Source organism: Erinaceus europaeus, chromosome 13 (genome assembly GCF_950295315.1).
Source record: "Erinaceus europaeus chromosome 13, mEriEur2.1, whole genome shotgun sequence".
NCBI lineage: Eukaryota > Metazoa > Chordata > Mammalia > Eulipotyphla > Erinaceidae > Erinaceus > Erinaceus europaeus.
The window spans coordinates 71752793-71896971 of NC_080174.1; the positions used below are offsets into that span (position 1 = coordinate 71752793).

The 144179-nt window shown below is 47.4% G+C and overlaps 1 protein-coding gene across 10 annotated transcripts; it reads right to left on the reverse strand.

Moving 5' to 3' along the window:
* Positions 1–1986: 1986 nt before the first annotated feature.
* Positions 1987–98021, reverse strand: LRP8 (LDL receptor related protein 8). 10 transcript variants are annotated; one of them, XM_060206218.1, is made up of 21 exons: positions 97698–98021; positions 96788–96907; positions 45424–45546; positions 37300–37425; positions 34117–34497; positions 33176–33298; positions 32312–32434; positions 30388–30426; positions 29076–29195; positions 28877–29002; positions 24925–25099; positions 23153–23380; positions 20315–20433; positions 19935–20074; positions 18206–18347; positions 17175–17327; positions 16147–16368; positions 13375–13443; positions 9840–10012; positions 8771–8947; positions 1987–6267 (listed from the first exon to the last, which is right to left on the reverse strand). In XM_060206218.1, the coding sequence occupies exons 1-21, from the start codon at positions 97807–97809 to the stop codon at positions 6229–6231; spliced, it is 3030 nt and encodes a 1009-aa protein (XP_060062201.1). In that variant the 5' UTR covers positions 97810–98021; the 3' UTR covers positions 1987–6228. The 10 variants fall into 10 exon arrangements, with proteins under 10 accessions (XP_060062201.1, XP_060062203.1, XP_060062202.1 ...); XM_060206220.1 differs by lacking the exon at positions 32312–32434; XM_060206219.1 differs by lacking the exon at positions 32312–32434 and having other exon boundaries at positions 30349–30426.
* Positions 98022–144179: the final 46158 nt, after the last annotated feature.

Here is a 144179-nt window from a genome sequence, read left to right on the forward strand (position 1 = left end):
CAGCAACAGAGATAAAAAGTGGGTGACTGACATGGAATGCCTTGACTTATGGGTGTGTAAAGGACACTAGAATTTAACCAGTGAGGAAGGGGGCGGACAAACTCGTGTATTGTGCCATGTAAGCCAAAGTGAGTAATTTTTTTTACTAGTAATTTAATAATGATTAACAAGATTGTAGGATAAGAGGGGTACAGCTTCATATAATTACCACTACCAGAGTTCTGTTCCCCCTCCATTGGAAGGTTCCCTATTTTTTTCATTCCTCTAGGAGTATGGACCACAATTCTTTAAGGGGTGCAGAAGGTGGAAAGTCTGGCTTCTGTAATTACTTCTCTGCTGAGCATGGTCGTCGACAGGCTGATCCATATCCCCAGCCAGTTTCTGTTTTTCCCTAGTGGGTTAGGGCTCTGGGGAGATGGGGTTCCAGGACACATTGGTGAGGTTTTCTGCCCAGAGATGTTAGGTTGGTGTCATGGTAGCAACTGCAACTTGGTGGCTGAAAAATGGTAGGATGTAAAGCAGGACAAACTGTTTAATGATCAGGAACTTAAAGAACAGAGCAGTTGGACCTAAGGGTCTTCGTGTGTGAAGAAGCTAGGAAGTCTATTTTAGGTATAGTCTAAGGACCCATGACATTAGTAGTTTTTGCCTGAGCCTAGTAACTGTCATGCAAGTGGGCTAAAAGTATTGTCTGGGAAAGGTGGTGTGAGGTGAAAAATTAGACTATTGTAAGAAAGGAGTGGCAACAGTGTAAATACTGCTTTAGGCTAAGGGAAATAAGGCCTTAAATCTTTGTTTATATTTTTACCAGAACTGCTCGTTTTTAAAAAACATTTATTAATGAGAATGACAGAAACGAGAGAAAGAACCAGACATCACACTGGTACATGTGCTGCTGGGGGTTGAACTTGGGACCTCATACTTGAGAGTTCAGTGCTTTATCCATTGTGCCACCTCCCAGATCACAGAACTGCTCTAGTTTATGATGATGTGGGATTGAGCCTGGAATGAGAATTTTTTTTTGCATAACCATTACCATTATACTATCACTCAGGCCTAAGTCTCATTTATTTAAAAAAAATTTTTTGGTAGGACAGAGGCAGAGATAAAATGAGGAGGGGATTTATTTTTATAAATAATATTTCAAAAAAAGTTTGTAACATTTAAAAAAATAGTAAAAGAGGAAGAGAAGAAAAAGCTAGGCAGAACATACTACACATGTTAAATATGCTTTTGGTCCTTAAGAGGGAAATGGTTGTTTTTTCAGAGAGATTTATTTATTAACATGAGAGAGAAAAGGGAAGAGAGAGAACCAAAGCATCACTCTGGCACAGGCAATTCCCAAGGATTGAACTCAGGACCTTGTGCTTTTAAGCACAAAGCTCTAGCCATTGCACCCCCTTCCAAGCTATGGGTATGACATCATTTTTTAATGTTTATCTAAATATTGAGGGTTGTTGAGTTAATTTTTATATAGACTGTCTGGCCCATTCAATAATCACTTATCTCCCCCCCCCCCTTATTAAAGCACAAGGAAACAATACCTTCAGATTTAAAAAAATGAATTTAATCTCTCTAAAACAATGCCATAATTTTTTTTTTACAAATATCCACATTTGGTTTTCAGTTCACCAAGATGATATCAATACTGTTGACGTGGTGCAGCATACCACCCGCTGTCCCTTTGCCTTTGGAGAAGAGACCCGACTGCAAAGGGCACTGAGTATAGAGGCTAGTGGGACTCAGAGTGACAAGACAAAAAGAGCAGAAACAGGGTGACCCAACATGCCTGTCACAGAAAATATGGTATTTTGGGGGTGTGGAGGGCCAGGGGGGTGGGGGTGGGGGACAAAGAATCCATTTAGGTACATTGTGATGGAGTTTGCAAGCCAGGACTTTACCTCCAAGATAACAACAATGTGTATAGAACAAAATGCTATTTGAAAACATAATATTTATACAGGTATTTCTCTTGCAGCTTTTATAAAAAAAAATATCAAAACCTTCATGTCTTTAAATATATATATATATATATATATATATATATATATATACACAGGTGACTTTTAAAAAATTCCTTTTATAGCACAAAGTGTTTGCAAAATCAGGGGGCTTCTGCTGAGTGTTGACTATGCACATGGTGCATAGCTTCAAAGAACAGAGCTTCACAATCTTTTTTACAATAACTGAAAATTTGAAGTTGTAATTTCTCTGCCTCCTGAATTCTCCATGTCTTCCCAAATCCCTCAGATCCTAAAAATACAGTGTGAGAAGACTTCATGCATTGATGGGAATGGAAATTATTTACTCTGAAACTTCTAGTCTGTGAGATGATGAGTGTATGGACTGGAGTTAGGGAGAAGTGAGAGGAGGGTCACATCTCCATGTTTTCTCCCCATTCCAACCAGCATCTAATTAGACAGTGCTTGGGGTCCTCTCTCCAGTCTTCAAAGTTTCCAGTTCTCTTTCTCCCTGTTGAGAAAAATCTGAGGCTCTTGACAACATCACTGCCTGTGTGAAAACACTGCAATTCAAACATGAATAGTCACCATTTCCCTTTGGCCACTGGAAAACTTGAAGCTGAAGTATTGCATGTCTGCAAAGTCCTGGCAATGTATCCTGATGCATTTTTCATCATGTATTTAGTGCCTAGTAGATAACAAATGATCAAGAAGTATTTAATTGACTTGGAAATTGCATTGGAGTATTCTATAAAGTGCTTATATCGAGCTGTTTTTTCCTATTCAGCGTCACTTCCGACTAAATCCTCCTTGAGTTATTTGCTCAGTGTAGTGAATTACATGCAGTTCATTTGAAGTCCTCATGCTGTTTCATGCTCTTGTGGCTTCCAATGTCTCCTTAGCCTGAAGAAAACTAGATATATTTACTTAGTTTTTAAAACTTGACTTAAGGTCACTTCTATATTGCTGTTTATGTTTTTGTTTGTTTTGTTTTTGATACCACTCTCGTTTCCTTGACGATAAATGACTTTTCCTCTGTCTTTTGTGCCATAATGGTACTCTGAGAAGAATCTATTCCTTTTTCTTTTTCTTTTTTTTTCTTTGTATGCACTTGTGTCTTTTTCTACTGTTACTGCTAGCCCCATAAGGATAAAAAACACTAGATTGACCTGAACATCTGCAGCTTGGCACTTAGGTGGCACCTAGAGAATGGTGTCGGTGAGTTAATGTATTGCAGTCATAAAGAAAGAACTGGAGGGATTGATTTATTGCTGTAGATTCAAATCTGATCTCATTCTGAGGTTATCTGTTAACCTCAGTCTGTTTTATAAGTAACCATACTGTCAAGAGCACATAAATACAATTTAAGTTTTCCCTGTTTCTGGAAGATCATTTCTGCCAGTGCCTTCATAATTCTACCAGAAGAGTAGGCCATAAGTAGCAGGGTTAGCTGTGTTCAGGAAGTTCAAAATAGTTTCCTGAAAAAGGAAAGGGAGGTAAAGGCCTGGTAAAGGCCTGATTTCTTTTAAATACAGAAGAGGAAAAAAAAAATTTCCTTTCTTCCTCTCTTCCCTCATGACATTATTTCTAAGCTTCCTTCCATCTCTGTCATTTAGCAAATGTGTAATCCACTACTGATTCTAATAGATATCTGGTGACACGGGTAAAAGGCAGTAGAAGTGTAAAGTAAGGCTCAACAAAGCCTCTATAACTAACAAAAGAATGGGCCTGGGCCCTTGGATTTCACTTTGTTGCCATCCAACGTGAGCATTATTCTACATTCTGTATTTTTATAGTTGTCCCCATAGCTGCTGATTTCAAACAGCAGTTGCAGCATATTCAGGAAACATGAATGTCTCTGAGAAAGTTGTATTTCATTATCATTTCGAGAATTCAGGCTGAATCACGCTAACCTTGTTCATTTCTTTGTTGTTGTTGCCAGCCAAGATCTAAGTGGAAGTTTAGGAACTATGTATTGCTATTATCATTTCCCCCAGGAAATTCCATTTCTTTGGAGGCAAGTTACAGAAAATGTTGCTTGTTTTGTGTAAATGTCAGTGCTTTTTTTTTTTTTTTTTTCCACTTTCATTTTTGTTCTTCAGCCAATAAAATAATTTAATTTCCACTCTTGAAAGAACAGTAAGTGACTAAGCTTCACAGGAGTCAGAACCTGCTCTTAAAACTTTGTTTGGTGTTGGTTGTTCTAGGTCAGTCGTATTTACCCTCTGATGAAAGCTTCAGGACTCTCAACACACGTTATAAGGACACTGTTTGCTGCACAAAGCCTGGTAACTAGGCTATAGAACAAAATTGTTTTCTCAGATGTCAGGAGACCATGAGTGACACGGAGGAAGGTTCTAGTAACTCCAGAATGTCTGCCTGGAAATGCAAATGGTATCAAGCTGGTAAGACAGTGAAGCTTCATGGAAAGGACAGCTGGGAAGTGGGAGAGTGAAGGAAGCATTTTGCTTAAGTATGTCAAATCTCAGATATATTAAGGTTAGATACATATCTTCTGCTCCTACTTAAGCCAAACACTTCTATGTCACACACCTTGTCCATGGTTGTCCACTGGGAGTAAAGTGTCAGAATAGCAGAATGAAGAAAAGACTGTACCTTGGATGAGAGAGCCAGTGGGAATACCTTCTGGAACTATACGTTTACAATGGTTCCCATTGGCAGATCCCACAAAAGGAAAGAGGTTGTTTTCCCTGCCTCCTGCTCCCCAAGGCCCAGGTAAAACAAAGACAACATCCACAATAAAAAACAAAACAAAACAAAAAAACCTTTACATATACCCAGAGTTTTTTTTATTTACAAAGCAGTAAACCAAATCCCTAGGCGAGCATATATATTCAACATACTGTAATATTTGTATGTCATTTCCCCCATTAAATACAACTTCAGGTTTGGCCAGCTTTTCTGACTTTTAGTCGCATCTGTATGAACATATGATGGTAAAAACCTATGTATTATTTTGATATGCTTTCTCCACCTAAAGGAAATGGCAAAGAGTAAGAGAAATGGGAAACATATATGACAAAACTCATTCTACCATCCCTTGCCCCAGCCATAGCATATCTCAAATGTTTAATGCCTCAGCCAGTACCTACCATAAACTTGGGCTCTTGTAGAAGTATCTCCACTTAACTCTCATTAAGATGGCATCCCTCCTGGTACCTCAGGAGAAACTTATTTAATTTAGCCCAAAGTGTTCTGAAGGAAACTGAAAAAGCTACTTTTAGTAAGCTGAACTTAAAAAACGAGGAGTAGCTATGGTTCTGGAATGCTCTCATTTAAACTGAGGAGAATTTCTGACACTATGCAAAGTCTGTGCACTGGTCTTAAGTTACAAAAGAGAAAGCTGAGATGGGAGTCAAAGTGGCTACAGCTGACTGGGGTTCCAGGGATAGCCAGAGGTAGAAAAGATCTGCCTCTTTCTCTACATGCTTGCACAGTCAATGCTCTCTGCTTCTGGGAGTCGAGTTTCCAAAGGCATCTCTGAAAATTACAGATAGACCTCTTGTGGCACATTTTTAAGAACAATTTTCTCTATGTATCTGAACAATAGCCACAGGTGTGCCTCTTTTTCTAGATTTTTCCTTCCCTCTCTTTCACACACAAACATAAACACACATAAAGTCTGCATGGTAGGCCAATCATACCAAAAATAAATACTCTCATGTCTCTAAATTATTTATTGAACTAGTCTTATTTTTGAAATATGTTAATAAATAATCTAAATGGGGAAGGGAGTTGGGAGTGTTTTTTTCTTTTCCTTTTTTTTTTTTTTTTACTTATGTTGATGGATAGCCACAAAGCATAATTATTTTATTTACATAAAAACCCCAAACTCCAAAACCTAAAAAAGTACCACCCCAAACCAAATACCCTCTGTAAATATAGATTTAAAATGGTAAGTAAGCTACTGTACCATCGGCCTCATTTGGTTATGTACATTATGTTAGTCACTCAGCAGTAGCTAGTCCATGAATTCCTCATGGGTAGTGCAACCAGTTAAAAAGTGTATAAAACATTATACATATAAAAACTTTCACATCCTTTGGATGTTTGCAGTTCATCATAACTTTGTGGTTACCTTTCCGCAACATAAATTAAAAAAGTCATACATGCACTCACTCATTCACTCTCTCTCTCTCACTCTCTCTCTCTCAGAAACCCTTCCATCCAGGCATACACCATCCAGAGGGTGCATTGCATGGGACTGAATTCCTTGAGGCACGAAGGGAGTGGAGTGGTCCCATCCTCAGGGCAATCCATCATCTTCAATGCTTAATGCCACTCGCTGAGGAGACAGAGCAGAGAAGTTACCATTAGACCCACAGGAGCTCTTGAGGCTTACCCACAAAGTAGCAATATTCTATGACTTTATAGGCATCAGTTCACATACTCTTCAGGTTAACCCCAAGAAACAAGTTTGTCATGTTACTTTACAGATGAGAAAACTGAGACTCAATGAGTTTAAACAACAAGCATCCTGGATCATACACAGCAAGTGGGTGAACTAAAGTTTGAACCCAGATCTGTATGGATCCAGAGTTATAGCTTCTTTCATCATTCTGTTCCACTACCTTGTAAAGAAGGGCTTCAAAGACCTTAACTTTTTCCAGTGCTTTCTTAGAGGTTTTAGGTTTTGGTCAACTTGAGTGGGTTAGCTTTGGCAAATGCTTAAACTCCAGGACATTAGCTACTTGACTTTAGCATACCAATTACAATTAAAAAAGTAATCTGCTGCATAATTCCCAGTTGACTATAAAGAATTTGAAAGGAATATATGCCCATAAATGCAATCCTTTTTCCCCCCTCAAACCTTTCTTTCTAGTAATGAAATGCCAGCTGCCCTATGCCACAAACAGCTGAGCACTAGATGATAAACCCACTAGTTTCTGAGACAGTCTATTCCATTGTGGACACTACACTTAAATTCTTTCCTGTATTGACATGAAATCTGTTTCTTTAAATTAGCTGATGTTCCTTAAATCTATCACTTTTTAAAAAAAAGATTTTATTTATTTATTAATGAGAAAGGAGAGAGAAAGAACCAGACATCACTTTGGTATATGTGCTGCCGGGGATTGAACTCAGGACCTCATGCTTGAGAGTCTAGTGCCTTAGCTACTGTGCCACCTCCCGGATCACTAAATCTATCTCTTAAAGAGTTCTACACAGGACAACCCTTGACCTTTTCAGTGTCTGAATTCTCTTTCCTTCCTCTTGTGTTCCCCATGCTACACACCTGGCTTTCCCCAGCTGGTCCTGATGAAATCTATATTTCACTCTTTCATCCCACTTTTAAAAAATATTTATTAATGAGAAAGATAGGAGGAGAGAGAAAGAACCAGACATCACTCTGGTACATGTGCTGCTGGGGACTGAACTTGGGACCTCATGCCTGAAAATCCAATGCTTTATCCACTGCACCACCTCTCAGACCACATTCATTCCATTTTGACAGACCTTCATGTTTCAGTATCTTTCTTAATGTCATATAAATTTGACTACCCACTCACCTCTCTGAACCTTGATTTTATCATCTGTCAAATGGGAATAATAAGACCTACCTTACAGGATTGTTGGGGAATCAAATGAGATTATGTAGTGTTTAACCTACTACTTAACACACATGTCCACAGTATTGGAATCAATACCAACCAGCTTAGAAATAGAATCATACTAGAAATTTTCATCTCTTGATATTTTACATACAATAACAATTCCATTACTTGTCAGATCACCTTTGCTTATTAGTTAGTCTGCATGAATATTATAACTTGCTGCACTAGCATGGAGAGGTAAGACTATTTTCTTCTAGTATAGTTACTCTCCCACTATCTCCATGCAGATCTCTTGGCCAGAGACAAGCCTCAGCAATGATGGGAGAGCTATTTGGGAAAGGGACAGAGGCAAGAACAGATCATTGAGAATAGTGATTTCTAGACACAGTAGACAGAGATTTTTGTGCACATACAGACTGGAATTTGAATCCTGGTCCTGCCACTTCCTAGTAGTGACCCTAGGCAAGTATTCAGTTTCTCTGAGTCTCAGTTTCCTCATCTGAAAAATGGAGCTAATATCAACTTAATAAAACTGAAGAATAAGCAGGGAAATGTATTAAGTAGATTTGTCTGATACATAGTGGATTAAATATTAACCTGTCAGTCTCCTGCTTTCTTTGCAACTGGCAGGAGCTTAGACTCACTAGGAATAGTTCCCCCTCAGTTACCATCTCCTTTTCTGGAAACAATACCACTTAAGATGTTTTACAAAACAAACAAACAAACAAAAACAAACTCTCAAATGTGCTAACTTAAACTTCATAAGCTTAGGTGGCAGATAGAATCACCATTTTTACAAATAAGAGGAATCAGAAAGATGTGAATAAGATCACAGGGCCATGGAGTAGCAAATCCGGGAGTCCTCTCCATACTCCAAGCTCAATGCTTCTTCCACTGTGCCCCTCTCTGGTCTTTAAAAATTAAGCAACTGTTACTTAGATTAAGGCTCAAGATCCCCAAGGCCATCTTCTGACCCTCCTCACTTGCTCAACTTCATTTCAACATTTCCCCTTATAACAGTTTGATTCAATTTAATCTGCCCCAGACTCGATCATTTCTTCCAAATGTCATTTTCTCAGTCTACCATTGTCCCAGCTCCATCTTTCCTGTGCCCCACACCAGTGTACAATTTGCAGTCTTCCCAAACCAAGCAGCCTTCCAGGATAAGCTAAATCTGCCTGGGTCCATGCCCTCACTCACCAGCCCCTCAGACTCAGAGTGGCACTGCCCTACCTTGCACTTGACGACAGGCAGCTCGGAAAGAGAGTTCTTCGGGAGTTGGTGCAGCTGTGACCTTGGTTCTCCCGGCAAGACAAAAAGCTCCTTGAGGGCAGGGGCTGGGTCTTCCAGTTCTCTGGTCTCCCCAAGACAGGGCTCTGCCCACACTGGGCGATCAAAGCTGCTGATTGCCTGACAGGGGGATGGACTGGATGACCTATGAGGTCACACTCAGCCCCCTGACTCTGCTATGCAACCACGACATCTGCTTCAGCCACTTTATGGTCCTTGTTCCCCCAATAAGCCATGCCCTGTAGTGGCTCTCAGTTTCTGCACATGTTTCTTAATTAAACACCATCTATTACCTTCTCTGTGAGGCATTCCCTGCCTAAATCCCAAATAGAATCAATAGTTCCCATCAATCCCTGTTAATGTTTGATAGCATCTGTTCAACATACATGTAACTGGGAGTTAGCTATGTTGTGGCCAGCACCCAGGAAATATTAATCAGACAGTCCTACCTTCTAGGAGCTCATGCTGTAGTGGGGAAGCCCACAAGTAAAAAGACAAGTAGACTACATACAGTTTGACATGCCTTGTCATGGAGAGAAGTTACAGGAGGATAAAGCAAGCCAGGGAAAAGCTTCCTAGAGAAGGGGACTCCTGAATTCCCACCATGGCACGCAGCATACGACAGCATGTACAACAATGTGTGACTATTTCTAACTCCCCCCCCCCCACCAGATAGCTAATGTATGCTTGGCACATAGCCAGCATACAGTGTTTGTTTAAATGAATACCTTTGAATGGGATGACCACAGTTACTTTTCCAGGCCAAAAGTTCTGAAAACTTACTCAGCAGAAAGACAATTGGCTTCTTCACTGCCAGGAGGAATCTCTAGGTAGGTATAAGGTGGTCCTGGTAATCTTCTACCCCAGCCACCTGCCCCAGTCTTTCTGTGTCCTCAGGGTTTAGACCAGTGTCTGACACATAAATATTTGAAGGACGGAGGGAGGAAGGAGGGAAATGAGGTAGGAGGAAGGAAGAAAGGAAGAATTAAATCTTCCTGCAAGGAGTACTTACTGCAGGATACACATGGCCAATCTGGGCAGTCCTCCCTATGTGAAGCTCATCTTCATCCTCTTCTTCTGTTGTTTTCCTGTACACTGGGTTGTCAAAATTCATACTTTTTGTGTTCTTCCGCTTCCAGTTTCTCCAGATCAGGTAGCCACTCATACACAACAGGGCTATTACAGCTGAGGAACACAGAGGTTACATGGCACCTGCAGTGGACTCTAGCTCATTGCTTAGAAGCCAGTTTGCATTTCTTTGTAGCTCTCCCAACTTTACCGGCCTTGTTCCACTAGCTCTGCTTTCTGTGTGTTCTTTTCTTGCTGCTTAAAAACCTTTTTTTTTTTTTTTATCTCTTTCCTTAATAGTTACCAGTTCTTCAGATCTAGTTCAAATGTGAAGTCTTCCTCAACTGTTTTCAGTGTTCCCAGACCCAGTATGGTACTTAGTATCCCCAACCTGACCAACCCCTTCAAGGATGGGACTGTGTCTTATTTATGCTGTGTGAGTGAATTTCGTCACCACACCTTTATCCTAATGCTGATGCTTCCCTGGATTTCTCTAGAATATGCTTTCTCCAAATGAGGAGGGTTTTCAAAGTCAGAGCTCTGTGAGAAGAAATTTCTAGAAGGGAGACAGCTTTGAATTCTAACAGATTAAGTGAAGAAGAAAGTTCTACACAGATATGAGAAAATTGGGCAAGCAGCTTCATACAATAGCAAGAAGTCATTCTGAGCTTTCAGGCAGAGGCTGGAATGACAGACATGTAGGATGCCAGGGAGGAGGCTTTTCCTTTAATAAGATTATAAAAATTGATACCTATTAAAGATAGGAGCAAGGTAAAGATACCTGTTATCACTGCTACTATTTATTGTTCTGTCAATTTAGCTATATAGTTAGACTAGCTAACTAACTGAAAGGTTATGAAAAAGGGAGAAACCAAGCTATTATTACATATGAAAAAGGGAGAAACCAAGCTATTGTTACTAATAGATAATGGATGTTTAGAAAAGCAGATGAAACACTCTTTAGATATAATTTTAGTTCATCAAGCATCAACACAAAAACTGAATAGTTATAGTAACCAACACCAACCAATTAGGAAATGGAATAACACATACTAGCTCAACGTGAAAACAAAAAACAACAAAAAAACCCCCTGTGAAATAGGCTAACAAGAAATGTTTAAGTCCTATATAATCTCTAAAGTTCTGCTCATGCACATAAAAGGATCCAGATAGGCATCTTCTGTTCTTGAATAGAAGCCTCAGTATTGTGAAAATGAAATTCACTTCATATAAGCTACACATCCAAAATATAGAGCTTCACTTTACTTTTCAAGAACTGACAAGATGATTCTAGAGTTAATTTAAAAGAAAAACTGATTAAAAATAGCTAAAGAAAATGTTGCAAGGATAAAAATGCCCTAAACTAGATATCAAAAGATTACAAACTTGTGTTTCTAGCAAACAGATGATAGTTGGAGGGGAGTAAATAGGCTAGAGGATGATCACAACACCTGCGGTTTATAATAAGACGGCGATTCAGATCAGAAGGAAAGGATATGCCACTAAGTAACAGTCCTTGGAAAACCAGGTAAGCACAAAAAAGTGAACAAAAAGTTAACACAAAAAGTGTACCACTATGAGCAAACTCTAAAACAAATTCTGAATGAACCAGTATCTAAATACTACAAATGCTTAAGTCAATAGAAACATATACAGGGATCCCTGCATTCTACCTGAGAGATGTTGACAGACAGCAGGAACTCTGCTGTGGAACTGCTAGCTTTTTTTTCTTACAGAATCTGGCAGAAGTTTCTTTCTTTCTTTCTTTCTTTCTTTCTTTCTTTCTTTCTTTCTTTTCTTAACCTGATAATACCTGCAATGGGATTTTTTTTTCTGAAAGAAATTTTATGGATGAATAAAACAAACACTTAAAAAACATATATAGGGAGATAAGTTAATAATTTAGAGAGGCAGAACTTCTTAAGCAAGACACAAGACTCAGAAATCATAACAAAATCTTAAGAGCTTTGATAAATAAAAATGTATGCATTGTAAAGGAGTTTAAAAGTCAAGAGTTAGGGCAATATCACAGTGGTAGTACATGGGACTTGTAAGTGAATGGTCCTGGGGTTGAAACCTGGCATCACCATTTGCAGAGCTGATCAGTGCTCTAATAAAAAAAAAAGTGGGGTCCGTGTGGTGGTGCAGTGGGTTAAGTGCACATGCTGTAAAGCGCAAGGATCCGGGTTCAAGCCCCCGGCTCCCCACCTGCAGGGGCGTCGCTTCACAAGCAGTGAAGCAGGTCTGCAGGTGTCTATCTTTCGCTCCCTCTCTCTGTTTTCCCCTCCTCTCTCCATTTCTCTCTGTCCTATCCAACAACAAGGACAGCAATAACAACAACAATAAACAACAAGGGCAACAACAACAACAAAAAAGCCTGCAGGAGCAGTGGATTCATAGTGCAGGCACCAAGCCCCAGTGGTAACCCTGGAGGCAAAAAAAAAAAAAAAAAAAAGTGTAGCTACCCACGTAAAATATTAAACAGATTTTGGGGTTGAAATCTGGCACCACCATTTGCAGAGCTGATCAGTGCTCTAGAAAAAAAAAAGTGCAGTTACCCATGTAATGTATTAAAAAGATTTCACTTTCATCATGTACAGATATTTATACAAATATGAACAAGACAAATAATCAACAGAAAAACAAGACTGAATAGGCAATTCATAAAGGACAAAGGTATGAATTGCCAGCAACTCTATGATTAGGATACTCTACCCTAGGATACCCTAGGATACCCTAGCTCTCAGGGAAATATCAGGAATGCATACTTTTCTTTCACTCCTCAGATTAGCAAACTTAAAAATACTGATTATGTCAAGGTGGGTTACACCAATGAAGCAGCACACATACGCCTTTCTACAGAACACAGGATGGCAAAAAAAAAAAAAAAAGGGCCTTTCTCCCTCTCTCTCTCTCTCTCTCTGGACAAAATTCAAAGCATTTCCCATTCACTCTATTCACAGTAACTCTAGTGTGGTTCCCTCATCTTTTCTGTTGAAACTTTTCAAGAACAATGTTTAACCACTTTTATTTTCCTTACTATAGAGTCTGACACATAATAGTGGCTTCATAAATGTTGAAAAACAAAGAGAAAGAAAACAAAGATAGCACGATCTATTAAGGGAATGACAGGCAGCTCTACCCACTAGCTCAACAAGTACTTCGCTTTCTACCAAACGCCAGGCATTGCTAGAAGCTGAGGAGAGTGGTGAGCAGGAGAGTCTGTACCTGTGCAGTTCCACATGTTTGGAGTGCAGAATGTGAAGGGGGGATGCAACTGGGTGGTGTTCAGGGGCCAGTTCCTGAGGGACCTTTATGCCAAGCTAAGAAATCAAACTAAATCAAGACTGGGAGGTAGGCTAGCGGGACAGAAGAAAGTTGATGGGTCAGGTCAGCGGGCCAATTGCACTCTTCTTCCAGGGCTTCCCCAGATGATGGCAGGGTCTGTTCTCTCTCCAGTGACTTGGTGCCATACTCACCGATGGGTACAATGATCCCAATGACAGCAGCAGTGACTGTTGAACCCATCTTGCCACCTTCATTTCCATCTGTGAAACACAAACATTTGCAGAATGATGCACCTTCACTGTGGGTCCAAGTCCTTGCAGACTGTAAGCAATATGGATTATCCCATGGCTGGACAGTGGCGCACCCAGTTAAGTACACAAAGGACCCATGTAAGGATCTGAGTTCAAGCCCCTGCTTCCCACCCGCAACAGGGATACTTCACAAGTGGTGAAGCAGGACTGCAATCTACCTCTCTGTCCTACTGAATAAAAAATGGAAAGGAAAAAATGACCACGGGGAGTGAGTGGATTTGTAGTGCTGGCATCAAGCCCCAGCAATAACCCTGGAGGCAAAAAAAAAAAAAAAAAAAAAGAATTATCCCACTGCTTCTTGCCCTCATGTCAAAGTAGTGATCCTGGCTAATGCATGTCAGTCAGTCTTTCTAGATCCTTTTAAAATCCCTGTGAGACAAGCAAGACAGAACTTATTTCCATGCCACAGGTAGGGAAATAAAGTCTTAACTGAAGTTTGGAGGATAATTCACACAGCTGGGATTCAGTGACAGAACTCATGACCTAAGTCCCATATTCTTTCTATTGAATTATGGTGGGAGGAAGCTGAGAGCCATATGAGAAATTAGGTCTTTATCTTGTTGACTGATTGGGACAATTGCCTTTTTCATCTGTTATCTGTTGCTTTGTCTCTTGTTGCTCTGCCTTTCCATTTGTGTTGTTAGTGTTTTAGTAATTAATTAAAATCAGATGTTGTAGAGTCGCAGAATCCAAAGCACAGGTCTGTGTGTCAGAATTCCTGGAGCAGTGCCGCTGGGGAGGTGTCACTAGGCACAGCATACTGCTTGCGTGTGTGAGGCCACAGCTGAATCCCTGATACACAGGATGGCATAGCGTTCGGGCCTGTCATAGCACTCATAAGATAAATGAATCTTTAAAAAAATACTTGGTGCAAATCTGGTGTTATTTACTATTTGCGTGACCTTGGGAAAATATTTTACGTTATAAATGTTATATTTATCTTTAAAATGGGAATCCCAACCTTCTGGGGACTTAAGAAAGGCATATTTTAAAGTGCTTGGAAAACGTGCTATCTTAAAACGCACCATCTTTTTCACTTTTACAGCCATCATCATGATGACATTTGTACGGCACTTTGAAATTTAAAAGTCCTTTTTTCTCTTGCATCCTCATGACAGCCCTCTGAGGCGTGAAGAGGAGCTATCATATATAATTTTCTCTGAGAGGGATGACTGCCCCTGGCAGTGGACCAATTCCTATCCTCTCAGTGTGTCTATTTCTGCAAGTGACTCCAGGGGAACCTAATTGTAAAGCGGGAGAAAAGAGCTGCACTGCTTTACAAAGCTGTTTTCCCACTCCAGAGTGGGTTGGGACGGTACAGCCTGGAGCATGATGAAGCCAGCAGGGAGATTCCCTGCTCAGCTCTGCCGTGGATGAGAGGAACTGCGGTTCATGTTCCACCCATCTCTCCAAACTTTGGGATGGTTCTGTCTCTTTAAAAAACATTATTTGTTAGGGGTCGGGTGGTAGCACAGTGGATTAAGCGGACGTGGCGCAAAGCGAAAGGACCTGCGTAAGGATCCCGGTTCGAGCCCTTGGCTCCCCACCTGCAGGGGAGTCACTTCACAGGTGGTAAAGCAGGTATGCAGGTGTCTATCTTTCTCTCTCCCTCTCTGTCTTCCCTTCCTCTCTCTATTTCTCTCTGTCCTGTCCAACAGTGATGACATCAATAACAATGATAATAATCACCACAACAATGGTAAAACAACCAGGGTAACAAAAGGGAAAAAATGGCCTCCAGGAGCAGTGGATTTGTAGTGCAGGCACCAAGCCTCAGCAATAACCCTGGAGGCAAAAAATTAAAAAACAAACAACATTATTTGTTAATGAGTGAGAGAAGGAGAAAGAGAAGACCAGAGTATTACTCTGGCACAATGAGATGCTGGGGGTTGGAAGGGGGACCCTGAAAGTCCATTGCACCACCTCCTGGGGCCCCTTTGGGGGTGGTTCCCAACTCTGCAGATCCAGCTTCTGCTGGCTAAAAGGGCAGTGAGAAAGGTGCTGCCAAATGCTAGTTTCTGAGCCATGAATGAAAGGGAAACATTTAAAATGTTTATCCTCCTACATGAGCTCCCCCTGGCAGGTAACTCAATTAAAAAGATCTTAGCTAGTTAATGAGACAGGACATTTCTAGCAGCGACAATTACTGCTCCAGATGATTTAATAAGTGGTGAACCTAATTGTTTTCATTCTCGGATTTGGAAAGAGACACAAGCAGACCATAGTTTTGGATATTTCTGTCTGGGGAACCTACTGAAGGTTCTCTGGAGACCAGAGCTTTAGGCATTCCCACATCTGAGGGACTCTCCTTCACACATTCATCCTTCACACATGACACAGACATAATCAGCAGAGGCCGTTACATTGCCTGCTCTGTGGCAACCTGGGGAAGCAGGTAGGGGAAAGATTCTTACCATCCTACTTTGTGGGTGAAGAGGCAGGCTGAGGCCTAGAGGCAGGTGACAGCTTCCCTCTATAACAGGAACACTCAAGGCTCCAAAGTCACAGAAGTTGCTTTACCTCCCTCTGTTTCCTCCTCAGAAATGTCCAGCAGTCAACTCTAGTGTCATCACTTCTTTCCCCCATGCTTCCCACTCTGGCTTCCCTGGAAGCTCTCCCCATGTCATGAAAGAATGCAGAGCATTTTCTTACAGTGCTGGGAGTGGTTGCTGGTTGCAGGGCTTGGGGTAGACGGCCTGATGCTGGGAGCCCTGGGGATACTGGCAGAACTTGAGACGGCAGCTGCCTGGTTCGGTGTCTCTGTGCTGTGATTCTGGTAGGTGGGGCTGTGGACGGTGGTCCCTGGTGCCCTTGTGGTGTCAGCTACTGTCCTCGTGGGAGCAATTAAGGTTGTAGTTGAGGTAGACTGAGGCGCTGGAAGGGAAATACCATGAAGGACACTTGGACAGAAAACTTTGTTGCTTTGTGTCTACATTTTTGTGTTCATGACTTATGAACTCATCCTCATGGGTCAGCTCAAACACTACTTTTCTTCCTGAATGGCTATCGTTTTTCCACTAGCTGAATCCCAGGCATTTTGTCTGTCTTTATACTGCACATTGATTTGATAGAGACGAGTCATTGAATTAATGCTACAGGATTAAGTTTGGGTAAGACCACTATAAGACAGGTGGAGAGGGAAGTCATGAAAATCTAGGATTTTATACTCATATTGTTACATTATCGTGTGTAAACTCTCACTCCACTTTAAACAGTTGAACCTGGAAATTATAGATGATGCAGTTAACTTATGCTTAAACAAAGGACCTTGGCACTGCATCAAGATTGGAAAAGAAATTTTAATTCATATGGCAGAAAGAACAATGTTAAAGTTCACCCTACTCCTGCAGCCGTCTCAATCCTTTGTTTCTTGCTATCTGCCTTTGCTACTTTTCCAGAAGAGGATTAAAATATTCAGCCACAAAATATTTTTAATATGGGTGAAATATTAACTGTTATCCCTGATCATATTATAAGAGGGCAACTGTGTGGTTTATGCTGTAGGTGCAAAATGGATATGTTCATAGTCACCTGAATATAGTAACTGAAGCCATGGGAAACAAAGGTTCTCAATCTGAGATCTGCACGAGTTCTACAAAGTCCCTGAACAAGTGGGAAGAGAAAGCCTTAGAAGGACCTTGGAGGACATCAGCATTTCAGGAAGGTGTGGGTCTGCTTACCTCGGTAGCATCTCTTCATGTCTGGGCCCAGCCACATTGTGTCAGGACAGGCACATGTATACTTGGGAGAGTGGCTGGAGATCTGGGGGGCAGGAAGGCACAAGTACTCACAGCCTCCACTGGGCTGGGCACTCAGCTCGCAGGCATCTGCAGCTAATGCGAGAGAGGGAGAGAGTGTGAACGTGAGTTGGAGCACAGGCAGGCCATGCTATAATAGGTCTTCCCACTCGGAAAGTTGGCTCTGCAAGTCTTCTCTACCATTTTCACTGGGCACCTCAGCACTGTACATTGTGCTTTATTGCTACATTTTCACTTAACTCTGATGGCAATGCAGAGGTGGGCATTATGCCCCAGGATGATGGATCCAGACACCTCAGCCTAAAGAGAACGAAATCATCAAAGCTAAGCCTCTAGTAATGCTGGAGACATAATTTAAATTGAGGTTGTTCTCCTACCCCAATTTCTAGGACTAGGATCACCTACCAGCCTTCTCTTTGTGTCCTTTTACCTCTCAACTTCAGCCCCACAGCCAAAACCTCAGTTTCAGTTAGAAGGAGTATATCCTACAACTGCTAGAGGAGGGACAGCCTAGAAGCAGGATTCCTGACATCTCCTTCCAGCCAACAAGCTGGCTGCAGTATGGCTCTGCTACAAACAGGTACGGACAACGCGTAAGAAGCAATGTGCTCCTTCATGGCAGAAGTAGCTCTGGAATCAGACAGACCTGAATCTGGCTTCTAGATCTGCCCCTTGCCAACATTATTTGACATCTGTTTTCTCAACTGTTAGATGGAAACAGTGATGCCATGAATGGCAAAGCTAGAATAGCCACACATTTATTTATACCTAGATTTATTTCCTCAAAAGCTTGAGACAAACTGAGATAAAAATTATATGACAGTGTTCTACCAATGAGAGGAATTGCTGGTAATATTAGTTGGGGTGCTGACACATGACAGGGACGTGAGTACAGTCTCCCTAGTGGGGGGGAGGGGATGTGGCAAGGGAACCAGGGACCGGGGAAGGCTCACCTCTGGGCTGTTTTAGCTCGTGGAAGATGACAATATCATGTGGATTGTTGAGGTTCTCAGCTAGAACGGAGATTTCCAGGCCATTGAGCCGATTTGCACTGAAAATTGCCTCATTTTCAAGGTCTGTCCAGAATACCTTGTCCTGTGGGGTATAGATGCAAAGGATGGGAGGCCTAGAGCCTAAACCCATGATGTCACTCTGAGACCTCAGCCCCGAATCATAGTCACCAGGACTGCCCTGCTGTTACCCCAAAGCTCCTGTCCAGATTCACACTGGAACTCAGAGTTTTATCGGTGGCATTTGCCCAATTCTCTTCTGTCTCACAGGGTTATTTGGCGATTTTGTGCTTTGCCTTGAAGACTGTCACTAATGCTGAGCTGGGCCTGCTTCCAGGGGCCAGCAGAAACCTAAAGTCTCTATTGCTTTATTGCTGTGACCATTCCAGGGGCCTGAGACCAAGACCGAAGGGGATGTGTAGGAGAGCTCTTCCCTCCTGGACCTCCTAGAGCCTCTGGGTTTGCACACATACATCCAGGGGTTGGTTTGCACATGCCCGGAGTTGTATCTCTAGACAAATACACATCGGCCAGCACAGCCATGTATCCTCATGCACAGATGTAGACATAGACACATGTCCCTCCACACACACAGAGAGACACACGTGCACCAATCTAAACACTGGACATGTATCCACAGTCACAAGCTCCAGCACATGTTTACATAGCTGCATTTGTGCACACACATGCACACACATATACTTTACATACACATGCCACAGAGATGCACAAACACATGTACAAGTGTCCGAACACACCTGTCCTTTGAAGCAGGGGCTGGACCTGGTGGTGGGCCTTTGCCCACAGTCTCAGAGTAGTGCTGGGTGATGTTGCTCCAGGAAAACATCTCCAGCGGCCACCTCAGCCCACTGCCCCTTGCTTTCCCTCCCCCTGGTGGCAGTTAGGTTTGGGAGAGAGGTCCATCTGGGCAACCTTGATTGGTTCTGGCTTCCTCAGTCCCCAGGCATAAGAAACCAAGAGGGTCTTGACCTTTTACTTTCCTGGGATTCTCCTGGGAGCTAGGCTATTTATTATCTGGTCACTTCTATGACCCCAGGGTACAGCAATGGTCAGTGACAACTGGCCTCTCACAGGCCACTGACAGTAAATAACTCTAAAGAAATGTATGTTTCTTTCTCCACCTCAACCTTACATTTATATACCTTCTGCCTATGGGGGTACAGTTCTGGGTGCTAAGTGTACAGAGAGAAATACACACAATCTCCCAACTTACCTATAAGAAGAGCCCTGGGGGTGAGGGGTCTTGGGAAGGGCATACAGGAAAAGGAGCCAGGTGGATAACAGGCTAAGAAGCCCTGCATGTCAGAAGCTCACAAACTGCACCCAGAGGCCAGAAGACAGCCCTCAGTAGGACTCATGAGCACACCCTTTGCCATGGGGAGGACTGGGTTCAAACCTCTTGCATAATTAAGAAGTGGAGTATTGCTATCATGCCTTTCCTTTTCTCTCTGTCTTTCTCCCTATTTGTCTCTCTCCATCACTATCAAATACTGAAAGGAAAAAAAAAAAAAAGGAGCCCACTAGAAGTGGTGGAATCATGCTGGTGCAAAAAGCCCCAGCGATAAAAGCAAAGCGAACAAGTCAGATGGCTTCCCAAGCCTTTCCTTGGCACCAGCATCCAGATGGGGAACGCCTCCCAGGAATGGCTCACCTCAAACACCGCTATCCCAAAAGGGTGGCTCAGGAAGTCAGGGGAGGAGATCAACATCTTCCTGGTGCCACCGCTGAAGTCGATGCTGGACAGCTGGTGCAGCTTGGAGTCCACCCAGTACAAACGCTGGTTCAGCAAGTCTTGGGGAGGAATGGGGTTGGGGGTCAGCTTAGTAGTCAGCATCTCCACTCCTCTGCTCCCCCCCACCCAGCCCACATTTTCCAAGCTAGAGCTCAGACAGAGTGGTCAGCCTGGGACACCCACCAAGGCACAAAGGCACTGACACTGTGATAGGCTGCAGAAACTTGAGAGGGGAGAGCTGCAGGGCGTGGGCAGAACCAGCTGCTGGACCAGACTCCTGGCTCAGGGGGAGGGCTCACCCAGGGTGATTCCATTTGGCCATTCGATATTGTCTGAAACCAGTGTCTGCCGGTTCACACCGTTGAGCCCAGACTTCTCAATCTTGGCCTGGTACCCCCAGTCAGACCAATACATGAACCTAAAGGAGAAGAAGAACTTAGTTTAACTTTTTTTTTTTTGCCTCCAGAGTTACCACTGAGCTCAGTGCCAGCACTATGAATCCACTGCTCCTGGAGGCCATTTTTTCTCCCCATTTTTTTATTAGATAGGACAGAGAGAAATTGAGAGAGGGTGAGAAAGATAAAAAGAGAGACACCTGCACACCTGCTTCACTACTTGTGAAGCAATGTCCCTGCAGGTGGAGAGCTGGAGGCTCGAACCCGGATCCTTGCATGGGTCCTTGCGCTTTGTACTATGTGCACTTAACCTGGTGTACCACCACCTGGCTCCCTTAGTTTAACTTCTTGTAAGGACAGGACTAGGGCTCAATGAACCGTAGGAACCATGAAATCTTTTTGTTGTTGTTGCGGATGGAGGTAAGGATTCATACAAGAGTGATTTTACCTCTCTCAGGTTGAGCTTTTCATTCATTCAGACAGAGACTGAGAGAGGGAAGGAGATGTCATTGCACTAGAGCTTCTCTTGGCACCGTGACACTGCCATGAGGTACCAGGTTCTGAACCTGGGCTATGTGCATGGCAAGGCACACACCCTGCCTTGAGGGCTATCTTCAGGCCCCAGAACCATCAAGTGCTAATATTAGCAAGTGCTTTGACCTTTAACTCATCTTAGTATCTGAAGAGGCCTGTATTCCCTGAGGCTCCACTTGGCCTCAGCCGGAAAGCCTGTGATCCCATCTCTCCCACTTGTAGCAGTTCCACCTCGAGCCCTAAACCCACCTCTGCTGAAACCTGGTGCCAAGCCAAGGCTGACTCTGGGCTGGAGGGCAGAGCAATGGTTCCAGATACCTTCCATTTGTCACTTCATATTCACTCTCTATCCACCTCCCGTCTGCTTTGTGCACTGACCCCTGCTCCCCCCCTCCCCCCCGAAAAAAAGCTGCCTCATGTGGGAATCACATCAAGGGATTGGGCTCCCTGGCCTTTTGGCTTGCACTTGTGTTCATCAAAACATTGGAGGGGGACATTGAGGTCAGGGCATTTCTTTCCTTTGACTCCTCTTACTGGGTTGCCTCTGGCTTGCTAATGCTTTTGACCCAGTCTGCCCCACTCTCTTTTTGGATGAACTCCCTTGCTCCTGCCCCTAAGGCCTGGACCCAGTTTACTCTTAGTAGTCTGGGTGGTGCTTCAGACTGTTTCACTCCTTTATAAAAAGCTGCTGATTAAATCATCAAGCTATCTTAAAGTGTGCAGTGGGCGTCCAGCTGGGACCTATAACTCTTATGACCTGAGGGACAGGCATGGCAGGGGTAGCCTGAGGTCTCCAGGCAGGAGAGTAGACAGGGATGGGGCAGAGGCAGGACAAGGGCACAGCAGATTCAGTGATCTGGGTCTTGAATTTTGTTGTCCTGCAGGGCAGGGAGTAGACATGCTTCTCTAGAAGCAGAAGGGAAGAAGTCAAAGGGAGGTAACTTTAGAGATGTGGGGGAACATTCTAACAGACAGAACTGCCCCAGAAAGAAACAGGCCCAGGGCCAGAAGGTGGTGCACCTGGTTAAATGCTCACATTACAGTGCTCAGGGACCCAGGTTCAAGCCCCTAGTCCCCACCTGCAGAGAAGGAAGCTTCATAAGTGGTGAAGCAGGGCTGCAGGTGTTTCTCTGTCTCTCTGTCTTTCTATCTCTCCTCCTCCCCTCTCAATTTCTCTGTCTCTATCCAATAATAAATAAGTAAAAATATTAAAAAAAAAAAAAAAAGAAAGGAAACAGGCCTCTGGGAAGCAATGAGTGCCCTGTATCCAGAAGTAAGTGAGTAGCTACTGAGTGTCTGCCTGCAGCAGGCAGCGTTGTAATCCAGGAGCTTCTAAAGACAATTTCTACAGCCTAGCTCTACTCTCTGAAATATCTTTTTAAAAAATATTTATTTATTCCCTTTTGTTGCCCTTGTTGTTTTATTGTTGTAGTTATTACTATTGTCGTCATTGTTGGATAGGACAGAGAGAAATGGAGAGAGGAGGGGAAGACAGAGAGGGGGAAAGATAGACAGACACCTGCAGACCTGCTTCACTGCCTATGAAGTGACCCCCCTGCAGGTAGGGAGCCGGGGGCTCGAACCAGGATCCTTATGCTGGTCCTTGCGCTTTGCGCCATGTGCGCTTAATCCACTGCGCTACCGCCCGACTCCCTAAAATATCTTTTTAATGTGTGTATGTGTGGTTTCAGCACCCTGAGCTGACCTTTTTTTTTTTTTTAATTGTTCAGGTGTCTCTGTGTGTGAGAAAGGTCAGTGTGCTACTCTGCCATTTATACTAGTTTTTATATTTTTAAATTTTTTTTTTTTTTTACCAGATTCACTGTCCTGGCTCATGGTGGTGTACTGAGCTGACTTTTTCAGATAGAAAGAGACACAGAGAGGGAAAGACACCAACGCAGTGGAGACTGGGCTCAAAGAGGGCTCCTATGCTCAGTCAAGCAGGTGTACTATCCAGGTGACCTGCTTTGCTGGCCTTGGGAGGCTCTCATGATGTGATGAATGAACAGCAGGATTTGGGAGAACTCTGGCATCCAGTGTCCTAAAAAGCCTAGCTACAGGGTTAGCAGACTGGGTACTTCCTCTCCTATGGCCTTTGTCTGCACATGCTAGGGCCTGTCAAAGCCCTCAGGATCGCTTCCGAGACAGACACATGAGAATTTAGCACCTGCCGTGAGAGAGTGGGAAATGTCAGGGAGGGACACTCACCCTCGAAGGGGGTCAACAGCAATGGCCCGAGGTTCGCTGAGGTCACGGCTGAAGAGAGTGCATCGGCGGCTGCCATCGACCCTGGCTACTGAGATGGTCTTGTTGCCTGAGTCGGTCCAGTAGATGTGCTTGTGGACCCAGTCCACAGCCAGGCCCTCCGGAGAATGCAGCTGCTCGTCAATGAGGACTTCCTGCTCCACTGGATCACTGGCCTTGTCCATGTAGGTGCTAGGAGCAACCAGAGCCATTCATGCGGCCATGGAGCTGCCTGCAAGCCCTCCCTCCTCTTTCTTCCTTGTGGGCCATGACAGTGGAACTTGGCTAATTCCACCCAAGCCTTTCCCTGGGTAAGGACATAGGCTTGAGATAGCCACTGTCTTTGCCATACCAGAGCCCAGTTTAATGGAGGACAAAAATTCACAGACAGATAATCATATCATGGTGTGATCACAGAAAGCACCTGAGGGGGCTGGGTGGTAGTGCACCCATGCAGGCGTGAGGACCCCACCTGCAGGGGGGAAGCTTCATGAGCAGTGAAGTAGGTCTGCAGGTGTCTATCTTTCTCTATCTCCCCTCCCCTCTCAATTTGTCTCTAGCTCATTAAGCATAATAGAAAAAGAAGGGGGTCAGGCGATAGCACAGCGGGTTAAGCGCATGTGGCGCAAAGTGCAGCAACCAGCGTAAGGATCCTGGTTTGAGCTCCCATCTCTCCACCTGCAGGGGAGTCGCTTCACAAGCGGTGAAGCAGGTCTGCAGGTGTCTTTCTCTCTCCCCTTTCTGTCTTCCCCTCTTCTCTCCATTTCTCTCTGTCCTATCCAACAACAACGACATTAATAATAACTACAATAATAAAAAACAGTAAGGGCAACAAAAGGGAATAAATAAATACTAAAAAAATTAAAAAAAAAAAAAGCAAGCAAGCAAGGAAGGAAAAATGTCTGCCAGGTGGATTGTAGAGCTGACACCAAGCCCCAGGGATAACCCTGTTGGCAATAAAAAAAGAAAGGAAGGAAGGAAGGAAGGAAGGAAGGAAGGACGGACCTGAGGCCATAGCAGCAGAGAAAGGGAGACTACGTCACCCCAGAAGGGTGGGAGCAGACTTTGTAGTTGAGTCCCAAAGGACCAGTTCATCAGAGACACAAAAAACAGAACTCACAGCAGCTAACGTGTACTGGAATGATAAGATATTCCATGGGACATAAGACTAGAAGTAAATTTGGTCAGGGTCCACACTGTGATGGGCTGTCCATGTTCTGCTAGGAGTTAGGACTTTATGCAGGAAGGAACAACTGAACAGTTCAGAGGACACAGCCAGACAGGCAGGTTCCAGCTAGGTGGCACTTGTAGCATAGGAGGTGGATCTGGGGGCCAAGGGTTGGGTGTGAAGACAGAGTTAGGAGGCTGTTTTAGCACTCAGGTGAGAGTAGAAGGTTCTCAGCATGGCATGTACCACACCAGGGATATCTTTCTGTCTGGGCTGGACATTTCCTGTCTTGCTCTGCCCCCTCTAGGCTGCCAGAGACTAGTCATAGCCCAGGTGTGAGGGGCTCAAAGCTGCTCTCCCAACAGAGGCCTCATCTAGGCCAGCTTGGGGAGGGGGAGTAAAGTGCTGGTAGTTCCATAACCACAGTGATCCTGCCTCCTTTCCTAAGGCCCACTTCTTTTGGGAAACCCTAGGGGGCAAGGTGGGTACAGAGACCACCCTTTTTCTTTTCTTCTGGCCACCCATGACCCCAGCCAGGTCTGGATGTAGTCCACCTGCCACCGCTCACCTGTAGATTTTGCGGTAGGAGAGGTCACACCAGTAGATGCGGTTGGTGGCAACTTCGACGTCCAGTGCCACAACGTTCTTGAGCATGGGGATGAGGAGCGAGTAGTCCCGCTTCACCAGGTCTATCCTCCTCACTTCATGCCGGTTGGTGAAGATCAGGGATGGGCTCTTGCCAGCTGCCATGCAGGGAGGTTGAGAGAAAGGGTCAGTGCAGGAGATGACACTGCAGAGGCTGGTGGGGTCAGATCAGGAGGGGACTGGGGAGAGGAGGAAGAGTTTGAACTGTATCCTGAGCCAACAGCAAAGGCAGGATGTGTGTAATGCATGCCACCGATTATACACGTCAAGGGAGGAAACACACAACTGTCCATGTATACACAAAACCCATTTTCAGACGTAGAATTTGAACTTAGGAAGACCAGTCACCTAGACAATCCTGGCTCTTCCCTGCAGAGGCTCACTGTCCCACAGGCACAAGCTCCCCCCACCTCCACCCCCACCCCCACCTCCACCCCCACCCCCACCCCCACTCCGTGTGCACATGCCCAGGCCATGCCCATGTTCCAACGCTGCCTGAATGGCAGCTCTTAGCAGCAACTGTTCCTGTGGCAGTCTGTTCCCTCTGCTCCTGTTTCCAGCTGACTTTGCAGGCCACCTGGTCCCTGTTACTGTGTACTGGTGCCAGGCTCAATGTGTTCCCCAGGGGCAGGACGGGACCAGCACAGAGCCATGAGGGGCCCTGTGATGGGTATCTGTAGCAGCTGCAGGGTATAGGTGAAAACATGCACTTGGAGCAAACAGCACAGAAAATGGGCTCCAAGTTCAGGAACAGTGGTTCCAGATTCAACCCTGGAACTCAAACTGATTTTGTAGCTGAACAAGTGTAGAGGCGACAGGGAAGCTAGTTAACATCCATATTGTTGAGCTACAAACTTTGGTCTTAAGAGATTTCAGTTTACACCTGTAAATATTAGTGGTGGGAAAGGGGTTGTAGTTTGAATATCTATTGCAAGAAAACACCTGACTTCCCTTTTTTTTTTTTTTTTCAGAACATGTGAGAACCTTAAGTTATATACATAGACAAGAGGAGGAAAATTATATAGTTGAGAAAGATGAGGGTCGAGAGAGAAGATGTGAGAATTATATCTCTTTTCCCCCCACTGGCCAATGGTTTTCTCTTTTTCTTCTTCTTCTTCTAAAAATTTATTAACTTTATTGGATAAAGGCAGTCAGAAATTGAGAGGAAGGAGGAGACAGACAGGGAGACAGAGAGACACCTGCAGCCCTGCTTCACCACTCACAAAGCTTTTCCCCTGCAGGTGGGAACTGGGAGCTCGAACCTGGGTCCTTGTGCATTATAACATGTGCGCTCAACCAGGTATGTCACCACCTGGCCCCAGTTTTCTCTTTTTCTTTAATTATATATATATTTTTATTTATGTATTATTGGATAGAGATAGAGAGAAATTGAGAGGCAAGGAGGAGGTAGAGAGGGAAAGAGACAGAGAGATGCCTGCAGCCCTGCTTCACCACTTGTGCAGTTTTCCCCCTGCAGGTGGAGACCAGGGGCTTGAACCCGGGACCTTGCGCACTGTAATGTGTGCACTTAACTAGATACACCACCACCTGCCCCCCTCCTTTTTTTCCCTTCTTTTTAGTAAGGTTGTTTGCTTATTTGTGCTCCTTACTAACAGTTGTGTGTTACTATTTGTGTTACTATTTGTTTTCCGAGCATATTATTTTCAGACTCTTCAATTTTGCTCACTTCAGAATGGAAGCAACGATCCTTACTTCCTGAAGGGCTACCTGAAAGCTGTCTCAGTTGATCTCTTGATAGCTGTGGCTATGACAGAACTCTGTGTGTTTTAGATTTCAGTTTCTGTGTAACTACAATTCTGCCATTTTTTTTTTCTTTTTAAGATAGAGACAGAGGCGCAGAAGCAGTGAGAGTATGTGCAAAGGACCACAGCACTGAAGCTTCCTTCTTTCAATGTGTTGGGGGCCAGACTTGAACCTGAGTCACATACATGGCAATGAATCACACTATCCAAGTGAGCTATTTCACCTGCCCCAAGTTAGCTATTCAACCTCTGGGGTTCTGTGCCCACATGGGCACTTGTGTAACTATGTCCACTGCAAATATGTAATGCGTGTTGTGTATTACATGTTCCTTGTAGGAATAAGAGTAGATTGCATGTCACATCTGATGCGGTGATATATATATGTTCTGTATCGTACGGGTGGATGGGCTACATGCGATTTATATGGGTCCTGCATTGCTGCAATCTAGGCCTTGTGCATTATATTTTATGTGTGAACTCCAGATTCATAGGTCCAATTGCTCACTCACTACCTCTGCTCACATATTTAGTTTAAGGAAATTTTTTAGATATCCAAATCAACCTAAAACTCCCCAAACTTTTTCTGTCTTCCACCTAGTTCCATAAATAGCTATCCTATTTTTCCAGTTGCTTGGCCAAAAAACCTCACAGTTATCTTTGATTCCTTTTTCTCTCCCATCCCACAGTCAATTCATATGAAAATCCTCTTGGCTGACCTTCAGAATATATTTAGTCTGTTCACTTCTCATTATTCCCAATTTAACACCCTGGTCGAAGCCATTATCATCTCTTCTCAGGGTTGTTGAAAATAACTGCCTAAGTACTTTCCCTGCTTCCTTCCTTGCCCCCTGCTAAAGACAGTCTGTGAAAATGTAAGGTGTACCAAGCCCCTCTCTCCCAAACACCCCCCCCCAAAAAAAAAAAAAAAGCAACCCTGAGAGACTTCTTTCCCTCTGCCAGTGAAGTGGGAAGTCAGCTTATCGTGCAATGGCCTAGAAGGCTTTGTGGCCTGCCCCAGACACCTCTGACTTCATCTCCCCCAGGCACTTGGGTCTAACTGCACTGGCTTCCTTATCTGGGCACAACAGGCACGCTTTTGCCATAGGGGCTTTGGCCCAAGCTAAGGTAAGTGTCAGTTTAGTGTCTGGCAGATAAACCCACATTTATTTATTTAGATAAACCCACATTTATTTATTTTTTTTATTAATGGATAGAGACCGAGATAAACTGAGAGGGGAGGAAGAGATGGAGAGGGAAAGAGACCAGAGAGACACCTGCAGCCCTGATTCACCACTCATGAAGCTTTCCCCCTGCAGGCGGGGACTAACGGCTTGAACCTGGGTCCTTGTGTACTATAGCGCTTAATCAGGGGTGCCACCACCTGGCCCCTATATATGTCCACCTCTTTAGGTCTTATTCAAATGCCTCTTGCTCCATGAAGGAGCCCATGGCCACTCAATGTAGAATTGTCGCCACTGCCCATACCCTTCCCGACTTTACGTTTCTCTCGGACACTTAATACCATCTGCCACGCACTCTTTGTTATTGTTGTGGTTGTTGTCGTCGTCTGTCTGTCTTGCCCACTGGGAGGTATGTCCCATGGGGTCAGACAGAAATCTGTGTGTTTTGTTTGTTGCTCAGTCCTCAGTGCCTACAGTTATGATCGGTGCTCAGGATGAGGGACTGGAGAAAGGGAAAACTGCACTCAGTTGGCTGCAGTCTGCTCACACCACCCTCTGTGCACGTGTGCAGTCTGCACGGTCGAGTCTGTGCCTGCATAGTGTGTGCTGTGGAAGCACAGTCTCAGGGAGCAGTGCCTGTGTGCGTGTGGTCTGTTCTTACTTATCTACTTACTTTACCAGAGTACTGCTCAGCTCTGGCTTATGGTGGTTTGAGGGGGAAATTGAACCTAAGACTTTGGAGCCTGAGGCATGGGAGTCTCTTTGTATAACCATTATGTTACCTCCCCCTGTGTGATCTGCTCTTACACTTCTGAGCACTGTGTGCAAACTTGCTGTGCACAAGCACACATACTCATGCAAATCTGCTCCTTGACGCACTGCTTTCTGTAGCCCACAGAGCTGGTCCCCTTCCCCACTGGTGTTTCCGTACCAACAGCCTTGCAGTTCTTGGTCAGCGTGTCCATCTCATAGCCAGGGTGGCACTCGCACTTAAAGTAGCCTTTATAGTTGACACAGATCTGGCTGCAGGCATCCGGGTCCTGACACTCGTCAATGTCTGTGGGGAGGAGCAGAGGTCAGAGCCAGCTGGAGGATCTGCCTCTGCTTGGGGGGCGAGGGGAGGGCCTCACCGCCACAAGTCTTCTGGTCCAGGAGGCGATAGCCCGTCGGGCAGGTGCACTCAAAGCCTATCCTGAGGTCGGTGCAGATATGGGAGCAGCCACCATTGTTGTGCAGACACTCGTTCAGCCCTGGGGAGGAAGGCAGGTTTCTGAGGGCCCAGGGGCTTAGATTGGGGGTTGGGGGCATGTGAGGGGTGGGCCAAGAGCTGAAGCAGAGAGCCAGGGCAGCAGGACTCCCAGAGTCGCCGTGCTCTGCAACCTCACTGAGCCTCAGCCTCACTCACCGGGTGACCAGGCTCGGAGGATCAGAGAGGGCAGGTCCTTGCTTAAGGCTAAACACAGACAGGGGCAAAGGGGAACCAGAACTCAGGTCCTCTGCCGCCCAGGCCAGTGCTCTGTCCAACACCAGGCTGCAGACAGCTAGGCTGCCTAAAGGCCTTCCTTTCACAAACACAAATCTGACAGCTCCTCCTTTTTCCAGACCTCAGGGTTGAAGGGACCTGGATATACCCTCAGGATGCCCCAAGAACCCCTTCTGCAGGTGCACTAGTTTACACATCTCCTCCCATCCTGAGAGAACAGACTCCACCTGGAACAGTACTGTCTGTAAGTTTTCCCACAGGCTCTGCCTCCCTGTAGCTTCTGCCCTCACTCCCAGCTCAGCTGTATGGGGATGGCGAGAGCCCAACGGCTCCCTCAGAATCTCCTTACAGTGCTGGCTTCCGATCCCCGGCCACTCAGGTGCCTTTCTCTGGACATACTCCACCTGCCCATGCCCCCCTCTAGACAAGGCCCAGAGCTAATCTGCCTCCCGGGAGTCTGAACCACAGAGGCTGCTCCCAGTTAAGTGTGTGGTTAAGCCTTCCAGGCTTTTTTGACATGGCGCTGACTTTCAGCCTTTCCTCTCAGCAGCCGTCCCTTTCTCTACACTCAGTCACAGGCCTGGTCCCCGGATAACAACTGGGTAAGGGATGCAGCGATGCCATGAGGTCTTCTGGTTTTCTGTCCTCCACTCCCTCATCACCTCCTGGCAGGGTACCAGCGAAAGTCAGGGAGGCCAGGACCAAGGCTTGCCAAGTTCCCACAGCATCTTCTGAGTTTTAGAATCACAGGTTAACTCTGCGAGCCAAGGGAAGGTGCTGTGCCACCCTCTGTCCACCACATCCATGCAATGCCGTGCCCAATAAGCCAAGCAGAGCTGAGCCCAGCCAGCCCTGGCCATGCACACAGTAGGTTTGAGCGGCCCCCACCCCCAGGCCATGCACAGCAGTGGGCGCCCCACCTCCAGCTTGAGCCATGCTTAGGGAATGTTCCCCTTTACCCCTGGGCCTCCTCCTCCTTCCCCGGGTTGGAGACGGAACTGAAAGAACAAGACCACAGCAACCCCATGACTGGGGAGGCCTGGGGGTGACTCAGCCAGGCCCAGCCCTGGGACATCCCAGTCCTTTTGGGTAGACTGAGCCACGCAGATTGGCATAGATACCATCTCCAGGAATCGTTCTGTCACTCCAGGGTCAAGGTCTCTTGACCTCCCCCATACTGTATTATTCCCTTGGCACCAGTGTCACTCATTCACACACCCACTCTCTCACTGAATCACTGACTCGCTCATTCATTTCCTCCCTCTCCCTTGGCAGGTGGCAGTAACTCAATGATTGTATTTACTCACGCCCGATGGAGCAACATGTGTGTGGTGGATTGGCAAGTGGGGAGAACTTGCAGTGACTCAGGCATCTATGAAAGTGAGAGGACAGAGTCCTCGAGGGCTGAGGTGGGTCAGGGCAAGAGAATGGGGAGCAGAGCCAGACTGGTCTGTCCCTGTTGACCCTGCCCTGGAAGCCAGCACCAAGGCTGAAGCTGAAGGCAACTTCTGGGCCTTCCTGATTCCATCTAGCCTGGGTGTGATTCTGCTGGGCATCTGGGCAGGTGGTTCAGAGCGGCCTGAGTAGTACTTGAGGTCCACCACGGGCGGGATGGGCAGTGTCACTTTCCCCAGCACATGCACACACGTGCATGCTGACATCCAGCTACGTGCAGGGGCTCAGGCAGGTCCACAGACACACACACAGACACGGGGACACACAGACACGTGATACAAATATCTTGCCTTACTCTGAGAAGAGCCACGGAAACGAACACTGGCCTCTCACCAGCACAGAGACACAAACACATGCCTACATACTTCTCTTTTGGAGTGTCATGCAAAAGACGGGAGAGAAGAGAGTTTAGTAGGTTAGCAAGCTAGGCCCTGGCTCACTCCAAATCAGGGCAGGGTGTGGTGCTGGGCTCAGTTGCTCCTGCCCCATTTCCACAGGTCCTTGTGGGACTCTTCTATGTAAAAGGTCCTTTGGGAACCAAAGGGGAGAGTCTGTTTCTTGCAAGTTCAAGTGGAGACTGAGTAAACCTCCACTGAGCTACTCTTCCCTTCAAGCTTAAAACAACAACAACAAAACAGGGATGGAAACATACTGTCCCTAGGGAGCTCCAGAGGATGAAGTTCCTTTCAGTACCCCAGCAGGAAGGTGCTGGGAGGAACCAGGTCTGCAAGAAGGTGGCATGGAGGCTTCTGTACCCTGGGGAACTCTCTGTCTAAACCTTCCTGAACCTACACGGGGTTTCCAGCGTGCTCTCGAGGATGCCATCCACAGCCACACCTCAGAGACTCTCTGGTTCTTCCAGCCCAGAACCTACCCTGACAGCCCTAACCCTCAGGACAGCTCCTCATCTCAGTCCTCACGCACGTTCAGCCAATACGTCTGGTCTTGTCAGGACTCAGGATGGCACCACCTTCTGCTGCGGGAGATCTGCCCTCCCCTCACCCAGGTCTAGTCTGAGCCAGGGGGCCTTGGGATGTCCCTCCATGATGCCTGCCTGCTGTCCCCCCAGCCCCACTGCAAGGGGCTAGATAGAAAGCCTCAGTGACTAGGGTTCTAGCTAGATCAACAAGTCAGAAACATTGGGAAAAAAGAGAAAAAAGTTCCAGAGTGAGCACACACTCAGAGGTCTGAACATGGAAGAAGTGAGGAAAGGTTTGAGTTTGTGAGAGGAAGCATAATTTTTGAGCATCTGAACTGGAAAGGACAGGCTCTTCGATTTGCAGAGGTGCAGAACAAGAGGCCTCAAGGCAAAACGTTGAGCCTGAGGTCACAGGACAGTGTGCAGGTGCAGAGAGGGCCTGAGCCCAGGTGCAGGAGGGAGTGAGGGGGAGGGTTAGTCCAGCAGTCGGAGGTAGACAGGTACTGTACCACACTCTTTCAGAGGCTCATCTGACCAGTCCCGGCAGTCCCTCTGAGCATCACACACTTTCCCGCTGTCCACGCACTCGCCACTCTTACACTGAAATCTGCGGGGACCCTCACATGTTGATTCTGTCAGGCCGGACAAAAGAGCAGACAGCACCTGTGAGAATCTGGGCTGGAGCCTGGGCTGGGTCTGGCCCACAGGAGGTGAGCAGAGCTCCAGCCCTGTCCCCACTGCTGGAGGGTGCTAAGGACAGGCAGCCAAAGTGGCAGATGCTCTCTTGAAAAGATGGGGAGGGCTCCAGCATCCTTTAGATGGACAGGGTCAGGGGTCTGCATCTGATCTGAGGCCCTGGGAAGGAAATGTCACAGCCCTCCCCCCAAAGGTTAGACAGGCCATGTAAAGGGGATGGATTTACTTTGGGGCCCTGGATTGGGGAGGCCACTTCTTTGCCCCAGCCTGTACTTACTTCCCTAGATCACTAGTGGGCCAGGTCCTGTAGGGAATGAGTGGTGGGTGGCCAAAAATCCCTCCAAGAACTATTGGGGCTTCTTGGGGAGCAGGGTTCAACCTCTGATCAGTCTGGGAAGCTCAGCTATGGACACATGGCAGGAGCTGGCCTTTCCTCAGTGCGCTTTCATGCCTCACCCCCCAGGTCTCTTTGAACTATTGCAAAGTCATTACAAATTCAGTTCTGGTGCTACTAGGCTCCCAGGAAGGGGACCCAGGTGATTCGGGACAAGTAATCCTCTGAGGGAGATGCATCTCAGGGACCTAGAGGAGACCTCTCCCAGCCCCCCACACTCCAGGGCCTGGGGAGAGCCCAGGACGTTCCTTGAGGTCACTGCCCTTTGCTTCTGGTTACGCACCCTGCAGGCAGCCAACTTCATCACTCCCGTCTGGACAGTCCTTCTCCAGGTTGCAGCGCTTGATGGCAGGGACGCAGGCCCCATCCCCACACTGGAACTCGTCTACCCGGCATGTCCCCATGGCTAGCAGGAAAGGGCAACGGAGAAGGGTCAGGGCCAAAATGGTGCTGTGACAACTCCCCCCCCCCCCAACACCCCATCCCATTCCCCTCCTCAGCAAGAACAGAATCAGTGGCTGAGTTTGGGAATTCTCGAAGGACACCTGGCCAAGGCACTTCCAGTGTACAGATGGGGAGACTGAAGCTCAGAGAGGGGGACGGCCTCACCCAGGACCACACAGCACTCGGCTGGGATAAAACTCACAGGCCTTCTGTTTGTTTCCCTGCCCACTGCTCCTCTCCCAAGTCACACCTCGGGAGTCCAGACTCAGACCTTCTTTTGAGTCTTGTTGCTCATGACCGAATGACCTTTTCCATTCAGCAAATAGTTCCCTACTACCCACTGCTGGGGGTGGGGTGGGGTGGGGTGGGGTGGGGTGGGGTGTGGTGCGACCTCAATGTGGGAACTCAAGACTAGTAAGTGCTCCCCACCTTCCAGGAGCTCAAAGGGGCAGAGGAAGCTGGGGACTGAAAAGATGGGAAAGGGTGGCTCAGAAACGTGCAGTAGCTCAGAGTCAAGTCCCAGCACAGCTGGGCTGGTCGGAGGAATCTGGGGAGGCCCTGCAGGCTGAGCAGACCCAGCAGAAGGCAGCGGAGGCATTCCTGCGTGCACCAAGGGCTCTGGGCATGGGGGCCAGTAGGTGGCCACGGGGGCTGGGCAGGGCACCCCCAGAGCCCTGAAGCGGATCCTGGAGCTCCGAGCGCAGCGGGGCCTGAGCCCCCAGGTGACCCCCGCTCTGCCCGGGGCAGTTCAGGTCAGAGGGAGGGTCGTGGGGGGCTTACGGCAGCCGGCCTCGTCCGACTTGTCCTTGCAGTCGCGGTCGCCATCGCAGCGCCAGCTCAGGTGCACGCACTCGCCGCTGCGGCAGGCGAACTGGGCGGCGGCGCAGGCGGAGCCGGCGGGCCCGGCGGTGGACCCTGGGCCCCGCGGGCCGCACAGCTCGGCCGCCTCGTCCGACCGGTCCTCGCAGTCGAACTGGCGGTCGCAGACCCAGCGCTCGGGGACGCAGCCGCCGCCGCCGCAGCGGAACTCGCCGGGCGCGCAGGCCGGGTCGCTGCAGCCGCGCTCGTCGCTGCCGTCCCCGCAGTCGTCGTCGCCGTCGCACACGAACACGGCGGCCAGGCACGAGCGGTTGCTGCACTGGAACTCGTGCGGGGCGCACACTGCGCAGGACAGACAGCCGGTCGGCCCGCCGGACCCCGCCCGCCCCGGGCCTGGCCCTCACCTAAGGGCGCCGGGCCCCATGCACCTGCGGGCCGGATCAGCCCCAGGGGGTTTTGGGGCGTGCAGGGTCCAGCCGGGATCTTCCAGCCTCCGGGGCTGGAGCTGTCTTGTCCTGTAGCCAGCAGGACGGGCCCTCAGAGGGCTGAAGTCTGTCTGTCCCGCAGGGCTCTGTGATGTTCCCAAGAGGTGGCGGGTGATGGATGGGCCAAGGACCCTCCCGGGGAGCAAGGTCTGAGCCCAGGCCCCGTCCCGGCTGTCTGCACGTACTGGCCTAGGCCTGGTGCCTGGCGCTGCTCTGCCCACTGCTCCCCCCCCCCCACAATAAACGATCCAGTTGTCCCCACCAATCCTTCAAGGGCCCACATTTCACCGCTCATAACCCTGCTTGGGAAGTCTCCTCTCATCCCTGTTCCCCTTCATAAGCCCAGACAGGAGTCTGGCTCTCACTCTTTGCTCCGTCTGCCCCGGGACCCTGTGCTCCATCCGTCTGGGCTCTGAGTTGACCCGACTTTGTCCCCAGGACCTGGCACAAATCCCCTAGCAATGGGTGGCCATGGCATGGATGCTGGGTCGACCCTAAGCATGGGATGCGCAATGGTGAAAGGCATAGGTCACTGGTCCTGCCCGGGACCCTGGGCTTCCTCTTGCTGGTGGGCTGCGAGCTCAGAGGCTGAATGGGTCCTCAAGACCACCAGCTTCTAAGTTCACAGATGGAGAAGGTGAAACCCAGAAAGAAACATCTTGCCCAGGGACAGTCAGTCCATGATGACAAAGGAACTAGAACTCAGGTTCTAGGCTCATCTTTCCTACCCTTCTTCTTCTCTCACCTCTCTGGCTTGCCTCAGTCTTGCTGGGGTGTTTTCACAGCAGTACTGTCCTTGACTTCTTTCCTCCCAGAACTGGTCTGGGGTGGGCCAGGCTTTGGGGTGGCCATAGAGGCTGCGTCACAGGTCATTGTGGTGGTAACAACACCACATATATCCACAAGGGGGCGCCCAGACCCTGTTTTTGTTTTCTGAACTAAAAAGATGTCACTTTTCATCGTCACTGAACATAAAATAGATGACTTCAGTTTCACAATGTATGCAGCTCATGGCATGTGTTGCTGACAGCTCTTTCACATTTCTGACAGTTGCATTTTTCCCCTTCTGGGCTTTTGGGATGTTAGGGCCTTGGTGGGAGAAGCACAAAGCACCTGTGATGTCTGCCCCCTCACGCTTCTGCTGATGCCAACACTAGTTCTCCTTCTTCCAGTCCAGGCTCAGTCCAGGGAGGGAGGACTTGCTGTGTTCACAGTTCTTGGAGTAAAAAGCTTTGTACTGAGTTCTCTCCTAGCTTCCAGCCCTAACTTTAAATTCCATATTCAGGCCAAGCCCCAGAGGCCCTACTCCTAGCACTCACAAAAGGATTCTTCCTTCAAGTGACAAGCTTTGAGGGACAAGAGAAAGGAGAATCCTTTTATCCTTTGCCTAGGTGTCCAAGAGTTATTGCAGAGAAGCCCAAATAGCTTTCTAACACCCTATCTGCTATAATTAACAGAGGGCATTTCTTTCCACAACACGCCCTAGTTGCAGTAATTCCCACCTCCTGTAATAGAAGCTGATAGCCTCTGTGACTGAGGAAACATCTGATTATGAGCTTAAGGCATGAAGAAGATTCACTGACCAGTGAGGTCCCCACAAAAATAATCACAGCTGAAGGAACTGGCTGATGGCATCACCAGGGAGCTCTGAAACACTGGCCTCAGTCAGAATCTCCCCAGCAGCCAGATCTTGTTGCTTCAGCCACAGCTGAAGTCAAGAGTGCTGTGACTCAAGGGCCACACAGATGGCATGTGCCTCAGGCCAGGAAAGGTGGATGTAGGATGCAATAGAGGCTGGGGGGGGGGTGCCTGACAAAAGTCCCACAACCCAACTCAACCCCATAGCCTACTTCTCTGCTCCCCTCCTGACCAATGAACTCCCCAAGGGTGCATGTGCAGAATCCACCTCATCCTTCCTCCCAAAGCCTGGCTCCAGGCCTGGCACCCAGTGGGTGCCCATCAAGTTGGAATAAGAGAGGCACAGCTCCACTCCTCACTGGCCCAGGACCTGCTGACCTGCTCCTTGGGAAGGAGATAATCCTTTATCTGAAGCTCAGCCATGTGGAACCATCCCAGTGACCATTTCCATCTGGTCCCGCTGAGGCTGTTGGGATTGTCCTCCCTACCCCATGATATTTGTGCTCCAATGTGAGCGATCTCAGCAACAGTCATCTTTCATCCCTTGGGAATCACTCCTCCTTCCTGTGCCGCTGCCTGTGCCCTGTCACAGGTCACCACCATCCCTTGCTATGTCCCCCAGCCCTGGTCTGCCTGTGCTGATGCAGAGATTGGTAGAGACTTGTGGAATGGATGAGCAGATGTAAAACATGGTTAAAAAAAAAAAGCCAAAAACAGAACCCATGGGCTTTGCTGTTTGGACCTGCATTTGAATCTCAGTTTCATCACTGAGCTGTGGGCGCTTTTCCTCACTTGTCTGAGCCTCAGTTTCCTCACCCATAAAATGGGGATGATAATGACTGCTTGTGGGGTGGTCGTGAGGATGAAAGAATAAAGTGTCTCCAAAGTGCCTGGCCCCTATGAGGGTCCTGATCATTTCCTTTTCTCTCCACCTGCCAAGTCCCCAGGAGACCTGGGCCCCTCCCCAGAAATGGCTGCCTGACCGTACGCTGCAGACCCTGAGGGCTGACTGCAGACTCACAGGTGGCACAGCCGGCCTCGTCCGCTCCACTCTCGCAGTCCTTCTCCCCATCACAGCGCCACGAGGCGGGAACACACTTGTTGGTGGGACCGCAGCTCAGCTTCTCCGCAGGACACACCTGCTTGGCTGTGGAGACAAACACACGCGTGCGGCTTAGCCCGGGAGGACACACACAGGGCAGGGACTCTACCAGCTGCCCCCTGGAAATCTATTAGGGCCTTCCTGTCTGTGTCTCAGCTTCCTCTCTCTTTTTCTTTCCTTGTCTTTTCTTTCAGATTTCCTTTGTTTCATAGGAGAGCAAGTTCCTTGGAAGAAGGCAGGTCACCACTCAGGTTCATGTGGTGCTGGGGATGGAACCAAGAGCTCCAGGCATGCAAGTTCTGAACTCTACTAATTCAGAGCTGCTGCCCCAGGTCCTCAGTTTCTTCATCTGAGAAGAAACCTGTCCGCTCTAAGAATTTTCAAATCTTCCATCTTTCTCCATCAGCGCGCTACCTAATACACTCACTCTTACGATCAGGACCCCACTTCCCACCCAGCCTCCCCTCTCCTTGAGGTTCCAACAGCCTGGAACAGCCATGCTCTGTGCTTGTCCCTGCCACTGCCCAGCTGGGCACCAGTCGGCGAGACAGTGTCCTGAGTGGGTCTCAGTCTACCTTCAGATCAGTGACACCATGACCTGAACCTGTAGGGCCCACCCAGATCATAGCAGCTCCCCTGCTCACCCCACCTTTCTGGAGCCCCCTCCTTTCCCCAGCAACTGAGTTGAGCCCGCCACTGAGAGCAGCCACTGAGTGGCAGGGCCCAGCGGGACCACATAGCTATAATTACTGCAGTGCAATCAGAGGCTGACTCAATCAGGGGCCTGAAGCCCCAGGGTTGATTCTCAATTTGGAAGAAAGAATGAGAACCCTGATCAGGGCTGGCAGCGGCTCTCATCCTGAGTTTCCCAGGATGCCCTGCATGCAGGCCCAGCAGAAGAGGATGCATCTCAGATTCCAGGGTTGGCCCCCTACAGCTTCCAGGGAATGCAGGGAATCTTCACTCTATGGTCTCTGGGTTGTGCCAGGCACAGTGCTAGACACTTCCCCTTCATCTTCACAATAACCCAGCAGGGTGAGGATTATGTCACAGCCTTCAGTCAAGCTCTGGATCCTGGCTGTCTAGGTTCAAATCTTTGCCTGAATTCCGCTCACTGGCTAGGTGACCTTGGCAAACAATCCATATCTGTATGGCAAGGCCAGGACTAGTCTACTGTGTAGGGCTGTTATGAGGGCTAAGTTCCTGTCTGCAAAGTGCTTAGAAGAAAGCCCAGTGCAGTGCCCACTAAATGACACCTGCTATCATTCTCCAAACATAACAAAGACTCAGCATTCGCTCACCCACATAGTGGGTCTCCGGGGCCTCACCCTCCATTTTGCTTACTGACCTCAGACCAGCTCCCCCTCCTGTTACTTCCATAGCTGGGATGGAGAAGGCAGCACAGGCAGGATGGTGTGGTGGGGGCCAGTGTTTAAGTCAAGGCCTCTGGGCTCTGTCCACACTACCATGTGCAGGGAGTCCTCAGACCCCAAAGTTAGCCCTAAGAATGCATGTCAGGGGATTGAAAGCAGTCCACTGGGAATACAGCATTTGCTGTACATGGATTTCCCTTTACAGATTACTGGCTGGTGGAGCCCTGGAAAGCACAAATTCTCAAAGTCCTTTTCTAAAGGCCATCTCAGGGCAGAAGAGCAGGGTGGTGATGGGGCCTAGGAGTTGGCATTCTTTCACTAAGGGATGGCTGTGAGAACCATTAGAAGTGAGGGTTCCTGACCCCCAGCTCATGCTAAGTGGTACTTAGTATCGGAGGAAGAATCCGGATTCGGGGGGTCAGGTGGTGATGCACCCAGTTAAGCACACACAGTACTAGGTGTAAGGATGTGTACAAAATCCTGGGTTCGACCCTCCTGCGCTGATGGTGGGAATGTAAATTGGTAACCTCTGTGGAGAACAGTCTGGAAAACTCTCAGAAGGCTAGAAATGGACCTATCCTATGATCCTGCAATTCCTCTCCTGGGGATATATCCTAAGGAACCCAACACATCCATCCAAAAAGATCTGTGTACACATATGTTCTTAGCAGCACAATTTGTAATTTCCAGCCAAAACCTGGAAGCAACCCAGGTGTCCAACAACAGATGAGTGGCTGAGCAAGTTGTGGTATATATACACAATGGAATACTACTCAGCCATAAAAAATGGTGACTTCACCGTTTTCAGCCCATCTTGGATGGACCATGAAAAATTCATGTTAAGTGAAATAAGTCAGAAACAGAAAGATGAATATGGGATGATCTCACTCTTAGGCAGAAGTTGAAAATCAAGATCAGAAAAGAAAACACAAGTAGAACCTGAACTGGAATTGGCGTATTGCACCCAAGTAAAAGACTCTGGCGTGGATGGGTGGGGAGAATACAGGTCCAAGAAGGATGACAGAAGACCTAGTGGGGGTTGTATTGTTATATGGAAAACTTGGAAATGTTATGCATGTACAAACTATTGTATTTACTGTAGAATGTTAAACATTAATTTCCCAATAAAGAAATTAAAAAAAAAAATCCTAGGTTCGAGTCCCTGCTCTCCACCTATATATAGTGGGGTCACTTTATGAGTGGTGAAGCAGGTCTCCAGGTGTCTGTTTTTCTCTCCCTCTCAATTTCTCTGTGTTCACTAGAATGAAAAGAAAAGAACAGAAAAGCCACCAGAAGTGGTGGATTTGTAGTGTCGGCACCAAGCCCCTGCACCTGAAAGCAAAAAAAAAACAGGGACCCGGATTCTTGGACTCTTATCTCTCCTCATCCCAGGTGATTTCCACCCAACCCTGATAGGGAGCCCTGGGATGTGCAAGTCTAAAAGAGGGAAGTGATTACATGTCTGTTACATTCACTCCCTTAAAGGTGACCAAAGTGTTCTGTAGGTTTGCAAATCCCTAAGAGAGGTCAGGAGGGAGGGACAAGGCAGTGCGCAGGCTCCCGAGCCAGCCCTCAGCTAACAGAACCTCACAGGGTTGCTGGCAGGCGCACACACAGGAGATGAGGGCACCCCACACCGAGGGCCTTACACTCCATTTCATCCTCACACTGAGCCTGCGGGTGGTGAGGGTAAGCGCCAGGGATATCATTCATAAAAATCACACATGCCCCTGGAGAAGAGCTGGGCAGGGGGCCTGCAGGTAAGTGTTCCGTTTTACAGATGAGGAAACTCAGACCCAGGGAGGCCAAGTGTCTGGCCCACAAAGGCACAACAACAAGAGGCAGAGCCCTGTCCTTTCCCACAAGCTCCTGTGGATGACGAAGTGGCCTAGAGCCAGCCCCCAACTCTCAGCTCCCAGGTGACTGGAATGGCCTTTGACTGTCCTCACATGCTGCTCCAGGGGCTTGGGCCTGGCTATGCAGACCCCATGGCAATATGCAGCCACCCAAACTTTGAATGAATATTTATATAGCTAATTGCATAACCTTTCAGCAAGGACAATGATTAAACAATCTGTCTGCCTCCTTTCTTTATAATTAATAAGATATTTGGGGTGTCCCTAAGTAGACGGTACTAATCACGGGCTCTCAAGGATTCAGCAGTGCCTGACATCAGCTGTCCTACCGTCACAGAGCAGAGCCATGGTCTTGGAGCGCCAGGTCTCAAGAGGCCTGGGAGGTCGTGGATGGGAGCACGCACTGTAGTGACAGGCAATGGAAACCCAGAGGGAAAGGACCAGGCTAGGCTGCTACATAGTGAGTCTCTCCTGGAACCTCAGCCCCCCCCCCCCCCCACACACACCTCCCAATCTTGTGAAGTAGTGCATCCCAAAACCAAGCTGGCAACCTCCACCTCCCGGACAAGCTCAGTGACCAGCCCCGACAAGCCAAACTGGCCAAGTGCTGACGGATCTCTTTGTGAGGCAGATGCTATCATCACCTCCACTTTACAGGTAAGAATCAAAGCCCCCCAGAGGGTGAGGTGTGTGCACAGTGCTGTGGTGAGGTATAGAGCTGGACTCCAGCCCAGGACTCTCTCTACTCCAAATGCACTGCTTCTCTTACTGCACAAAGACCTCCATATGGGTCAGGAATAGTTTCTATTGGGCTCCCTTCATCTCCGGACTACAAAGGAGGAAATGATGACTGGAGGAAAGAGGTCCAGTGGGTCCTTGCTGAGGCAGGGCCTGAGCAACTTAACCCAGCTGCTATCTACAGACCCCCAGGCAGCAAGCACAGTACAGGGGAAAGAGCCTGGGCTGTGGACTCAAGTCCCATTTACTACTTCAGAGTGACTTGACTTCTCTACACCCTGGCACTCCTAATATGAAACTGGGTCCTCCGATCTCCTAGAGCTGGAGGGTTGCTGAAATGAGGAAACAATGACATCCCAGCACCAGCAGTCCAGAACACACCAAGAGCTCAGGAAAAAGACGCCCTTGTTTTAGTGCATGAGATGGAACTACAGAGGGCTGAGGGGGGCCTGATCACACACGTGGGGAGCACGTTGCCTGTCAGTGGCCCATCACATTCAGGTTCTTCTCCACAATGCCACATCCTTCCTCTCTTACTCCTCTCTGAGAGTGAGGGAGGCCCCGAGGGTGGCCTTCTGCTCTGTGGTCCAAGCACCCCAGGTTTGGTTTTGGGAGGCAGGAGTGAAGAACCCCACTGTCTCTCAGACATGAAGAGTCTGCCCATGCCAGCACAGGCCTGAAACTATAGCTGATGACTGCATGTGCTTACAAATTCCCAGAGAATCCTGCCCCAGAAACACAAATCCACCGGCACCTTCTCTTAATTCTTAAATCCACAGATTAATAAAAAAAAGGGAAGGTCTGTTAATAAGAGGGAAGCAGTTGATGGCTATGTACTGTGAATTCATCTGCAGTATCAGGTCATGTAAAGGCTTCCCTGAGTCAGGAACTTATAGGCTCCACAGGGACCAGAGACGACCAGAGATTGGGGTGTGGTGCCACCAGGCAGGAGTAGGCAGTTCCACCAAGTTCCTCCACCTGAGGTCAGGCAAAGTCCTTCTAGCGGGGCCAGTCCCTCATATGCAGGGTGATCTCAGAAAGCCTCCAGGTCTCTCCTTCCTGATCTCTCGTAGGAAGCCACTCCTGGCTAGTCACTGAGGCCTCCCTTCCAGGTGGGAAGGATCAAAGAAACATGAATAAAATCCGTTTTCAATCACCAGCACTCAGAAATGTTAACTCATTCACCTTGAATCAACCTCCCCACCCTGCACCCCCAGTCTCGAGCCCCTCCTAACAGATGCTTGAAGGTGGGTCAGAAGTCATCCCCAATCAAATGAGCTATAATTAGAACTGAAATGTTACTTTCATTAGGTAAGTGTCCCAGGCTCCTCTACAGTGACTCCTACCTGTATCTGACAGACACAGATCTCAGAACAAGAGGGACATAGAGCTGGGAGAAACTGTGGATGACACAGTGGGGGAAGCCAAAATTGGGGGGCTGCTCACATTCCTTTCCCTCTCCGCGTGAACCTCTCTCCCGTGGATACTAGTGTGAGGTTTTCAGCTGGCCCATGGAGGAGGAGGGCGGGCCTGAAATGAAAATATAGTAACAAAAAGAATACTGCACTCACACTTTTATGCACTTTGTTTTCACTTGATCTTAGCTGAAAGACTGACTGAGAAGCAATATTTGCACCTTTTTCAGTTTATTCTTGCAGCTCCTATGACACAAGCACCATCACCCCATTTTACAGATGAGTAAGATGAGGCTTAGAAAGATTGAGAAACTCATCTGAGATCTCACAGGCTAGGGGATCTGACCCTAAATATATCAGGCACCAAAAGCAATGGAACTTGACTTTTGTCTGTAGCCTTTCTTTGAAGGTGGGGAGGCGGTTCTAGCTTGGGAGCTGGCCTAGTCTGCAGGAGCCTGGGAGGCTGAGCACACTGCTATGGTGATGCTGGTTACATGGATGGGCTGGGGGTGGGGGCAGGGGGAGGTGGTTGCTGGGTTCCCATTCGGTCAAGTCAACAAATCTGCTCCCAGTCCCGATGCCCCACCCCCATTCTCCTGTTCTGCCTGATCCTCCAGTCTCTCCTCCAGGCAGCCCTCCTCATCTCTCAGCAGTGTGACTGCAATGGAAAGTGAAATCTGGCGCCAGCAAAGGAGAAAGAGAGGTCTTAGAACCCTGAGACTCTAGGAATCTTAGAACCGTGATCTCTGTAATTCTGAATGTTGGAATCCAGGGCTCAGAGAGGGGCAAGGAAAACACAGAGCCTCACAGCTCTGGCACCCTCAGAGGCTCTGGCATCTCAACCCCAGAGTGAATGCCATCTTGCCACTAGATGGTTTGCTCTTTGGGGCCCCAGAGAGCCTGCGGAGGCTGCTGTGGTCAGGGCAGGCAGACAGGCCACCGACACCTGCATGTCTTGGAAGAGACCCTCAATTCCTGTGTTCCCAGCTCCTCAGCTGTCAAATAACAGTACCCTAGAGCTAGGCGCTGGGCAAACCGGGGAGGTAGGTGGATGGGGAGGGGTTCAGGAAACAGGGTAGAGCAGGAAGGGGAGAGACGCGGAGGACGAGGAGGGAGCAGGCAGGGATGGGAGTCAGCCCAACAGAGCAGCAGGGATGAGGTCCTGGGGGAGCTGGAGGAAGATGAAAAGAGACATCAATGCAAATAGACAGAGATGTGAGGGGGGCAAGGGGGCTGCTCTCAGGCAGCAGGACGGACTCAGATCACAACCATGATTAGTAATCACCCCTTCCCTCTCAGTGTCCAGGGTCGCTGTTGAAGCAGCCCTGAAGGACAAGAGGGAAAGCTTCCATTCTGGGCACAGCTCCATTAGTGGGGCAGTCAGGGCAAGTGGCTGACCCCCCACCTGGCCTCTTTCCTTCCCTCTAAACAGGGATCCACCTCCCTCCCAGGGATGAGAGTCACAAGTGGGCGTGGTTGAGCTTTGTTCCTTCTGAAGCTCAGGACAAAGCACTCAGGCTGGGGAGCCTTCAGGACTTCGGGGAGTGTGGCTATTTGTGGGGGGAGGGGGAGTAGGGAGGTCTATAGCTAACGGCCAGGTGGGGCGGATATGTAAGGGGCCCTTGTCCAGCGCAGGATGAGTTGTACACTCCTCGCTCACTCTTCCCTCTCTCTCTCTCTCTCTCTCTCTCTCTCTCTCTCTCTCTCTCTCTCTCGTCGTTCATTCCGTTGCTAGGAGACCCAGTCACCACCAGCCAGCTCTAGATGGGACGCTGCCCTCCATTATCCCCGCCTCTGCCTCTGGGGCGACTGTGACTCCTAGGAGGATTGAGGACTGTGACCCACGGCCCCGCCAGCGCCTCCATCCTCCACGTGCTCCCCGCCCCAGTCTATTGTCTGTCTGCCTCCCTCTGCTGGAGCTCAGCCTCCAGGCTGCTGGGCCCTCCCCACCCCTCCTCATCTCCTTTTTAATTTAACAAATGTCAGGGAATGACCTGGCGGGTGTAAGTTTGCTTTGAGGATTAGGGCCTGGAAAAGAAATCAAGGAGAGACAAAACCCTGAGTGTGGGAGGCAGGCGGGTGGGGGCTTGGCTCTGGCCCTCCTGCCTCAACTCCAGCAGCTGGCTGTCACCTAGCCTGGCCTGCCCTGGGTCCCTCTAAGACAAAGGAGAGACCTAGGACCTCACAATCCTGAAAAGCTGGCCCGGAGCAAGTCATTCAACCTCTGTGAGCTTCATGGCAGTACTTGCCTCATGAGGTCTGGTGGGATAAGATGAATTAATGCATATAAAGTACTTAGCACAACGTCTAATGCACCAGGTGTCATTAGCACTATTAGAATGGCAATTAGGGCCCTCAAGAAAAGTGTGTATTGATGAGTGTGTGTGTGTGTGTGTGTGTGTGTGTGTGTGTGTGTGTGAAGCTGAGAGTGATTTCCAGGGCCGTTCCTAGTTTTAGGTGGTACAGGAGCAGGAGTCACTGGAACCAGCAGCTACGGACTTCTTACTGTCTCCTAGGAGGGCCTAGAGGCTCGCCACAAAGCAACAACGGGACTGTGTTCCACGCATGACCCATCTCACCCGGGCCAACACAGGAAATCTGTTGGGGAAACAGAGGCCTGGAGCAAGGGTGCACTCCTCCCTCCCAAGGGGCAGGACTCACTGCAAGTTGCCTCGGATTCATCTGAGCCGTCTGGACACTCCTCCTCGCCGTCACACTTCCACCGCTCCGGGATGCAGTGTCCATTGTCGCAGGTGAAGTCGCTGTCTGTGCAGGTTTTCTTGGCTGCAGGGTAGGAGAAGGGTGTGAGAGGGCTGGTGGGTACCAGGGGCTTTTCTGGAACACACAGCCAGGTGGGTACAGGGTGGCCAGGATGTGCTCAGCCTGAAAGATGGACCACGAGACACACACACACACACACACACACACACACACACACACACACACACACAGGCCCCACGCACACACACAGCCTCACTAGTCCATGGAGAAAGAAAGCTTTAATGATTCCACAGGTGTTTACTGAGCACCTGGTAGAGACAAGGGGCACCTAGCTCTGTCTTCTGGGTCCAAAAAGGCTAGCAGGATCCACCCACTATGGAAATGTCTGGTCCCTGTCACAACCCATTCTGCCCCCCATGTCCAGCTAAACCAGCACCGACTCCAGGACGCCTTCCCCATTACCTACAGCAGCTGCAATAGTCTCTCCAGTCAGCGCTCAGTACCTTTACCTGCCTCTTCTGCTCCCCTCAGTCAAAATGAAATCAAGTCCCCTTACGTACCACTGTGAGCTGATAATAATCCTAACAGGCTAATGATTACTTAGTTAGGCAAGAGTTATCAGGTATAACACTACATTAAAAAACGTATATACACCAGGATCAAGTGGAATTTATTCCACAGACGAAAGGATGGTTCAATACCTGTGACACACTACATTTGTGGAGTAAGAGGTAAAAATCATATGTTCATCCAGTAGAAGCAGAAAGCTTTAGACAAAATCCAACACCCACTTGTGATTAAAGTCGTTGTTATTATTATTATTATTTGCCTCCAGGGTTATCACTGGGGCTCAAGTGCCTACACCACGAATCCACTGCTCCTGGAGGCTATTTTTTCCCTTTTGTTGCCCTTGTTGTTTATCATTGCTGTTGTTAGTATTATTGTTGTTATTGTTGTCATTGTTGTTGGATAGGACAGAGAGAAATGAAGAGAAATGGGGAGGACAGAGAGGGGGAGAGAAAGATAGACACCTGCAGACCTGCTTCACCACTAGTGAAGGTGGGGAGCCAGGGGCTTGAACCAGTATCCTTACGCCGGTACTTGCGCTTTGTGTCATGTAACCTGCTGCACCACTGCCTGGCGCCCTATTATTATTATTATTATTATTATTATTATTATATTGCCACCAGGGTTATCACTGGGTATCGGTGCCAGCACTACGAATCCACCACTCCTGGTGGTCTTTTTTAAAATTTAATTTTATTTGAAGGACGGAGAGAAATTGCGAGGGGAGGGAAGGTAGAAAAGGAGAGACTCCTGCAGATTGATTTCACTGCTCATGAAGCAACGCCCTCTGCAGGTGGGGAGAGGGGCTCGAACCTAGGTTCTCACACATGGTGATAAGTGTGCATAACAGGATGCACCACTGCCTGACTCCCTGGTTAAAAATTCTTAGGAAACTGTGTATAGAGGAAACATACCTCACATACCAAAGACCATATATGACAAGCCCAGTGACATCATCTCAATGGTGGTAACCTGAAAGCTTTTCCCTTAGGATTAGGAATAGGACAAGAATTCTACAGTTACCTCTATGATTCAACATAGTATTGGAAGGTTTTTTGTTTTTTGTTTTTTCTTTTTTACCAGAGCACTGTTCAGCTCTGGCTTATGGTGGTGCAGGGGATTGAACCTGGGACTTTGGAGCCTCAGGGATGAGAGTATGTTTGCATAACCATTATGCTATCTACCCTCCGCCCAGTACTGAAAGTTTTACCCAGAGCAGTTAGGCAAGAAAAAGACATAAATGACTTTAAAATTAGAAAGGATGAAGTAAAATGCTCACTCTTGCATGTGACATTATACAGAGAAAATCTAAAAGCACTAAAAAACCTGTTAAAATAATACACAAATTCAGTAAACTTGTAGGATAAAGATGATGTGTAGGGATCAAAATACAAAAATCTACTGCATTTCTGTATACTAATAACTACATGAAAAAGAAATTAAGAGGACAATCCCATTTACAATAGCACTGTAGTGCATATTGAAAGTGACCAAGAAACCAGATCTTTTGAAATTTTTTTTTTCAGATTTATTGAATAGAGACAGAAATTGAGAGGGATGGGGGAGATATGGGGAAACACTTGCAGCACTATTTTACTGCTCCTGAAGCTTCCCCTCTGCAGGTGGGGTCCAGGGGCTTGAACCCTGATCCTTGCACATTGTAACATGTGTGCTCAACCAGGTACTCCACCACCTGGCCCCAGATTAGATCTTAAAAGTACCATCACAAGAAAAATAAAATTAGATAATGCTTTTTATTTTAATTTTTTATTGGTTATTTAATATAGGCTTACAGAATTATAAGATAACAGGGGTATAATTCCACACCTTTCCTACCACAAGAGTTCTATGCCCTCATTCCCTTGGGAAACTGCATTAGTTCTCCCAAGATTACAGGAATGGGTTGACTATTATTTCTATAACTATCTGTCTATATGTATACACTATATATATTACATCTCTATATTATATATCAATCAATCTAGATAGATACATATGCCCATTTTTTTCTATGGTCCTGCATTCTTTTCCTTTCTACCTATAACTTCTGAGTATACTTCCTTTTGTTTTGTTTCGTTTTCCTCTTCTCTCTCTGGGTCCTGATGGAATTGGAGTTCAGAGCCCTTTGGTCACCTTCCCCTAACATTTACCCCTCTGGGAGTAAGGACCAAAATTCTTTACAGGGTACAGAAGGTGGAAGGCCTCGCTTCTCTGCTGGACATGGGCATTGGTAGGTCGATCCATACCCCGAGCCTTTTTCTATCCTTCCCTAGTGAGGCAGGGCTTTGGAGAAGTGAAGCTCTGGGAAACATTGGTGAAGTCATCTGCCCAGAGAATTTAGGATGAAATCATGGTAGCATCCTCAACTTGGTGGTTAAAAGGCGGTAAGATATAAAGCAAGACAAAATGTTTAAACAGGAAGCAAAAAGTAGGAATAGAATAGATGGGAATAGGAATTTCAGGTTGAAAAAAGCTATGAAGTATAATTTAGGTATGCTCTTAGGTGCCCATGACTAGGTATTTTTGCTGGAGTTTGATAGCTAACATGGAGGTGAACTAAAAATATTGTTTAGGAAGATGGTGTTAGAGTTGAGAACAGGACTAGAAAGCTGGATTAGGGTAGAGATGAGCTCCCAAACAAAGCAAATAGATAAATATAATTATTTACCCCATAATAATTTGACCCAGGGTCCATATATATTCATATTTAGCACAGGAGCCTGTATAACCTCAGAGTACCTGTCAGTCTGAGCTCACTGTTCATGGTCACAGATTGGAACATTCTAGGCTACACTCATTTTAGGACCAGTTTTCCTTGAGTGGCAGAATAGGCTGACCCAGCCTTCCTTTGAAAAGTGGGGCAGCCCTTACCATTGCTAGTTCACATGATGGTATGGTCCTGAAGAAGCCCACAAGAGGACTTATCCTAACATTCCTGATGGAAGTGACCAGTGATGATCGAGAGAGGGATCTATTAGAGGCTCATTGAACCTATAAGGGAATCTAAGGATTCCCTGACTAGGGCCTCAGGTGATGGCTTGGCCTGGCAGTGACCAAAAGGTCATCAAGTGAGCCAGTCTCTTGCCCTTTTCCAGCTTCTGTAGTCCCTTCTTTACCTGATAAGCTTGGGCTTTATCCCAGTTGTTAAAGCACTGAGTGTCATTTGTTGTATCCAAACAGGTGTTAGGCTTGAGGGGTCTGGCAATGCTCTTTTTGCTTTAAATCAGAGCATTGCTTTGGTACTGGGGATTGAACTTGGGACTTCACGCATAAAAGTGCTTTGTGCTACTGCCGGACTCTCTCCCTGCTGGGCTAGCCTGTGGGTGTTTCTTCCCAGGCACGTGCTCTCCGGGTTGGAGAGAATTCGACCTGAGCCAGCCTAGGCTGTTGCTTACTCAGCAATGTGGGAGAGGAACCAGGATCTCTTGTGGCTGAGCGAGAACATAATGCAATGTTTATTGATCAGAAAAGAATCTGCATTTATACTTTCCAGGAAGGAAGTGGCAGGTTGGAAAAAGGAAATGACTAGGAGAGGGGGCAGAGTGGAAAAGGAGTGCAAACCAATGGGGATTAAACCAATGGGGATTAAACCAGTGAGGATTAAACCAATGTCCTGCAGGCAGGGCGGGTCTCAGACCAAACAATGATTATGTAAATAGACCACAGCATTAAGCAATGCAGGGGAACAGAAGCAGAATCAGCCAAAGGAGAAATGATGACCAACATTTTCCCCTTTCTTTTTATCTAATGGCCATAGTATCAGGAATGTGGGGTGTTTTGTGAGGTAGGGAGACTGATAGGAGGAGGCACACCTTTGGGGTTCTACTGTCCCTCCTTGCTCAACCTCTTGGTAGAGAGAGAGACTAACAGGATTGACATACCACTTAGGTTCAAGCCCTTCTGAGCTCAGCCACATCCTCACAACTTCCCAACATCTCCCCAGTTCTTAAGACAAAAACAAACAAACAAATATAACTACTCAGGCTGAAGGATGCTAACTGGAGTTTCTGTAGTCATCATTTTACAAATATACAAATACTGACACATTGTACAACTGAAACTTGTGATATTTGTCAGTTGTGCCTCAACTAGGAACAGAAGAGAGTTAACTGCTTCTGTAGGGGGTAAGATCATGCTTAGTTTAGTTCTTTTGAATGTGACTCTCCACTTTTTTTGTAACACCATTTATTATAGAGACTGTCTTTTCCCTGTTGTATATCCTTGGCTTCATTGTATTTTTTATTATTATTGTTATCTTTATTTATTGGATAGAGTCAGCCAGAAATCGAGAAGGTAAGGGGAGGTAGAGGGGAAGAGATACAGAGAGGTGTGCTCTGTTCAGTAATGGCAAGAGCAACTACTGAACAAGACACACCCGTCTGCCTTCAGTGCACATAGAGCCCTGGAGGGAGACCACACACAAGGGACAGGAGTCCCAGCTCTGCCTCTTCTTATCTGCTTGACCTTGGGGGATGTTACTTGTCCTTTGAGCCTCTGTTTCCTTATCTATGTAATGGGCAAAGCGAAACAAAAGGTTCTGAAGAGTAGCAGCAAGAAGTGATAGTCAGAAGACCACTGTAGCAGAGATCTGGGCACAAAGCTACACTGAGCGCTGCAGCAGCATTGCAACTCTTATGGTTTGAGTTTTAATTAGAGACAAAGGAAATGGGGTATTCTATGCCCTTGTGGGGTGAGTACATAGCAGGCTAAGATCTCACAGCTGGTAACAGAACTGGGACAAGAACAAAGGGACCGACAAGATTCGCTTCCCTCTCTGTCCCTCTACTACCCTGATGCTCTTCGGTGAAGAGGATGTTTCAGACTCAGCAGAGGCCCTGGAACTGGCAGGGGGACCTTGAACAAAATAGAATTGTAGCTGTCCAGCCTCTGCTCCCACTCCACAAGGACTTCCATTGGACAAAGTGCCTTCCTGGAGGGCAGTCTTGGATTTTATAAATCTTCTCATAGACTTCCAGCTGTCTCTGCATCATGCAACTACTCCCCTGTCCTCAGCCATCTGACAGGGGCTTGGGGACATATACTAGGCCTATTGAACCCATCCCATATCTACTTGTGTGTGTGTGTGTGTGTTTGCACATGCATATGCATACACACATGTGCACAAAACATGTTCCCCATCACTGAGCTACAGCCCCAGCCTCTGTCTTTCTGACGGAGCCCTTGCAGTACATGTGGATTCTAACATGAGTTTTCTTCACCCTTCTCTTAGAATAACACCTCTACCTGTGCAGGGATCAGTGAAATCAGAGGAAGGACAGTCTACCCACAGGTTGGGGTCTCGGGGCTAAGGCCAAGGGAAACACAGAACGGTGGGGATCAAAACAAGATCCCCTGCCCCCATGTCCAGGGTCCCCAAGTGGTCCTTCCTGATTCCTGCATGGAGGGATCATGGCGGGCAGTAGAGATATATACTGAGTGAGTGACATAGTATAGTGATTGTGCAAAGAGACTCTTAAGCCTGAGGCTCCAGAGTCCCAGGTTCAATCCCCTGTACCATTTTAATCCATTTTAATCCCTGGTAAAAATAATAAGTGAATGAATGAATGAGCCCTTTTACTGATCACTGTCAGTAGTCATCAGTGTAGTAATGAGTCACAGTATCCAGGACCTTTCCTCACAGCAACACCAAGGTGGTGTCTCCACAAGAAGCTCAGTATTCAGACAAGAAGCACACAGCCTAGCATTTTCGTTTTGTTCCAACATTCTCCCCAGTGCAGCCTGCATACCCACCTCTGTGCAAAGTGCCACGGGACCCTCCAACAAGTGTTCTATTATGTCCCCCACCTGACACGTGAGGAAATCCAGGCCCATGGGTGCTAAGTTACAAGCCAAGGTCATGCCTGGATGGGACTGAGGCCGCCATTTGAACTTACAGAAGCCCCTCTTATTCCCAGTGGCTCCCCACTCAGCAGCACTGGGTGGGGAAGCAAAGATCAAAAAGAGGTGGGCAAGTCCCTCAGAAGGTTCAGTTTGCCATTCAGCACACTCTCACTGGTGCCAGGCCCTACACTGTGCACAAAGAAAAGTAAGCAGCCTGACCTGGCCCCCAGGAGCACAGAGCAAGCAGGCCCTTAAGGTTACACAGCCCAGCAGATCCAGAAGAGCAAGGCAGAGAAGGTGACTAACAGGGGGTCAGAATCAGCCAGACACACATCTCTGTCATGATGGTACAGGCATTTCCTTGCCTGCTTCCGGTCTGGAACCTTCCACCCAGCAGCCCAGAGGCTCCGCACAGCTTTCCTAGGAGCCCTTGCTAACGCCATCCTACACAAGGTAGCATTCAGGCCAAAGTGATGAGGTTGGTAGGTGGCAGGGCTCAGGTTTCCGTTCCCATGTGGCAGCTGCCAAACCTTGGGCCTTCACTCCTAGAGCTTTCAGCCCATTCAGCCTCACAGGCTGAGGTCACGGTGTCACAGAGTGAGAGCCTCAGAGCAGCAAAGGACCTTGAGGACCCTAGGAGCTGCAGGACAGAGCAGTGGGGCAGCTCAGCCATGGAGCTCACAGGTGTGGCCCGGAGCACAGCAGGATAAGCCAGGGACTGCGCATCTGTGATCTGCAGGGCTACAGAGAGGCAGTATGGTCATTTTCAGGTTGGGACCAGATGACACCATCTTGCCGGGCCCTGTCTGAGTGGAACCACATGGGAGGAAGTGGAGTCAGAGCTGAAACTGAATCCTGGCCCAGCCACCTCCACTCTGGGGGACCCTGAGCAGGTGGGGCTGGTGGCTTTGCCATGCTAGACCACAAGGACAGAAGCAAAAGCGCTTGGGGGTGTGAGCATGGATGACAGAACTCTCCAGAATGAAGAACTGCCTGCCACAAACATAAAGATGTAACCAGAGCAAGACAGCCATTATGACTCTAGGGTCTCAAAACAAAAACAGGATGTAGCAAGGGGCAAAGTGACTTTATGGACCTAGTATCCACGACATAACAAGATAAAACAGAGCCACCTCAGACATACCTCCACTCCCACCCAACTTACCACACCTGACACCCACCCTTCCTGCATACAACCCACATCCCTTATTCCCTTTCCCCCTTTTTATCCAGCTATAAAGGGGATACTGGTCTGTAATAGGGGATTCTGATCTCTCTCCTTTGTCTGCCAGTCCCTCTCAATAAACTTGCCTCAGCTCTTCGAGATATGTCTGTCTGTCTGTCTGTCTGTCTCTCTCTCTCTTCCCTTGTGTCTTGACTCCTGACACTTTTTTCCGATCAGTAGGGTCACTCAGTGATTCTTCCAGTGTGGGGCTGTTCAGTGTAATAAATCCAAAAGCCCTTCAAGAGGCTACATCAGCCCTGCCAAGAGATCAGGCCGAGCTGTCTTTAGAAGCTGTCAGAGAAAGCCAGGCCATGCCAGGCCCCCAGTCTCTGTACCTTGGTAGCCTTGGTTGTAGCCTCTGGGGTGATTCCCCAGCTGGGCTTGAGGTCCCTGTTTCCAAGGATTTATGTCCCTCCATGCCAGTCCGCCGCTGAGACAATGCCCACCTCTGTGAGTCACTGTAGGCCACAGTGCAGGAGCCATACACAGTCACCCAGGGTCTGAGACATCATAATCTGGTGTCATGGCAACACATGGTAGCCACAAAGGACTTGGAATTCCACAGCGAGATGGAGAGGGGCCAACAGGGGGAGAATGGGAAATCCAGCACCAAGCAAGTGGGAGTTGGTGTTTTTAATAAGAACATGGGCCAAGGAAAGCCCCTAGTGGCCCACAGTTGATCAAACTCTGCTGGGTCACTTATATGCTGTGTGAACTTTTACAAGTGGCACAACTTCTCTGATCCTCACTCTTCCTCATCCAAACTCAGGGATTTCAACCCCGCATCACCAAACACACAGGGTTGATGAGCCTGTAGGCTAAGGATGGAGTCAGGACTTTACATACCGAAAAGCAGAACAATGCAAGTTTGCAGTGAGTGACATCAGCAGCCTGCTCCTCTGGGAACAGAGGTGTGGTGCCAGCTGAATTGCAAGGCCCTCTCAGTGCCCACCCAGAGTCTCGGCTTGTGTGAAATTATTATGATCACTCAGCACCTCCCAGCCTCCCCGCCCCCAGAAGCATCCTTCCCTGAGACAATGGGTATCCTTCTCCAGGCTGCTTCCCACGTCCTCCGCCTAGCCCGCAGCACCCATGCATATAGGGCTGCAAAACAAAGCTTACTCAAGCTGCCAGGTGGGGCAGCCTGGTGTGTGTGGCTACTTCCTCGCAGCCAGAAAGCTCAGCCCTGTCAGAGCCTTGACATGCCATGCACAGCTTTCTCTTCTCCAGACCAGGGAAGTGGCTGCTCATAGTCACAGCACAGCCAGCAGGGAGGGGTGGGGAGTGTGCACCTGAGTCCAAACATTAGGACCCCTGATCCCACAGTGTGGCTGGGAAGCCAGGAGGAAAAACACCTACCCCAGCACAGGCATTGGGGAAGGCTTTCTGGAGGAGGGAACTGTTTAAAGCAGAAGAGTCAGCCCAATTGTGGGAGGGAAGAAAGGGAAGAGCTGTGCCCCAGAAGAGGGGTGTGGGGCCTGGGTGTGGCAGAGCCAGCAGCACAGCCATTCAGGGACAGGACCAGGCTCCTGGTCAGGCAGCTGGGAGCTGCATGCACCAGGCCTGTGGCCACTTCACTCCTGCCGGCACCAGACGGCCACACGGAGGCCATAGGCAGGGTCTTTCCTTGGAGTCCCCAGGGACTCAGCCAGTGTCTGCTCCGAACTGCTGCTTACTAGCAAAACAAGCCTCAGCCCCAAACTGCCAGGACTTCCTGGGGAACTTGGTGAAACCATGCAGAAACATCTGCTTACCCCAAGAAGAGGAGAGAGAGACAGAGAGCAGACAGGGGTCAGGACAGGTCACTCCCCCCTCCCCAGATGTCTAGGCTCATCTCCTTTGGAGGTCTGTGGTACTCACTGGCTTACCTAAAGGCCCTGGAAGGCCTATAGGAGGGCCCTGACTTGTCTGTGAGCCAAGAAACTTCTCTCTCACATGCCACATCTATCAATTCCACAAGGAACAAGTGGCCCAAAGAGCCTCACCCTAGGAGACACTGCTGTCCTGTGAGCTCCTCATGCTAGAGATAAAAGATGAGGCCCAACAGGTCCAAGAAGGATGACAGAGGACCTAGTGGGGGTTGTCTTGTTATATGGAAAACTGAGAAATGTTATGCATGTACAAACTATTGTATTTACTGTTGACTGTAAAACATTTATTCCCCAATAAAGAAATTTTAAAAAATGATACCATTATAACAACTCATGTAAGTTATTATTTCCAAAATAAAGTTATTAGTTTTTTTTTTTAAAAAGAAAAATGACAATGCCCAGAGAGGAGGGGGACTGCCCTGTGGTCACACAGCACAGGCTGGCACCTAGCCTTCCATCTTGGGTTGCCCTGCTGTGCCACAGAACATAGGAGAAGGTGTCCACAGAAGACTTGTGAAAAGGAGGGGGTGCCATGTGGAGTGACCTCGCCTCAGAGCAGAGCCTGGGATGGGGACAAGGACATAAGCAAGATGATCCCAGAGATACAAACTCTGATCTCAGCTTCCTGCAGTCAGGGCTCAGGGACCCCCAAGGTCAGATGGACTTCTGCTCAACACTGTTGATAGAGCACCTAAACAAGGCCCGGCTCCTGCTGGGGCAGTTAAGAGACTGGGAAAGCGGAGACAGAGATCTCATCTCTTCTCTATCCATAGACGGGCCTCATCTCTCCCACTGCCTTTCCTGGCTGAGCAGCACGGGGTGGCCTGGCTCAGGCCCTGCAGCCCAGCTCTAAGGCAGCTGGGTTACTTGTACTCAAGTCGGGGAGATGAAAGGGCTGTTCCCCCCATGGCTACCCTTCTGCAGAACTTGCCAAGCCCTGGCGTTGCCAAGACAACCACTGCCAGCAGAAGGAAGATCCGGGGTGGGGGTAGGGGGGCGTGCCAGCCCGCCCCTGGCCTACTAACCTGGCAGGCACATTTAAATGACAGCCCAGGAAGCTACTATTAAACTGTCACCCAGTCAACAGGACGACAGACCCCAGTGTTCTCTGGCTGAGGCAACAACACAGCAGGAGTGAGAGGGGAAGGAGCCAGTGGCCCACAGCAGCCTGCACCCCCTCCTGGGAGGTCCCCATTCACCTGATGGCCAGAGCCACCCTCTCGGGTAGTTGCCGAGGGTCCTGGCACAGAGCTGGGGCACAGCGCACAACCTGGAAAACTTTACTTTTTATTTTAAAGCAGAGAACTCTTTTTCCAAGTGAAAATTCAACATGTAGAGCCGACATAAATGGAGCTGCACTACTGGAAGCAGGTGGACAGTGGCTTCCCCACATCCCAAACAGCCCTGGCAGGGCCTGAGACCTGGGAGTGTTGGGGCCCAGCAGCGCTGGATTTGAGCCTTGGTCTCTCTCCTGGGATGTGGCACGAACCCTACAAAGCCCATGACTCTAACGGAACCTTTGTCGCTGCTCCCCTGGGTTCTAACTTGCTGAAGACCCAGGGTCCCATGACTGCAGCTAGAGTCACTCATCCTCACCCAGGATGGGACCCTAGGACAGTCGCTGCTGCAGACAGACCCAACTCCACCTGTGCAATGGGCTGTTTCTTGGGGCTGAAGCACCCACAGACAGTCAGGCTCACGGCAGACAGGCGGACCATTCCCACAGTGTCCCAACACCCATGGAGCCAGGTGGGCGGGGCTCAGCTCGGGCTTTGTGCTGCCCAGCGGGCTCTGGGGTCCAGGCTACCACCATCCATCAGCAGGTGACATCTGAGTCCCTATCTCCCACCCCCTCCCATCCCACCTGGGGAGAAAGAGGAAAAGAGCAGCAGGTGCAGGGGGGTCTGAGGGGGGGCAGGGGGGGGCGTGTGAAAGGCTTGGGGGAGAAGCTGAAAGAGCGAAGGAGTGGCTAAGGGCATCTTTGCTTTTTGTTGTTGTCATCACTGGGGCTTTGCTGGAGCATTGCCACCATTCCTAGCAGACTGTCCCCTTGCCCCCCCCCCCCCAAAGAGTGAGAGACAGAGCAGAGAGACCTCAGGAATGACGCATGACTATTTCCTCCAGCATGTCCCTCACTTGTCTGTTAGCCAAGGAACTTCTTTCTTGGGTGTCATGTTTATTGATGTCGCAAGGAACAAGTGGCCCAACGAGCAACGACCAGGAAACACTGGTGACTTATGAGCTCCTCTGCTCACAAAGCTTCCCCTTTGCACAGTGCCCCCATGTGGCAGCCAGGGCTCAAACCCAGGTCCTTGTGCAAGGTTACGCTCTACTGGCTGAACTATGTCCTGGCCACTCCCATCTCTGCTTTTAGATTGAGTGAAGCTTACCTCAATGTTTCCCAGTTTCCCTCCTCCACTGGCCCATTCCATTAAGGGGCTACATATCTGTAACTAGTTCTGATCATAACATTAAAAAAAAACCCAAAATGAGATGTGGAAATGAGGTTAGGAGAGGTGTGAGGACCTAGGGAGACCGGATCCCCAGTGGCGGGGGGTGGGGGGGTGGGGGTGGGTGCACGTCCAGCTATTCCAGGAGGCAGGTGACAGACTGTGTGGGGAGTGTCACGGTCCAAGTGTTGAGTGGCATTTTGAGGACACAGATACCACTCCATGAGCTGCCTGTGCCACCTCATCCCAAATGAAGGGACCCCACACTGCATATTCTTAGTTTCATTAGAGAGGAAATATACTTTATAGGTTAAGAATACAGACCGAGAAACATCTGTCTGGATTAAAATCCTAATTCTGCTGAATGTAGAACTTAGTGACCCTAGGAAAGTTACTTAGTTGTCCTAGGCCCGTTTCTCTGTCAATAAAAATTATAGTAATCATGGTCCAGGAGGTGGTACAGTGGACAAAGCATTGTACTCTCAAGCCTGAGGTCCCTGACTTTGACCCCATGCATTAGAACGATGCTCTAGTTCTTCTTCCTCCTATGTCCCTCAATAATAAATAAATAAACAAGCCAGTTTTTATTTTTTAAATTAAATATTTTTGTGTCACATAGTTACTGTAATTATTAAATTAGTTAACATATGAAGAATAATTCTGTGTTGGAAGTTATTAACAAATATCTCATGCCATCATTATTACATCATATATAACCAAATTTTCTCCATGGACATGTATCATTTTATTCAGTATTACCCTAAGAATTTCAAATTAAACAATGAAATAAAATATTTTAGGTGAAATAAATCTGTTTTATAAAAATATATTTTTAAATATTTATTCCCTTTTGTTGCCCTTGTTTTATTGTTGTAGTTATTATTGTCATTGTTGTTGGATAGGACAGAGAGAAATGGAGAGGGGAGGGAAAGACAGAGAGGGGGAGAGAAAGACACCTGCAGACCTGCTTCATCGATTGTGAAGTGACTCCTCTGCAGGTGGGGAGCTGGGGGCTTGACCCAGGATCCTTACGCCGGTCCTTGAGCTTTGCTTTGTGCCACGTGCGCTTAACCCACTGTGCTACCACCCGACTCCCTATAAAAATATTTTTTATTCAGACAAGGGAGATTCTTCTTCTTTTTTTTTGTTTGTTTTTTGAGGGGATTAATGGTTTACAGTCAGTAGTAAAATACAGTCATTGGTACATGTATAACATTTCTCAGTTTCCCACACAACACTCTAAGCCCCCTCTTAGGCTCTCCTCGACCAGATGGGTGTACTTAGGAGTACCTGCCATCCACTTAGATGTGTGCAGAGAAGGAGCACCAGAAAGTGAAGGGGGGAAGAGAGACTTCCAGGTAGGTAGGACCAGAGCCAGGATTTGAACCCAGATCTCTCACACCTAGTTCAAGGCTCTCCCCTACCCCCCCCCCCCAAGCATTGCTCAACTCTAGCTTATGGTGGCATGGAAGACACTGAACCTGAGACCTGGGGAACCTCAGACATTAAAGCCTTTTTGCATAACCATTATGCTCTCTTTCCCACCATTAAGATTCTCTTCCCCACAAAGAAATGGAAAGATATTCCATGTTCATGAGTTGGAAGAATTAACATCACCAAAATGAATATACTACTCGGAGCTTTGTACAAATTTAATGCTATCTCCATCAAGGTCCCACCCAATTTTTTAGGAGAATAGAGCAAAAGCTACAAATATTTATCTGGAAGCAGAAAAGACTGAGAATTGCCAACACAATCTTGAGAAGAACGAACAGAACAGGAAGCATCACACTCCCAGATCTCAAATTGTCTTACAGGGACTGGATGTTAGACCAAAAACTATCAGCTACCTAGAGGAAAATATTGGCACAACTCTTTTCTGTATAAATTTTAAAGACATCTTTAATGAAATGCATCCAATTACAAATAAGACTAAGGCAAGAATAAGCCAATGGGACATCATCAAATTAAAATGCTTCTGCACAGCAAAAAACATCAATACCCAAACAAATAGACCCCTCACAGAATGGGAGAAGCTCTTTACATGCCATACATCAGACAAGAGGCTGATAACCAATATATATAAAGAGCTCACCAAACTCAACAACATAAAACAAATGACCCCATCCAAAAAATGGGCAAAGGACATGAACAGAATATTTACCACAGAAGAGATCCCAAAGGCTGAGAAACATACGAAAAAATGTTCCAAGTCATTGATTGTCAGAGAAATGCAGATAAAGGCAACAATGAGATACCACTTCACTTCTGTGAGAAAGTCATACATTAGTAAAGATAGCAGCAGCAAATGCTGGAGAGATTGTGGGGACAAAGGAACCCTCCTGCACTGCTAGTGGGAATGTAAATTAGTTCAATTTGTGGAGAGCAGTCTGGAGAACTCTCAGAAGGCTAGAAATGGACCTATCCTATGATCCTGCAATTCCTCTCCTGGGGATACATCCTAAGCAACCAAACACACCCATCCAAAAAGATTTGTGTATACTTATGTTCACAGCAGCACAATTTGTAACAGCCAAAACCTGGAAGCAACCCAGGTGTCCAACAACAGATGAGTGGCTGAGCAAGTTGTGGTCTATATACAGAATGGAATACTACTCAGCTATTAAATGGTGACTTCACCATTTTCAGCCCATCTTGCATGGAGCTTGAAGAAATCATGTTAAGTGAAATAAGTCAGAAAGAGAAGGATGAATATGGGATGATCTCACTCTCAGGCAGAAGTTGAAAATCAAGATCAGAAGAGAAAATGCTAAGCAGAACTTGGACTGGAGTTGGTGTATTGCACCAAAGTAAAAGACTCTGGGGTGAGTGGGGGTGGGGGGAACAGTTCATGATGGGTGATGATGGCAGAGGACCCAGTGGGGGTTGTATTGTTATGTGGAACACTGGGAAATGTTATGCATGTACAAGCTATTGTATTAACTGTCAATTTAAAAATATTAATCCCCAATTAAGAAATTAAAAAGAAAAATCATTAAGATATAAAACAGAAAAAAAAAAGAGTCTCTCTTCCCACTGTCCTGAGCTTCAGAGCCTACCTGGCTCCACACTGGTGCTTCCCTAGCATTCATGTGCCCTCCATACCACCTCACACAGGCGGGAGGTCATGTCCACACAGCTCCCAGGCTGTGCCCACCCTGGTCCTCAGTGTTTTGTTGTGAACAACTTTCCTGGATAGACACAGTTGATACAGGTGGGCTGTGGTCCTTGATGCTGCCATAAGGCTCACCTGGGGCTCCTACACCCAAGTCCTTCCCTCAAGCCCCAGCACAACCCAGCTGCTCTCAGATACTGCTGACCCTGGCCCCGCTGTCACCAAGGGAGGTACAAACCCCCGCTGGGGTATGTGGGACTCCCTGTCGCCACTGGGAAGATGAGCGTCTCCAGGGGACAGGCGACAAAAGGGTCTCCCTGCCACAGTGATTAGTGGACGCAAGAGGTATTGAGCTGGGGACAGCTGTCTGGGTGGGAAGATGGGAATGGGGGGAGGCAGGCAGGATCAGAGGGTCCCCAGCTGGCGCCTGCAACAGGACCAAGCCAACGTGCCTGGTCCGCTGCTCTAGGGAGCAGGCAGCCAGCACACAGAGGACGCCCCCCACCCCCCGCCCACCTCCTGCGTCAGCCCTGTCCTGCGTGTGAGTCACCCACTCAGCACTGGGGTTCTGGACCCACAGCAACAACTAGAGTAAGACTCCCTCCCTGTCTCAGTGTAGAAGGCTTCAGAAGGCAGGGAGCATGGTCTGGAACAAGCCCCCCTATCCCTATCCCCAGTCAGGGTTTCCAGCCCAAGTCCTGTCTCTTGCACAATGCCCCCCCCCCCCCCCCCCCACGAAGGCAGGGAGTGTCTGGCCAGCCCCAGTGGGCTCTCAGCCTCCTCCAACCTGAGCACCTTGGTGTCCAAGTCCAGCTCAGACATCTGAGCTGAGTATGTGTGTGTGGTGGTGGGGTGTCATGGTTTTGCTTCCCTGGGAGAGATCTCTGAATCTGCAAAGACCCCTACCCCTAGGCTCTGCTCTCTTGCCACCAGCTCCCAGCAGGGTGAGGAAAAACTCTCCTCTCCTCTTGTGCTGCTGAGGAAAAGGTTCCAGGTCTCTGTCCAGTCCTGTTCTCCATCAGCATTGGTGGCACAGGACAGGCCTCCCTGGACTGTGCTACCTTCACCCCCACTGGCTCTGGAAAATCCGAGGCAGCCAGCAGAGAACTCTGCTACCAGGGGTGGGGAAGCCCAGTGAGGGAGGCCTGAGCAGCCACAAGAGGCAGGACTCCCGCCCCCCCCCCCCCCCAGTCAGCTGGATGGATGGGTCATTCCTGTCCAGCAGGCAGGTAGCATGAGGTCATGGAGAGGTGCTAGAGAGGTGACCCCGGCCTGCTCAGTGAGGGGCAGTGCTGCTCACAGCCCTCAGGCCAGGCAGCTGGAGGGGCTTCTGGCTCCTGCTGTTCTGCCAGGCAGCTCACTCCTGGCCTGGCAGCAGCTGATCACACTGAGAAGCAACCCTGGCTCAGCAGGAAAACGCAAATGTTCCCATCAATTAGGCTGTGAGAGGAAAGGAGGAGAGAAGCCCCATGGGGTCACCCTGGAGACAAATAGCCATGACACCCTGATTTTGGGAAATCCATCTCCAGAGGCTGAGCTTGCTTGTTCTCTGGGGTTCCCTCTGTGCTGAGCCCTGGGACTCTGGTCTAGGAGGCTGGTATGAGTTTTCTCATTCCACATTACCAGGCATCCAGGGCATCTTCAGCACCCATGCCAGCAGGCCTGCCAGTGTGAGTGTCTCTCTGCAAAGTTGCTGAGGCCTGTGCTGGGGAGACAGCCAGCTTCAATTCAGGGGTGAGGGTGGGGGGTTAGGGTGATTCCACTGAGAATGGAGCTAGCAGTGGGCTTGCCTAGCCCTAGCCTAGGGGGAGGGAGGGCTCTGATATGTCAGACCTCTGATCTCTAAATCCCTTTCCTTTTATACCTGGCACTACCTTCCACCAGATCCAGAGGGAGGGTGTGTGTGGGGTGGGGGTGGGGGGTGAGGGCTTGGCTCAGTCCTCACATCTGCCCAACTCACCCCAGTTGCTCCAGGAGGTAGGCTGTCAAACCAGATTCAGTGGCCAGTGCCCTGTTGAAGGCCTCTCCACAATCAGGAAGGGTCTTTCCTTGCCCTGATGGGCACCTGTCTCCCCAGAAGATGACCATGTATGTGCCTTATTAGGGTGCTCAGCTACACTTGAAGCCACCCTCTAACGTGCTGGTTCAGCTCTGGCTACCTCGCACTTTCCACCCGATGGTCAAACCATGGGCTCTCCCTGCGGGGACTCTTATTGTGCAGCCCCACCATGCCCAGGCCCTTCCTCCTCTTCCTTCTCCTCCTCCACCACCTGGCAGAACTCCCATCCCCAAGGCCTGTGCATGCACCCATAGTTGAAGGTGCCTGATAACAATGCCCTCCACCTCCAGCAACATGGCAAGGAATGGCGCCCCTGTGGTGGAGTTAGCAGGACCCCAGGGCACCAAGGGTGGAACACCCACAGCTTGGCTCTTCATGGGGCAGTCTTTACAGCCGTGATTCTGGAAGACCAGACCTGGCCAGCACCCAGAGCAAGTCCTCGCAGGTTCTGCCCACCATATGATATGGGTCAGTATAAGGTGAGGCTGTGTGGCACAGCCTGTCCCCCTGTCCACAGCAGGCAGGCCACCAGAATGAGCCCTGCAGGTGATCCTCAGAGCTCAGTGAGCCCAAGATACATGGTTCAGCCACAGGCTCCAGGAAAGGCAAATCCACTCCCTTCCCATCCTCACCGGACCCCAAGCTGCAGGAATATCCTTGGTGAGGCTTCTTGGAAGAAGTTCCACAAACCCAGGGGTGAGGGGGTGGGAAGAGCCCAGGGATGAGAAATCTGGGCTTTGGTGCCCTGGTCACTACCCCAGACTGCCCGTGACCTCTGGGTGACCTTGGTCAGTCCTTCAGCCTGTCTGTTTCTCCATCACACCTAGACAGGGGAGGAGGAAGAAGTCACACCTTCCATGGAAATCATTCATTGGTCTGCCTTGAGCAAGGCCCAAGGTCAAGCTTGCTATGCACAGCAGGGGAGGGGGTGGCTCAGGTGTGCAGGCAGGTGCGAGTGGGCACAGTCAGCACCTGCTTCCAGGAGGGGCAGCAGGTGTGCTGCCGAGTGATGAGGACAGTAGAGCAGCTGCAACCTTCAGAGAAGCGTTCCCTGGAGGAAGGAGAAGGTCCCCAAAGCAGGCATCATAGTGGCTCAGAGCTGAGGAGCCCTAGTGTTGCTGGGGGAGGTGAGGTGGTAAGGAGACTGAGTGCAAAACTCAGCAGAGCCCAGAGGAAATCTAGAAGGTGCCCAGACCCTGAACAGGTGCAGTGCTGAGTGACAGCTCAGCAACTCATGCCTGCCTCACCTTCGGCTTTAGGATGTCGGTGAGAGGTGGGGAGCACAGACCAGACAAGGAAGCAAAACACTTAAAAGGAAACATAGGGAGCCGGGCTGTAGTGCAGCGGGATAAGTGCACATGGTGCAAAGTGCAAGGACCGGCATAAGGATCCCAGTTCGAGCCCCCTGCTCTCCACCTGCAGGGGAGCCGCTTTACAAGTTGTGAAGCAGGTCTGCAGGTGTCTATCTTTCTCTCCCTCTCTCTGTCTTCCCCTCCTTTCTCTATTTCTCTCTGTCCTATCTAACAACAACAATAATAACAACAATAAAAATAACAAGGGCAACAAAATGGGAAAAATAGCCTCTAGGAGCAGTAGATTTATGTTGCAGGCACTGAGCTCCAGCAATAGCCCTAGAGGCAAAGGAAAAAAAAGAGAGAGAGAGAGAGAGAGAAAGAGAGAAAGAGAAAGAGAGAGAGAATATGTCCCCAAGGTCACAGAGCTCCAGGCAGGACCAGCAACCCAGATGTCCTATCCCTAGTGTAAAGAGAGGAAAAAAAATAAGAGTGTGCCACTGAGCTGAGTTCACCAAGACTCAAGATGCGACAGTCCCTGTCCCAAACAAGATGGGCCTGATTAGAACCCCAGGCAGTGAAGGACCAAGTGGCCCCAAGTGCCAAGTCCTCTGTCTGGGCTTTAGGATGCACGGTTGGGGACAAAAAAAATGCTACTTCGGGTGTCCAGATCCTCATCAGTCAAGTGTCTCTCCTCTCTGCAAGTGAGAGTAGGGGCAGAACTCAGACCTCAAGAAAAAGGGATGGTTTGGGCAGGAAGCAGTAGGCCCGGCAGAACCTGACTCCGAGAAGCCTTGTCTAATCCAGATGCAGATTTTATTTGATTCTAGTGCAGGTGAAGAGGCAGTTTCTCTTCTGACTTCCTGCTGCCTTTGGCAGGAAATAGAATCCATTCTCTTTCTCTTCAAATATGTTAACAATATTTTACTTATTTATTTATTATTGGATAGAGACAGAGAGAAATTGAGAGGAGGGAGGGAAAGATAGAAGCAGAGAGAGAGAGAGAGAGAGACCTGCAGCCCTACTTCATCACTTGTGAAATTTACCTCCTGCAGGTGGGGACCAGGGGCTTGAACCTGGGTCCTTATGCACTATAATGTCTGCACTTAACCAACTGCGCCACCAAGTGGCTCCTATCATCCATTCTCCAAAGCCCTTTATCATGTTCCAGGTTGGGTTGAGCTGCAAGTGTGAGTCAGGGCAAGACTGCCCGAGGGCCTCTCATCCCACTGACCCACCTTCCACTGCTTGTAAGATCCAACAACCACTAGGGAGACAGCTGCTGAGCAACTCAATCTCTGTCCGAGTTTCCTCACCTAGAAAATGGGCTAACAGTTACCTATAACCACAGCTTAAAGAAGACAATTGATGCTGGATTTTTACAGCCAGCTGTATATCTCACAGAGGCTATGGAGTGCTTATCAGTCACTGGATTCCTTTCTTCCCAGAAGTCTGCTGGTTTTTCTGCAGAAACTCAGGCTGGAAGGGGACAGGGTTGGGGGCTAGTGCACAAAGGATTGGACACAGAGGAGAAAAGCTTCTGGGTCACGTGACAGCCATCCTGGGGGTGGAGTGAGGTGGGGGTGGTCGGTGCAAGTAGAAATGGAACACTGGGGGCCCAGGGGAGGTTCTAAAGGAGCTGCCAGAGCTGTGAGGTCAGGCCCCAGGAGGGGATACAGGCCAGATGACATAGCCAACCTATGCTCACACCTCCTGGCAACCTCAGTCCAGTCATTATACTCCCTTCCAAGACCCAATCTTGGAATCTGGATCACAGCATAGGAAGTTTACTGAACTATGAATTAGTTTAAGAATCATAGAACAGAACCTCCAAATCCTGGTAGCACAGTGGGTTATGCGCACAGGGTGCAAAGTGCAAGGACCCACGCAAGGATCCAGGTTCGTGCCCCCGGCTCCCCACCTACTGGAGGGTCGCTTCACAAGCGGTAAAGCAGGTCTGCAGGTGCCTGTCTTTCTCTCCCCCTCTCTGTCTTCCCCTCCTCTCTCCATTTCTCTCTGTCCTATCTCACAACAATGAGATCAACAACAACAGAAAAAAGATGGCCACCAGGAGCAGTGGATTTGTCGTGTAGCACTGAGCCACAGAGATAACCCTAGAGGCAAAAAAACCCCAAAAAACAAATAAGCAACAACAACAACAAAAAACACCCCCAAAACAGTTTAAGGAGCCAAGTGGTGGTGCACCCAGTAGAGCACATACATTACAACTCTCAGCTGGGGCCCTAGTCGGGAGTCCTGAGATTCCCAAACAGACATGATGGGCCTAGACCTCCAATAAATCCCTCTCTCCATTGTTACGGGTCATTCCTATCAGGAACAACACAAGAGACCCCTTTGTGGGCCGCCATAGGACCTTGTCCTCAACTTGGATCAACAATAGTAGAGAATGTTCCATCCTCCGAAGGGAGGCTGGACAACATAATCTATGCTACACCTGAGGAAGATGGGTCCTGATATTGGAGCAGCTTGGAACATTCGTACCTATGACCACAGACTGTGAGCTCAGATCTACAGGGATGCAGAGGTCACATAGGCTCATAAGCTGAATATGGGCCCCAGATCACATCACATCGATGGGGTTTACAGTCAACAATATTTATACACCTTTCCCATATTAGGGAGCTACTCTCTTCCCTGATCCAGCTTTCTGGTCCTTCTGCCAGCCATGACACCACCTCCCCAGACAGTAATTAGGATCCACCTGCATATCAGATTTCAAGCTCAGGCCAAAGAAACAAACAAACAAAAACACTAGTATAGCCACAGGCCCTTTGGAATATAACTAAAATATGCCTACTAGCTGTCTAGAAAATGGAGCCCCCCCCCCCAACTATTCATCTGCACTATTCCAGCCTTTAGGTTCATGATTGTTCAATAATTTGTTTGGCCTTATGTTAACTCTATTTTCAGCCACCAGGTTCCAGATGCTAGCATGATGCCGACCAGACTTCCCTGGACAGACAACCCCACCAATGTGTCCTGGAGCTCTGCTTCCCCAGATCCCTTCCCCACTAGGGAAAGAGAAAGACAGGCTGGGAATATGGATCTACCTGTCAACACCCATGTTCAACTGGGAAGCAATTATAGAAGCTAGACCTTCCACCTTCTGCATCATACAATGACCTTGGGTCCAAGAATAGGAAAGCTATCAGGGGAGGGGATGGGATACAGAGTTCTGGTGGTAGGAATTGTGTGAAGTTGTACCCACTTATCCTATGGTTTAGTCAATGTTTCCTTTTTATAAATAAAAAATTAAATAAAAAAATTCAACTTCCAACCATTCACTCTTCACAGACAAATGCAAGTGAATTTCCATTGGTCTTGTGTCCTGAAATGTTGCTAAATTCATTTGTTATAGCTAATATTGTTTTTTTATTATTTTGTTAAAATTAAATAATTCAGGTTTAAATAAAATGTAGCTAATTTTCATAGAAAAAAACCCAATTCTCAAGGACCCAGGTTTAAGCCCCTTGATCCCCACCTAAGGGGGAAATTTCACTAGTGAGGAATCAGGTGTCCCTTTCCGTCTCTATCTCCCCCTCTCTCTCAAGTTTTCTCTGTCTAATCAAACAAAAAGAAAGAAAAGAAAAAGAGAAAGAAATGTAGAAGGGAAGGAAGGGAGGGAATAAGGAAAAAAAAACTGATCACTTGGAGCAGTAGATTCATTGTGCAGGCACTGGGCCCCAATAATAACCCTGGTGAAGAAATAATAAGGTTGGGGAGACATAGTGGTTGTGCAAAAAAGAGAAAGGCTCGAGGCTCTGAGGTCTTAGATTCAATCCCCAGCACAGCCATAAGCCAGAGCCGAGCAGTGTTCTGGTCTCATTACTCTCTGTTTCTTTCTGTATCTTTCTCTAATAAATATTCCATTCTTTCTCTTCCTCTCTCTCTCTCTCTCTCTGTCTCTGTCTCTCTCTCTCTCTGTCTCTCTCATTTGCCTCCAAGGTTATTGCTGTGGCTCAGTGTCAGCACTATGAATTCACTGGTCCCAGAGGCCTTTTACTTTATTTTTCTTTTTTCTATTTTTTATTTAATAGGACAGAGAGAAATTGAGAGGGGAGGAGGATATAGTGAGTGAGACAGAGAGAGGAAGAGAGACCTGCAGACTTGCTTCACTGCTCCTAAAGTGTCTCTGATGCAGGTGGGGAGCAGGGGGCTTGAACCTGGGTCCTTCCACATAATACTATGTGTGCTTAAGCAGGTGTGCCCAGCTTGGCCTCAATATTTCTCTAACAAATAAACTTTTTTTTTTTTTTTAAGTCAGTCATTTAAAAGTACTTCTATCTGAATGATTCAGGGTAAGGAGCACAGAGTCACAGAATCTTCTCAAGTTGGAAATCATGGAGACTCTTAAGTTCACAGAAACAGAACAGGACTCTTGGAGCTTGGAATCACAGACTCAAATCTGGGCACCAGGAGTGGTCAGGGCCTGCCCCCTCTTCCCCTACCAGTGCCGGAATCTTCTGTTCCCTCCGCTGACATATGGCCATTCCACCCTCCTGAATGCTCTTAGCGACAGGGGACTCAGTTGGCTGTGCAGCTGGAAGCTAGACACGTTCCTTCCTCTTGAACAGGGAGGGAAATCAGTTCTCCACAGGAGATCCCCACTTGGTACAAATGGATTTTTCACCCCTCCTTGTTCTTTGGCTCGGGTCAGAAAGATTCCTAGGGAAGTGGAAAGGGGCCAGGAGCTGCCACGAAATGACTTTAACCAGTAGACAGACTGGTAATGGGTTTCGGTGGGAAAAAAGGAAGGAGAGGGCCGATTCTTTCCAACTCGCTATATGATAAAGGAAATTAAGGCATAATACCGAGGAGGCAGCAGCTCCATTAACCTGTGTGGAATACCAATTACTGCAGGCTGCTTGAGATGGCTGGAAATAAAGAGAAAACCTCAAAAGAAAATGTGATTGCGGCCCAAGGCTCATCTGGATTAGGCTGTTTGTTTGCTCTGGCACCCTAATGATGGGAATGAGGGAAAATTCCCCGTTTCCTAGGAGACAGGTCTGCTGCAGTGGGGGGAGGAGAGGCAGGTCCCCCCCCCCCAGCCACTGGACTGCTTGGCAAGTCTTGGGGCAGAGGGCCTCCCCACACCCACTTCACAGAGGGCTGGGTGCAGGGACCACGAGCGCCTCCTGGGCTCGGCTCTCTCCAGTGCACACTCAGTTCCATGTCCCACAAGGGCCCCTGTTCTAGGTAGAAAGTCTCAGGTCTCTGCTGCTGGCAGCTAAAGCATCAAGCAGGAGGCCTACTGCATGTCAGGTACCTGCAGGCCCTCGACCTTTCAGGGTGGCCATGAACAATGTGTTAGCCTGTAGGGCTGGGGCTCAGGGTTTGGCCCAGACCACTCACCTACCAGGCCAGACCGAGGGCAGGCAGTGTGGACAGAACTCATGGCTACAGTGTGCAGCTCAGTGTCTCCCACCAGCAGCCCAGCAGGAGACAGACAAGGCTGTGAAGGGGAAAGGGGATAGGTCCCCAATAGACCCTCCCTGCACACTAGCATCCAGACACAGACCTGGGCCATCCCTGCCTCTCACAGAGCCCCTTTATGGAGTCCATCACCCTGATGTTCTGAGCCAGAATGGACTCCTCAATGAGAGAGCCCTTGCCACTACTTAGAGGAGAGGGCAGCCACTTCTGAAGTTTCCAGCTCTATAAGTATACACACGGCCCAGGATACCTCCCCTGCTTCTTTCTCCATCACCTGCAAAGGGCTAGCCACCTCAAAATCATTCACGAGGGCCATTCCTCTCAGCTGTTCTCAGTGTATGCAGAGCTGTGTGCAGGGGGCACTGGAAGATACCCAGCAACTTATTTCTGGGTGGTGAGCCTAAGGCCAAGCCTGGGTGAGGCAGAGAGGCTGGACGGTCTGGTGGGCATGATACCATCCATCTTTGGGAGTTGGGAGTGGAGGCTCCCCTCCACCTTCCACTGGGAAGTCTTCCATGACCCCACATGGGCTCCAAGGCCTCTCCTGACCACAGCCTCATCCCCCTGTATTGCTGTCACTCAACTATCTCCATCAGATTGGCACCTCACTGGAGGCAGGATAATGGTAACTAGGTGAGCCTCAGGGGATTCCTAGGGAGTCTGTGCCTAGGGAATGAATGAATGAATGAGCAAGTGCAATCTTAAAACTTGAGACATTTCTGCAGAGGTCACATAGGCTCCTAAGCTGAATATGGGCTCCAGATCACATCAAATCGATGGGGTTTACAGTCAACAATATCTATACACCTTTCCCCTTTCCCATATTAGGGAGCTACTCTCTTCCCTGATCCAGCTTTCTGGTGCTTTTTCCAGCCATGACATCATCTCCCCAGACAATAACTTGGATCCACCTGCATTTCAGATTTCAGGCTCAGGGAAAAAAAACAAACTAGTGTAGCCATAGGCCCTTTGGAATATAACTAAAATATGCCTACTAGCTATCTACAAAATGGAGGACTCCCCCAACTCTGCACTATTCCAGCCTTTAGGTTCATGATTGTTCAACAATTTGTTTGGCCTTATGTTAACTCTATTTTCAGCCACCAGGTTCCAGATGCTGGCATGATGCTGACCAGACTTCCCTGGACAGACAACCCCACCAATGTGTCCTAGAGCTCCACTTCCCCAGAACCCCACCCTACTAGGGAAAGAGAGAGACAGGCTGGGAATATGGATCGACCTGTCAACACCCATGTTCATCAGGGAAGCAATTACAGAAGCCAGACCTTCCACCTTCTGCATCATACAATGACCTTGGGTCCATGCTCCCAGAGGGTTAAAGAATAGGAAAGCTATCAGGGGATCGGATGGGATACAGAGTTCTGGTGACAGGAACTGTGTGGAGTTGTACTCCTCTTATCCTATGGTTTAATCAATGTTTCATATATATATATATATATATAAAAGATGAGCCATTTCTATCTACACAGAATATACAGCCCAAGACACAAACCTTATTTACCATAGAGCTTTCTGCATATAGAGTAGAAGCAGTTATCACTAAAACACTGCTTTTAAAAAAATGACCTGACTCTTCAGTGTTTTCTTTCGTGGCTGGCACTCCCCATCCTTCCTCCCAGGAACCACATTTTATACTACATTTCCAAAGACACAATAGTGCAGCACCATGGAGAATGAAGCCAAGGGTCAGAGGCCTCAGGTTCTGGTTCTAGCTATTCCCCTGAGGTGCTGTGTAGCCTTGAGTAAGTTACTCGCTCTCTCTGGGCTTCACCAACTGTTGGAAGAGGGTCAGATTGCTTACTAAACCCTGATCCTGCTCTAGTTCATTGCCAAAAGCTCTGCATAGGGGGCTGGAGCTAGAGGACAGTGCCAGCACCCAGGCACATGGTTCTGGGGAAAAGGTGCATAGTCTGCAGAATTAGGAAGGGCATCTACCTCCCAATTTGCTCCTCAGGGAGCCCGGGGACACATGGCCATGATCATAATGTGACAGCCTTCTCCCCTAGGTGCTATGCATTGCACTATGAGGTTTCCAAAGCCCTTCTCATATAGTTTTCACAATCACCCTATGAGACTCAGAGAGGAAGTGACAGAAAGGGGCCCAGCCACACAGCAAGTCAATAGATGATCCACCCAACTGTCCAGCTATCCCCCAAAAGGAACTGAACACCCCAGGACCTGCCGTGAAACCCTGCCCCATGATCATCCTGAAAAATGGGGCCAGCACCTGCTCTAGAACCTCTTCCAAATGCCACAAGAATCCAACAGCATAAAAGATGCTAACAGCAAGTATGCCGGTGAGGACAACAGCCCACCAAAACTGGAAGGACACTGCACAGGGAGCTCCGGAACCTGTCTCTAGTCCGGGATCCCGCACATACCCACTCTGTGCTTGGGCACGCCTGGGTTCACCATCTCTCCCAGAAGACAGGAGTCCATTCTTGCTGTCCAGACAGGTTGGCTGCACACTTGCCAACCCCATTTTTGTACTGCCTGTGCATGGTCCCTCCAGTCAGTGAACTTCATTCAGTTTGCGACCACTGACCACCTCGGCCAGGGATGGGGGTTGCGAAGAGCTAGGCAGGGGCATGTGTCCTCCAGGACACACACAGCACACATATATGCAGATGGACATGTACTCACAGAGAGGTACACTGCTCATCTGCACAGTCAGAAATGCATGAATACTACACACACACACACACACACACACACACCGACAGCAGCACATGGACCACACACCCAACATACACAGGTGGCCTTGTACGATGCTCACACACTACAGATAAATATGCATAGATTTTCCTGCCTTTCCAGTGACAGCCAGATGGTGGGATTCTCCCAGAGGGCTACCATTTAATGCTCTAATTAATTAAAAAAAAAAGTCTAGGTTCTCAGAGTCTGGGTTTGTTCCAATAGTCCCAGGCATGGCCTAGCCTAAGGCCAAGAAGGAAAGTAGAACCTGGAGGGGTAGGGGGAAGGGAGAAGCCAAACCCTCCACTTAAGGTCTGACAATTAGCCTAGCAAAGCAGCCTGGGGTCAGAGGCTGTCTGTCCAGACAGAGTCCCTGGCAGGGTGGTCTGGCCCTGCCTCTGTACATCAGCAGACAGTGAGATTTTTTCCTACAGATCAAGAGTGGGCCCTGGGCTTCCATCCAGGTGCACATTTGCCTATTAAGAGCCCTACTGTGTGACTTCAAGGCACAGTGAGAGGAAGTAAATCAGAACTACAGCGGCCTGCCCTCTCATTTACTTGCTTCCAGTGATAGGGAGCTCACTACGTCTCCAAGCAGCCTGTTTTTACTGGACCAGTGTCCACCCTCACCCTGGTTTCCCTGAGAACCAGCTGGAAACCTCCGTCTGGGAGCCAGTAGGTCCCCAGGGCTCAGGCACCCCTCAAGGCCTTTTCACTGACATTCCCAGGGGCATGTTCTTTGCTGCTGAGTGTTTGGGAAAATGGAGCAATAACTTTACCACCTCACTTATGAGTAATTTGCTGTCAGGAGCCCTGCATAAGCAGAGGGCTGAATTAACGAGGCTTAATTAACATTAATGTTGTGACAGATCTCAACTGGAGCCGGGAAATCCCCCATCCTCATAGCCCAGGCCCTTCCTTGCCTGCCGCTTCCCTGCTCGAGTGGGAGGTGAGAGACCCAGGGAGGCTCTCAGAGCTGCTGACTTGACTGGCTTGGGGGCGGTGTGGTGGTGGGGCTCCTCTTTCTGGGGATTAGGAGGGATTTGGGGTCTGCAGGTTTACAGAGATCAGCACAGGAAGCCAGGAGCCACCACAACTCCAAATTATTCCAAGGGTGTTTGCAAGCTGAGGCCTTTGTCCTTGCCTGGTGTAGCAGCAAAGACACGGGTCTCAGAGCCCAAGAAAGCAGGACTCGAACCTGACACATGTTCTATGACACCTTGGGGAATCATCCCACCATGAATATCTGGGCCTCACCAGATCCATCCACAAAGGGACTAGACCTATAGTCCTCATAGATCAGAGGGTTCCTGAGGCCCATGGAGAGCAGGACAAAGCCTCATCTCCCTACCTGTGAGCCTAGGAACATGGTTGAGTGACTGCTGAGTGCTGAGCAGAGATAATTCTGCACCATCCTCCCCTAACTGGCCCCCCAATGGTCTTTGAGGTAGGAATTAATCCAACCCACTGTGCAGACAAGGAAACTGGGAAAGGAGAGGTGATCACGCAAGTTCACACAAGGTCACAGCCATTCGTGTTGAGGGGACTATAGCCACCATTTACAGCCACTGAAGAGCCCTTAGAAGGATGCCTAGAGCCAAGGTGAAGGTCAGGTGGGAGATAGGAGGTGGGTTGGGGGAGGCACAGGACTTGGCAGCAGTGTTTGTGGAACTGATCTCTAAGTGACAGGGGGCGGGGTGGGGGAAACAGTACACTTTGACAGTGGGTGATCCACCAGAGATCACCAGTTTCTGTTTCTCAACCACTAAGTGCTCTCTCTGGAGTATGTGGTCTGTGTCAGGTGCAAGCAAAGAGACAAATATAGTGGAAGGTGCACCCCTGCTCTCAGGATTGGGGTCACCTCCTGAAGCTCTGACTACCCCTACCCTGAGGCCACCTAGGCCAGCCCTGGCACTGGGCAGGCAAAGTGATTTATCATGAATGATTGCAGTACTTATTATGAATGGGGAAGGCAGCTTTGAACAAAAAGCAACTTTAAGCTGCAAGAAGGAGGCTCAAGTCCCACATGCTACCCCAACTCCCAGGTCCAGAGCCACCACCCTGCATGCACGAGAGGTCACCAGGTGGGACAGGTCATGTGAGGACCCCAGGATCCACTCCAGAGCATGCCCACACCCTGGCATTCAGGGGCTAGGGCTCTGGACCCCACATCTCAAGGCACAAGCTGTGGGAGTCCTGGTGTTGGTGTGGGGAGGGCTGGGGTGGGGCAGAGTGTGACCTGCTGAGATCCAAGTCCTCTCATGTTGTGCCATGATGTCTTTTCTATCACTTCCAGCTTGTCCCTTACCTCCTGACTTTAACAGCAGCTATGTGACCTTGGGAAAGCCACTCACTTCCTTCCACTTCACTTCTCTCCTCTATCAGATGGGAGTAATACTCAGTATCTACCCCAGGGGCTGATGTGAGAATCATATGAGGCAGGGCCTGGCACCAAGTGAGGGCTCAGTAGCTGACAGTCGTCACTACTGACAGCCCAGAGGTTTGTATGGCAGGGACCCAGTCCTGACAGGTGCCCCAAGGAGCCAGGGAGGCAGACGTGTCATTGTGCTCTAAGGCAGCAAGACCGACATGGCCCTTGTGACAGGCCTGGACCCCACGAGGCCTCCAAGAACAGAATTAGAAAGAACCCCATAATAAATAAATAAGTTATAAATAATTTCTTTTCTAGAAATGAAAAGAACTGCCTTAAGTAAGAAGTGAGGTCTCTATCCCTGGAGGTGTCTGTGTAGGGAATCCATCCACTCAGCAAGCATTCACTGGCAGACAGCAGGACCCAGTCCCATAGGAGAGAAACCCACACTCAGAAAAAAAGAAAAAGAAAAAGAAAAGAGAGAGAGAGAGAGAGAGAGAGAGAGAGAAAGGGAAGGGCTGGAGAGACAGACAGCATAATGGTTATGCAAAAAGACTCTCATGCCTAAGGCTCTAAAGTCCCAGGTTCAATACCCAGCACCACCATAAGCCCAAGATCAGCAGTGCCCTGGTCTCTATATCTTTCTTTCTATCTCTCATTAAAAATAAATGATATTTTAAAATATGTATTAAAACACCTTTCTTTAAAAGAAGAAGGAGAAGAAAGGAAGAAAGAAAGAAAGGAAGGAAGAAAGAAAGAAAGAAAGAAAGAAAGAAAGAGAGAATGCGAGGGATACTGACAGAGGCAGACTAAGCCCAGGCTCTAGACAAAAGCAAAAGCCTGTCCCCCTGCTCAGGAAGCTCTGGTTTGGCAAACAGGAGGTTCATCCCCACTCTGCTCTGGGCTCTGCATGACGCTGAATTCTTGAGGGCTTTCCCCACTTAAATTTTTCCTGCCCTGGTCCTCTTGCCCCAGCCCACTGGACACCTTAAGAGGAGTCGGTAGGTGGTATTCTCGGTGGGAGGGCCCTACTGGCAGCAGAAGATGGTGCGGGGAAGGATGCCATCTCTGCCCGAACAAGGGCAAGTACAAGGCCAGTCCCAGGCAGGTGGTGGGCTCACCCCTTGCCTGTGTCCCTGCGCCAAGGCGTCCACTCCCCCCCATCCTGCCATGACTCCTGGGAAGCAGGCTCCAAGGAGGCCCGGCAGCCAGACCACCAGCTGCTGCCCCCTCCCCAGGCAAAAACTGGCCACAAAGCACCCTCCCCCCAGCTCTGCCCGCCTGCGGTGACAGCCTTTTGGCAGGAGCTCTCCCCTTCCCTCCATCTGTCAGGAATCAGTGCAGACAGTCTGTGAGAACCACAAGAGGAAGTAGAGGCTCTGCCTCAGACCCCTCCCCTTGTCTCCCCAGCATCTCCTGCAACCCTGCATGCTATCTCCCTCCTCTCTGTGCCTTCCTGGCCCTTCCGTCTGTCTCCATCTTTCCCAGCAGATGAAGACACAGGCAAAGTGAGTATAGGGAAGGGAAGCCAGCCAATGACCCCCTCTCACCACAGCCGCCCATTTGTCCTTGGCCTTTGCCTTCTTCCCATCTGTTAAGAGTCAGACTTCTGTGGAACTGGGGGCTCAGTGTCCCCATCCACACAACTGCTGCAGTCACTGTCACCGGGCTCCTCCCAAGGGCCACCAGGAGTCCCAGGGGGTCTGTGGACAAGGCTCTGTGAACTGCAGGCTCTTATACAGGCTGAAAGGCTGGTGTCTCCAATTTCTTCCCACTCAGTATGGGTCTAGAGGGTCTGTTGCTGTCCTCTTAGGAGTAGGGAAGTCAGAATAGAGAGAAAACTGCTATGAAGCACTCCAAATGGTAGCAAGAACTCAAGGCAGGACAGAACTGGAGAAACTTAGGAACAGAGAGAATGGTCACAGTTGTGTTAGAGTCACAATAGCCAGGCCTTCCACCACGTTCACCTAGCACTCAGCCAGGCCATTCAGTCCTGGCTCTTCCAGACTTCCCCTAGAGCTCTAGTTCTTCTCTGAATCCCCCTAGAACTTGAGAAACACATTGGTGGGGTCTTCAGTCCAGGGAAGCCTGGCCGGCATCCTGATGACATCTGGAACCTGGTGACTGAAAAGAGAGTTAATATACGAAGCGCTCCGCTTCCCCAGAGACCCATCCTACTAGGGAAAGAGAGAGGCAGACTGGGAGTATGGACCAACCAGTCAACGCCCATATTCAGCGGGGAAGCAATTATAGAAGCCAGACCTTCTACCTTCTTCAATCCACAATGACCCTGGGTCCATGCTCCCAGAGGAATAGAGAATGGGAAAGCTATCAGGGGAGGGGGTGGGATATGGAGATTGGGTGGTGGGAATTGTGTAGAATTGTACCCCTCCTACCCTATGGTTTTGTTAATTAATCCTTTCTTAAATAAAAAATAAAAAAAAAGAACTTGAGAAACAGCTTTTTACTATTTTATTTTATTTTATTGTCATTGCGAGGCTTCATTGCTCTCAGCTGACTTCTACAGATAGAAGACAGAAAGAGGCAGAGACAAGGAGAGAAAGACACCTCAGCACAGAAGCTTCCTCCAGTGTGGTGGGGGCTGGTCTGGAAATGGGTATTGGGCCTCGGGTCTCAGTATGACAAAGCAGGCACTCTATCTAGGTGAGCTATTCTGCCAGCTTAGCTTTTTCCTTTTGTTAAGGGACCATTGCCCCAGTGGCAGCTGAACCCACAGGAATAGGGAAGCCAGGGCCTTCAGGGTGCAGGGGTCCCGCCTGCTTGGGGATAAAGGCTTTCCCATCACAAGAAACTTTTAGGTTTAGTTGTTAGTTTGTCTATTACCACCAGGGACTGGAACATGATTACACACACTGACCAGTGGAATAGAATTCAGAGCCCAGGGGGTTGGGCGGTAGCACAGCGGGTTAAGCGCACATGGTGCAAAGTGCAAGGACCAGTGTGAGGACCCTGGTTCAAGACCCCGGCTCCCCACTTGGGGGGGGGTGCTTCACAGGCAGTGAAGCAGGTCTGCAGGTGTCTATCTTTCTTTCCCCCTCTCTGCCTTCCCCTCCTCTCTCCATTTCTCTCTGTCCTATCCAATGACGATAACAACAACAATAATGATAACCACAACAACGATACAACAAGGGCAACAAAAGGGGGAAAAAAAGTGGCCTCCAGGAGCAGTGGATTCGTGGTGCAGGCACTGAGCCCCAGCAATAACCCTGGGGGCAAAAAAAAAAGTATTGAGAGCCCAGAAGTGAACCCCCATGCCTATGGACATCTAATCTTTGACAAAGGTGCCCAAACTATTAAATGGGGAAAGCAGAGTCTCTCCAACAAATGGTGTTGGAAACAATGGGTTGAAATATGCAGAAGAATGAAACTGAACCACTATATTTCACCAAATACAAAAGTAAATTCCAAGTAGATCAAGGACTTGGATGTTAGACCAGAAAGTATCAGATACTTAGAGGAAAATATTGGCAGAACTCTTTTCCACATACTTTTTAAAGACATCATCAATGAAACAAATCCAATTACAAAGAAGACTAAGGCAAGCATAAACCTATGGGACTACATCAAATTAAAAATCTTCTGCACAGCAAGAGAAACCACTACCCAAACCAAGAGACCCCTCACAGAATGGGAGAAGATCTTTACATACCATACATCAGACAAGAGGCTAATAAACAAAATATATAAAGAGCTTGTCAAACTCAACAACAAGAAAGCAAATAACCCCATCCAAAAATGGGGGGAGGACATGGACAGAATATTCACCACAGAAGAGATCCAAAAGGCCGAGAAACACATGAAAAAATGCACCAAGTCTTTGATTGTCAGAGAAATGCAAATAAAGACAACAATGAGATACCACTTCACTCCTATCAGAATGTCATACATCAGAGAAGGTAACAGCAGCAAATGCTGGAGAGGTTGTGGGGTCAAAGGAACCCTCCTGCACTGCTGGTGGGAATGTCAATTGGTCCAACCTCTGTGGAGAACAGTCTGGAGAACTCTCAGAAGGCTAGAAATGGACCTACCCTATGACCCTGCAATTCCTCTCCTGGGGATATATCCTAAAAAACCCAACACACCCATCCAAAAAGATCTGTGTACACATATGTTCTTCGCAGCATAATTTGTAATAGCCAAAACCTGGAAGCAAGCCAGGTGTCCAACAACAGATGAGTGACTGAGCAAGTTGTGGTATATATACACAATGGAATACCACTCAGCTATAAAAAATGGTTACTTCACTGTTTTCTGCCGATCTTGGATGGACCATGAAAAATTCATGTTAAGTGAAATAAGTCAGAAACAGAAGGATGAATATAACCACCAAGGTTATCACTGGAGGCTTGCTGTGTATAAAACTCCTCCATGTCTGGCTGCTACTTTTTTTTTTTTTTTTTTTGACAGAGGGCGAGGGAAAGGGAGAGGAAGGGGTAAGAGGGGGTGGGGAGGGAGAGAAAGAGAGAGAGAGAGAGAAGGAAAGAAAGAAAGAAAGAAAGAAAGAAAGAAAGAAAGAAAGAAATGTAGTATTGCTTCACTGCTCGTGAAGCTTCACCCTGCAAGTGAGGACCAGGGGCCTGAACCAGGTCCATGTGCACAGTATTGTATGGACTCTACTGGGTGCACTACCATCTGGCCACTGAGACTTTTAGTTTTAAAGCTGGGGCAGTTCTGAGCAAACCAAGAGGAACTGGTCACCCTATAGCCTAGCAAGCAGGCACTTGGCCAAGCCAACAGGCTGGGTAAATGGGCTGGGCAATTTCACTGAAAAGAGAGCAAGCCCCCTAGTTGTACCCTGTCCCTGGTGCAATTTGGTTCAGAGCCCCAGCAGTTGAAGGACAGGAAATTCAAGCCAATCTGAAGTCACAGGTCTCCTGAGGTCATACCTGAGCCAGTCACAAAAAGTGCTCAAGGGAAAGAGAAGAGTCTTGAGTCCTCCACCACCTTCACAGCTAAGCAAGCATGGAGTTCAGACAGGAAGCCGATTGCCCAAGGCCACACAATGAGTTAGGCTCAGAGCACAGAGCCTGATTCTTGTCTACAGACCTTCTTGTCCCAGGTCCTGGCAGATCCTGGCAGAGAACAGGCCTTCAGTGAATGACGGAGCTATTGATAGAACTCAGAGGCCCTGGCCCACACCAAGTGCTGCCCTGACACTGAGTCAGTTGTGTCTTGAGGTAAAGTGGGGAGTGGATAAGAAGAGCATTCCTCAAAGGCAGAGAGAACTTCTTAGGAGTGAGGCTTCTGACATTCTCCCTCATTCACATCCAGCTGGAGCAGAGTTGTAAGGTTGGGGGACAAGTAGTTGGTGAGGTCTGCAGCTGGAGAGATGCTGTGTGCATGTTGGGTTTTTAAAAAATGCTTTATTTATTTTAATGAGAGATATACAGAGAGAAAGAGAACAGTGCAGTGCTCATCTCTGGCTTATGGTGGTGCTGGGGGTCAAACTTCCCTCAGAGCCTCAGGCATGAAAGGTTTTTTGCATAGATATTATGCTGTCTCTCCAGCCCTGCATGTTGGGTTTTGAAGGTCCTCGAATGATGGTTAAGAAGACATGATCCTTCAAGTTGGGAGTTGGCACAGTGGATAAAGTATTGAATATTCAAGCGTGAAATTTCAAATTCAGTTCCCAGCATCCTATGTGACAGAGTGATGCTCTGGGTCTCCCCCCACCCCCTCTCTCCTTTCTTCTCCTCCTGTCGATGTCTTATATAAATAAATCTTTTAAAAAATGTAAAGGGAATTCTTTCTTTCTCTTTTTATTTATTTATTTATTGTTTTCTAAATTGTCACCAGAGTTGTCGCTGGGAATTGGTGCTGACCCTATGAATACACTGCTCCCAGCAGACACTTTCTCTTCTCTTTTCTTTTCTTTCTTCTTTCTTTCTTTCTTTTCTTTCTTACTTTCTTCCTTCCTTCTTTCCTTCCTTCCTTCCTTCCTTTCTTTTTTTTTGATAGGACAGAGAGAAATTGAGACTAGAGAGGGAAGAGAAAGACAGACACCTGCAGACCTGCTTCACTGCTCCTGAAGAATCCCTACTGCAGGTGGGGAGCGGGGGCTCAAACCCAAGTCCTTGCTCGGGTTTTGCTTAACCAGATGTGCCACAGCCCAGCCCCCAGGAATAATTTCCTAAGGCTGTCGCTGAACATAGAGCTTTGCATCTTTAAGATTAAGAGCACTCAGCTGTGGAGGGGAGACCAGTTGGGAGGAAGAGAAGAGAGATGAGATCAGCAATGCTGCATGGTCCTGGGAGGCTGCAGTGGCTGAGGAAAGGGCTGGATGTCAAATGGCTTAACAGGACTCAGAGGATTTGGCCACATAAGAGGTGAGGGAGATGGGGGGCTATGACAACCCCCAGGTTTCCGACCAGCGGATGGCCAGTGGCCATACTGTGCACTGACTGGTCTGGGGGCAGAAGAGGACCACTCACAGTCCCCTGTGCCTGTGTCTCCAAGGATCTGGGCATTGCTGGCCTACTGATCAGGAGACCACTTTCTGGGAGATGTCACCTGTGCCTCCAGGCACATTCACCTTCACCTTCCACTCCCTGGGAGAAGGTCACAGTCACTGGAGGCACACGACACTAACAGAGCCCAAGAGTGTATGTATACACTGCCGGCCAGATTCCCAGGAAGCAGTGACCCCGGTAGAAGCAGTAGAAGATGAGCCTGACCCTGGCACACAGTGAGTCAGCTGTCACACGCTAAGAAGGCTTGGGATGAAGTGTGTGTGTGTGTTGGGGGGGGGGGGGGGGGAGATGGTCTTTATAAGCAAAGATCCTAGAAACATAATTGGGGGCAGAGGGGTGGCAGGAGGGTCACAGGAGGCAGACCAAGGACTGAAGACACACTTTCTAAAAGGGAAAGTTGTACAGGAATGGAAGAAGCTCTCAGGCCAGTTAGTGAGTTCCCTGTCCCTGGGGTTATTCAATCAAAAGTTGGACTCTTCCTCTACCCAGGGCTACTGAAGGGATCCTGTGTTAGAATGTGTATGTGCATGTGGTTTTTTTTTTGGGGGGGAGGGGCTAAGGCGGATGTTATTCTAACCCCATGAGGCACAGTTCCTTCATTTGTTCACTCATTCACATGCTTGCCAAAAGCCTACTCTGTACAGGGGGTGATGGGCACCAGGAATGAGTGAAGTAGAGCCGTGACACCTCCTCTCTCAAATTCCCTTCTCTCCAGGAGCTGGGTAAGGGACAGCAAATGGGGGCCCTGGCTACCCACAATCCATGCACAGGTCTGTATCCACCCCACCCCACCCAAGGGACAAGCAGAGGCCCCTTATTTTCTTGGGCACATTTGGGAACACAGGGCCAAGGGCTGGGCAAGGGCTGACACAGTGTAACCTCTTCTGGTATCCCAGTCCTCCCCAAGGTCCCCCAGGCTCTGGGTTCATTTCTGAATAAGGTCCCTGGGAGGACTCTTCCTAATTAAACTAGGACAGTAAGTAATGGCATGGGGCCACAGGGAAGGAGGAGGGACCAAGGAGTCTTTGGGGTGGGGGGTGAGGAGGGGTTCTGGCTCCTCCCATTCTACCTTCCCATACAGCAGCTTAGCACAGGACAGGACTGACAGATAAATGGGAGGAGGTCCAGAGAAAGTCCAAGCATGCCTGCCTGGACTTGAACCCAGCATGATAATGGGCCAGGCACCGCTCTGGGTGTTTCCTGTGAAAGAACTCACATCCTCCATCCACCTCGAGGAATGACTTACCAAGGGCTCTGGCTACCAGGCAAGGACTCAGAGAAGTGAAGGGCATATTCTCAGTTACAAAGTCCAGGCCTGACCCAGGAGTCAAGTCCCAATGCCCTGCTGTTATCGATAGAGCCGCTCACAGCTAAGACCACACCTGCAGGAGCAGGCAGAGGTGGACACCCCGGGGTCTTCACGTCTAGAACCCCACCATGCTGCACAGCAAGTAGAGGTTTGGCATCAGGCACTGACTGGAGACAGGAAACCTAATCTCAAGAGCTGCCCCAAGTGACTCCAACTCCTCACTGAATCCTCTTTGCTGTCCAAGAGGGGTGACTCAGGCATGGGGAGGGGCAGAGACTTGCCCAGGTCACTCACAAGTGGGTGACAAGAGGAGGCTCCCTGATTCTTGATGTGATGAGCTAGGAACCAGGAGTGGGTGGTGTGGGAACAAGGGATTCAATAAACAAAACCCCCAGGGGCTCAGGCTCAGGCTTGGACCTCTGTTCCCTGGGAGAGAACTCAGGGCAGAATCTACAAAAGCAGATGAGGCTGAAGGCCAGGGAGAGGATGTGGCCCAGAGAACAGGGGCATCAACCGCCCAGGCTGATTGAACTCTGTGCACCTTATGACACCTGGGATGAGAGTCCAGTCCAAGTCCTGCGCAGGAAGGACCAACTGCCCCCACGGGATCCAGGACAGGTTTCTCAGGTCCTTCACACAGGCCAGGAATGATACTGTCACGCGTATAGGGGAGGAAGCTGGAGTTCAGGTTCCAGGGGTTTGCTCCAAACACCCCAATTTGAAACTGGGAGCACAGTAGTGAAAACCTTGATCTGCTTGCTGTTTGGAGGCCCTGCTTGTCCCTGCACCCAAGAATCAGGTAAATGGGGCAGGCAGGGCAAGGGGGGAGGAGGAGATGGACACACTACCTAGGCAGCTAATCGCAAGGCTGCTCCAGCTTCACATAGGTATAAAAAGTGGTGGTGGTGGTGTGGGGGGGGGGTTGAGCGGTAGCCAGTGGGTTAAATGCACATGGTGCAAAGCTCAAGGACCAACATAAGGACCCCGGTTCGAGGCCCTGGCCCCCACCTGCAGGGGGGGGGTCACTTCACAAGCGGTGAAGCAGGTCTTCAGGTGTCTATCTTTCTCTTCCTCTCTCTGTCTTCCCCTCCTCTCAATCTCTCTGTCCTATCCAACAACAATGACAGCAATAACAACAACGGCAACAAAATGGCCTTCAGGAGCAGTGGATTCATAGTGCAGGCACTAAGCTCCAGCAATGACCCTGGAGGCAAAAAAAAAAAAAAAGTGGTGCAGTCACACTTGGCAAAAAAATAAACAGGCAGGGAAACCCCTGAGTGGATGCAGGTTCTGCTCATAAACAGTTGGTCCTGGCTTTGTGTGAGTGGTTTAGACACTGTCCCCTGTGTGAGGGGTTGGGGCAGAACCCTGGGTTTGGATTTCATAGCCCCTGCTCCCTGCTCTGGGCCTCAGGGAACAGGGGCTGCTTTCTGGAGCCCCCACACCTGGGGCCTGGGCATTGATCTTGGTGAGCAGGTAGAGGAAACAAAAGAAGCACAGAAAATCAGGAGCGAGAAGGATCTGTGTCCACCGAGAGGAGCCTGGGCCCTCTGGGCGAGGGTGGGTGGGGGCCAGAAGCAGCTGCAGGCTGGGGCTTGGAAGGAGAGGCTACCATGGTGGGGGCAGGCTGGGAACAGAGATTGCTGCTGGCACTTCTCCAGCTACAAATAATTCCCTGCTACAAACAGCCCAACGGGGGGCTTTGGCTCTGCTGTCTGGGCTGGTGGGTGTGGGAGGAAGCGCATGACCTTGGCCCTGCAGTGGCGGGGTGTCCAGACCAACCTCCTCCCTCCTGGTGCACACCCCCTCTTTGAGTGCACACACCCCATGTACCCCAAGTGGGTGGGGGTGGAGGGCTCTGAGGGTGATGGAGGTGGCAGATGGCAGCTCTGGGTCCAGGAAATGGAGATGGAAGGGGGCACTGGCCTGAACCTCCCTGGATCCTGGCAGCCAGAAAAGTCCACCTTGGCCTCCAGCTATTTGCACAGGCAGCTTAGCCTAGGTCTGGGGGGGAAAGGGGGGTGGGCTTCCTGCCTCCCATCACCTGCCCACCCCACAGAATGACCTGGTCCGTCCAGCACACCAGGACTCCTCCTGGATAGCTGACCTTGCCTGGCCTGGGATTAGCCCTCCTTCTTCTTGGCCAGCCCCCAGACCCCTGGGCAGCAGCCACCCCAATTCCCCAGTGCGGATGGGAGCAGCAGAGACAGTCCCTCTAGTCCCTCCTCCGGAGAAGCTGCTGTTCTTCCAGCAGCTACATCCCCCCAGCTGGCCAGTTGACCTACATCTCTCCTGCTGCCAGTTCAGCAGCTGCCCTCCTGCTGTGTCCTTGGCGGAGGAGGAAAGCTGCTGACAGTCCCTTCTATTGGGCCACCCCCACTGCCCCCCCCTGCCCCCCCCCGGCAGGGAGAGAAACTGGAAGACCATCTCAAGTGCTGGACATATGCTCTCTGTCAAGCTGCAGGCCTCTTTAAGGTGGGCTCACCGCCCCCACTTCACAGACCAAGCACCTGGCACTCTGTTATGAGACTTACCAACCCTCACCAGGCAATGAGGGCAATAAGGAGATTGGGGACTTCCACCCTAAAGGACTTGGCAGTGTTGACCCTGAGCCCAGCTCCAGGGAAGAGTCATCAAGTCAGAGAGCTGGATGCAGAAAGTAAGGACAGCAAGTTAGATATGGGGACAGAAGACTTACAATTCTGTGGAGGGAGGAGAATGGACACCAGTTTGCTGTCGTCTTGGGTGGGGGTAGGGAGTCCTTGGAGGCTTAGTTGTTCTCTTCTTGTTTTGCTTTGTGTGACCTGTCCTGGCTGGCTACTTTGTCAGCGCCACAGGGCTGGACAAGTGGCCCTGAGCTCAAGGGACAGGGAGGCCCTGTGGGCCACACGCCCGGCTGGGAAGGGCTGTAGGGAGGCTGAGGAGGGAAGGCAGTACGGTGAGAAAACATTTCCTCCAGAGAAAGTGATACATCAAGGAGGGCAACACACAGGGCTCAGCAGTGTCTTCCCTGGGAACTGATCTAAAGGAAGAATCAGACAAATGCACAAGGAGGTCAGACAAAGCTATTCTTCCTAGCTCTGGTTCAGAAGGCAGGGGGCAGGGGGGAATCCAGGAAAAAGTAAAACATCTATCCATAGAAACCATGTGTCACTAAAGAAATACAGTTGAGCCTTTTAAAGTAGTGATGTGAATCAACTGACAAGGGAAGACAGGTGTGACATGAAAGAAAACAATCCCCCCTCTTTTTTGGGAGGGAGGGAACGAACCCACGTGTTCACGAATACCAGTTCACCAGTGGAGAACCCAGAGGGGCGTGTAGTCCTTTCATGGCGACATAATCGGGGGAGATGGTTCTCCTCCTCTAGATTCCCTGGACTATTTATGCTGCCACAAGTATGGAATTACTTTCCCACCATCAGAAACAGGTACTTCCATCACAGAAATAAATAAAACCAGCTCAGCACTTATACAAACTGCTTGTTTGGTCCTGGCCAGGTCCCTTATCCTCCCCAAGCCTCAAATTCCTCATCACGGAAATGGGGGTAATAACACATCCTGTGCCACCTGCCTCTGAGGATGGCTCAGAGGTTCAAACTGGGTAAGGCTGCGCCTAATAGTCTGCAGTGAAGCAAACAGTGGTTATTTGGTCAATTGCAGGGGCCCTAGTCTGGCAGTCCTCAGAGAAGTTTTTGGCTGTCTGTCCTGCCACTTTCTAATGGGCAGGTGTGTGCAGGCAGTGAAGGTGATGGGCACTGTGTGTGAACCCCACAGTCCAATCATGCTGGATAACTCCTGAGGGCCCTGATACCATACTGCATTCTGGACCCCCCAAGTGGCCAGCTTGTAGGCAGCTAAACCGGGCCATGCCAGGGATACAGAAGTGAGAGCAGGAAGAGGGATGCTTCACAAGTGGCAAAGGAGGTCTGCAGGTGTCTTTCTCTCTCCCTCTCTACCTTCCCCTCCTCTCTCAATTTCTCTCTGTCCCATACAATAAAATGCAAAAGATGGCCACCAGGAGCAGGGGATTCGTAGTGCTGGGAAGGAAGAGATAAGGAGAGAGAAAGAGAGACACCTGCAGACCTGCTTTGCATTTGTGAAGCGTCCCCACTGCAGGTAAATTAATTAAACAGAGGTGAGAACAGGTGCAGAAGGTGGGGAGCTTACTGTCAGAGCCCCTCTTGAGCTAACCCAGATGAGGAGATGCACCAAGGGCCTATGACAGACAGCAGCCTGTGAGAGAAGCCAGAGTGGAAAGGACTGTCACTAGAACAACCACCCCAAGCCAAGCTCATGCCTCAGGGCCAGAATTGCTCAAGAGGGTTCCAGCACACCCAATGACAGGGGCTGCCAGGGAGGGACACCTGGGAAGGAAGGCAGGCCCGGCGCAGCACTCTCCACACGTGGGCCCCCTCACTGTAGTGGCCGAGACACGTGACTGCGCATCCATTCCCAACTCTTGCCTGTGTCAGGCTCTCAGCCTCCTTCAGATGCTTTAATCTCCTGGAGCCTTGGCTCTTTCCTCTGTGGTATGCAGCAGTGACACTTCAACGCACAGGCTCAAGGAGGTCCCACAGGAGACAGCCCCAGGTAGCAAACATACGAGCAATCCCTCACCACTACAGTGAATGTGGTTGTTTCAGATTCGTTTCCATCAATCCTAAACCAGGCAGGCAGGGCTCCGTTAGGGGTCCTGAGGAACACCTACAATCTCTCAGCCCAAAGTCCAGCCCAAGCAGAGGGAAAAGCATGTGCAGAGTCAGAGGATTGCATGGGGGTGAGAGATGGAGAAGGGATGTAGAGAAATGAAGTCCATAACGATGGACACTTGGATTTTTCTGGAGAAAGGGTGGAAAATAGGGCTGACACTCTCAAAGCAATGGAGTGTCATTTGTTGAGGCTACCTCAACAAATACTGGGATGTATTGCTGGGTCCTTAGTTTTCCCTGTGGGTACAGTGAAAGGAGTGATCACCATTGCATAGGCAATAGCCCAGAGGACCCTTTGAAAGGGTGGAAGGTCACACTCATGGGAGGCTGGAAAAGGAAGTCATTAAATTGGGACTTCTCTGTGTCTTAGACAAGAGGGTCCCTCCCAACCTCATCCTACAAGCCAGAAATCTGGGTGTTTTGTTTGTTTTTGTTTTTGCCTCCAGGGTTATCACTGAGGCTTGGTGCCAGCACTACAAATCTACTGCTCCTGGTGGCTTTTTTTTTTTTTTTTTTTACAGGACAGAGAAATTGAGAGGGAAGGAGATAAGGAGAGAGAAAGATATATACCTACAGGCCTGCTTTGCCATCTGTGAAGAATCCCCACTGCAGGTGGGGAGGGAGGGGAGGCTCAAATCCGGACCCTTGTGCAGGTCCTTATGCTTAGTACTATGTGTGATTAACCAGGTGTGCCACCACTGTCCAGCCCCTAGCCAGAAATCTGTAACCCAGAAGGGACTACTGGAGACTGTGGCCACTCACCCATGTCCTTCACATGCTTGGAGCCTAGGCGTTCTCACCTCAACATGGTACACTGAGCTCAGAGAGGAAAAGCCCAACTACCAGAGCAGACAGAAGGGAGTTGAGTCCAGGCTTCAATCACCTGCAAAAGTGACCAAGGCACTTGTCCTCTTTGAGACATACTATTATTATACTTTTTAAAAGGGGGAACTAAAAAAGTAAGTCCCTCCCAGGGTTCTGAGTAGCAAAACTAGTCAACACAAATTGTCTACCGTGGTGCCAGGCATAGATCAGGTAGCCAGTGTCTAATGTTAGTTACTTCCTGGGGGTAGTGATTGATTTTGGAATCCCTGTTGCCAAGCAGAGGGCAGACAGAATGGACAATGCAAAGGAGAATGGACTCGAGACTGAGGGGAGATGAGAACATGCTGTGGGGACTCTGGGACTGAGGGGCTGGAGGACTGGGTATGTCTATGGTAAGTGGGAGTAAGTGGCATCCCACCAGACCTTCAAAGCCTGAGTGATCCAGTGTGCAGGCATTTGGGGGTGGGCGAGGGTGACCTACCAGTACTGCTTAGAATTGGATCTCCAGGGGGCCAGGCAGTAGTGCACCGGCTTAAGCTCACATAGTACAAAGCACCAGGACCCACACAAGAGTCCAGGTTCAAGCCCCTGGCTCCCTACCTATGGGGGTGGGAAGGTCACTTCGCAAGTGTTGAAGCAGGTCTTCAGGTGTCTATCCATCTCTCCCCCACTGTCTCCCCCTTTCCTGTCAATTTCTCTGTGTTCCATCCAACAACAACAATGGAAAAAAATGGCCACCAGAAGCAGTGGATTAATAGTGCAGGCTCTGGGCCCTAGTGATAACCCTGGAGGCACTAAAAAAAAAAAAAAAAAAGGTCTCCAGGGCCTGGCTCCACTGTCAATACACTCTTCTCCTAGGTACCAGGTCTGGCTTCCTGGAGGTATTGCTGGCCAGAGGGCATGACTACTAGTCAGGAGCAGGGACAATGTTCACTGAGTTCTAATCCTTGAGTGGGCACAATTCCTGTTGCAGTTTTCCCAGGGAAGGGAAGCTGTCAAGTCAAGCTCAGGAAAGTTGGCCAGCCCTGAAATCTATTGCACCAGGCCCTCCAGCAGGCCTGAGAAAGCTAAGGTGTCAGGTATGGGAGTAGGGAGCAGAAAGACTATTCCAGGCAGACAGAGTAGCATGTGCAAAGCTCCGAAGGTGCGAAGCAATAAAAAGCAACAGAAATTACAATTAATCTGGTGTCACAGGCTCCTGGGGTGAGGTGAGGAGTTGGAGGAAGAGATTGGAAGTGACAGGATCCCATCACATCGGGCCAAATGTTGGAGGTGGGGCTCAGTGGGCTTTATCCTGCAGCTACTGGGGAGCCTCAGGAGGACTCTCATTTCTCAAGATGCCTGGCAGATGAAATCAAGGCGTAAAGAGGAACAGCACCGTCTGTCCAGATGACTGCACCCTAAGAGCAAGTGAAGCAGATCGAGCTTTGGGCAGAGTGGGGCCGTGGCCAGGGGGCATACTGGAGGGGAGATCTGGGCTGCAACGCCAGCTGGGAGCTGTGGCCAAGCTTTAATTATTTACAAGGCCACTTCCCAGCAGTCCTCAGCATTCCTGTAGCCTGGACTTGTCCAGCTAATGAACTCCTGGCTGCGGAGACCTCACTGCGGTCACTCTTTATTAAACCCGAGGTGGGGGGGGGGGTGTGATGAGAGCTGGGAGAACAAGGCAGCCTAAAGAAGTCTGAGCAAGGTAAAGAGATTGAGCACAAAACCCATCTATTCAGCCCGTCCACAAAGAAAAGCCCAGAGTTCTTCCCGAAGCTTGGGGAAGTTGGGTGTCTACTCTGTATGGAGAAAATGAGCCTCGGGAAGGACCTGTCTGAGGTCACCAGATCATGCTTGAGACAGTTCAGGTTCCAGAGTTGGGCACCTGCACCCATTCATATTCCCGTGATCTCACTTAAAAGTCATCCACCAGGGTGAGGGTAGACGTTCAGTCTCACTGGGGGGTGGGGGTAGGCCAGGGGGGCAGGCCTTTGGTGGCGGGAATGGTGTTAATATACACTCCTATTAACTTATAGTCTCATAAATCACTACTTAATATGAGAGGGGAGAAATGGATCGAATGTCTCAAACTTTTTGATGCAGAGACCATAGCTCTGAGTATATGTTCCTTCAATCTGAGCACTTAAAACCTCAAATTGGTAATCAGATTGAATTTTAACAGTAGGGTCAAATTGTTAATACATTTCTTATAATGACATGTTCTTTGAAATATTAAATCTTCTAAAAGTTTAGACCTAGGAGAACAGAAACAACTGGTGGCGTTATTTTATAAGATACAGCTATGGGAGTCAGGCAGTAGCTCAGTAGGTTAAGTGCATGTGGCGCAAAGTGCAAGGACCGACCTGAGGATCCCAGTTTGAGCCCCCAGTTCCCCACCTGCAGGGGAGTCACGTTATAGGCGGTGAAGCAGGTCTGCAGGTGTCTGTCTTTCTCTCCTCCCTCTCTGTCTTTCCCTCCTCTCTCCAATTTTTTCTGTCCTATGTAACAACGACATCAATAACAACAACAATAGCTACAACAACAATAAAAACAAAGGTAACAAAAGGGAAAATAAATTTAAAAATTTTTAAAAAGATTTATATATAAGAGATACAGATATATGTAAATAGCATAAAAGGACATAAATTATGGTGAGTTCTCATATGACACAGAAATGCTAACAAAGCAATTTTCAAAGTTAACCCAATTGCCAAGTAATTTGGTTATAGCAATAAATATCTATTGTTTCCTTAAAACTTTGGACAGCAGAAACCTTTCCCTTTCTCTATAAAGCCCATACATCTTCCAGGCCTGGAACCTCTAGGGTGGGGCTCATTTTCCTGCACGCTTCTCTCAGTTCATACCAACTGATACTGCATCTGCTGATCCCAACCTAAGCAATGCAGCCAGTACCACCTTGGCACGTTACACTTTGGACTGAGTCCAGATGTCAGGCAAGGAATGTCAACCCTTCAGCTTCATTACTCTGGTGAGACCTTTCCTAGCTCACAGGACTCCTTAATTCTATTTCAGGTGGCACACTTCTTAACAAAACCTCAAAACCTAGATATAGACCAGGGCCCAAGAGATAGGGCATATGTACACATATCCATAAGTTAGGGGAAATATATATACCTTAAAGCAATAGTTTGCAGTGAGTCAATAAATGAAGCAAGGAAGTAGAAAGACTTAAAGTGACACCTAATGAAACAGTTTCTACTTAGACCTAGATACCCTCCTCACCTGCTTCCTATTATACTTCCTATTATATAGCCACTCCAAAGCTAACCCTGTCAGAGAAACGAAGGACTACAAAAGCTGAATAAGGGCAAGAGACTGGCATACTTTAATGATGACTCTTTAGTCACTACCAGGCCACCCCATCACCTGGGGGCCTTAGTCAGGGAGTCCTGGGATTCCCACACAGACATGATGGGCCTAGACCTCTAACAGATCCCTCTCACCACTGTCACTGGTCATCTCCGTTAGGAACAACATATTGGACCCCTCTGTGGGCCCCTGTAGGACCTTGCCCTCAATGTGTATCAACAAGGGTAGGGAATGTTCCATTCTCCCAAGGGAGGTTGGACAATATACTCTACCTACTACCCGAGGAAGATGGGTCCTGAAATTAGTTCAGCCTAGAATGTTCCTAGCCATGACCATAGAATGTGAGACCTACAGGGGTGCAGAGGTTACACAGGCTCCTGTGCTGAATATGGGTTCCAGATCAGATCAATGGGATTTACAGTTAACAATATTTATATACTTTCCCCATATTTGGGAGCTACTCTCTTCCCTGATCCAGCTTTCTAGTCTGTTTTCCATCCGTAACACCATTTTCCCAGACTATAATCTGGGTCCACCAGCACATTAGCTGTCAGGCTCAAGCAAAAACTAGTAGAGTCATGGGCCCCTTGCGAGAGACCTAATAGCTTTTTCCAAAACGAAGACCCCAAATCCTCATCTACAATATTCTTGCCTTTATGTTCATAATTAGTCAACAATTTGTTCTGCTTTCTATCTTAACTCTTTTTCAGCCACCAGGTTCCAGATGCTACCATGATGCCAACCTGATTTCCCTGGGCAGAGAACCCCACCATGTGTCCTGGAGCCCCACCTCTCCAGATCCCTGCTCCATGAGGAAAGAGGCAGTCTGGGAGTATGAACTGATCTGCCAACCCCCATGTTCAGCAGGGAAGCAATTACAGAAGACAGACCTTCCACCTTCTGCACCCCATAAAGACCGTGGGTCCATACTCGCAGAAGGATAAAGAATAGGGAAGCTATCAAGGGAACGGATTGGGATACAGAGTTCTGGGGGTGGGAATTGTGTGGAAATGTACCCACCTTCTCCTATACTCTTGTCAATATTTCCATTTTATAAATAAAAATTAATTAAAAAATCATCCCCTCTTGGGTTGTGACTTAACCCCCCTGCGTCTCTACAAAATAAGGTTAATTGATACTCAGCAGATGGCTCACCTGGTAGAGTGCATAACCATGCACAAGGGCCTGGGTTTAAGCCTGCGGCCACCACTTAAAAACTTTGTCCAGAGGGAACTTGATGAGTGATAGAATGGTGCTGTGGTGTTTCATCTTCTTTCTTTCTCTGGTTCTCCTTGTCTGCCTCCCTCTATCTTGTCTCAAAACAGGAGCCCACCTGAAGTGGTGGATACACTTGTGTAGAACCCCAGAGATAAGCCTGGTGGTGGGGGGACTGGGGTTAATACAGGCACTTTGGAGTTCCCCATTTTATCGAACTGCATGGCATGAAGTGATGTATGTAGAGTCTCAGCCCCAGGTCCACTCTAAGTGCTCAGTGAGTAGCCACTATTGCTCCGATGTAACTCTAGAAGCAAAGGCAGCTACAGAGACCAGAACCCCTTTCTCTGCCTCCTCCACCCCCCACAGACACCCAGGAGCAACAGGAAACAAGTCAGAGGGCCTACGTGACCCAGGTCCATAATCAGGAATCCCACCCCACTTCTCAGGGCTGGGTGACCCTGGACTTCCTTGAGATTGGCCCTATTTCTAGCCCCTTCCTCCTCTTTGAAGGGCCTTTGAAAGTGAAACCCCAAGAGCCTTCCTCTTCCCCATCCCGAGCCCTCCCCTGCTGTGGACAAGGAGGAGAACTAGAAGGTCTTAGTCTGGGTTCCAGCTATAGCTGGAGATGGCTTTGTAGAGACCTTTTCACTTCTCCCAATTCCATTTTCCTCCTCTAAAATATGGGGACCATACCACCTACTTTTTAAAATTAATACTTTATATTCTTTCTTTCTTTCTTTTAGAGATAAAGTGTAAGAAAGAGAGTGAAAAAGGTCACAGCACCGAAATTCCCTCCAGTGCAGTGGGGGCCAGGCTCAAACCTGGATCGCACACATGACAAAGCAGTACACCAGCCAGGGGCTATTTTGTCAGCCCAGTGAATATTTTCATATTCTTCAAATAAATAGCCCGAATCAAAATTACTAGATCATATGGTAAATCCATTTAAATTTTTTAAAGGAACTCCCATACTACTATCTATCATGGTCACACTAATTCTCATTCCCACCAGCAGTGTACAAGGCTTCCTTCAACTCACCAATACTTATAGTTCACTTTTTCTTTTTTTGCCTCCAGGGTTATCGCTGGGACTTGGTGTCTACACTATAAATCCACTGCTCCTGGAGGCCATATTTTCCATTTGATTGGATTGGACAGAGAGAAATTGAGAGAGGAGGGGGAAGATAGAGAGGGAGAGAGAAAGACAGACACCTGCAGACCTGCTTTGCTGCTTGTGAAACACCCTCCCCCGGCACAGGTGGGGAGCCAGGGGCTCAAACCCCAATCCTTGAGTGGGTCCTTGCACTTCATACTATATGCACTTAACTGGGTGTGCCACTGCCGGCTCCCAACTGTTCTTTTTTTTTTTTGATAGCCATTCTAACCAGTGTGTGGTGAACTCTCACTCTACACTACCTATTTTTGAATGGTGAGCCCTGAAGGAATGTATATATATTACCCTTTTCAAGCCCTGTCTTAGCTGTCTCCACTCCCAAGATGTCTTCCTTGACTCCCTCCCTCCAGACTCTCAGTATTCACAATCTTCACTCTGGCACCTTTGAAAGCTTGAACTCCTTCTGTCCCTCACAGACTTCACCCATAAATTGTAAATCCTCCTTGCTAGCCCAGACAGGTGTAGAGCTGTACCTCTGACTAGAAAAAGTCAGGAGGAGCTTTTGCCTCCAAAGGTGGTGAGTGACCAGGGGAAGTTGCACAGGCTGCCTGGAGGAAGTGACCAGTTGACGGGAGACTGAGGGATAGCTAAGATGGAAGCATCAACGTGTCAAAGGAGGAGGTCAGACAGAAGGCATTGAGGCAGCTCCAAGAAGACCCAACAATCTCAAGGGGAGGGAATAATAAAAAAGAAACTTAGTTTGGGCAGAGGACTCAGAACTCGCCTGATAGGAAGGAAAGCGTGAGATCTTTTTTGAACATTTGGCCCAGGGGGATGGGTGGTGGTCCATCAGGTTAAGTGCACAAGGTACCCGCGCAAAGATCTGGGTTTGAGTACCTGGCTTCCCACCTGCAGTGGTGATACTTCACAAGCAGTGAAGCAGATCTGCAGGTGTCTAATTTCTCTCTCCCTCTCTATCTCCCCATCTCTCTCACTCCTATTGAATAAAAAATGATGGGGGGAAAATGACAACCAGGAGCAGTGGATTTGTAACGCAGGCACCAAGCTCTAGCAACTGGAGGCAGAACAAAACAAAACAAACAAACAAAAAAAGTTTGGTCCAAAGCTCCACCATCTTTCCTCAAGGTTTCTCTTTGTGGTTCCTCAGGTACCTTTTTTTTTTTTTTTTTGACAACTTTGGGGTATGAAGAACACTCATCCATTCTCTTGTCTGCACCAGGCTTGTGTGAAGACTTCCTATGTAGATAACTTGTACTAGAGGAACAACTATCCCCCCATTGGGAAGATGGGAGGAAAAATCAAGCCATTTACATTGATATGTAATCCTAACAGCAAAGTCCTCACCCTTTTCACTATAACAACTGGATATCTATCATCTATGGCTCCATTTGTACCCATTTCAGCACCTACATGACCTTCCTGGGTTCTTCTATACCTCACCTTCTACCCCAGCACACAGGGACCCTGATCAAGGAGGCAAGTGAATATTCTCACCAACTTCTGTCCATTCTCAGCTGTGTGACTTTGTGCAAATCACCAACTTCTCTGATCTCATATCTTTATCTTTAAACTGAGAGGACAAGAAAAATGTCTACTCTTCACAGCCAGTTTCATAAGACTGTTCTTATAAAAGATGAAGAAGACAAGGCAAGGCGAAACTGTCCCAGAAATACAGTTTCTGTTTCCCTTTTCAACCTCAGCACTCAGTAAGAGGACCTGGCAGAACAATTCCTGGGGATGACACTATCACATTGTACCCTGGCTTGGCTGTTTTTATAACTTCAGCAGCACTAGATTCAATCTCCCCCTTTTCAGCAGTTCAGTAGCTATTTGGTATGTAACTGAATCTTCCAGTGCCTGCATGTTGCAGTGGCTAAAATAACAATTATAGAAGTTTATACCAGTTAAGCACTGAACACAGTGCCTGGCACACAGCTAACTAACAGCCTACCAGTTGCATTATTTCCATTGCTAGACCTAGTCCTCAAAATCAAGACAGGAATCACTCGCCAAGTAGGTAAACTGAGGCAGGAGGGAACAATGTGCCCAAACCATACAGCCACTCTTTGTTAAGTAGCAGCGAAGGAAACTAGAGACTCTTGATCAAACCTTGTCAAACAAACAAAAGGAGGGTGCAACACTGCCTGACCAGCTAGGTGTTCCTGCTCTTGGCACAGTGGGGAGCTGGGGGTGTGTCCACTTGTTGCCTTCCTTCCTTAAGCAGACCTCAGGCTCCCTGGCAGCTGGGCAGGTCTGATCCTCAGAGTGCTGGGTTCCTGACACAAAAGCAGGCACTTTCTCCAAATGACAATTATCTCCAATGACAGGCATCTGCGTGTGTGATTCTTAGAGTCCTGTTTTTCTGTTCCTGAATCTACAGGCCTTGCACTCAGGCCAGTGCTTACTGACTCCTTTTGGGTTCCAACGACATCTGAAACAGTATGCACCGCCAGAAAACTTCTCAAAGAGTCATGCCAGGGTAGCGCCCTGCCACCTGCACAAGGCTGGGAGTTCACGGCTTGGGAGTCCTGGAGTTCCCAAGGCCCTTGCTGGAACAAAACTTCCTGCTATTCCCTTCTTCGTGGTCTGCCCCAGGACTCCCGCCCAAACTGGCCGGAGGGGGGGGGGGAGAGCGCCAGTTAAACAGGGTGGCAGCATAAGCCATTCACCGTGACTAGGCAGAAAATCTGCGGGTGCCAGCGCCCAGGCCCCGCCTGCACCTACAGCCCTCCAGAAGGCGGCGGGGGTATGGCCCAGGCGGGGTCCTGCCTGCGCCTCTGCGCTCCCCGGAAACCCAAAAACACAGCCGCTGGCTCCACGATTGGCCATTCCGGCCACGGGGCGCATGGGGTGGTCCTCGCCCAGCCAATCAGGGACCCTGGGGAGCCCATTCATTCACAGAAACCCTGCTGGGAAAGAAGTGCAGGCTAGGCCCCAGGGTGCATGGAAGTTAGGAGCGCGCGCGAGTAGCGTGGGACAGAGCACGAGTGTGGAAAGGCCTGATCGCGGGAAGCCGGACGCGTGCGGAGACGCCGAGTCCCCGCCCCATCCCCGCCCAGAAACCAGGGTGTGGTGCGCCGGCTCTTTGACCACGCACTCCGGGCTCCGCCCTCGGCCCCACATAGGGCGCGCGGGCAGTCAGTCCAACTCCCGATGGGTCGCCGAGAACCACCCAGCTCAGAGGGAGACAGCACCCGGGGGGAGGGGGCTTCCCAGTGTCGGGTTCCAGCGCTGAGATCCACGTAGAAGATCCGCGGCGGCTGCAGCCACGTGCTCGCCAAGCACACCCCCCCCCCCCCGCAAGGCTCCCCAGCCCCATGCAACTCCAGGCTGGCCACTCACGGCAGTCGTCCTCGTCGCTGTTGTCGGTGCAGTCGTCGTCTTCGTCGCATCTCCACACAGAGGGGATGCAACGCTCATTATGGCACCGGAACTGGTCCTTCTCGCACTCCTGAACTGGCCCTGTGTGTTGGAGAAGAGGGCGTGAGCGAGGGCCGTGGACTATGCTGTCTTGCTCACAGTGGGTAGGGGGCATCTACTGGGGAGCAGGGAAGGCTACAGTGCTGGAGCCAGCAAGCCCGGGGTACCCACGATCCGGAAGGAGAGCAGGCTGGTAAAGGGTTGCTGGGATGGCGGGCTGCTCCATGGCACGATGAGGCCAGAAGCACACAATCGGTGTCACGTATTTAAGTCGAATTCCCATTCAGAAACTCCCGCACATACGGCCCACAGAGACACCCCCCCCCCCCACCAGATATAGTCTGGAGGAAGCCCCGGGAAAGCTCTGCCACACACGCGCCGGGCGCCGAGGGCACACCCCCCGGGTCCCCGCAGCCCCTCTCGGCGGCGCGCAGGGGTCCTGCAAGCGCATTGTCAGGCAGGGCTCCGCTCGCCGCCTCGGTGGAGCGCGCGTGTCTAAACAGCCGCTGGCCAGAATCTGCTGCCCACCGAAACCATCCGGGTCCCCTCAGCCCCAGCAAAGTTCGCGGCCCTCCTGGCCCTCGCCGCGCCCATTCCCCAGAGCAGGTGCCGGGCGGCCAGAGTCCACGATGCGGGGAGCCGCGGAGGACGAGCGCAAATGAAGGGACAGCTGGTACCCAGGAGCCCAGCCCACCCGGCGCCCCCCTACCCCACGCTCCAGGCCCGGGTCCGAGGAGGAGGCCGTGCCGCCGCATCCCGATCCCCACCGCGGGGCCGGCTTTGTTAGCTGCGCGGAGCCCGGAGAATCGAGCCAGGGACCAGCCGCACGCACCTTGGCCACCGTGCGGTGGATCCGCCGCCGCGAGATGCTGGATGCGCAGCAGCAGCAGCAGCAGCAGCAGCAGCGCCAGCGGCCGGAGCGCGCCCCGCTCGGGGCGGCCCATGGCGGGCCCCGGGCTCCGGCCGCCGCGTCCCGCGCACCCCTTGTAGCCGCCGCCCCCTGCGCCTCAGTCCGCCTTTGCCGAGTCCTTGTCGCGGCGCGGGGGCTGCCGCTGCCGCCGCCGCTGTCGTCGCCGCCGCTGCCGCCCGCCGCGGCTCCTCCGCTGCATTTCAAGCAGGTTCCGTGACGCTCCGCGGCGGGGCGGGCTCTGGTTGAGCGCGCCGCCCGGGCCCTGGGCCGCCGCCGCCGCCGCGCGCGCGCGCCCCCTCCCGCTGTCGCCTCCGCCCCACGCTGCTCCTGCTGCCGCCTCCACTCCCTCCTGCCTCTTGTCTTTGGTCCGCTCCTCCCTCCGCTGGCCCTCAGCGGGACCTTGCTACCCGCATGCTGTACAACATGAGCTAGGCCAGGCTTTTGCCTCCGGGAAGGTAGCAGGCACTTCCTGGACTAGAAGTACAGGCTGTCTGGAGGAGGTGACAGGCCTAGGAGCGCTCCCTAGGGGGGACCATGATGTTCCCTGGTGCACAGGCCTGTGTCGTGTGCACGTGGAGCAGGGATTGTGGTGGACAGAGGTTTGGGTACAGTAGGTACAAGACTAGAGGGAGGGGAAGCAGAACACGGTTCTGCACAACGCCTGGCACAGGTAGTGTAGCATTGTGTAGTCCCTTAATGGGCCCACATGCCTGTGTGTGTTACAGCTCTGCTGACCAAGGGAAGACTATGAGACAGGTGGCTTGGTGCACAGACTTTTTTGCATTCGTTCTCATCCTCACCCTCCTTGGGGCCAGACAGAGGACAATAAGGGACTCTCCAGGGACCACGAGGTGATCCTTGCTGTGATGGAGCAGGGGAGAGGAACCTGGAGGTCCAGAAAAGGAATATGTCATCTTGTCTGAATGGGACACACACTAGGGACCTCTGTCTCCTTATAACCTCTGCCTGAGTGAGAACACCCCTTCTCTGGAAGGCCACAGCCTACCTGACCCAAACCAGAGTGCAGGTGCAGAGAACACACCCAGGACTGCCTTCTGTAGCTGAGTACATAGAACCTTTTAGGGAGAATGAGTGTGAGGACATTGACCACTAAAAGAGACAAACTGCAGTTGTCTAAGCCAAATGTTAGATCTGACTGCTCCCCACCGACACCACCCCAGCATTCTTGCCTTCATGGCAGAAGGGAAGAAGAAAGAGTTTCAGAATCTGTTAGTCCCCACGCCTGGAAGTCACTCTGTTTCACAGCAGCGTCCTGGTCCCCCACAAGCTGCAGCCACCCAAATAGAAGACTATAGATCTCAGATAGCCCAGCAGGATGCTCCTGCCACCAACCCTTTTATTTTCTGTTCATTCATCCGGTTCTGCTCTATACCAACCCTGCCGAGGTCCTAGGAGTGCCAAGGTGACCAAGACATGGTATCAGCCCCAGTGAGGGCCTTGGAGGGCAGAGAGACAGACCAACATCAAACAAATAAACAATGAAATCCTGAACTAAAAGCTTGGAAAGCACCTTCCAAGGGTCTGGCACTATCTGAGGCCCCACTATACAGCTAGAGATGGATGTGGCCTCTCCTTTTCTGCAGCGTACCTTATAGTTGAGAGAGACAAACACAAAAGCAAGAAAAGGGGAAAAATAATTTCTAGTCATGATAAATGCCATAGAAAAAATAAAACAGGCTGGTGTGAGAGTGATAAAAGGTAACTTCAAAGAGGTGACCAGAGAAAACCTTTCTGAGGAGATGACATATTTGTGTCCTCCCAGAATTCTTTTATTTATATATTTTTAATCATTTTTATATATTTGTTGGATAGAGACAGCCAGAAATGGAGAGGGAAGGGGGAGGTAGAGAGGGAGAGAAACAGACAGACACCTGCAAAACTGCTTCACCACTCACAAAGCTTTCCCTCTGCAAGTGGAGACTGGGGGCTTAAATCTGGGTTCTTTTGCATTGTAACGTGTGCACTCAGCCAGGACCACCTGGTCCCCATTCCTCCCAGAATTCTCTTTCTTTCTTTCTTTCTTTTTTCTTTCTTTATTTCTTTCCTTCTTCTTCTTCTTCTTCTTCTTCTTTTTTTTTTTTTCTTTCTTTTACTGTATCTGAGCCTTGGCCCAGGACCTCACACCAGCATGATTTCACTAAGCAACCTCCCTGGCCCAGTTTTCTCATATTAATTTATACATAAATTCAGTACTACTCCATCAGTCACACATCAACTTCACTGCCATCCATAGTGCTCCCATGTGATGTAAAGCTTTGAATCTAGGGCTTTACTCTGGGCAAGGTGTACAAACTACTGGGTAAACTATCTCCCAGCCTCTTCCTAGAATTTTTTGTTTTGGTGGAGTTGACTCACCTGTGTGTAATTTCACTGCTCCTGGGCCACTTTATCAGAGAGAGAGAGAGACCACAGTATCAGTGCTTTTTCTAGTGACAGAGACCACAGTATCAGTGCTTTTCCTAGTACTATGGCACTCTCATGTGATGCCAGGACTGGAACCTGGGCTGAGTGCATGGCAAGGCATGTGACCTTCCTGGTGAACTACTTCTCCACTCCTACTCACAGAATTTTTATGTCGAAACCTAGTCCCTAATGTGATTGTGTGTGGAAATGTAGACTTTGGGAGGCAAATAGGACTTGCAGGCAAGGAAGGTCATGACTAGGATTGGTACTCTGATAAAAGAGGTCCCAGAGAAATTTCTGGTTCCTGCTACCAATGAGAACACTGAGAAAGTATTGGCCCTCTGAACTCAGAAGCAGACTCTCATCAAACCTGCAGGCATCTTGATCTGTTGGTACCTTACTTAGAGAGTTCCCAGCCTCCAAAACCATGATTATCAGAGTTTGAGTGGTTTATGAGATATCTGGCCTACAGCAGCCCAAATGGACGGAAAACGCAACCTGGCAGGAGGAAAGAGAAGAGCAGTGACCTCAAAGTACGCTAGACCCTGATAATATGGAGGGGCTGGGTAGGCTAGGGGAAGATGCGGAGGTTCAGCAAGACGCTGAGCTGCTGAGAGCACCAACGCAGACAGTGTGGGTTTGCTCCAGCCTGACGATGCCCACAGGAGATGCAGGATGCCCGGCTGGGACTCTGGTGCCCAGGGTGGAGTCTCTCCTGCAGCCCAGCCAGATATCTCCAGCTCATCTACCGGTCTTTCACACTCTGCTCCTAGGGTAGTTAGTCTCCATCTGCCAGCATGTTTCTCCTTTGTAGACTGGAAGAGATGGGGACTTTCCATGGTTCATTCTAGTTGTAACTGTGGGGACTGGAGATCGAAGTCAGCAAGGCAGAGAGATTAAGAGGACGAGCTCTGGGTAAAAACTTCCAGGGTTTAAATCAATTTCTTCTCTTCTTCACTGGGTGACCTTGACCAAGTCATTGATCTTGGAGGCTCAGTCTCTTCATCTGTAAGGTGGGAATGATGATAATACTCACCTCGTGGGGGTCTGATGATTATATGAGGTAATATTGTGCTTGCACAGGACAGTGTACAGAATAACTGTAAATAATAACTTCATTCTGTTACTATTATTTAAGCATACCCAATAATCTTTTGGAAAAAGATTAATTTACTTATTTATTTGAGAGGGGAGAACCAGAGTATCACTGTAGCATGTGCAACAATGGGGAGCAAACTCAGGACCTTTTTCTTTTAAGTACATTGCTCTAACCACTGGGTTACCTCCCAGGATGTGCATACATAATGATTCTCTGTTCAAAAGCCCCTGTGACTTCTCAGCAACCAAAAAAGAAAGACTGAGCCAAGTATTCGCTTTCTCAACAGTCCTCCAAACCTCTCCAGTCTCCTATCAGCCAGTCTCCATCCTAGAACTTCTTTCTCTTCCAAGTCAGCCCAGGTTTCTTGAGGATAGCAGTCAGTGCTCCTGCATTTCTGGGTCCCTGCCACAAGACACACCTTACCAGGGCTTGGGCTTTTACCAAAGGTTTCTGCATCCTAGAAGGACAAATGCCTTACTGACCCTATTTTCAGAGAAAAATGCTTGGAACATTAAAACAAACAAACAAAAACTAAATGATAGAGAAAATTACTAGAAAACCCATGTCAAGACATTTAAAAATACCTAATTCTTTTCCTTCCTTCCTTCCTTCCTTCCTTCCTTCCTTCCTTCCTTTCTTCCTTCCTTCCTTCCTTCCTTTCTTTCGCTTTCATTTTCCTAACAGGGTTATTGCTGAGGCTCAGCACCTGCATGACTTCACCATTTGTGGTGGCCATTTTAATTCTTTCTCCTCTTCCTTCCCCTTCTTCACCATCACCACCATCACCATTTGTGGCGGCCATTTTAATTCTTTCTCCTCTTCCTTCCCCTTCTTCACCATCACCACCATCACCATTTGTGGCGGCCATTTTAATTCTTTCTCCTCTTCCTTCTCCTTCTTCACCATCACCACCATCACCATTTGTGGCAGCCATTTTAATTCTTTCTCCTCTTCCTTCTCCTTCTTCACCATCACCACCATCACCATTTGTGGCGGCCATTTTAATTCTTTCTCCTCTTCCTTCCCCTTCTTCACCATCACCACCATCACCATTTGTGGCGGCCATTTTAATTCTTTCTCCTCTTCCTTCCCCTTCTTCACCATCACCACCATCACCATTTGTGGCGGCCATTTTAATTCTTTCTCCTCTTCCTTCCCCTTCTTCACCATCACCACCATCACCATTTGTGGCGGCCATTTTAATTCTTTCTCCTCTTCCTTCCCCTTCTTCACCATCACCACCATCACCATTTGTGGCGGCCATTTTAATTCTTTCTCCTCTTCCTTCTCCTTCTTCATCATCACCACCATCACCATTTGTGGTGGCCATTTTAATTCTTTCTCCTCTTCCTTTTCCTTCTTCATCATCACCACCATCATCACCATTTATCAAACGCTGCTTAGCTCTGCCTTATAGTAGTACAAGAGATTGACCTGGGACCTCAGAGCTTCAGACATGAGCATCTTGCATAGTCATTGTGCTATCTCCTAAGCTACCCCATTTTAGAGATAAGGAAACTAAGGTCACACAGCTAGTTATTGGTAGAACAGCATTCAAAGCCAGATAGGAAAAACTGGGAGTTTTTCAGATTACAGATGTTGGTTAATTCCAGTGTGGGATGAGTGGGGGAAACCAAGCCCTTGCCACATGCCAGGCACCAGAAGGACAAAGTATCTGGTACAATTTTAGCCTAAGAAATTTCTTGTTCTTTCTTTCAAACTGTGGCTGACTCAAGGATATGAACCCTGAGGGCTGGACTATTAGGGCCCTGTCTGGTAGAACACAGAACTTGCCTACCAGAGGCCCCGGAGTCACAGGTTCAATCTTGGTACTACAGTGTGCTAAAGAGCTGAGCAGTATTCTGGTGTATATTTCTCCTTTCTCACAATAACTAAGTAAATAAATCCTTAAACAGAAAAGAAAAGGACAAGGCCCAGATGATGGCTCACCCAGTGAAGACTACACATTACTGTGTTCAAAGATCCAAGTTTAAGCATCAGGCAGTCACTCAGGAGAGACTGGGGGTGAAGGGTGGGATGGGGAGTGGGAAAGAATCTCACAAGTGATGGAATGGTGCTTCAGTGTCTCCCCTTCTCTGTTCCTCTCTCTCCTTAGCTCTCTTTTCCTCTCACCCTATATGTAGAGGAAAGAAAAAGATGGCCAGTGGAAGCAGTGGAGTCACGCAGGCATTGAGCCCCAGCAATAACTCTGGTTAAGAAAAAAAGACAAAAACATATGGACCTTGGGTTAGGGAGGTGGCAGGTGGCCTACCAGTAAGAGCCTGCCTGGCATGCATGAGACTCCATGTTTAATCCTTAGCATTGCATGAAACAGGAAAATAAATAGAAAAGCATAAAAGGTACAAGAAGTACCTTGATCTTTGTGTCTCTGCCTCTGTTTGTCCCAGTAAAAAAAAAAGATAAAATAAAATAAACAAAAGGATATTGAACTTTGTGTACTCCTGGGTTTCCAAAGAAAATCCTCAAGTCTAATCCCAAGTGCAATGTTTCCCTAGTGACAGAAATAGGTAACATTGCACTGGCTACAGCATGGCACCCTACCCATCCCAGGCCTCCATGCCCAGACTCCAGAGGCCAGTTAGCACATCACACTCTATGCCCTTACCATACACCTACCCCCAGAGCTGGAACTTCAAGCTTTTTCAGACTGTGCCTGGAATACCCTCCTTGGATCAAATGCCTCCTCTTACAGAAAGTCTCCTGGTCTTCTCATTTCTCTGGGCTCCACGGCAGTGTGTGCCCCTCTTTCTGATCATGCTGGACTACTGCTGGGTCCTCCATCTAAGGAATGGTTGCTTAAGTAGACACTGAGTCATCCAGGCCGTTGCTGCGGTCCTGGTGATAATTTGCCGAGGGCAGATGGAATCTCTCCAGGGTCAGGGTGACAGGCCTTCTGCACACATATCCCTTAGTCCGCTCAAACAGGCCTTGTGTGGGACAAAGGGCACAATTTAGTAAGACACCATCTCTGCCCTTCAGTGTCTGAAGCCTGGGAGGCAGAGAGGCACAGAGTCATCAGAATCCCTGGGAAAGGACTGTTCAAAGGGGGCTATATCCCACTCCTAGGGCCCCAAGTCTGCATCACCCACCCACCCAGCCAAAGTCAAAGTAGCCTGAGCTAATCACAGCTGAGCTACACTGTCCAAATCTTTCAACTGTCCACACCCTTCACTTGAGAGACGTCTAGCTCAAGTCATCCCTGCTGTACCAGGAACCAGTCAGTGATTTCTCTTTGGTACTGTTTCTCTCTCAAAAAGGTCTTCATCTCTATGAATGTAAAATGTTTTTTCCTTTCTTTCTTTTTTTCTTCCTTCCTTCCTTCCTTTCTTTCTGTCTTTCTTTTGTGCCACCAGGGCTTCACACCTGCATGATTCCACTACTGGTGGAGCCGTCTTCCATTCGTATAGATACAGGGTAAGAGACACAAAGAAAAGAGATACTATAGCACTGCTAGACTTCTGGGGAAACGTCTCTCTCTCTTTTTTTTCCTCCAGGGTTATTGCTGGGGCTCAGTGGCAGACTACAAATCTACTGCTCCTGGCAGCCATCTTTTCTCTATTGTTGTTATTGTTGTTGCTGCTATTGCTGTTGCTGTTGCTGTTGGACTGGACAGAGAGAAGAGGGGAAGATAGAGAGGGGGAGGGAAAGATAGACACCTGCAGACCTGCTTCATAGCTTATGAAGTGAACCCCCTACAGGTAGGGAGCCGGGGGCTTGAACTTGCGCCTGTCCTTGTTCATCGAACTATGTGCGCTTAACCCGGTACACTACCAACCAGCCCCCAAAAGTGGAATTCTTATGCATTAGGTGAACTTTATAAAGATCTGCTGAGGTTTAAATGACTTTCTTTTTCTTTTGTTTTTCTCTTTCTTTTATTCCCCACGACCAGCCATTTTTACCCCACCTGCATGACTTTCTCCATTCCCACTAGTACTTCTCCCACTAGTATTTCCCTTTAAATTCTCTCACTTAATGAACTTGGCTCCATCCTAAGCAATAATCTCCATGAAATCACTGGCTTGATAAGCTAATTATATTTTTCCAATATCCATGAAAAGAAATGTGTGATTATTTCAATAAACAATGCTGATCTGACCTTGCAGATGTGTCTCCCTTCTCTCAGGGCCTCCCCTCCTGTGTTCCCCCATTCCATCTGGGGGTTGGAATGGAGGGATAGAGTGCAGGAGCCTTGGCCACTCTGCCTGTGGGAACCATTTTCTCAAGGTGACTATGAGGTCACCTCGACCCTGTGCCCACTGTCTGAGTCACAGGGTCTTCTAGAAAGGCTCAGCAATTCTCTATTTGTGTTTGTTTGGGCATAGTTTGGATTTTATTTTTCTTATCAAAGTTTTTATTTGCACAGAGCTTAGAGGATCTAATAGTTCTGCAGTACTTGTTATGAAAAAACATAAGTCATTCCCTCCGCATTTCCATTCCCTTCTCCCCAGAGGCAAACACTTGCAACTCTTTCAGCGGATTCTTCTGGTATTTATCTCCCTATCATTAAGTAGCACACTTCTTTCTGTTTCGTGATGGTTCCATTTTAGACACGGTCTTTTGACTCCCCTCTGCGAAGAGGAAGCTTTAGCACTCTCATGCCCCACCATACACATGCAGACACTTCCATATTCATTCCTTAAGAACCAACCCTTGCCCATACCCCCAGTATCATTATGATCCTGTAATTTTTTGAAGGCTTTTGATTGTATTTTTCCTCTGTCTTTATCACTCCCTCTTATGCTTTCCCTAATTTATTTTTTAAATTTTAATTAATTTATTTTCCCTTTTGTGGCCCTTATTGTTTTATTGTTGTAGTTATTATTGCTGTTGTTATTGATGTCGTTGTTGTTGAATAGGACAGAGAGAAATGGAGAGAGGAGGGGAAGACGGGCGGGGGGCAGAGAGAAAGACAGACACCTGCAGACCTGCTTCACTGCTTGCGTAGCGACTCCCCAGCAGGTGGAAAGCCGGGGCTCAAACCAGAATCTTTATGCCGGTCCTTGCTTTGCGCCACGTACGCTTAACCCTCTGTGCTACCACCAGAACCCCTCTTTTGTTTTTTAAACCTTTAAATGATTTATTCTGTTACTTCGTGTGAGAATAAGTTTCACATGTAAGAAAGAAAGAGTAACCAAAATACCTCTCCTGTTCATGTGGTACTGGGACTTAAAGCCAGAACCTCCAGCTTGCAAGTCCTATTGCTATTTTCTCCTATTTACCCCAACTGCCTCTATATTTCTTCACAACACTCATCATTCTTCAGCATTCATCAGTTGTATAACCTGTGACAGCAGATTTTTAAAATCTTAATAGTATTTTGAAATGTTTTTTGATGTTTTCCCAAACCTGACGTGCTCTTTGTTTTTATAACACATTGTTCTGTTCATTCAATTCTCATGAAGTACATTATGTGATTTTAGAATTTATTTTATTTGCTTTTGAGCTAACATTAGCTTACCAGGTTATATATACATATATATATTTACATATATAATTTTAATTTTAAAAGCTTTGTTTTATTGGATAGGACAGAAACATTTGAGAGGGAAGAGCAGGTAGAGAGGGAGAGAGGTATAGAGAGACATCTGTAGCCTTGCTGCAGGTGGGGACTGGAGGACTGACCCCAGGTCCTTCGCCATGGTAACACACGTACCTTTCCAGGTGCACCACCACCTGGCCCCCAAATTATATGTGTTTTACAAGAATACTTTTGGGCGATTGGGTGGTGGTGTACCTGGTTAAGCTTACATGTTACCTATGCAAGGACCGAGGTTTGAGCAGGGAGAATGCTTCATGAGTGGTGAAGCAGGTCTGCAGGTATCTCTCTGTCTCCCTCAATTTCTGTCTGTCCTATCATACCAAAAAAAAAAAAAAAGCCACCAGGAGTTCTTGGATTCATAGTGTAGGAACTGAGCCCCAGCAATAACCCTTGAGGCAATAAAAAAAAGTAACAATTTCTCTCCACCTTCAAGGGAGTAAGCTTCACATTTATGAAGCAATGCTGCAGTTATCTCTCTTTTCTCCCTTTATCTCTTCTTTCTCTTTCTCTCTTTCTTCCACTGTATCTCTCTTTGTCTTTCACCCTCTAAAAAAAAAAGTCCACCAAGAATAGTGGAGTCATGCTGATGCCAAGCTCCAACAACAACCCTTGTAACCCTGTTATATAAATTTCTTTAACATGTTTTATATGTCTAGTGGTCAGGAATTCCTTTAGGGTTTGTTTGTCTGAAAAGCTCTTTCACTCCTTTAGGTGAGTGACAATCTACCTAGATATTCTTTTATTTAACTACTTTTTTATTCTTAACTTTATTTATTTTGGACAGAGACAGAGACAGTGAGAAGGGAGGGGAGAGAGAAAGGAAGAGAGAGAGACATCAACACTGCTTCACTACTTTTTTTAAAAAAAATTATTTATAAAAAGGAAACATTGACTAAACCATAGGATATGAGGAGTACAACCCCACACAATTCCCACCACCAGACTCTGTATCCTTTCCCCTCCCCTGATAGCTTTCCTATTCTTTATCACTCTGGGAGTATGAACCCAAGGTCATTGTGGGATGTAGACGGTAGAAGGTCCGGCTTCTAAGAAGACATCCAGAAATCACTCCCATATACTGTTTCAGCAAAATCAATCAAATACCTAGGAATAAAGTTGACAAAAGAAGTGAAAGACTTGTATGCTGAAAACTATGATATAAAGATATCCCATGCTCATGGATTGGAAGAATAAATATCATCAAAATGAATATTCTCCCCAGAGCCATATACAAATTTAATGCAATAACCATCAAAGTTCCACCAAGCTTCTTTAAGAGAATAGAACAAACACTACAATCATTTATCTGGAACCTGAAAACACCTAGAATTGCCAAAACCATCTTGAGGAAAAGAAACAGAAATGGAGGCATCACACTCCCAGACCTTAAACTCTATTATAAAGCCATCATCATCAAAACAGCATGGTACTGGAACAAAAATAGGCACACAGACCAGTGGAACAGAATTGAAAGCCCAGAAATAAATCCCAACACCTATGGGCATCTAATCTTTGATAAGGGGGCCCAAAGGATTAAATGGAAAAAGGAGGCTCTCTTCAATAAACGGTGCTGAGAAAAGTGGGTTGAAACTTGCAGAAGAATGAAATTGAACCACTTGATCTCACCAGAAACAAAAATCAACTCCAAATGGATCAAAGACCTAGATGTCAGACCAGAAACAATCAAATACTTAGAGGAAAACATTGGTAAAACACTTTCCCACCTACACCTCAAGGACAACTTTGATGAATCAAACCCAATTGCAAGGAAGACTAAAGCAGAAACAAACCAATGGGACTACATCAAATTGAAAATCTTCTGCACATCCAAAGAAACTATTAAACAAACAGAGAGACCCCTCACAGAATGGGAGAAGATCTTCACATGCCAGACATCAGACAAGAAACTAATCACCAAAACATATAAAGAGCTCAGCAAACTTAGCACCAAAAAAGCAAATGACCCCATCCAAAAATGGGCAGAGGATATGAACAAAACATTCACCTCAGAGGAGATCCAAAAGGCTAACAAACATATGAAAAACTGCTCTAGGTCACTGATTGTCAGAGAAATGCAAATTAAGACAACACTAAGATACCACCTCACTCCTGTAAGAATGGCATACATCAAAAAGGACAGCAGCAACAAATGCTGGAGAGGTTGTGGGGACAGAGGAACCCTTTTACATTGCTGGTGGGAATGTAAATTGGTACAGCCTCTGTGGAGAGCAGTCTGGAAAACTCTCAGAAGGCTAGACATGGACCTTCCATATGATCCAGTAATTCCTCTCCTGGGGTTATACCCCAAGGACTCCATAACACCCAACCAAAAAGAGGTGTGTACTCCTATGTTCATAGCAGCACAATTCATAATAGCTAAAACCTGGAAGCAACCCAGGTGCCCAACACCAGATGAGTGGCTGAGAAAGCTGTGGTATATATACACGATGGAATACTATGCAGCTATCAAGAACAATGAACCCACCTTCTCTGACCCATCTTGGACAGAGCTAGAAGGAATTATGTTAAGTGAGCTAAGTCAGAAAGATAAAGATGAGTATGGGATTATCCCACTCATCAACAGAAGTTGAGTAAGAAGATCTGAAAGGGAAACTAAAAGCAGGACCTGATCAAATTGTAAGTAGGGCACCAAAAAAAACCCTGTGGTGAAGGGTAGACATGCAGATTCCTGGGCCAGTGGGGGGTGGGAGTGGGTGGGAGGGATGGGTCACAGTCTTTTGGTGGTGGGAATGGTGTTTATGTACACTCCTAGCAAAATGTAGACATATAAATCAGTAGTTAATTAATATGAGAGGGGGAAAATCAGTTGTACGTCTCAAAGTTTCTCAAAACACAAACTGAATCTTTTTAATATATAGGCTGTGTATTTGATATGCAGACTCTCTCAAAAGCTTAGACCAAGTAGATTAGAAGCATCCAATAGCACAGCTATATACAAGATACTGGATAATGTACAGCAAACCATAACAAAAGGACTTTTCAAAGTTAACCCAATTACCAAATAATGTGATGATAACATTAACTATCGATTGTCTTTTTGAACCCTAAGACAGCAGGAACCTCACATCTCCACTATAGAGCCCCTACTTCCCCCAGTCCTGGAACCCTTGGATAGGGCCCACTTTCCCGTATACGTCTCCCAACCTATACCAAATAATATTGCGTCTGCCGATCACAACCTAATCAACGCAACGATTGCCACCTCAACATGCTTCACCTCAGACTGTGTCCAGAGACTTCACGAATGGAATGACAACCCTTCAGCTTCATTACTCGGGTGAGACCTTTCCTTTTATAGTACACTCTAATTTCATCTCAGGTGGTTCACCTTCTAACAAAGTCCCATAACCTAGATATACACCAGTTTCTGTGAGAGAGAGCTTATGTTCACACATATCCATAAACTACTGCAAAATATATACCTGAAAGCAGAAGTACACTAGAGTTTTCAGTGAGTACCTCCCTAACACTTCCTCTCCACTATTCCAAGCTTGGGATCCATGATTGCTCAACAATTTGTTTGGCTTCGTATGTTAACTCTCTTTTCAATCACCAGGTTCCAGATGCCACCAGGATGCTGGCCAGGCTTCCCTGGATTGAAGACCCCACCAATGTGTCCTGGAGCTCAGCTTCCCCAGAGACACACCTTACTAGGGAAAGAGAGAGGCAGACTGGGAGTATGGACCGACCAGTCAACGCCCATGTTCAGCGGGGAAGCAATTACAGAAGCCAGACCTTCTATCTTCTGCAACCCTCAATGACCCTGGGTCCATGCGCTCAGAGGGCTAGAGAATGGGAAAGCTATCATGGGAGGGGGTGGGTTAAGGAGATTGGGTGGTGGGAATTGTGTGGAGTTGTACCCCTCCTACCTATGGTTTTGTTCATTAATCCTTTCTTAAATAAAAAATTAAAAAAAAATAAAATAAAAAATAAAAAAAAAGAGAGAAACTAAAAAAAAAAAAAAGAAGGTCCGGCTTCTGTAATTGCTTCCCCGCTGAACATGAGCATTGACAGGGAGATCCATACTCCCAGCCTGTCTCTCTCTTTTCCTAGAAGGGTGGGGCTCTGGGGAAATGGAGCTCCAGGACACACTGGTGGGGTTGTCTGTCCAGGGAAGTCTGGTTGGCATTATGTTAGCATCTGGAACCCTGTCCAGAGAATCCCAGGTCATAAGCTGCTGCTTGTTGGAGCTCATGCCAGCCAGCTGCTGCTTCCAAGTTGTCATCTTGGCTCTGCCCAACTGCTTCACTACTTATGAAGTGTCCCCCCCTACAGGTGGAGATTGGGGGCTTGATCCCTGTTCCTTGTGGATGGTAACATGTGCACTCTACCACGTGTACAGCTGCCCATTCTCCTGGGTAGAGCTTTCCTGATTGGGGTTATTTTCCATTCCAAATTCTGGTCTTATGAGTTTCTGTTGAGAAATCAGCTGGTAATCTTGTGGTGGTTTCTTTAAGATGTGTCTGTTTTTCTCTAGCTGCTTTTAGGATTCCACATTTTTGATCTTTGCCATGTATCTTGAATTGCATCTGTTTGGGTTTATTTTGTCTAGAACTCATGGAACTTCCTGGATCATTGTGTTGAATACAATGATTGTTGAGAGGGGAACTGATTAGGTCCATAGAAAGACCCAGGACTACCAGTTTATTCCCAGGAGGGTTCGGTCACAATGCCTTCTTGGAAAGAATTAGAAGAGACTCTGTTTTCAGGTATGTAAGATATAGGCTTTTTCAATGACAAAGATGTGAGATAAAACTCATGCAGAAACAATATTATGGGGCAAATGAAAGCTCATGGGGACAGACCCATGATGGACATGGAGAGAGAAAGAAGGCATGCACCTCTCCTTTTCTTAAATTCCTGATCTATGTTACACCTGGGCTAGCTTCTCATTGGTCCCCTGAGATCATCTGTATTTCCTATTGGGTTAGAGCTTCCCAGGTGGTTACCTTTCTAAAACTCCTCCTACAGTAGTTAAGGTGCTTCCAAAAACTGTTCTACTACCATTTCCCAGTGTTACCTGTAAGTTCTTCCCCATTGGCATGGGGGAATGTGTGATAACATAAAACAAAGTGACCATGTCCCAGCTATTTGGGGCTTCAAGAGGCCTCCTGTCCCTCAGAACTGCCCCATATATTCTCATCTGGGAACTCACCTTTAGATTGGAGGAATTTTTCTAGAATTACCTTGTTATTGATTTTATTACTTCCATGTTGTTTGTTCCATTATTTTCTCTCTGGAAATCTCGAACTATTCCAATATTGGACTGCCTAGACTTTTTCCCTGCCCCTTTTTGCTCTATTCTCGAAGATTTCATCACTCCTCTATAAGGGTGAGGTTCCTTTCTTTCTTTCTTTCTTTCTTTCTTTCTTTCTTTTAATGTTTCCAAGAGATCCTTTTATTTTCACCCTTCATTATTACCTTTTCATAGTGTCATGTTATTTTTCATAGAGGCAGTCTTTCTCTTACTTCTTTGAGGGTGTTAATAATATTTTTGTTGTTGAAATTCTGTTAAAGTGCTTACCATCATGCACAGTCTGTTTTCTCTAAACTAAGTTTTTATGACTGCTGAAAAGACTAGCCACTAATTGGAAGAATGTATTACAACACAGATAGTAACAAAAAAAATTACTACCCAGAATACATAAAGAATACTTACAAATCAATAACAGGAAAGTAAACAACTCAATTAAAAAATAGCAAAAGCTGCAGACAAGCATTTCACCACTGAGGAAATATGAACAGAAAATAAACCCAGGCAAATGGAACTCAACCTAATTGTAATTAAGAAAAATGCACATTAGGATCGGTTCCCGGAAGATGGTGGACTGAGAAGCTGCTACTGACTTGAGCTCTGACCACATCTCCTGGAAACGGTAGGATTTTCTGCCTTTAGTAGGCCAGTCAATAAGGGGTCCTAGTGGTGACACCAAGGAGGTGACTATAACTTAATTTGGGTTAAAAAATAGAGTAGAAAAAAAGGGAAAAAATTTTTTTCTTTTAAATTATTATTTCCAAAGTGCACCTCCTCCCCCACCCCCCATAACCAGTCCCTGGGGACCAGCTCCTAGCAGGCTCCCCTGCTGAGCTTCTTTCTTTGCCAAGATTCCTGTCCCACCAGGGAGTATCATTCATTTTGAGTCTATTCCCTTCTGAAACCTCTGGCCTTTTTTCTTTCTAAGTAGCAACCCCCCCCCCCCGCATAGCTAATTAAATAATAAAAAATAAATAAATAAAAACTCTTTCCTTTCACTGCTCTTTTATTACTGTTCTTTTTCTTATCTTTTTCTTTTTTTCTCTCTTTCTTTTTTTTTCTTCTTTTTCTCATTCTTGTCATCCTTTCTTCCTTAATCCTACAGTTTCCAAAGCCACAGGCCCCATCCCCCACACCACCAAACAGTGTGTTTTCACTGAATTCACTGATACACGTTTGGGAATTATTTTGGGGAAGAATTCTGACTCAGAGTGGACTCTCACTGCTAGTATCTCTGCTCAACTTCCCTTCCTCCTTTAGCTACCCCTAGAATATACAGTGGATAGCAGATTTGCATAACTGTCTATCTCAGCTATCCTTGTGTAGTCCTGAGGGTTTTTTTTTTTCTTTCTTTCTTAACAATCAGCTGCCTCTGCTCACGAGGTTTGAGGTAATCTGGGACAGGGTTTTTTTTTTTTTACCCTGCTCTATTTTATTATTAATATTATATAAAGGCATATATCTTCCCCCCTTTAGGTTGATCAGAATTAACTTTTAGGGTATCTTTAATTGCTAGGGTAGTGGGCATCTTATCTATTGTGGGAGGAACTTGTCTCGTTACTCCTACCTCCTCTACAGACTCTCCCCTTCCTCCTCCTCCTAGCTAATTAAAAAAATTAAATTGAATTAAATTAAAAATAAAGTAATCAAAAAAACTTCCCTTTCACTGCTCTGTAATTACAGCTCTTTTTCTTATCTTTTCTCTTTTCTCTCTCTTGTTTCTTTTTTTTTTATCTTGTCATACACTTCTTCCTTCTTCTTTGCCTTTCTGGATTTAGGAATTATTTTGGGGAAGAAATCTGACTCAGAGTGGACTCTCTATGTGTGTATCTCTGCTCTAGTTCCCTTTCCCCTCTTGCTACCCCTAGAATATACAGTGGATAGTAGATTTGCATAACTGTCTATTCTTGCTATCCCTTCTTTCTTTTCTCTTTCTTCTTCACTGGGACTTGGTTACTATTTTTTCACGGACTGGAGACATTGTTTGACTAACTGGTAGTGATTAGACTGCTTCAATACTTGCTTCAGTTGCTATTGTAACTCCTGAGGTTGGTGAGTGCAATTGTCATAAAGGTATTTAGTATAGTGTTGCTTGTACTCAAGACACAACAACTGAGGAACAACAGAGCATCAAAAAAAAGAAACACATAAATCAAAAAAATGGGTAGATCAAAAACAAATAAAACTGCTACTCCAATGAATGAAGTCAAGAGCCCAGAAGAAACTATAAATCAGCCAGAAGTAACCATAGATAAGAAAAGTATGCAAGCAATAATAAACTTATTAATCACAGAAATGAAAACAACATGGGAAGAAAGGAATGGCAGTATTAGGGAAACAATAGTTGAGACCCCCAAGGAAAATACTGATTATCTTGAGGCAATTAGAGAACTGAAAGCTGAAATAGCTGTAATGAAGAAAGAAGCTGAGGGAAGGGAAAGCAGACTAACAGAAGCAGAAAACAGAATTAGTCAGACAGACAATGAGTTAGAGAAAACTAAGAAAGAGGTGAAAGAGCTCAAAAAGAGATTGAAAGACACTGAAAACAACAACAGAGGCATATGGGATGATCTCAAAAGAAGTAACATTCGTATAATTGACCTGCCAGAGGAAGAAAGAGAGGAACGGGAAGCAAACATTCTAGAGGAAATAATAGAAGAAAACCTTCCAGACCTGAATAACAGAAAGAACATCAAGATTCAAGAGGCCCAGAGAGTTCCAAACAGAAAAATGCACGTTAGAACACAATGAGACATTCCACAGAAAAGGAGTCTGGCAGCGACAAGTACTGAGCATGTGAAGCAACTGGAATTCTGCTACGCTATTAGCACAATGGAAATTGTTACAACCAGTTGGAATTCTGAGATCTCATTACCAGTTATAAGCCCTAGAGAAATTATTACATGCAGGTACCAAGAGACATGTACAAGAATGTCCATGTGTAGTGGCAAAAAAACCTGAAAAACCACTCGAATGTCCTTCGCAGGGAATGAATTCATGAACCACGCCACCTCTGTACCATGAAATCCTGTATAGCAGTTGAAATGGATCAGATACAGTTGCAGGCGACTATGAGAGGAGATCTCAGAGACACAGTGCTGAGTGAGAAAAACCTGTTGCAGGAAACCACATGCATCATATTACAGCATTCGCAAGATGCGACACTTAGCTTTTCCTGTATAGTTCAGTGATACAAGACTTTTTTTTCTGGGGAAATGACACATATAAAATTCAAGAGAGTGTTTGCTTCTGCAGGGAAGTCAGTGGACAGGGATAAGGAAGAAGCCCACAGTGTTAGTCATGTTCTCATGTTTGAGTTGGGTTCAAAGGTATCCATAATTATACTTCAAAGCCAGGTGGCCACATATCCGGTATTCCCAGCATAGATTTATAATCTGTTGCTTCAACATAATTCTCCTCCCTCTCTTCTTCCTCCTTTTTGTTTTAAATTAGAATACTGCTCAGCTCTGGCTTATGGTGTTGCTGGGGATTACACCAGGGACCTTTGAACTTTGGGCACAAAATTCTTTTGCACAGCCAACATAACTATTCATTGCAAACCACCCCTCCCATTTTTTTCTCTCAGAAAGGTCCTGATTTGGATAATAATCTACATTATCAACCTAAGGGGCTGATTAGGGTTACCACTATGGGATGGGCTGGGGTAGGTCTCTATAAAAAGCAGCATCCTGGAATGACCAATCACAGATGGGTGACCAAAGGGACCAATAGCAGAAGGGGCTGGCCTGCTCCCATTTAGGCCCACCAACATCCCAGGATTTACCCTGTTTTCTTTTCTTCAAATAAAGATGGTCTCACCTGGTTCACCGGGTTACACTGATTCTTCCTCCTCAGTGACTGCTATGGAGGACCCAGTGCTGGGAAACTCCTGGGGCTTCCCTAAGAAATGTAACAGTTCAGCAGATCTGGGAACCTGCTTTCTTCAGGCCCCCAGTAGCCCATCAGGGTTTTCCTAAAGGAATGGGTGTTGGATAGTATGCCAGCTCCCCCTGGCTTCTGCTTAACCATATGCCTATATAGGGATAGATTTAATCCCATTCAAAGCTTTGGTCTATTTACATAAATCACTTTTACATTTACATAAAGCACTCCCTCCAGGGCATTGGTGGTTCAGTGATAGGATTCTCGCCTGCTCCGCCCCCTCCTTGTCACACTCTGATTTTCACCAGTCACTTTTCTCTCCACCCTCTCTATGTCACATCCTGTTTCCACCCTACTTGGCAAGTATATATAAAGACAGCATTGTGAGTTTTAGGGTACTTGAGTTTAGCTAGCTCGTCTTAGATTGTGCTGCATCCTGCATGAATAAAGAGATACTGCCTAGAGCTCAACCATGAGTCCCTGGTCATCTGTTACCCGCCCGTGAAGCCAGCCCGGCGAAAACAACAAATGGGAACATGGTTCCCTTGCAACACTGTGACTTATAAAAATACTAAATGCAACCCTTTTGTGTGTTCTATTGTCACGAAACATGTCCTTTCTAATGCCCAGGGCAATAATCTAACTATAGCCTAATAGGCTATCTGTGGTTTGACCCTGGCATCGTTTTGAATCAGCCTTGGATAACCTCTTCTGGCTACTCTGCCTTTTTGTGCTCTGGCCTCTCTCAACCCACCTGACCCTGGGTTGCATTTACTCTCCCTGAAATATATCCCAAAATTCAGGACTACCCAGGGTCAGTGACATTCACTTTCCACCAAGGCTGGGTGTGACCCTGTAGAGGACCCAAGGATAGTTGCTTGGATTTGGGTGGTAAAGTGGGAAAGACTAGTCCAGGTAAAGAGAACAGGGCTGAGGGGGTAGGGAGAGGCTGTGCAGGGTGGGCAGTTCTCAATGTCCTATCAAAATAATGCACAGGCAGGAAGCAAGCCTAGAAGTAGACACCTCCTGGGGGTCTAGAATGCTGGGACTAAGATCTCAACCTGTGTCCTAGCATAGATAGAAGTCACAGGAAGAACTAAAATGAGGCTAAGAGACAACTGTTAAGTCAGGAGGAGAGATATTTAAAAAGTTCCTCTTTTCTTTCTTTTCTAAACTTTTCTTTCCTTCTTCTTTTCTTCTTTCTCCTCCTTCCCCTTCCTCCCTCCCTCCTCCTCCTTCTCCTCCAAACTAGGGCTGTGTATGTGCATAACTTCACCACTCTAGGCTACCTTTTCATCTCTATAGAAATGAAAAGGCACCTCCCACGTGATGCCGACATTTGAACCTGGATCTGGTGTGTGGTGAGAGGCATGCGCTCTACCTGGTGAGCTATCTCTATGGCCCTCTTAAACAAGGGTTAGAAGGCAGGGTGAAGGAGGACTAAGCAGAGAGACAGGAAAAGATCAAGCAATAGATTTTGCTATTCAGCTTGGTCTTAAATGCCTACTTTGCTGACAGTCTCTCCCTCCATTCCCAGCCCCCTCCACTTCCCCCACCCACTCATCTGTGTTTCCACCCACTGCAAAAGTTGTGGAGGAGGGATAGCTCAGAGGTCTGTACAGCCACTGCTGTAGGATTTCCTGAGTCTATGGCACAGCCCTGTCACTGTTCATGCTCCTCCAAGGCAGAGGAGACTAGAGGAGAGAAGAGGTGGACGCAGACATCAGCTTTATGGACTGGGACTTAGTATAGGGCTGGTGTGTCTCCCACCAGTCTACCCACCGAGATGCAAGGACTTCAGTATGGAATTGATAACTTCTCTGTCCCTAGAGCATAACTCAAAAAACATCTCTGAACAAATAAGTGAATTCTTCTGACTTTCAGGTGTTCCAGTTAGAGGTAGAGCCTAAGTTGCTCAGGTTCCTGCCACAGACAGCCACAACTTACAATAGTAGTTCTGAGGCAGATGTGATTTCTACTGTGGCCATCTCTTTTCTTTTTTTTCTTTTTTTAAATTTTTGTATTTACTTATTTATTTATTTATTTATTTTCATTTTGTTTCCATTGTTTTTCATTGTTGTTCTAGTTATTATTGTTGTTATTGATGTTGTTGTTGGATAGGACAGAGAGAAATGGAGAGAGGAGGGGAAGACAGAGAGGGGGAGAGAAAGACAGACACCTGCAGACCTGCTTCACTGCCTGTGAAGTGACTCCCCTGCAGGTGGGGAGTCGGGGGCTCGAACCAGGACCCTTCCGCCAGTCCTTGCACTTTGTGCCAACTACACTTAATCCGCTGCGCTACCGCCCGACTCCCTTAAATGAGCTTTTTAAAAAAATTTCTTTATTGGGGAATTAATGTTTTACATTCAACAGTAAATGCAATAGTTTGTACATGCATAACATTTCCCAGTTTTTCATATAACAATACAACACCCACTAGGTCCTCTTATCCTTTTTGGACCTGTATTCTCCCCCCTACACACCCCAGAGTCTTTTACTTTGGTGCAATATGCCAATCCAGTTCAGGTTCTACTTGTGTTTTCTCTTCTGATCTTCTTTCTCAGCTTCTGCCTGAGAGTGAGATCATCCCATATTCATCCTTCTGTTTCTGACTTATTTCACTTAGCATAATTTTTTTCAAGGTCCATCCAAGATCGGCTGAAAACGGTGAAGTCACCATGTTTAATAGTTGAGTAGTATTCCATTGTATATATATATACCACAACTTGCTCAGCCATTCATCTGTTTTTTGACACCTGGGTTGCTTCCAGGTTTTGGCTATTACAAATTGTGCTGCGAAGAACATATGTGTACACAGATCTTTTTGGATGGGTGTGTTGGGTTCCTTAGGATATATCCCCAGGAGAAGAATTGCAGGATCACAGGGTAGGTCCATTTCTAGCCTTCTGAGAGTTCTCCAGACTGTTCTCCACAGAGGTTGGACCAATTGACATTCCCACCAGCAGTGCAGGAGGGTTCCTTTGACCCCACAACCTCTCCAGCATTTGCTGCTGTTACCTTCTCTGATGGATGACATTCTGACAGGAGTGTAGTGGTATCTCATTGTTGTCTTCATTTGCATTTCTCTGACAATCAAAGACTTGGTGCATTTTTTCATGTGTTTCTCAGCCTTTTGAATCTCTTCTGTGGTGAATATTCTGTCCATGTCCTCCCCCCATTTTTGGATGGGGTTATTTGCTTTCTTGTTGTTGAGTTTGACAAGCTCTTTATATATTTTGTTTATTATCCTCTTGTATGATGTATGGCATGTAAAGATCTCCTATTCTGTGAGGGGTCTCTTGGTTTGGGTAGTGGTTTCTTTTGTTGTGCAGAAGCTTTTTAATTTGATGTAGTCCCATAGGTTTATGCTTGCCTTAGTCTTCTTTGTAATTGGATTTGTTTCATTGAAGATGTCTTCAAAATTTATGTGGAAAAGAGTTCTGTCAATATTTTCCTCTAAGTATCTGATACTTTCTGTTCTAACATCCAAGTCCTTGATCCACCTGGAATTTACTTTTGTATTTGGTGAAATATAGTGGTTCAGTTTCATTCTTCTGCATGTTTCAACTCATTTCTTCCAACACCATTTGTTGAAGAGACTCTGCTTTCCCCACTTAATAATCTGAGCACCTTTGTTAAAGATTAGATGTCCATAGGTGTGGGGGCTTACTTCTGGGATCTCAGTTCTATTCCACTGGTCACTGTGTCTATTCATGTTCCAGTACCAAGCAGTTTTGATGAGAATGGCTCTATAATACAATTTGGGATCTGGGAATGTGATGCCTCCAGTTGTGTTCTTTCTTCACAAGATTGTTTTGGGAATTCTAGGTCTTTTCTGGTTCCAGATAAACATTTGTAGCATTTGTTCTATCCTCCTAAACAATGTGCTTGGGATCTTGACGGGGATAGCATTAAATTTGTATATGGCTCTGGGTAGTATATTCATTTTGATGATGTTAATTCTTCCAACCCATGAACATAGAATATCTTTCCACTTCTTTGTGTCTTTTTCAATTTCCTTGAGTAGTGACTCATAGTTTTCAGTATACAAGTCTTTCACTTCTTTGGTTAGGTTTACTCCTAGATATTTTATTGTTTTTGTTGCTATAGTAAAAGAAATTGATTTCTGGATTTCAACTTCTTATAACTTAGTATTTGCATGGAGGAATGCTACTGACTTTTGAATGTTAGTTTTGTAGCCTGATACCTTACTGTATTGCCTGATGTTTTCCAAAAGCTTCTTGCTGGATTCATTAGGTTTTTCTATGTATACTATCATGTCATCAGCAAATAGGGAGAGTTTGACTTCTTCTCTTCCAATTTGTATGCCTTTAATTCCTTGCTCCTGCCTGATTGCTATGGCAAGAACTTCCAACATTATGTTGAATAGTAATGGTGATAGTGAGCAGCCCTGTCTAGTACCTGATCTGAGGGGAAATGCTTCCAGTTTTTCACCACTGAGTATGATGTTGGCTGTAGGTTTGCTATATATAGGCTCCGCTGTCTTCAGGAATTTTCCATATATTCCCTTTTTTTAAAATTTTATTTTATTTATTTATTCCCTTTTGTTGCCCTTGTTGTTTTATTGTTGTAGTTATTATTGTTGTTGTCGTTGTTGGATAGGACATAGAGAAATGGAGAGAGGGAGGGGAAGACAGAGAGGAGGAGAGAAAGATAGACACCTGCAGACCTGCTTCACCGCCTGTGAAACGACTCCCCTGCAGGTGGGGAGCCGGGGTTTGAACCGGGATCCTTATGCCGGTCCTTGTGCTTTGGGCCACCTGCGCTTAGCCCGCTGCACTACAGCCCGACTCCCCATATTCCCATTTTTTGTAATGTTTTCATCATAAAGGGATGTTGTATTTTGTCAAAGGCTTTCTCTGCATCTATTGATATGACCATGTGGTTTTTGGTCTTGCTTTTATTGATGTGGTGGATCACGTTGATTGATTTATGTATATTAAACCAAGCTTGCATCCCTGGGATAAACCCCACTTGGTCATGATGAACAATCTTTTAAATATACTGCTGTATCTAGAATTTTGTTCAATATTTTAGCATCTATGTTCATCAGAAATATTGGTCTGTAGTTTTCTTTTTTGGTTGTGTCCCTGTCTGATTTTGGTATCAGGGTGATGTTGGCTTCATAGAAGCTGGCAGGGAGTATTCCAGTGTCTTCAATCTTCTGGAAGACTTTTAAAAGTGGAGGTATTGGTTCTTCTTTGAAGGTTTTATAGAATTCATTTGTATAACCATCTGGTCCGGGACTTTTATTCTTGGGGAGGTTTTTGATAACTGTTTCAATTCAGTAGCTGTGATGGGACTGTTAATGTTATCTAGTTGCTCTTTACTTAATTTTGGACGTTTGTATGTATCTAGGAACTTGTCCATTTCTTCTAGGTTCTCTAGCTTGGTGGCATAGAGTTGTTCATAGAAGTCTCGCATGATATACTGAATTTCTGCAGTGTCTGTTGTGATACTTCCTTGTCAGGTCTCTCTGGTTGGGGTGATCTCCAGGGGAAAGGTAACTGACTGGTTCTTTCTTGCTCAAGACAGGGGTGACACAAAGTAAAAGACACCAGGGAGCTCCTCAGCATGTTAACTCAGAACTCAGAACTTGTTTATTAGCAAGGTGGACATGAGTTAAATAGAAAAACAAACGAAGGAATATTACTGAAATATGTCAGAAATTACAGGTTTCTTAATGGTCGGCATGCCCCTAAGGTAGGGGGCTGGTATGACAGGAATTGATGAGATACAAGACAGTTATTCTCCATGACACAAGCAACATAATTATCCGAAGGTATTTGAGAGAAGCATAGGGGTTAAACCCGTAGTGTGAGACAGAGAGAAGATGAATATCAAAGGCCATATAGTTTGGAATTTCTCTTGTCTGGGGTCTGAGGTGTGTGATGAAGTGTGTGATAAGGTGTGTTCTTCTGTGATCAGAAGGTGACTTTGAATAAGTGAATCTGTGGCCATGTGGCCTGCAGTTAATGGAGGGAAGTATTGGGGTTTCTGTGGGCCTGAGAGTCGAGAAGGAAAGAACTAAGTCTGAATTTCCCCCCTTATGCTCACTTCGGTTGAGAGAGACTTACCAAGAGGTTATCTTCTCAGACCTCCATCCATGGACGGGGGTGGTTCTCCCTAAGCTCTATCAGGCTTACACATAGTCCCAACACCTCCTCTTTCATTTACAGTCTGATTTATTTGGGTCTTCTCCCTTTTTAGTTTTGTGAGTCTGGCTAAAGGTTTATCGATTTTGTTCACTCTTTCAAAGAAGCAACATTTACTTTCATTAATCTTTTGTATGGTTTTATTCTTTTCTTTTTTTTTTTTAAAGATTTTATTTATTTATAAATGAGAAAGATAGGAGGAGAGAGAAAGAACCAGACATCACTCTGGCACATGTGCTGCCAGGGATCGAACTCAGGACCTCATGCTTGAGCGTCTTTCCTAACTTTAGTTATTTCTGTCCTTCTGGTTGCTTTAGGGTTCCTTTGTTCTTCTCCTAGTTCTTTAAGATGTGTAATCAGGATGTTTATTTGTGCTTTTTCTTGTTTCCTAATGTGTGCTTGTATGGCTATGAACTTCCCTCTCAGTACTGCCTTAGCTGTGTCCAAAATATTCTGATTGCTTGTGTCTTCATTATCATTGAACTCTCGAAATATTTTGATTTCTTCCTTGATTTCCTCTTTGACCAAGTAGTTGTTAAGTAGTGTACTGTTGAGCTTACACATTTTGGGACTATTACTAATCTTTTGTGGATTGTTAAGTGTTACTTTAATTCTACTGTGGTCTGAGAAGATGTTTGGAATGACTTCAATGCTCTTGAATTTACTGATGCTGTCTCTGTTGCCTAACATATGGTCTATCCTTGAGAACGACCCATGTGGACTTGAGTAAAATGTGTATTCCAGTTTCTTGGGATGAATGACTCTGAAAATTCCAATAGTTCTAGTTTAACTATCTCCTCATTTAGCTCCCTCATGTCTTTATTGATTTTCTGCCTGGATGATCTGTCAAGTTGAGAGAGTGGGGTGCTGAAGTCCCCTACTATGACTGTGTTGCTGTTAATATATTGCTGTAGCTCTTTCAGTAGATGTTTGATGTATTTACATGGCTTCTCATTGGGTTCATAGATGTTAATAATTGTTAAGTCCTCTTGATTGACTGATCCTCTGAGCATTAAGTAGTGTCCATCCCTATCTTTTTTAACTTTATTTTAAAGTCTGTCGTGTCAAATATGAGAATAGCTGTTCCTGCCCTTTTTTGTGGGTCATTGTCTTGTATGATAGTTTTCCGTCCTTTCACTTTGAGTCTGTGTTTGTCTTGTTGAGTTAGTGGGTTTCCTGTAGACAGCATATTGTTGGGTTGTGTTTTCTGATCCATCTTCCTACTCTGTGCCTTTTAATAGGTGAATTCAGACCACTGACATTTATTCATATCAGAGATTGAAGATATTTTAATCCCATTCTTGCAGAGTTTTAGAGTGTTCTGATAGATGGCCTATTTATGGTGGTCTGACTTTTTATAGGAGACCTTTCAGAACTTCTCTCAGGGCAGGCTTGATTTTAGTTGATTCAACTGTTGCTTGAGAAGGCTTTGATGTCTCCACCTAGTCTGAATGACAGTCTAGCAGGATACAGTAGTCTTGGTTGAACGCCTTTCTCATTGAGCACTCAATAGATATCTTGCCATTCTCTTCTGGCCTGTAGTGTTTGTGTGGAGAAGTCTGCTGTTAATCTTATGGGTTTTCCTCTGTTGGTGACTCTTTGTTTTTCTCTTGCAGCCTTCAGGATCCTTTCTTTTTCCTTATTCCTTTCCACTCTAAATATGATATGTCTTGGTGTCTTAAGTCTGGGTTAACTCTGTTTGGGACCCTCCGAGCTTCTTGAACCTTTTTGTCTTTGATGTTGTCTAGACTAGAGAAGTTCTCAGCTATTATGTCCTGAAGAATGCTTCTTCCCCTCCCTCTCTTTCTTCCTCTGGTATGCCAATAATGCGTATATTATTTCTTTTTAAGTCATCCCATAGGTCTCTGTTGTTGTTTTCAGTATTTCTTAATCTCTTTTTGAGAGATCTCTTACTTCTTTTTTAGTTATCTCTAATTCCTCCTCGATCTTGCTAATTCTGTCTTCAGCCTCATTTATTCTATTGTCTCTCTCCTCTACGGTTTTCTGGAGTCCATCTATTTTGTTACCCTGTTCTGATACTGTTTTAGCTTTTTCAGCTAGTTGTGTTCTTAGCTCAGCTCTTTCTGCTTTCAGCTCTCTAATAACCTTGAGATAATTAGTGTTTTCTTCCAGAGTCTCATTTATTTTTTTCTGCATTTCTGATGACAATTCTTTCAAACTCTTTACTCACTCCTGTGATTATTTCTTTAGTTAGTGTTTGGATGTTGACCTCATTATTTTGTGCTTCAACCTTTGTGGGGTTTTTAGCTGGACTCTTGTCCTGGTTCATTTCTTCAATATTTCTTCTTGTTGGTTTAACCATTTTATATAGTATGTTATGAGGTTCTTCTCTCAGTACCTTTCAAATTACTGATCACTCTTGCCTGGATTGACTTGTGTCTAAGTAAGGTAAGTAGAAGGTTCACAGATGTGGAAATTGACAGTTGTTTCAGTATTATTTTAATCCCTGAGTTGGAACTCAGTGGTTTAAAAGCCTCTTTTGTTCTTTTTCTTCCCTGTAGGCTATGGGAGCCTAAAGGCTTTTAACCTATAAGTAGGCTTCTTAGCTTAATCACTGACTCCTGACCAAGAGATAAAGCAAGGTGTGGCAGAGATAATTCAGTAGTTATGCAAAGAGACTCTCACATGTACACCACTAGGCCATGGAGGTATAGATATTCTCCTTGTTATAAGGAGGTATAGATATTCTACTGAGTTTCCTCATTAGTTTTTTGTTCCCTCTTGTCAGCACATGGCCTTCCCCCAGCTGCTCCAGATTCTGAGGGCAGTAGCAATGAAGACTCACAGGTGCATCTGGTGAGTCTTTGGGGATTCCTCTCCTCCCTTCAGCTGTCTTTTTTTTTTTTTTTTTTTTTTTTTTTGGTGAGACAGACTGGAGGTGGTGTCTCAACTAGTAAGCTGCTGGACTGTTACCAGCCACTTAATCTTTCCCTAGGCTCCTTGCTGTCCAGGAGCCACATGTGTTTGCACTCACCGGTGATTTGGTGGGTTCCTGAAGTCGTTCTAATCCTGTCTTGTTGTGGTACCAGGTGGTTTTCTTTGGTATTCCTAGTTGACCCATGAGGGGAGAGGAGAGAAACACAGATGTTACTGCTCTGTTGTCCTACTTCTGGACGTATATCAGCCATCTCTTTTCTGTGAATCAGTGTACTCTCTGCAGGGAGCCCTCTGCCATGCCAGTCCAGGTGATACCACACCAGGCACTGGGTGACCTGGCTGCTCTCAAAACCTCATCCCGACCCTCATCTGGGTCTGGAGTTCCAGCTAAACGCATCCTCAGGAAGCCCTGCAGGATGGCTGTTAGTGAACCCTTTTGGCCATGGTTCACTTCATTCAAAAGAAGCCCAAAACATGAACAGAAACAGGTATAGTCCCTCTGCCTGTGACACTAGGTGCAGAACGTGTCATTTCTCTAGGAAAGAGGGCCACTGCACGAAGACAAGTAAGTAAGAAGTATGCCTTCCCATATCTTCCCCATCATCCCCTGGGGTGTGTAGAAGGTATGGCATGTGGAATGTGCACTGTGACGAAATGGCAGTGTATTTTCTGGAGCACAGCCTCATATTCTTACAGTGTGCAGTTCCTCAGGGGTCCCTACTCCCCCCCCCATGTCAAGTCTGACTGCCTCTTCATTACTGTGAGGATACTGACTCAGGAAGATGTGAAGCCTGCCCAGGGCCAGCTGGGATAGAAGACCAGACTCCAGGTTATTGGCATCCAGTGCCCCACAGTTGTGTGAATGCAACATGTCAGGATGCCAGAGACCCCAAGAGAGGACATGGGATGTGGGATTTTAGTCACAGTGTGTGTGTGTGTGTGTGTATACAAAGGGTGAGAGAGAGACTAAGAGATAAGTAAGACACCACAGCACTGTTCCACCTCTCATAAAGCTTCCTCTTTTCAGGGGCCAGGAGATGGCACACCCAGTTAAGTGCACAAGGACCCAGGTTCAAGCCCTTGCTCCCCACCTGCAGGGATGAAAGCTTCACAAGTCTCTCTCCCTCTCTATCTCCCCTTGCCTCTCAATTTCTGGCTATCTCTATCAAATAAATAAAGATAATTTAAAAAACAAATAAAAGCTTCCTCTTTTCATGGTGCTCCTATGTGGTGTCCTGAGGTTCAAATCCAGCTTCTTGCACAAGGTAAAGTGTGTGCTGTACTATGCAAGCTGTCTCCCCCTTTGATGAAGAGTTCTTTCTTTATAAAAATCTATGGAGAGGGGGCCAGGCACAATGCACCATGTTAAGCCCATATAATGTAAAGCACAAGATCCACACAAAGATTCTGGTTCGAGCCTTTGGCTCCCCACCTGCAGGGGGTTCACTTCTCAAGCATTGAAGCAAATTTTCAGGTGTCTATCTTTCTCTCCCTCTCTCTATCTTCCCCATCTCTTTCAATTTCTCTCTGTCCTATCCAATAAAATGAAAATTAAAAAAAAATGGCCACCAGGAGCCATTGATTTATAGTGATGGAACATAGCCCCAGTGATAACCCTGGTGGCAAAAATAAATAAATAAATAATGAAATAAAATTAAAATCTGTGGATAATCTCCACATATAAAACCCATTACAGGGAGTCAGGCGGTAGTGCAGCGGGTTAAGTGCACGTGGCATGAAGCGCAGGGACCAGCATAAGGATCCCGGTTCAAGCCCCCGGCTCCCCACCTGCAGGGGAGTTGCTTTACAAGCGGTGAAGCAAGTCTGCAGGTGTCTATCTTTCTCTCCCCCTCTCTGTCTTCCCCTCCCCTCTCCATTTCTCTCTGTCCTATCTAACAACGACAACATCAATAACGACAATAATAACTACAACAACAATAATAAAAAACAAGGGCAACAAAAGGGAAAGTAAATAAATAAATAAAAAATATTTTAAAAAAAACAAATAGGGAGTCGGGCTGTAGTGCAGCGGGCTGAGTGCAGGTGGCGCAAAGCACAAGGACCGGCATAAGGATCCCGGTTTGAACCCTGGCTCCCCACCTGCAGGGGAGTCGCTTCACAGGCGGTGAAGCAGGTCTGCAGGTGTCTATCTTTCTCTCCTCCTCTCTGTCTTCCCCTCCTCTCTCCATTTCTCTCTGTCTTATCCAACAACGACAACAACAATAACAACTACAACAATAAAACAACAAAGGCAACAAAAGGGAATAAATATATAAAAAAAATTAAAAAAAAAAAAAACAAAGAAAAAGGGAAAAAAAAACCCATTACAGAGAAGTATATCAGTCATCCTAGTCTAGGCCAAACTAAGGCCTCAAGTAAGTACTGAAGGCCAACAAAACAAGTCACCTGGACAGCGTACCAGCTATGTCACAGGCACAACCAGATTCTAGCTTAGATCCCATTGCTCTGGAAGGAGCTTTGATGCTTTAGCATCTTTTCCTCTCTCCATCTGTCTCTGTCTCTCTGTCTGAGAAAATTAGTTCAGAATGGTGAAGCCCATTGATTATGACAAAATAAATAAATAAATGTTCCTAAAATCTCATTGGTATAAGTTTATTTCTTGCCCACAAAAGACAGAGTCCAGTGGTTCTCCTGAGCATTTCTTTTCCATGTGGTGGCTCAGGGATCTAAGTTGGTCCTGTCCTGTGGTGACACTATATTCAGTACATGCCCACCAAAGGAGGCAAAACAAAACAAAACAACAACAACAAAGCATGTCACACTGGTGGTTTGAAGGCTGGGCCTGGTAGATTACCTTCCCTCTACCCTCAGGAACCCTATCATTGACCTTTGTCTCTCTGGCAACTTTGGTGGGAGATGCAGACTTCCTGAGGGCTGAAGAAGAAGATATCAGAGTGACTTAAGCCTATAGTCAGTTCAAGTGCCTCTGTGGAAAGGTGTAGGGGCCTCTTAGAACTCCAAACCTTGTAGCACCCCACCCAACACCCTTCCCAAGTGCACAATTGAGTTTGAAATTATTCAAGCAAGGCCAACAATTCAGAAGTCCCCGGAGATGCGTGGCCAGAGTCCTGGGGTGGGGGGAGATGCCAGGGCTCCAGATGGGCTCATGCCTGGTACAGCTCCATGCTTCCTCTCAACCTGACTTGTATATGCTTATGGCTGTCTTGCTTAATACTCGCTCTCTCTTACTACTATGGATATTACTGGGGCTTGGTGCTGGCACTATGAATCCACAGGTCCTGGTGGCCATTTTTTCCTTTTTTTTATTAGATAGGACAGAAAGAAATTGAGAGAGGAGGGTGAATAGAGAGGGAGAAAGACAAAGAGACACTTGCAGATCTGCTTGTGAAGCACCCCCCCCCCTGTAGGTGGGGGGGGGGTGGCTGGAACCTGGATCCTTGCTCATGGTAATGTGTGTGCTCAACTGGTGAACCACTACTTAATTCTTAAAAGCAATCAGTCTAGCTGGAGGTTTCTTAGTTTAAGCTTCTCCTGTGTAATCTCTTAAACCCTTGGCGCCAGCTCCAGCTGTTCTCAGTGCTCTGCAAAGCCCAATATACTCAGCTCTCTCAGGTGGGGGGATTTTAGGGGCTGGGGTTCCCGCAGCAACCTGGCAAGGGTGAGGGCTCTGTCTGCTAATGGGGCCAGTCTTACAGAACATGGAAATGGGATTAGGGGTGGGGGATGGGGGACAGTTGCCTCCACTGCTCCTCCCATGTCTGAGACTTCTGGATCCTGAGCTCTTGATCTAACACACCGAGGAGGAGGCCCCAGAGCCAGAATGGTAGGATGACTTCCCAGCAAAACCTACTTAGCTGTCGCCACACAGGCAGAGCAGCTCCCCACCCCATGTGGCTTCACTGGGAGTGAGGACGGGGTGCGGGGAGCAGATTTGTGCCAGCTAGGGAGTCTACAGCTCAGGGTTGGAAAGCTGGCTCACTTCTGCTCCCCACCAACAGATTGCATCAATTTGGACAAGTCCTTAAGCCACCTTGACCCTCTATTCCCATACCCTTAAAATTGGCAGTATGGGCCAAGGAGATAGCTCACCAGATAGAGTGCCTGCCTTGACATGCACTCAACCCAGGATTGAGCCCTGGCACATGACATGGAAATGCCATGGCACCAGGGGGGAGTTTCAGTGGAGTGGTGTTTATCCTTCTCTGCTTCTCTCTCTATACATCTGAAAAAGTGGACTGAGAGTAGTGAACTCACATAGGCACAAGGCCCCAGCAATGCTAAATAAATAGTTCAGCAGGTGAATGAGATGGACTGAATGAACCCACCTGTCAGACATCAAGAGGGTCACGGCCCTTTGATGTCCCTGGGGAACCCTGTGCTCAGAAAAGCTGGTTAATACCGGCTTTTTACTATTTTAAGGACAAGGCTGATAAGGGCACCTGGAACAGCCTCTTGAGACCTGACTTGGTGGCAGAAGTTTGCTGAACCCGATCTTAAGTCCAGATCATAAGAGGTAGAAAGAAGGATGCAAGAGTCGGGAACCTCCCCTAAAGCCCTCTCCCCAGGCCTTTCCATTCAGGAGTCAGTACACACATCACTTATCTTCCTCTTCCTATGTGAACTCCAGCAAGGGATGGCAGCCTTACCAGCTTTACCAGGCCCTGCTACCTGGGTCCTCCAGTCTACCACTGTGATATCCTCCTTGTCTCTGGCCAGAGCCTGCCAGACCACTGTAGGATGAACCCCTGTACCAGTGTAGCCTGACACCTCTGGTAATTTCTTTGTGAGTGAGTGTGTGTGTACTCAGAGATGTTGCTTTATTATTTGTTTGAGTGTAAACAAGTGCATAAGTGTCTGGATTGGGGGATGCTATGTGCTTACATGAACCTTTTGTGTAACTGGGTCCTTGGGTGTCTAAGCATATCTTGTGAAAGTTGTGAAATATTTCTGTGTAGCTGCATATTTCTGAGTGTGTTTGGAAGGGATTTTGTGGCTGTATAAAATGGTTAGGTTTGTAAAGCAGAGATTGAAAAGGACACAATCACAGAGTGTGATGGGTGTGTGGCAGGAGTGTGGGACCTTGGGCTTTTAGAAGCAGATGGGTGGAGCTCTGCTTACAGGATAAAGCAGTCTTCCGGAGGGCTGCAAGACCTTCAGCAGAGGGGTGGTCTGCACAGCCGCCCAGGCATTACACAAGACATGCGGGAAAATTGGACAAGTATCCTCACTTCAGAGGACTTGAAGGGGTAAAATGGGAGAAGGCAGAGTGCCATGGCTCCCGTATGGGCTTGAGTGTAGGGGTCAACGAAGTAAGCAGGACAGGAGGCAAGGAGGATGGGAGATGGATGGAGCTGAAACTCCTCATTCCCCATGTCAGCTGGGCCCGCTCGGCCTCAGGCTTCTAGGAAGGTGGATGGCATGGCTTCTGCATTGCTCTCAGGCTGTTCATTCTTTGTCCTGGTGGTTAAGGTTTGTGTATTTGACCAGACCCTGGGGAGGGGCTGTCTGGGACAGGAATCCCTAGGTCTTCATGGTTGGTTCTGCCACTGTGGGAGTTCAGGATTCAGTATACATCATATTATACAGGACTGTGTTCATGGGGTAGTGGGTCAAAGCAAGGCCTCTGAAACTGGAAGACTCAGATTCAAGTCCTTGTTCTAGGGATGGGGGGTAGCTCAGTGGATAGCTCACTTGACTTACCACATATGAGACCCTGGGCTTGCTCCCTGGCACCATATGGGAGTGCCGTAGATAGCACCAAAGGGACCCCCATGAGTGTGAGTGGTAGAGTGGTATTTTGAGGTTTCTCCTCCTCCCCTCTCTCTCCCATCTCTCTCTCTCTCTCTCTATCCCTCCCTCCCTCCCTCCTTCCCTCTCTTTCTCTCCCATCTCTCTGTAAGTGTATAAAATTAAAAATCAGCCCAGGGAGGTAATTTAATAATATTGGATATACATAAGGCCTTGGTTCATTATCTTCTGCTGCATAAACAAACAATAAAGTCTGGCTTTGTCACTCATCAGTTTTTGGCTTTAGGCATGTCACATAACCTCTCTATGCCTCAGTTTCCTGATCTAGAACACGGGCAGGACAGTACCACAGTGGTGCTGATAGTGTTGATGTGTGGATAAACTGACTTCATATCATCAAATGCTTAGACAAGCATCTGCTGTGGTCATTAGTGTTGAGAAAGCACTGAACACTGACTGACTGTTCATTACTTCTCTTATCCCAATGGCCAGATGAGGTCCACATTAGCCTCTTCATTTCAACAGCATAGGCTTCAGGCTCCCCCAGACCTGAGTCTGCATCCTGACTTGGAATCCAGCCAGAGCTGTGCAAGCCAGGGAAAGACTGAGCATCAGCCTTGCTTCCCACCAAACAGGGCTGGTGCCAGGAATACAGGGACTCCTACATGCAAGTTGCTTACACCAGTGTCTGCCTCAGCAAAAACTCTGTGTGTGTCCATCCAGAACATTACTGTGGCATTTATGAAGTTGTATTGTCCCTTCTTTTGTTTTATTGTTTTTGGTGGCACCAAGAACTCATACATATGTGATCCCACTACTTTGGGGCCATTCTTAAAATTCTTTTATTTTAACTAGAGAGAGAGGAGCAGAATGAGAGAAGCATAGAGCAGTGGAGATACTCCAGCACTATCCAGCTGTCTGTGAAGCTACTCCTTGTACCCATGATGCTCCTATGTAGAGCTGGGTTCAACCTGGTCCTCATTCATAACATGTGTTTTACCAGGTGAGCTATCTTCCAGCCCCTGCCTTTGATTTTTTAATCAATTTTAAAAATTATCTTGTATTTATTTATTGGATAGAGATAGTCTGAAATTGAGAGGAATGGGGGGATAGGGAGAGAGAGAGAGAGAGAGAGAGAGAGAGAGAGAGAGAGACCTGCAGCACTGCTTCACCAGTTGTGAAGCTTTCCACCTGCAAGTGGAGACCAGTGGCTTGAACCTGGGTCCTTGCACATTATAATGTGTGTACTCAATCAGGCGCACCACCACCTAGCCCCTGTTTTTGCTTTTTGTTTTGCTTTTGATCATCACTGGGGCTTTGATGCTTCAATCTAACTTTTTTTTTAATGTTACAGTATGTTTATTAGAATAGACAAGTTGAGAAATAAATAGCCAGCAATAAAAGAATCAGCTGGACTGAAAGTGAAGCAGAGGCAGGTAAAATGAAAATAAGGAAACTGACTGCCCTTCCAATCCCACTTCCTCAGATAGAAAGAGAGAGAGATAGAAGGAAAGAGTTCACAGCACCTGTCCTCCAGTGTTGTGGGGGCTGGACTTGAACCTAGGTCAAGCACACGAGGAAGCAGAGCTACTATCCAGGCAAACTGTCTTGATGGCCCTCCTACCTATGTTTATGTGTGTCAGGGATTGAATCCAGGGCCTCATACACGCAAGGCATGCACTCTACCACAGGGTCTCTTCCCCAGCCCAGGGTGGGTCTCTTTTGTTGTGTGCAGCCACTCTTCCAGCCCCTTTGGCTCCCTCTATGAAGTTCAGCCTTCCCTAAAGAAGTTATGGGGTGTATATATTCCATGGGATATTACTCTGCAATAAAAAAGATGATGTTGTGTCCTTTGGAATAAACTGGATGGAACTGGAGGTGATTATGCTTAGTGAAATAAGTAAAGAGATGAAAGACTACTAACAGACGATTTCCTTCATACGAGGAATCTATAGATCTGGTTTACATGAACTTGAACTTGCTAAAAAAAAAAAATCAACCAAAACCAAAACAAAAAAACAGTAAGACTCGTGGGAACTATGGGGGTTATTTTTGGGAGGTGAGAAGGTGAGGCTATGGAGCTCTGGTGGTGGGTGTGGTGTGGAGCCATACATCGTAAATTTACACTCTTGGAACAAACTGTTACTGACAAATAAAATTTTGTTTTAAAAAATAAGAAGTCCAGTCTTCTGCCTGTCCTTGCAGGCACATGCTGTCCCTTTCAGTCCTGTCCTTCTTGCAGTGGAAAGGAACCAGCCTTCCAGGGCCAGGGCTAGACGACATGAGGCCGTTGTTTTCATTGGAAGACAATGGCTTGGAGTGATTCTGGACACCTGATAAGTACTTCATACGTGTTTTGATGATTACTCTCAGAACTTCCAAGTTCGCAAAATGCTGGGACATCCTCCTGCTCCTCTGAGGAATTGGAATGGGCAGAAAGCAGGTGTTCTTAGTGTTTTTTTTCTCTCTCACTTCCTCCTCCCTTGCTAACTTCTTTCACCAGCACAGCATAAAATCAATGACCAGGCCTGGGCCAGGGGCTCCAGAGACCCCCAAGACAAGAGCCCAAGGGTTCCTAGTTTGACTTGGGGTGAGAACCCAGTGACCACCCTATAGATCCTGAAGACTCAGTTCCGTAAATGACTATCTGGTAGGGTAGACCGATTTTCTGAGGACAGATTTTTCTAGAAAAGTTGAAAAATTCTAGTTTTGTGTGAAACATTCTGAGCTTTTTAAGTTTAAAAACTTTTTAAAAATATTTATTTATTTATTTTCCCTTTTTGTTGCCCTTGCTGGTTTTTTGTTGATGTTGTTGTTGTAGTCATTGATGTCGTCACTGTTAGACAGGACAGAGAGAAATGGAGAGAGATGGGGGAAGACACAGAGAGAGAAAGTTAGACACCTGCAGACCTGCTTCACTGCTTGTGAGGTGACCCCCGTGCAGGTGAGGAGCTGGGGGCTCGAACCAGGATCCTTGAGCCGGTCCTTGTGCTTTGTGCCACATGCGCTTAACCCACTGTGCTACTGCCCGCATTAAGTTTTTAATGTTTATGACCAATTTGTTTTTATACCAGCACACTATTTAGCTCTGGCTGATGGTGGTGCCAGGGATTTATCCTGGAAGCTTGGAGACTCCGGCATGGAAGTCATTTGCATAAGCACTCTGTGGTCTCCCCAGTCCTGCAACCTATTTAAGGCAAACTACTTACAGTCTTTGCTTGCCTATGAGATGATTTTTTTTTCATCACTAGGGCTTCATTACTTTACTGCTCTGGGCTGACTTTTTCAAAGAGAGAGAGAAAGGGAGATATCCTAGCACTTGTGTTTCCCCAGAGCTGTAGTGCTCCTGATGGTATACCAGAGGCTTGAACCTGGTTTGCATGCGTGGTAAAGTAGGTGGCCTCCTAGGCCCACTGTCTTGCCAGTCCCCCATATAATGTTAGAAACCTCTGGGAAATTCAGGACCAGAGATATGAGAGAAGAGCCCAAGGTCACACTGACATGGGCAAAGCTGGAATATGAACTCAGGTGTCTGGAGTCACTTCACCTGCCTTTTGCCAAGTCTTCAACATAATCTAGAGTTGGTGGCCTTCAGTCATTAGCCATTTGGTGGGATTGGTGCCTAAGAAACACCAGGGAAACTCAAAGGGACACTGTTAGAAGGCTAGAACCTCAGGTGGTGGAGAAGGGTAGACAGCTCAGCCCTATGTCACCTTGAGAAAGAGATGCCAGGTGCCACTCACACTTCCTGCTTCCATGGTGTGCAGACTTGTGAGCTTATCAAGGGCAGGGTGGGGACAGTACTGGGAATCAGGAACTCCAGCTTCCTGCTTCCCTGGGCAGTTAGGTCAGCAGTCAGGACAGGTAGGAGTGAAGGAGGATCCTGGTAGCAAGGCAGGACTGGCCCCCGATACTCAGACAGTGGCTAGACAGAGCCTTGGGACACCACTGAACAAAGTGGTCTAATTCTCCAGTAGCAGAAGTGTGCCTTGGGCAGGTCCTGCTTTCTCTCTAAGAAAACATTTCCCCATCTGTGTTGCAGAGTTGCTCCTTGAAGGTGGGTGAGAGGGGGGTCTATGATCACAAAGAGCAGGAAGGAGTGGGGTTGGGAGTTAGTTCACCTGGTAATGCATGTGCCTTAGTATGTGTGAGGCCTTGCGTTTAAGCACTGCCATCACATGGAAGCACTGTGGACAACTGTTGGTATGCATGAGACCCCTTCTGTTTCATTTGGTTTAAATCCCCCCTGCTTAACACTATTCTATTTACATAACCACTTCATTCTATTTACATAACCACTGTTAACAAGTTCCACCCTCCCTCCAGGGCATTTGTGGTTCAGTGATAGGATTCTCGATTCTTGCCTAATCTGCCCCCTCTTTGTCACACTCTGATTTTCACCAGTCACTTTTCTCTCCACCCTCTCTATGTCACATCCTGTTTCCACCTTACTTGGCAAGTATATATAAAGACAGCATTGTGAGTTTTACAGTACTGTACCTTTAGTTTAGCTCAGCTCGGCTTAGATTGGGCTGCGTCCTGCATGAATAAAGAGATACTGCCTACAGCTCAACCATGAGTCCCTGGTCGTCTGTTACCCGCCCGTGAAGCCAGCCCAGCAAAAACAACATAACCCGTCGAAAACAACAGACAACTCCAGGGGAAGCTCAGTAGATGGTGGGATGGTGCTAAGATCTCTCTCTACTCTCTATTTCTTCTCTCTTTCAGTCCCTGTTTCTCTGTCTCTCTCTCTCTTTCTCTATCTTTTAATATCTTATTTGAATGAGAGAGAGAGAGAGAATAGTACAGAGAGAGATTCCAGAGTACTTCTTAGCTCTGGCTTATGGTGGTGTTGGGGAGAGTGCCTGGGACCTCAGAGCCGCAGGCATGGAAGTCTTTTGCAGAGCCATTATTACCTTCTCTCTCTCTCTCTAAACTAATGAATGGAAAATTGCCAGGGCAATGATATTACACAAGTACAAGACCCCAGAACCACATAAAATCAATACTGGGAAGATGAAAAAACTGTACCCTTGTGTCAACAACTGTATTGTAAACCATTAACACCCTAACAACAACAACAATGATAATAACAATAAACAGGTATACAAATCAAATTCAAGATGAGAGAGTGTATGTGGCCATCCTGGGCTCTGCAGTGTCAGGCCAGGCTGAGGAATGGACTCAGGCCTTCTACTCTATGAAGTGCTCAGCCAGAAGGAGACCAGGTGACGGCTCATGGGTGAGCACTTTCTCAGCTCCCAGGGAGAGACCACTAGCCCCTCTCCGGTGGTTCCTTCACCACTGAGGTGCTGTGGAAGCCTTGCCTGAGTTGCCTTTTCTGTGTGCCTGCCATCTGTTTTCCTTTTAGAGGGCTGTGTGCTCACGTGCAGAGAGCTCAGTCACTGTGTGACCCTAACACTTTTGTTGGCCTCCCAGAACCTCAGTTTCCCTCTCTGTACAACAGGATGCGAGTTCTGTAGGAAGCACTCTGGCAAATAGTTAAAATTCACTTACTGACAGCATCCTTCTCCTAAAAGCCTTCAGCTGTACCCCCAGTGACTGGAGGCCCACTCCTCACTCCCCATGGCACACAGCTGTGGGCAAGTCTGCCTCTCAGTTCCGGCCATAAACTGAAGGTGCTGTGTACCTCGAGTCCAGGGTGGGGCACAATGCCAGGCTGGAGCCCCCAGCTTTGTTTGTTTTTGCTTCCAGGGTTATCTCTGGGACACTGTGTCTGCACAGCTCCATTGTTCCCAATGGTCAATTTTCCCTTCCTTTCTCCCTTCTATCTTTCCTTCTTTCTTTTTTTGAGAGAGACAGGAATAGAAATAGGTAGAGACACATAGAGATAGACAGACAGACAGAGAGGGGAGACAACTGCAGCACTACTCTATCATTTATGAAGCTGCCTCCTTGCAGGTAGGGATCAGTGACTGAAGCCCAGCACCTCATGCATGGCAAGCTCTTTATATATTCTGGTTATTAGCCTCTTGTCTGATGTATGACATGTAAAGATCTTCTCCCATTCTGTGAGGGGTCTCTTGGTTTGGGTAGTGGTTTCTTTTGCTGTGTAGAGGCTTTTTAATTTGATGTAGTCCCATAGGTTTATGTTTGCCTTAGTCTTCTTTGTAATTGGATTCACTTCATTGAAGATGTCTTTAAAAATTATGTGGAAAAGAGTTCTGCCAATATTTTCCTCTAAGTACCCAACAGTTTCTGGTTTAAGACCCTTCTTACTTTGAACTTTGCTAGCTTCTCCCACCTCATCTTAAAGGCGGATCCTCAAGCTAGAATATAACATTCTGCCACATCTTATTTCTTGTGCCCTCTCATATCCCCGGGCATTTGTACATGTTCTGTGTCTTTCTTTGCATCCTTTCTCTCTATCTCCCTTTTTATTTCTGCCTCCAGGTTTATCATTAGGGCTCAGAGCCTACACTACAAATTCACTGCTCCTGGTGGCCATTCCCGCCCCCCTTTATTGGATAAGACAGAGAAATTAAGAGAGGGAGGGGGATAAAGAGGGAGAGAGAAACATAGAAACCTGCAGACCTGCTTGGCCACTTGTGAAGCGACCTCCTGCAGCTGGGGAGCCTGGGGATTGAACCTGGATCCTTGCTCTGGTCCTTGTGCTTCATACTGTGTGCTTAACCCAGTGCACTACTGCCCAGTCCCCTCCTTTCTCTATTTATTGCTTGAGGAACTACACACACTGGCAAGACCTTCTCTTGATGGAATTTATATCCTAGAGTGAAATCCAGAAATTCATCAAATAAGGGCTGGAGAAATAGCCCAGTGTGTTAGAGTACCAACTTATATGCCTGAGGCCCCAGAAGTCACAGGTTCAATCCTTGGCATCACCTTATACCAGAGCTGAGCTGTGCTCTGGTCCTTCTTTTTTATTCTCTTTTTCACAATACATAACTCCTAAATAAATTTAAAAATCAGTATATGGAAAAGGCTTGCAGGAGGTGGTGTCCCGATGCTGATCTTGAACAGTGAGTGCTTACTCGGGAGGGTATTTAATCCCAATAGAAGGGAACTGCACATTCATTCACTCCTGACCCAGAGGACAGTCCTCGCCATAAGCAGGCATCTTCCCCAGGCCCCAGAAGACCCCATCCTCCTAGACCGGGGACTGTCACCGAGGCTTCTGCCAGCCAGAAGCAGCATGTCAGGTAGGAACAAGGTCAACAGAGGCTTAAAGTCTGGAAGGAGGGCAGGTGGGCATGGTGGACACTGGCCTGGGTGTCCCAGTCAAGTAGCCAGGGAGTGTGATTTATGGTCAGGTTGCCACAGTCCACCTTGACTTTATTTATGAACTTAACTCACACCATGCATAACGCTGACGGCTCAGAATTAAGCTGATGAGCAGGTCGTTGTCCAGTTTCTCCAATGTAACTGTTTGAATTGTGGCCCTGTGGTGTGTGTTTTTGCTTCTGAATTGTGCCCGAGGCCTCTGGGGATGGGGTGATTCAGTTGCTATTTGCAGAAGGCTCCTGTGATTGGAAATCTGACCTAGAATCCTTCTTATCCTGGGTCCCAAAGCAAGCTCACTGTCCCCATTTGACAGGCATAGAAGACAAGACCCAGAGTTATACAACTAGTTTATGGCAAAGGTCAGGGCACTGCTGATGCCCAGCACTTTCTACTGCCTCATTCAGCTCAGGATGTGTCACCAAGGTCTCCCAGTCAAGAGGAGGAAGTCCTTAACTATTCATCAATGGGAAGGGGAGGACCATCTGTGGGAGGCAGGGACCCCATAGGCCCGGAGCCTGAAGGGAAGCTGAACATTTTTCTTTATTGGGGGGATTGATGGTTTACGGCCAGCAGTAAAATGCAGTCATTGGTACATGTGTAACATTTCTCAGTTTTCCACATAACAATTCATCCCCTCTAGGTCGTCCTCTGCCATCATGTTCCAGGACCTGAACTCTCCCTCCATCCCCAGAGTCTTTTACTTTGGTGCAATACACCAACTCCAGTCCAAGTCCTGCTTTGTGTTTCCTTCTTCTTTCTCTTCCTCTTCTTCTTCAACATTTTTAAAATATTTATTTATTTATTTTTCCTTTTGCTGCCCTTGTTTTTTATTGCTGTTGTAGTTATTGTTGTTATTGATGTCTTTGTTGTTGGATAGGACAGAGAGAAATGGAGAGAGGAGGGGAAGACAGAGGGGGGAGAGAAAGGCAGACACCTGCAGACCTGCTTCACCACCTGTTAAGTGACTCCCCTGCAGGTGGGGAGCCGGGGGCTTGAACCGGGATCCTTATGCAGGTCCTTGCGCTTTGTACCACTTGCACTTAACTCACTGCGCTACTGCCTGACTCCCCTTACTATTATTTTTATTATTAGTGATTTAATAGTGATAGACAAGATTGTGGGATAGAAGGGGTACAATTCATGCAGTTCCCACCACCAGGGTGCCGTATCCCCTCCCTCCACGGGAAGCTTCCCCATTCTTTATCCCTCCGGGAATATGGACCAAAAATCTCTGTGGGGTGCAGAAGGTTGCAAGTCTGGCTTCTGTATTTACATCTCCACTGGACATGGGCATTGACAAGTCTATCCATACCCCAGCCTGTTTCTAATTTTTCCAGGTGAGGTAGGACTCTGAGGAGGTGAGGATCCAGGACATATTGGTGAGGTCATCTGCCCAGAGAAGGCAGGCTGGCATCATGGTAGCATTTGTTTAACTTCTGTCTATGAGTAAGATCACCCCATATTCATCTTTCTCTTTCTGACTTACCTCACTTAACATGATTTCTTCAAGCTCCATCCAAGACGAGATGAAGAAAGTGAAATCACCATTTTTAATGAAGCCAAACTTTTGCTCAGAAATACAGATAGTGTAGTTCAGAGGTAGCAGAGGATCTTTACCCTCCCCAAGCCCCTGGCAGGCACTCCATGCAACACACAAACTCACTTTCTCAGGAATCATATTATTCTTGGGGAAAAAAGAAACTAGTCTTGGTTTCTGGAGGGACACAAACATTATATGTCTGAAAAATGTCTAGAAAGTACACATAGAGAGGGCCAGGTAGTGGCATACCTGGTTAAATGCATATAGTATGAGGCACAAGGATCTGGGTTTGAGCCCCCGGCTCCCTACCTGTAGGGGGGAATTTTCACAGTGAAGCAGATCTGCAGGTGTCTGTCTTTCTCTCTCCCTCTCTATCTTCTCCTCTCTCAGTTTCTCTCTGTCTTGTCCAATAAAATGGTAAACATAGCCACCAGGAGCAGTGGAATCATAGCACCGGCACAGAGCCCCAGTGATAACCCTGGAGGCGATAAATAAATAAATAAATAAACGAAAGTACACATCCTAACAAAACAAAACAAAGCAAAACATGGCAATCTTTCAAGAACTTAGGAACTTAAATCCTGAACAGAGTTATATAAGCAGAGGCTAGACTGCCCTCAGTGATGGCACAAGGCCCTGAGCTTGAATCTAAACCCTGGCTACTGGTTCATTCATCCATATGCTGACTCAGCAGTCATTTATTTGATACCTGTAGTGTCAGGACCTGTGTTGGGTATGTGCATGCATCACTGAATAAAGAGACAGGTGTCACTGACCTTATGGGTTGTCTGGTTAGTGTTGAAAGCAATATTATGGGTGGGAGTGGGGAGGGACACAAAACTTTGGTGGGGGATGTGGTGACTTACATGCACCAAGTGCAGGACTGAGAATACTCCTGAAATCTGATAATTCTGTAAAACAATATTAAATCACTAATAAAAAGAAAACAAACAAGAACATAGTGTTCTGGTTTAAAATCTTTGAGGAAAAATGAAACAGGTTAGAAGTGAGGGGCACTGTAGTTGAGTAGTTATTACCTCGATGAGAGGGACAGACCCCCCCCCCCCCAATAGAGAGGAGGGATGTGCTGTCAAACAGGCAGGAAAGGAGTCTAGGTACAGGGAGAATTTGACTTGTAAGTCATATTTGATGCCCCAGTTCTCACCATAAAACTCCCAGTATTATTCTCTTGCAGCCCCCAGCCCTGTCAGCAGAGGGAACTAGTGAGTTTGGCCTGCGTCCAATTGGTATAACCACAATCATCCATGGAGATTCTGTCCACTTTAGGGTTTGATTTTCTTAATATGGGATGTTCATCCCAGTGGGGGTGCACAGAGTTATTTTTGGAGGTGTACAAACAAACATCTTACGCCACAGTGATTGCATTGATTTTAAAATATATTCTGGGGGTCGGGGATAGCACTGCAGGTTAAGTGCACATGGCTCAAAGTGCAAGCACCAGTGCAAGGATCCTGGTTCAAGCCCCGGCTCCCCACCTGCAGTGGCGTTGCTTCACAGGCGGTAAAGCAGGTCTGCAAGTGTCTGTCTTTCTTTCCCACTCTCTGTCTTCCCCTCCTCTCTTGATTTCTTTCTGTCCTATCCAACAACAATGACAGCAATAGCAATGATAATAATAACAAACAACAAAATAATAGCAACGATAAAACAACAAAGGCAACAAAAAGCGAAAAAAATAGATTCCAGGAGTAGTGGATTCGTGATGCAGTCACCAAGCCCCAGCAATAACCCTATAGTCAATATATATATAGTGAGAGAAAAATATAGCCGGCACATGGAGAAAAGGTTTTCTTTTCATTCAAAGTAGAAGGGCACACTCAGAAAATGCTAGCAATTGTTGGATCTTCAAGAAGGACAAAGCAGTGTGGGCACTGTTAGTGTTCCTGTGTAGTTGAGGAGTTTCTGAGTACAAAGTTAGTGATGGGAGGGTGCAGATAAAACTGAGGAGATTCCGTTTTGAACTCCTCCTTTAAATTCAGTTCTTCTTTCTCTGTTAGTGGCAGCAGAGCAGCAGCAGAAACAAGTGCAGACTTTGGATCTTGTCTAGCTCAGTGAAGCTCCTAATTGTGGCCTTAACCAGGTCCTCAGCCTGCCTCAGTTTTTCCACCAAAAAAGTGAAACAGTATCTACTATACTGATTTGCCAGGCTCTGTGAAGCTGTGCTGAGTTAATCAATGTCAGGATGGTGGTGTTCCACTGGCTTTGCCGTATCCTCTGGGGATTTGGCTGGATCAGTGACACATGACACCAAGGAGAGCCACCTGGTTCCTGGTTCCTAGCAATGGCCCTACTCCATGAAAGGCTTCAAGTCTGGCATCTCTCTCCATCTCTCTTTCTCTCTCTCTCTCTCTGTCTGCACACACACACACACACACAGACACACATCCACCATCCAGAACTGCATAGGGTGCATATTTATAAGTCAACTAGATTTATTACTATTTGTACTGGGTTGTTAATGTTTGATTTCAATTTTTAAAATTTAATACCTTGTTTTGTCTTCACTGTTCATTTTCAAGATTAAAGCCTATTTGAGACAAGTCATGCTGGCTTTTTATTTGTGTGGATAATGAAAAGTTTCCCTGTCAAATAAAATTTAAGAAGAGAGTCAGTCTCTGAGCTACATATCCAATACTTCTGTAAATCTAAATTTGTTCTGCATAAAGCTTGTTAACAGGGGCTGCATGATGACGCACTATATGAGCACACACATTACCATGTGCGAGGACCCAGATTCAAGCCCCTGGTCCCCACCTCCAGGCAGGAACCCTTAGATCCTTTCTAAGAGAGAATGCAAGCTATCTCATCTCTTCCTGCTCCAGCAGCCTAATCTACTTCCCCTCCTAATGATTATTTGTGGGGCTGGAGTGTCCTCGGCACAGGTCACAGTGTATCCTTCCAGCTGCTCACACCAGGCCTTCTTGAGGTCTCACATCCTACCACATCATGCCCACCTTCTGGTGGCCCTGGTACAGACCAGAATGGTACAGACAGGGCTTGGAGAAACTTTAGTTGGAAGCCACAGGAGGACAGGTCAGCCCCAGGCCATTGGGTCTGCAAAGGCCTGATGGCCAGAATAGTAGCCCGGAGGCCCTTTCCCTAACACTGACCTGATTTCCCAGTCTCTGGGGTCTCCCTAGGAGGCAGGGGAATCCTGGTCAAGGCTTCTGGCTGTCTATAATTTTCCAGCCTAATTAAAAATCTCCAAATCCATTTGCTACCTAATGATATTGAGAGAGCCCCAGGGAATTTTTGGAGGAAAAAAATCATTCACATCGAAAGAATAAATAAGCACTGGCCTGCAGGAATGTAGGTGTGCAGGGGAAGCTTTGGTGCTTCCAGTACCTGCTCATCTCCGTCTGGCCGCTCCTCCCTATGCTTTCATAGAGAACCAATGGCCTCCTGGTCTTATGTGAGATTGCAAAATGAGCCTTCAGATTCTCCTTCCTTCCATGGCCCCCCAGGGTAGTTTAGAGAAAGTCTTGCTTTTTCTGCTGATTGGCAGGCTGTGTGCCCTTGGGCTTCTGCCGACCCTCTCTTGGCTCCAATCTTTCTCATCGATGCAAAGGAATAATGGTCTCTCTCCTGCTGTTCTTATCCTGCCAGTCTAGGAGATAGGAAAACATAGCTATTCTTGGACTGGGGAGACAACATAATGTAATGATTATTTAAAAGACTTCTTTCTTTCCTGAGACTCCAAGGTCCCAGGTTCAATCCCCAGCACCACCATAAACCAGAGCTAAGCAGTGCTGTGGTTTTTTTTTTCTCATTAAAATAAGTAAATAAAATATAATAAATAAACAATGTTATTTCTAAAGAAGAAAGAAAGAGAGGAAGACCACCTGACCATTCTTATCATTCTCCCCACCTCCTAGTAGCTCCCTGCCCCCATATTCCAACCCCATGAAACTCCCTAGATGGGCTACATGAAGTGGACAAGCTGTACCAGATAGGCCTAGCCAGGTGACAAACACCTGTTTGTGACAAACACCTCCCTCATTCAGTGGTTTGTTTAAAGTTGACTGACGGCATTTACTTCCCCTGAGTCAGGGCCCATTCTTTTTTTTTTCCTTTTTTTAAAATTATGTTTTATTTATTTATTTATTTATTTATTATTGGATAGAGACAGAGAGAAATTGAGAGGGAAACAGGAGACAGAGAGGGGAGACAGAGAAATACCTGCAGCCCAGCTTCACCACTTGTGAAGCTTTCCCCCTGCAGGTGGGGACCAGGGGCTTAAACCTGTGCCTGGGTAAATACTTTAAGGTCCCAGTTCAAATGTTATTTCCTTGGGGAAACACTTCACAAAACCCCCCCCAGACCTGACATGCAAGGGAAGAGGAGAATTCTCTGCTTGCAGGAGCACAGATTTTTGCAGTTGAAATAACCAATGACCAAAACCCTTGCCTCTTACACCTGGGACAACTCAATCTTAACCTCAATTGGAAAATCAGCATGACCATAATGAGGTGAATGTGCTGGCCAGCCCTGGGAGCCACATCAGGTGTTTCGGGAAGAATGAAGCACAGGTACATGGCC

Coding starts and splice junctions, on each gene's coding strand:
- LRP8 (XM_060206218.1), bottom strand. CDS start 97,809: ATGGGCCGCCCCGAGCGGGGCGCGCTCCGGCCGCTGGCGCTGCTGCTG. Junction 30,427..32,311: donor TGAGCCTCTGAAAGAGTGTG/GTACAGTACCTG, acceptor TTGTTCTTTCAG/TTCCGTCTCCAACCCGGGGA. Junction 10,013..13,374: donor TGGGATCATTGTACCCATCG/GTGAGTATGGCA, acceptor TGTGTTCCTCAG/CTGTAATAGCCCTGTTGTGT.